Source organism: Myxocyprinus asiaticus, chromosome 48, assembly GCF_019703515.2.
Source record: "Myxocyprinus asiaticus isolate MX2 ecotype Aquarium Trade chromosome 48, UBuf_Myxa_2, whole genome shotgun sequence".
Classification (NCBI taxonomy): Eukaryota; Metazoa; Chordata; class Actinopteri; order Cypriniformes; family Catostomidae; genus Myxocyprinus; species Myxocyprinus asiaticus.
In genome coordinates, this window is record NC_059391.1 from 3,288,385 (window position 1) to 3,432,563 (window position 144,179).

Here is a 144,179-nt window from a genome sequence, read left to right on the forward strand (position 1 = left end):
TTTTCTGTAATATGTGTCTGAATTTATTGTAATATTACAGTTACAACAAAGCATGCACTTCTTTGCAAAATGTAAATTTAGTAGATTGATTACATTTTATTATTTTTTTTTTTAGTTTAAGAAAATAAAAATTTGACCAGGAGGATCAGTTTTTCCAGGGCAACATCCCTATATGTGGGACATTTGGGACAAAAAATAATAAGTGAAGTGAGCCTTAAATCCTTCTCCTAACTAAACCTGTCATTATACGCCTGCTTACTGTACATCTCAGTGCTGCCCATCTGTGTGAGTCAGATATGTATCTGGAGAGCTTTGTTCTCCCTGGAGCTTCATTCCAGCTCATTGCTCATTTTATAATGCTAATGGTGACTGGTGTCGGGTTCCCGTCAGCTGGTCACTGCTACTGGGAAGAGACTTCCCAAGTTTAATGGACTTTGACAGCAGATCTTATTCACCCAGGGACTTGGTATGTGGTATTTTTGGGGTGGCACTGAATAAACATATTACTCAGCGGACCAAATGTTTGTGGTTGTACTAAAGTTACTCCACAGGATGTATAACTATAGATGATGAGAATGCTGGGACAATACGTGCCACACAAGCCTGCAAATGATGGTCTACCCTACCTTGCACATGATTTATTTATATACTGTATTATTATTTGCACTTCTGATTAGTTGCTAATAGTACTTAACCGGTTCTGTACTTGTACTCTGTTGGCAGTAAAGTTGAAACTATCAAATCAAATCTAAATACAGTTCTGTTTATAGACAGTTCAGTTATGAGAGTGACAACTGCATTCTATTAGCAAAGTGAGCTTAAATTTACAGGGGTCACAACTGAATTTTGAGAGTGAGATTGGTTGATGTGTGCAGAACAGAACTGCTGTCAAAACTAGTTAGCTGTCATTTACATATATAACATAAGGGTTTTATTCTTGGGTTATTCTTTATTTGTTGTCAATTATGAGGCTTAATATGTAATAACACAATATGCTATTCCTATTATCTATTACAGAGATCAGTGCTTTTATACTCCTAAACCTAATGTAAACCCTGAAATGTTTAGGTTAGATGAGGAAGAAACTTTATGAGGAAGAAAGACTCAGCAGGGGTATAGCCCATAGCACATACTGAAAATACATACACTAATTATAAAACTAGCCATCTAATTGGACCATTAGCCATATGACAATTAATGAACACATGTAAAAACCACAATGTTCACAATTTGCTAATACAGCATCTTATCACCTGTCAAACAAACATAGGAGTCCAGATAACAAGCGTTAAACGGTTGCTGGCCATCTGTCCGTGTGGTTTGGAGACATGAGGTAGAGCTGACGAGTCGTACCTGCTCAGTGAATGGCCTCTATTATCCTGTTAGCTTGAAGTATCATCTTCCATTGGCAAAGATCATTGCGTATTAACACAATGTGTAATTATTGGTCCGTTTATTGAAATGTAAATGTGAGGGACTAGGTGACCTAGATTTTTATCACCAGAGAAAGGTCATGAATTCTGTTTGTGTGCAGGTGGGAAAGGAATAATTTCTTTGCGAATGGGAAATCCTTGGGAGAGGAGACCAATGCTTGCAGGTATAAACAATAATGTTGTTCAACTTAAGCCATAGTCAGTAGTTTCAGAAGCACATTTACATTTTAATCAAATGGAAAGTAAAATACACTGTGTAACATGTAGCCATGACATCACGTAATATATATGAGTACTCCCAAATTAATAATGCAAATGTACAAAGCATGTTAAAAAAGGGTAAAAAATAAAAATAAATAAATAGTATTTGCACTCATTACTGTTTACATTTACTGTACTGTTTTTCTTTAAGTATAAAAGAACAAAATTTATGAGGAAAAAATTATATTAATGTCAAACACTAAGTAATAAATAGTTTTGAATAGAAATATAGAGATTTATTAAATAATAAAAACTTGCCTCATCATTTTATCACAAAATCTATAAAAACCAAAAGTTTAGCAAATGCAGTAAATGAAACACCACCAAGTACTTAAAAAAATACTTCAATGGAAAACAGTAGATCATAGATGCATATTAACAATACTTACAATCTTCCTTAAAGCAAGAGAAAAAAGGCCTACTTCAGATTAATTCATATAATACAAAAAATACAACTAGATAGGTAACGTTTGTCATGACAAACTTTGCTGTTGGTTTGGCAAAGCCTTGACTGAAAGTTAAAACTAGTTTTAAAAGTTAGACGTTTGATGGCACCATGGCACTCAGTATGATGTCTCATGTATAAAGAGCCAATTACCATGTCTCTCTGATGTTCTGGAGCTGAAAAATGAGTGTTGCTATATGGTTGCTAGGACATTTCACCTGGTTTCAAGGATATTAGGGAATGACAGTAAAAAGAAAGTATTACTGATAGACAGACAGACACGAAAACCGGAACTCCAATCAGTTACAAAGATACAGCACATTAGGTCAGAACAGTCTACAGTTCTGTACCAAAAACCCTTAAAAATGTCTGTAGAATTACAGCATGTTGGCTTTGTCAAACCAACATAATTAATGCTAATTTGCATACTTGTCTCAACTAGGTAACACAGGTACAGAACTAGGTTCCTATAGGTTCACAACATTACATTTACATATCACTATAACCTAATATACAACCCCCAAACAAAAATCCTCTATGGATTTGCATCATATTTTAATGTATATGGCAGGGGTCAGCAACCTTTTTGGCATGGAGTGCCATTTTTTCATCCCTTGTCAATGGCTGTTCTGACGCCTGCAAAAAATGTATATGATTTCGAAAGTTTGAGCCCACTTGTGAAAATGTTTCTAGTTTGCATTTTTCTAATTGAATCATTTATTTTTCATTACAAATGATATTATTAACATAGCAGTTTGAGTGAAAAGTTTGAGCAAAACACAATGATTATGACATCCAGTATGTGGTATTTTTCTTGTGAAAGTGCTTCACTGGAAGAAGACCTGTCCTTTTGTACAAAATGTGTTATCACAGTTAATGTCACAAATGTTCTTATTTGATTAGTGATCAAGAAATTGTGTGGAATCTTAAATATTTCATATTTTATGCAGTGTTGGGGAAGCTACTTTGAAACTGTAGTTTGACAAGCTACAAGCTACACATAATTTTAAATAGTTAAGTTACAGTCTTTTGAAAAAGTATTTAGCTACACTACAAGTTACTATCAAAAAGCAGCTAGCTAAATTGAAGCTACTTAATGAGGCAATATTTTTTTTTAATGTTACTATCAAACCAATAATATTATTAACAAAATTTACACTAATGACATTAATTCATGTATTAATTAGATACATTTAAAGTGTTTAATTAAATATATTAAATGTATTTAATACATTTAATTAATAGTAACATTAATACAGTTAATAATGGCCATAAAATAAAATACAACAGTATAAAATAAAAACAAAAAAGATCAGACGCCATTAACAAATCATTTTTATACTATACTTCACACTTTTCAGTCCTGCTGTGGCCAGGTGTAGCCTACTTCCCTAAAGATCACATTTTTATGACAAACTCTCCTTGGGCTGGCATTTTTTGTTCTTGTCGCATATTTAGTGTGGATAATATGTGAATAAAGACTCAGGGCTTGTTTCTCCCCTCACCTGGGTTCATGCTCATTGTATTTTCTGACTTTTTTGCCATTGACATGCAAGTGCCAGCTTTACAGGTCACATACAGATGTTGCTCTACAAATATTTGTTCAGGTCCAAAAAAAGTGGACAGATGGTCATCCTAGATTGTTGCATAATAATACATGCCATAAATGATTTCTTTTACATGTTAACAATAGTTAATTAAATGCTAAGAAATGGAGAAATCAAATAGTTCTGCATGATAGTAATTATTATATTTAGAATTAGAAACATATTTAGAACAAACAAAATCCCTCAAAAGTTAATAATAACTTTTTGATTTATTTTATTTAAAATAGTAAAGGTAAATATGCTGTTGTGTGATCTATTAAGAACAAAGTGTCTGAAACATTCTTTGTTTCATAGAAGAATAAAATGGTTCTTTTATAATTTTCAGATTTACCTGCTCTTGTACGTCTTGTAAAGGTAAACAAACTGTGGTTGCTTGCCTTACATAACCATCAGACAATCTCTTCTTATCCAAGCGAGCTGTAATAAGCTCTCAGTAGATGGTGGTAATTCACTAGCTCTGTTTGTGATCTGCCATTACAAAAGAATAAGACAAAAATGACAGAAATATGCTGCCAGATCGTCGGATGTTTTGCCGGTAAAAGTTTGGCTTCTACTCAATAAGGAAGGCTATTAGTTATAATCTGACCAACATGATGTAGCGTTTGATCACGTTACACTGCTACTTGCTTGAAAAAGTACTCTGTTTTAAAAGCAGCTGAGCTACTGTCAAGCTACTGAAAAATTTAGTTAAGTTAGTAGTGTCGCTACATGTAGTTAGCTACTCCCCAACACTGATTTTATGTCATAAATGATTCAAAATCACACTGAGGGGTAATCACTAACATGCAAGAAATGCACCTGTATGTCAACCTACATCTTGATGTAATCATTCCTCATGACCATGCATTGTGTTTTCATGAGCTAAATGGAAAGTAAAACACTATTATAGCGTGACGAGATTGCAGTATAGTTAACAGACAAGCACAGCGCATGCAAGCCATTCTCACATCACGAGCCGGCAGCGCCGATCAATTCAGACAGTGCTTTAAATTTTATTTCCATGACTAATTTATATTTTGAATCAGACACATATTTTTGAACCGTACGATGTGTGTTTATGTTTACTCATTTAATTGTTTAATGTAGTTTTGAGAGTGACCATCATTGTGATTCAAGCTGGGTATGCTGGGTTGAAAATCTCAAGTATTGATAGCTGAACGGTGTCATCTTACATAACATCTTTTTTTGAAAGCAAAAATAAAACAAATAAAACCAAAAAATTTAGGCTGTCGTCCGCTCAACCTCGCAGAGCAACCAAAGCAAAGGAGACGTTTACTCATGCGATTCACAGAAAGTGAAGCACTGCCTGAATTGATCTGTGCTGCCGGCTCACGATGCGCAAATGGCTTGCACGCGCTGTGCGAGTCTGTTGGGTATACTGAAGTCTCATCGCACTTTAACTTTTTGTTTAGCCACCCGTTCAGCTCATGAAAACATGAGGAAAGATTACATCAAGATATAGATTGGCATGCAGGTGCAAGGGACTTCATATAAATAAAAGTGTCTACTCCCCTCTCGCTGCTGCTTGCATGCCAATGATTGCACCCCTCCCCCAACGTTGACACACGTGCCATAGGCTGCCAACCCCTGGTATATGGGATTGCATCCTGAAAAGAACAATGAAATTCAATCTGTCAATGCTGTTTTTTTGTCCTCAACCAATGGCCGGAAATGAAAAGTTTTGCTGAACTTCTCAAGCCAAGGTTAAGTTGCAATTTTTCTAAGCTCTCCAGGGGCAAAACATTTTGAATTTCTCACAGTTCGGTTTGTATCATGGTTATAGGGTCACAGTTTCGGTACGGTTCGGTATTTGCTTTATTCAGAAAAAAAAAATATTACCGCCAAATCCAAAGAATAATCTATTTGGTAGACACGTCAACAGGTTTCCCCTTAAATAACAATCATTGTTTTACAACAGTAACCATAGTTTAACCATGGGATTTGTAGTAAAATCACAGTAGCCACAATATAAACATGGTTACTGTCATGGTTACAATATACAGTAAAATCATGGTTACTATATAGAAACTACAGTATTACAGTTATAAAACCATGGTTAATTGCATCAAAACCATGATTTCTGCTCAGAAAACCATGGTGAAAGCAGTCATGGTTACTACAATTTTACTACTGTAAAACCATGGTGAATTTCGACAGAGTCCTTAAAAAAAAAAAAAAAGATTCTCTAATTACTAAATCAACATTTATTAATATAATACCTGCACTAATACGCTACAGGTATCAACATAAAGTGCACTTCAAACTCATCTCAACATATATTCAATATTCAGAAGCTGCACATCACTATAAAAGAATAACCTTGCTATTAAAATGCATACGAGAAGGGATGTTGTGATAATGCTGCTCAAGTATTTTTATATTACGTAGGAATCCCACATGAACACCCCAAGAGCTTTAGTTATTGTTTCATGTCTGTCCGAATTAGCACTGAGTGCCTGCTTCAAAATGGAAGGGAGTGTGTGCAGTTTCAACTCATCTGCGGCTCTTTCTCTGGGTGATGTCAGAGTAAATGATTAATCATGTATCAATGTATTACTGTAATGGCATTTTAATGCCATTAATCAAAGCACATTATTGATGCTTGCGATAGATTACAGCCACGTGAGGAAACAAGAAGAACTTGCGTGCACGTTTTAAACCCTCACGCGCATTATTGACATATATTGCCAGTATACGGCACTCGTGCTGAGCGATGTCTGCAAACAGTGCCTGTTTTGTAAACGTTTTTGACCATCACTGTTGTAATTGACTGCAAAAAGAAAATTTTCCCAGAATGGAGAAATGCAGGGTGCTTCTCTATCAGTGGCTCATTGTCTCCACTTGCCATTTTCAACTACACACAATGCATGCAGAACAGCGATGTCATCAATTTGACCTACGTGAAACACAGGCAGTGTATCCATCTACAGATTCAGGTGCATTAGCGGAGGCTGTAACTGTGCCTGTCTGTTTGACGCTTTGTTTTCTTCACCAAACCTTGTGCAACAGATGCGTCATTAAACTTGAGGTGAACCCACCGCGGTACCAATGCTTACTGAACCGTGGGTGGCGAACCGTACAGATTGTTTTTTTTTTACTGAGAACCGTTACACTCCTAGTGCCCAGCAGAAATCGACAGGTGAGGTATGCCACCATTTTTAATTAATGGTATGTCATTTGTTCTCATAGCCAAACCACTAGTGAGAGAGGCATACTGACTCCAGATGCCTATGGAGTCCCCATTACTTACTCTGCCCACAACATCTTTCAGGGTAGTGTCTTTAGGGCAGTGAGATCTCTCATGGTTGGATTCAACTAAAGAACCATCAACAGAAAGCCTGCGACCTCGCCTGGCCGGAGAACTGCTCCACATGTGGGTTCCCATATGAACCTAGTTGGAAATACAGGATGGAAGAATGCAGACAGATATAAGGCAATAATCCAAGACAATGTAACAGATTAAAAATAAAGCAATAAAATATCAAAGGACAATCCACCACACTGCTGAAAATACTAAATTATGCTGCTGCAGTGATTGTGATTTTTCCAAGTATGTTCTTCGATCAACATCCTTTTTGGTCCTGGAACAATTTTCTTATCAACCAATAAGAGAGCTGGGGTAAGTTGCTTTTGTTATCAACCTACTACTAGGGGTAGTTCATGGTTTGGGTTAGGGTTGAGGTTAGGGATAAATTTAGGACTATTTCTTCTATAGAAATGTTGTTCCATGAACATGTCTTACTTGACAAAATAATGACGATCCTATGCTGGTTTGATTCTACTTTAGCTGGTGGACCAGTATAGCTGTGTTGCTTATTAGTAAAACTTTGACCAAAATTGGCTTGCTGGTTAAGCTACTTAAGTAGCCTGGTGGAGACACCAGCACCCTATCATCCCATGTTGGTGACCAGCATCTAAAACACAACATTTTTAAGTGACCTGCTCTGCTGGTCTTTTCAGCAGGATAGTGTGGTGAATTAACACCTTTACCAGATAAAGCAAGAACACAAAGAGCATTTTCTAAAAACAAACATTAAAATAATTTTCTCACTTTTGACTGGTATACCTTCAAATTCCCTTTCGTGGTAAATGCACGTCCACATATGTTGCAGGCGAAGGGTTTCTCACCAGTGTGGGTTCTCTCATGAATTTGAAGTGCACTTGAAGAAGAGAAGGTCTTCCCACAGGTATGGCAGAAGTGCTGTTTAGCTGTTCGTCGAAGTGGTGCTACTGATAATGTTGGTGTAGAGAAAGTGAGTAATGTGGAAGCTGAAGAACTACCCATACTTGCTGCAGAGTCTTTAAGATCTTTTTTAATGATCCCATTGTGTCTGATTCGTTTTGAGGTAATAAATGGTTCCGTGGTGGCTAGAAACTGGTTTGGGGGAAAAATCAGGACCTGATTTGCTGGTTCAAACAACTGTGAAGGTAAGTCTCGCATCTGGTGGGTGAGCATGTGCTGTTTAAGGTTACCTTTAGTCGAGAACCCTCGGTTGCATGCAGTGCAAATGAATGGCCGTTCTTTGGTGTGACTTCGATAGTGAATATCCAAAGCACTTTGACAAGCAAATGTCTTGTTGCAGATATCACAAACATTGGTTTTCAGGGATCCTCGCTCATGGAAGGGTAAAATCATGGTCATGCTAACTTTTGGGACATCTTCAGATGTTCCATCTAGTAGCTTGGACCCTGTGATATTAGGCGGTGAAAGACTTGAGCAATTTGGTTCAGCAGATATCTTGTGTCTGTCAGTTGTATTGTTTTCATGTATTTCAAGAACAGAGCCATTGGAAGAGGAGGGTTCCCAAGAGGATGCAGTCTCAGTGTAGACTAAAATTCTTCTCCTTTGACTGTCAAGGTTCCCGTTTAGTGAAGATGATCTACAGGTTAAGTAGTCTCCATCCATTGATCCATTTTCCATATTTTTTAACCCACTGTCTGACAGGTAATCCACATGTGAAATGGTTATCTGACTTTCTGATTTAGTTGCTCTGGCAAATTCAGAAGAAGATGATAAACTGTCTGGTAATGAGTACGAGCACTTAGGATCCGATACACCTTCCATAAACTCCATGTTTTTATTGGAGAAGTTACCCAGATCCATGTTACTCCCTTCTACCTGTTCAGTGTCCTGGTCCATGGGCTCTGTGTAGCTGGTATCATGCAGTGGGACATTAGGAATGTGACCACCCATGTGCATGTGGATATGCTGCTGTAGAACCACTGCATTTGTGAACTTTTCTTGGCATATTGGGCATGAATGCTGTATTTTAAGGGGTGGCATGGAACGATGAATACTGAAGTGTGTCTTGAGATTGCCTTTGGTTGTGAAAGCCCGTCCACACACTCTACATTTGAATGGCCTTTCTCCGGTATGGGTACGGTAGTGCATTTTAAGTGCACTTTGGCAGCTAAGAACCCGGTGGCAGATGATACACTCATTGGGATCAAAGGGCTTCTTATCTATGTTCTCCACCAACTGCTCCAGCTTTGAAGTCTCTGAGGCTCCTGTAGGATTTGGAGGACCCCCCAAAAGAAATTTATTTTCAAGCTGCTCCAATTTTAGCTGACTTAAGCTTGAATTGACCGAGGTGTTAGAAATAACATGTTCTCTTGAACATTCCTTTGAGGAGCTGACAAAGGTAGCAACACTCAAGGCTTGTGTAACCTCTCGAAGTTTCTCAGATGAAATTAGAAGAGGGCTACTTCGAAATCCCTCTTTATGCCCATTATTTCTCCCACATACCTCACTGACAACAGGACCATGACATTTGGTTATTGATACCCCATCCTTCTCTTTTTTAATGATGGGGGCAAGACTTGGCAAAGATGTTGGAAGCATAAAGTCAAGAGATTTACCCACTAAAGGTTTGTTATCCAGCCAGTTAGGGCCATGCTTCTCAAGGGGCAGAGACATACCATATGGAATACCTGTGCTGGTTGGGACATTGTCTAAGTGCTCTGGAACTGGATAAGGATTCATTTGAATGTTAGGATACTTCTCCTTGTGACGCTGGAAGTGGACTTTGAGATTTCCACGTGTGGAAAATCGATTTCCACATATGTTGCATTTATAAGGTCTCTCTCCAGTGTGAGACCGCAAGTGTATCTGCAAAGCACTATCACTTCCAAATACTTTTGCACAGAACTTGCATTTGTGCTTGAATATACAATCTTCAGATGGCTTCTTGTGTTCAAATAAAGTCACATTGAGTGATTTGCCTTTCCTCTGCTGGGCTAATGTAGTCAAAGCATTCAAGTCCTCAACAATTGCCCCAATACTAGGCAAGGAGTTTGCACATACATTAATGCCATTCTGTTTATGAGGCAATTCAAGTTTGTTTAAAATCCCATCTGTAAACGAAGCAGGAGATGTTGAAGTTGCTTTTAAATTAGTTGTTCCAGAAACCTTCTCACTGGCTGTGTTACCATGCAAAGATTGGTTACTACATAGATCACTACCATCTTTTGATGACAATGGGTTATCTCCATTTTTATCAGTCATTTGTGAACTTCCTGTATCACTCCTTGAGCCATCTTGGTTGGTCTGTGAAATAACACGTTTAGACTCTTTAGCATAGCCAATATTAGCAGATTGGCTTCCTAGGTTTTCAGCTAGCCCAGCGGCTGCTGCAAGCTGTTCAGAGAGGTTTGAGCTGAGTTTTATCAGGGAACTGGTTTGAGACATTCCTGATAGACTTCCACAGGTGTTTGTGGCAAAAGGTGTATCAGAATTTTGAGCGGTTAATAGCATTATCTGATGTCTAATTTCTTCAATTAGTTTTAGCTGCTGCATCTGCTGTTGCTGCAGAGCTAACAGCTGCTCAATCAGACTACAAGCAGCCATTTTGTTGTCGTTAATGTTCTTGCAGCTTGTCTTTAGACTCAAACTAGCTTCCTGTGATAACTGAGCGACAGCAACCTTGGTGTTTTCTAGGTTCTCAATGAAGACATTGCTATTGGTCACTGATAATTTACACAACTCAAGTAAGTAAACCTCTTGAGGTAGGAGAGTTGAGTATGGTGAGCTAAAGTCATCAGCATCATCGTTGCCATTATCATGATGTAAATGCAAATTTTTGGCAATGTCATAATTGCTGTTTTCATATATGTGTGGAGCTGCATCAGTTCCTTCTGACGTTCCATCATTAGAAAAGTCACAAAGTTCCACTGTATTGTTAGCACCATTCACTTGCTCCTCAAAATTAAAAATTGAAGAACATAAAGTGTGCATGGAAGGTGAAGAGTCTGGGCTTCCATTATCAAATTTTTCTAGAACTAACTGATCTATTGAACAGTCTTTCTGGTGTTGGTGGAGGTCTGTTATATTGGAAAATTCAGCGCAACATTGTTCACAGATATGGGCATCATATATTGGGGTGGGGATGTTCTCCACTGGATGATCTGAATTTCAAGAAGAAAAAAATAAAAACAGATACATTTACAGAGGATGTTAGATAAATATGTCTAAGTAGATGTGAAGCTCAGCCAAAAAAAAAAAAAAAAAAAAAAAAAAAAAAAAAAAACTTATATATGGCAGTGTCATTATTTTATTTTTTATCAATAAAATTATATGAAAGCTCCTGAGTAGTGGGGGTTATCTGGGACTATCCCACCAAGTTTAGGATCACTATGATTTACGGTCTCTGATAATTGTGTATTTTTGGGCTCTCGAAAATTGATATTTTGACATTATTTTTTACATTTGAATAAATTATGAATTCTGTAGTTTAAACAGAATGTGTACTTTAGGCCTTTGTTTTGATGGACTACAAAAACTAGCTTCATCATACCTTGTGACCCACATTTGGTTTTTGACCACTGAAAAATTTGTAACATTTAACAATTTTAACATGAAGCCACAATGAGAGCCCCATCCAGTCTCTCTAGGATTTAACAATACAGCACCTTAAATATGAAGATGCCAAAAGGAAAGTTTGTTCCGAACTTTGTTGTGAACATTCTGATCTTTAATACCTTTGCAGTTATAGGCACTCCAATTTTAGAAAAACAACACACAAAAAAAAGTGTTTTTTTCTTCCCCCCAATTTTTGCACTGACATGTTTGGGGTATTGCAACAAGGTGCGCTGATTTAAATAATACACTTGCCTATCACTATGTTAAAATAAAATAATTGATGCTGTCACCTTTGAAATGATATTTTCTTAATCTGTAGTTTTATTCCAAATTATAGGCGATGACCCACCCCTCTACAAAATAATGGATTAAAATGGATTAACACATTTAATACTTTGGCTTTCATCATGCTTTATGTATTTCTTTCATCAGAATTATTTGTATTTATTTTTTTGAGTCTGGGATCTCACGGATCGACACTTAATTGGTCTAAAATTCAGTAACTAAAACAGCTTTGTTTCAACTGCTTCTTTAGGATACAAAAACTATTGCAAATTGATAGTAAATGTCTTCTTATTTCCACAAAATCTGGTCAAAACAGTCTGATATAATCAGTCAGATACTGTATCATCTATATTATGATCATTATAATCATTTATAAGCATAGTCTTGATTATTATTTTACATTGGGGAGACTGGGACACTTCATGTTTATCCATTAAAAAAACAAAAAAACAATGTTTGATGACAGAACTTGTAAAGTAGGCTATATGATGAAAATGTAGCTTTTCAAGTATATTTTGATGATGCAGTTAAATCATAATGATCTCACACAAACAATAATAAAAAAATAAAAATAAAAAAGAAATATTTCCCGGTTTCTTGACTTTTCAGCATGCCTAGACTTTAGAAATGAAAAAGGCTGCAATTGATGACAGAGGTCTGTCATTACCATAACAAGGTGTAGGTTATTATACCAAGCAGAACTTGTTGAAAGTTCTCACATACCATACAATATTTAAAATGTCAAAAACATTCCCCTAAGATAATAAATAAATACTAATATTTGCATTTGTAGAAAAAAAAAAAAAATGATTAGCTCACTTTTGGGGACAAATAGCTCAAATGTATACATCGTTTTAAAGCTGTGACAATGCAAACTATATTAAGTTTGTTTTTCTCATATTGTGACAACTTTTGGGGATAGACTGTAGCACTGGAATTGAACTGAATATTACTTCTTGAAGTCTGCTACATATTCACAAACCTCTCAAAATGACTGACTTGTAGAAACTACTTTGTGCTGAATTTTGAGAATCATAAAGCTTAAACTGTCAGAGTTACCGTTGGTTAAACACAGGAAAACTACACAGATCTACATGCGTTTATGCTCAAACTCCGTCATTCCAGCACAGAAAGTGATGCGAGAACTCACCGATGAGATGCGCGTCCACGTGGATGTGCTGTGGCTTTGCCTGTTTCCTCCGGGACATGCTGGAATAAAACAAGATATGTTTGTTTATCTCCCTGAAGAACCCTCAAAATTCACTAGAGTCAAAAGCAAACGCATCCTTGAGAAGTCCCCGTTCGGGTTGACACAAAGTTTAACTTTTTTTTTTTTTTCCATAACTGAGATATTAAAAGCTAAATGAAGTTATGATGAGTAATATAAAGTGATGTGTTCAAGGCGTCATGGAAACAAAAGTATTAAACACGTGATAGACGAAAGCTGTTCATACATCACTGCAGTGGCGACCAAAATATCCACATTTGATACATTCCCAAAACTCACGTCTCATTCATGACTTGTCCAAGACGCCGAATCATGAGTAAATTCACTGACAGCGTTGAGACCGTTCGGCTCCACCCATCGACATTCCTATTGGCCATCTGGTGTCACAGTTCGGCCCATCCCTGTTTCTATTGGTCAGTATGTTGCAGAGAGGTGGAGACTGAGCCTATAAAAACGTGTGTGAATCAGTTGCTGGAAATGTGATGGTGAAGGATTAATGTTTCATCAACGGACAAATGATGTACATTTCTAACAGTTTATAATAACTTTGACTTGACAAACTTTATATTATGCTTAAAAGTCAAAAGTTCATGAACATTAAAATATGATACTTGAAAATAATCTAACATGAATATACTGCAAATCAAAGTTTACTGGCAGTTCTAACTATTTAAGTACATTAACTAATGAGCTGTTGTAATGCTTGTTGATGACTTACTATTGAAAGTTATGCAGTTTATTTTATGATTTTATAGATAACTTTAAGTCAAAGTTTTTGACTGTTTATTGTTAAGGCATGCAGTATAAAGAGATGTAGTTATGTTGCTGAAAAAGTCAAGGTTTAACTCAAGTATTTGTTTCTGTATAGTTTTCCAGTAAAGTTTTACAATAAGGTTCCATTCATTAACATTAGTTAATGCATTAGACATCATGAACTAGCAATAACATTGATTAATCTTTGTTAATGTTAGTTAATAAAAATATAATTGTTCATTTTTAGTTCATGTTAGTTCATAGTGCATTAACTAATGTTAACAAAAACAACTTCTGATATTAAAAATGTATTGTATGTTAAAAATGTGAATGTAATTGTTTTTTTTATTGCTATAATTAATATCAACCAAGATTAATAAATGCTGTAAAATTATTGTTTATTGTTAGTTCATGTCAACTAATGTCGGAAACTAATGAAAACTTAACTATTTCTTTTTCTTTTTCCTATATCTTAAATATTATATACGGAGCTTAAAGCTCAATAATTCTCATCAATGCTTTATTTCCACTGGAATGAGCTAAATGGTGTTTTATAGTAAATAGCTTTTTTCCTAAAGAAAAAAAAAAGTCATTAAAAATAATAAAAATAAATAAACTGAAAAAGTAGAGTCATAAAAAATAAAAAATAAAAAGAGAAATAACATCATTTATAATTCAGTGCATCATGTTGATGTGGCTATCCTTATGAGGACTCTCCATAGACATAATGATTTTTATACTGTATGACGTATAGATTCTATCCCCTAACCCTAACCCTAACCCTACCCCTACACACACACACACACACACACACACACACACACACACACACACACACACACACACACACACACACACACACCATCCAATGCAAATAGTACATCTTATTATAATAAAATGCAATAATGACACACAAACAGTGAGCCTGTTTATATTTTGCATGGCTGTCTGTTTTAAAAGCATAATTTTATGAAGCCACACCATGATATAAACAAGTTAATTTTACCTGTGGCTTCACAGCATGTTGTGTTGCTGTGAACAATGCTGTGTTGACCTCAGCCACTTACCTTATACATGAGGAATCTGCTGTTCTCTTTGATGCTGGGGAACATGACTATTACTGTCCACCTGATCTTTTGATTCATGGTGCTTCCGTGCGGCACACAAAAACATAAATACATATGTCATTTTTGTTTTGTGTGATAGAGGTGTTTGTGTGTGTGTGTGTGTGTGTGAATGTGTGTGTGTGCAGGGAAACACCAGGTGCTGTGCACTATACTCATATGAGTCATGTTTTACAGTCATTAGATATGAAGGGCTGTATGATATAATATTATCTCTGGCCTAGGGTCCTTAGCAACAGACTTGATGTGGAAAAATGACACCTTCACTTCCTAAAAACACAACCACTGCATGCCAACACTGTCTGACTCTAATACTTACACACTATTTATAATTATATCCTCTCTGGAATGCTCTGAAATATTATTTTCTTTAAAAAAAAAAAAAAAAACGGGAAATGTTTTCTTAGAAAATATTTCCCCACTTTTATATATGTGTTTTGTCATCTCAAAAGACACTGGTTATAAATATTAATTTGTGGTGACAATTTTCCTTTGTATATTTATTTAATGTACCAAGGCAAGCAACCACCTAGCAATGCCATAACAACCACCCAGAACTCCTTATCAACAACGTAGAAACACCCTAAAAACACCCAGAAGACCCTAACAACACCCTAGCAACAACCCAGAGCACTTTAGCAACCTCATAGCAACACCCTAGAAACACCCAGACACCCCTACAACGCCCTTGTAACCACTCATAACACCATAGAAACCACCTAGCAATAACTAACAACCACTCAGAAAACCTTAGCAACCACATAGCAATACCGTAGCAACAGCCAGAACACCTTAGCAACACCCTAGCAACCACTCAGAACAACTTAGCAATCACATAGCAACACCCTGAAAACACCCAAAACACCTGAGCAACACCCAAGCAACGCCCTAGCAACCACCCAGAACACCCAACCAACCACCAGCAACGCCCAAACAATCAATTAGAACACCTTAGCAATCACCTAGCAACACCCTAAAAAGCACCCAGTTCACCCAAACAACAACCCACAAACACCCACTTAGAACAACTTAGCAACCAAATAGCAACATCCTAAAAAAACACCCAGAACAACCTAGCAATGCCTCAGCAACCACCCAGAACACCCAAGCAATTATCTAGAAGTGCACTCACTAACAACCATTCAGAATACCTTAAGCTGGTGTCACACTAGCTGACTCCAAACAACTCAATTTTGGCAGAGGGTGTCACATTTACCAACTGTTTTGTGGAGATCTTGCTCTCTTCAATAGGAGGTGTAACACTTGATGATTCAGAATGGTGGAGGGGTGACACATACCGACTCTTTCACTCTGATTCCCTGTCATGTGGAACTTACCGAAATAACAACAGGAGTACCACGTGAACATAAACAATTGTATGAGAGTGATTTAGGTGATTGAGATGTGATTAATATATTTTCAAGTAAATTTACCTTGCGAGTGTTCTGCCTTGACAGCTTTCATTTTATTAGTCATTTTAGTGTAAGAGAGCCCCTTGAAAAACACTTGGCGACAGAATCACTATGGATTACAATCAGCCTTAGTGATGAACACATTAAGAGCCATTAACTCAGCAGGGAGTCCCGACAGTAAAGGTATTAATGACCTCCTGCTGACAGACACTTATACGAGCTCCGTTTCTGACCAACTGGTTGACGATTATGTAAATGATGGTTATGCCTGAAAATCATAAAAAAAATCTGATTAGTGTGACGCCGGCTTTAGCAACCACATTGCAACACCCTAAAAACACCAAGAACACACTAACAGTGCCCTAGAAACCACCCAGAACATCCTAGCAACACCCTAGTAACCATCTTGCAATGCCCTTACAACCACTCAGAATACACAAGCAACCACATAGCAAGCAACACCACGAAAACACCCAGAACACCTCAGCAATGCCCTAGCAACCGCAGAAAAACAGTCTAGCAACCACCTAGAACACATTAGTAATTCCCTAGCAATCACCTAAAGCAACCTAGCAGTGCCCTATAGCAACCACTCAGAACACCTTGGCTACCATATAGCAACACCCTAAAAACATCCATTACACCCTAGCAATGTTCTAGCAACCACCCAAAACAACCTAGCTTTGCCCTTGCAACCACCCAAAACAACCAAGCAACCACCTAGCATTGCCCTAACAACCACTCAAAACACCTTAGCAACCACATAGCAACACCCTAAAAATACACAGAACACCCTAGCAACGCCATAGAAACCACCCACAACACCCTAGCAACCACTTAACAATGCCCTAACACCCACTTAGAACACCTTAACTATCATATAACAACGCCCTAAAAACATCCATAACACCCTAGCAATGCCCTAGCAACCACCCACAACACCTTAGCAACGCCCTAGCAACCACCCAAAACAATATAGCAACGCCTTAGCAACCACCTAGCAATGTCCTAAGAACCACCAAGAACACCTTATGAACCACATGCAACACCCTAAAAATACCCAGAACACCTTAGCAACACTCTAGCAACCACCCAGAACACTCAAGCTTTGTGCCATCTTTGATTTTTTTTTCACAGGAAAGCAGCACTCACATTTTATTCAAGAAATGTAAAAAATAATCTATGCTTATGTGCATTTTCCCATATACAGTTTTATGTTTGTGCAAACTGTTCTTTCTAAAGGAGTTTAAACTCCTTTCAATAAACTTTAATAAGATGTCTGTCAGTGTTGTTTTGTTCCTTCTGTGAAGCCTTTCATTTCTCATCCTCAACATCCGGTGTAGATCGAGCTACTCAGACAGTCATCTGCTTGATTTCTTCATGAAGCATCAGATGAAAGATGGAATAACAACATATAATTATTTTCACTATGTTACAATAACAAAAAACATTCATTCTTCTAGACTCTTTTCGTTAGAAAATGCTGAAGTGTGTAATTTCCACACCACTAGCATCACCAAACAAAATTGCAAAAATAACTAAATAAACCCTGGTCCACTTTGCAGTTTATTCTGGCCAAGAACTGCCTTCCTAGACGAGACCATCTGACTGGTATGTAAAGCAACCAGCCACAGGTCATCTGTCGATTTTCTTCTTGGCTTTTCACTAACAGACAACTTTCCAAGTTTGATTAAGGGCAAACATCTTATGGAAATGTTTTTATGGATGCCCTTGAAGGTGAATGAAACTCATCCTGCGAGTTTGCACTGTTCATTTTTGTTTTTATGAGAGCAAATTTAGATGTTTCTCCAGCATGCATGTATTACTGACGGGGTATTGTCTGACATCTGCATAAATGCAGCGCATATTTATGATGTGTCAGCTGTGTTTGGCAGACCGGATCTCACGGGGTGTTAAATCCAGCCCCTAAAGCTGCCAGCGGTGAGGTGCGAGTTTTCAGATTGACAGGTCTGTGAGTGACAGAATGAATATTTCTTCGGGAATATCAGCTTCATCAGTTTGTCAATGAATTATATCAAAACAAGCCCATATTTTACTGCCTCCTTTGCTGTGTCTCATCTCGCTGCCTTGTTCCCTGTAGTGAATCTGTAGATCTTGGTTACTACAATAACAGTAAGCCTACTACAGCCGTGGTTACTACAATATTATTATAATCATTATTAATTCTCTTAAGAGTTAAACAAAAAGTGTGGGTGACAACATCAAATTGAAAGAACTGACTCACTAAAATGAACTGGAGTTCCCATTGCTAAATGTAAGGGAACTGTTGACACCTCTGGAAGTAGGATGAACTCAACTGGTTTTTGATCTAAATCCCATTTTTTGCTCCAGTATCCAATCCTATTCTTACAGCATTTACTAGAAAAGCAGATTTTGATATGGAACGTCTGTTTTCTACAGCTAATAAAAAAGTAAACTATAATCTATCTGGATCACAAAAACAAGCTTTGGATTTACTGGCTAAAAATTACACTATCATTATAAAACCAGCGGACAAAGGTGGCACTGTTGAAGTAATGGACAAAGAAAAATATATTGAGGAAGCTTTTTGACAACTATATAATGATCATTACAACCAAAAACGACCTTCTAATCCATTGAACCATATGGAAGAGTCGTTGAAAGAGATTTTACTGAATGCCATAGAATCTGGATGGATTACTAAACAAGAGCATGATTTTCTGTTGTGCTCTCATCCTAGACTGCCCACTTTTTATGTGCTCTCCAAAATACATAAAAATCACCAGGACAACCCATTATTTAATCAAACAGGTCACTTACTGAGCCAGCTTCACAATTTGTGGATTTCTTTAAAAAAAAACCTCTGGCCCAACGACTACCGCCTTACATTCGAGACAGTAATCATGTTTTAAATGTACTACAAGAAATAAGAGTGCCAACTGTTATTTGGTAACTTTTGACGTGGAGTCTTTGTACACAAACATCAATCACCAACATGGACTGGAGGCTCTTGGACATTTTTTGAACAGTAGACCTTTAGATGTTCATCCTCCTTCTGAATTTATTTTACAGTTAACAGAATGGACATTAAAAAATAATGTTTTTCTCTTTCAAGATCAACTCTACATTCAAGTACACGGGACAACAATGGGAGCATGTTATTCTCCGAATTATGCTAATTTATTTCTTGGGTTATGGGAGAAGGACTATGTGCATCAATCTGAACACACTGGCAGTATTTTGTGGTGGGGCGATAAATAGATGTTGTGGACGGGCACTAAGGATGAATTGTTTCGGTTTTTGTTTTTATCATATTAACAATAATGACAGAAATGTCAAATTGAATATAGATCATTCAAAAAGTCAGATCAGTTTTTTAGACCTTCTGATTTCAAAAGGGGAGGGAGGCTGTCTGCACACTATGGTGTATAGGAAGCCAACAGATAGAAACACTTTATTAAGAGCTGACAGTTTCCATATGAGATGGCTGAAAGATAATATCCCTTTTGGACAATTTCAACGTCATTGATGTATTTGTGACATGGATAATGAGTTTCAAACACAGGCAAATTCATTAGTAGAGCTTTACATGTAGGGGATATCGGAAAAATGTGGTCCACAGTGCGATAGAGCCCTTCTAACCTCTAGAACTGAATTTTTTAAAACTGCACAGAGAAAAGAAAAAAGAACAGAAAATCAAGTATATTTTGTTACCGAATATGGTCATTTGTCCAATCATATAAAACAAGTTGTCATGTCCAATTGGAATTTGATCCAGAGTGATCCCACTCTTAAGGAAGTTTTTCTTGGCCCTCCCAAAATCAGTTTCAGAAGAACACCATCCCTAAAAGACAAATTAGTAAAAAGTCAATAATCTAGCAAAAAGAAATCTACTTGGCCTCATCAGTCTTGAGGGCTTATATAAATATAGCTCGCAGTGTTGGGGAGTAGCGACGCAACTAACTTAACTACATTTTTCAGTAGCTTGACAGCAGCTCAGCTGCTTTTAAAACAGAGTAGCTTTTCCAGTAACGAACTACTTTTTCCAGCAAGTAGCGGTGTAGCGTGAACAAACGCTACATCATGTTGGTCAGATTATAACTAATAGCCTTCCTTATTGCGTAGAAGCCAAACTTTTACCGGCAAAACGTCCAACGATCTGGCAGCATATTTCTGTCATTTCTGTCTTCTTCTTTTGTAATGGCAGATCACAAACAGAGCTAGTGAATTACCACCATCTACTGAGAGCTTATTACAGCTCGCTTGGATAAGAAGAGATTGTCTGATGGTTATGTAAAGTTATGCAACCACAGTTTGTTTACCTTTACAAGATGTACAGGGGCAGGTAAATCTGAAAATGATAAAAGAACACCATTTTATTCTTCTATGAAACAAAGAATTTTTCAGACACTTTGTTCTTAATAGATCACACAACAGCATATTTACCTTTACTATGTTTAAATAAAATAATTCAAAAAGTTATTATTAACTTTTGAGGAATTTTGTTTCTGTTCTAAATATGTTTATTTCACTTCTCATCATCTGTGCGTTATTGGGAGCAGCGAATGAATTATTATTATAATATTTATAAATATACAGTATGTATTATTATAATAATTACTATCTTGCAGAACTATTTGATTTCTCCATTTCTTAGCATTTAATTAACTTTCACTAATTATAAGTTATAAAAATGAATTATTTTCATGTAAAATAAATAAAATGTTTGGTAAAATAAATCATTTATGGCATGTATTATTATACAACAATCTAGGATGACCATCTGTCCACTTTTTTTGGACCTGAACAAATATTTGTAGAGCAACATCTGTATGTGACCTGTAAAGCTGGCACTTGCATGTCAATGGCAAAAAAGTCAGAAAAGACAATGAGCATGAACCCAGGTGAGGGAAGAAACAAGCCCTGAGTCTTTATTCACATATTATCCACACTAAATATTATGCGACAAGAACAAAAAATGCCAGCCCAAGGAGAGTTTGTCATAAAAATGTGATCTTTAGGGAAGTAGGCTACACCTGGCCACAGCAGGACTGAAAAGTGTGAAGTATAGTATAAAAATGATTTTTTAATGGTGTCTGATCTTTTTTGTTTTTATTTTATACTGTTGTATTTTATTTTATGGCCATTATTAACTGTATTAATGTTACTATTAATTAAATGTATTAAATACATTTAATATATTTAATTATACACTTTAAATGTATCTAATTAATACATGAATTAATGTCATTAGCGTAAATTTTGTTATTAATATTATTGGTTTGATAGTAAAAAAATAAAAATGAAAAATTGCCTCATTAAGTAGCTTCAATGTAGCTAGCTTGTAGCTTGTCAAATTACAGTTTCAAAGTAACTTCCCCAACACTGGTGGCTTGTGTAATCATTGCTGTAATTTAAAGGAGGGTAAACAGTACACTGACTTTAAGACTAAAAAAGCCTACGAGGTTAAGTCTGTCATGTGTATTTTGTTAGTTAATTTTTTTCATGTCTTTTATTTTGAAATTTCTAGTTCCTTTTTCATGTCATGTGGTTCCCTTGTCATGTGATTTCATGTTTCCCTCCATGTTCATGTGTCTTGTTTTCATTGGTTGATTGTCTTGTTATCTTGTTTGGAGTTCTTTGTGTTTATTGGTTATCTATGTCATGTGTCCTCCCATGTTCATGTATTTAACCCTCATGTTTTCCCATTGTCCATGTTTGGTTGTTAGGTCAAGTTTATGTCAAGCCAAGTTCAGGTTTATGATTTATTTACATTTGTAGTTATGGTTTATAGATTACACTGTTGGGATAAATGTGCACTTGGGTTCTTTACTTCATGGTCATCGTCTTTGTCATTGCTAGTGCCAGCAACAACGTTACAGAATACCTGACCGACAGAAATGAACCCAGCAATCCAACTCCTATGCCAACGTCAGGGGAATCATCCCCTGGAGGATTGACTTTTGCGCTCTGGAATGCCAGGTGGACTTTAATGAGATTGCCCTCAAAGACATTTTTTGTTTTGGACTGAGTCTATATCTTTGCAGAGTACCCACAGCCTGGCTCAATATATATACCTCGCCCTGCAGATTATTGGTTCCACATTCACTGTGGGGGAGGTGGATGCCGAGCCGGAGTTCCACGTCACGGCCGCCGAGCCGGAGTTCCACGTCACGGCCGCCGAGCCGGAGTTCCACGTCACGGCCGCCGAGCCGGAGTTCCACGTCACGGCCGCCGAGCCGGAGTTCCACGTCACGGCCGCCGAGCCGGAGTTCCACGTCACGGCCGCCGAGCCGGAGTTCCACGTCACGGCCGCCGAGCTAGCGCCATCTTTTGCCCTGGATCCTCAGCCTGCTCCATCTCCGGGCACCAAGTTCCCTGGTGTTGCCCCTCAAGTCTCTCACGGCCCCGCCTTCCACGGCTCAGCCCCTCGAACCTCTCAGGGCCCCACTTTCCATTGACTATGCCAGGCCACTCCCCACGCAATGTCTTGCCTAGCCACGCTTCAAGACCCCCCCCCGCCCCCAGCTCCCTACAGAACTTTGGGTTTCTGACATGTTAAATGTGTTTTGTTCATGTGTTGGGGTGTCAGGAGCTGCCCCTTAGTGGGGGGGATATGTCTTTGTGCTACATGTGTATTTTGTTGGTTCATGTTTTTCATGTCTTATTTTGAAATTTCTAGTTCCTGTTTCATGTCATGTGATTTCATGTTTGCCTCCATGTTCATGTGTCTTGTTTTCATTGTCTTATCTTGTTTAGAGTTCTTTGTGTTTTATTGGTTATCTTTGTCATGGGTCCTCCCATGTTCTTGTATTTAACCCTCATGTTTTCCATTGTCCATGGTCGGGTATTGTTGAATGTAACTTTGGTTGTTAGTTCAAGTTTGTCAAGCCAAGTTCATGTTTGTTTTATTTATGTTTGTAGTAGGGTTTATGGATTACACTGTTGGAATAAATGTGCACTTGGGTTCTTTACTTCATGGTCATTGCCAGTGCCAGCAACAACATTACAAAGTCCTTCATTAACTGCAACACACAGTATGTAGTGTATCATCTATCATGCAGTTGTGGTTGCTTCTACATAGGGAGAACAAAGCATAGTTTAAAGAATAGGTTCTCTGAACATAAGTATGCCATTACATATAATATGGACTATCCTATGGTGAGGCATTTTCAGGCAGCCCATAGTAGCAACCCTGATATTCTTATAGTGGAAGCTTTAGAATCAGTTGGAAAAAAAACAAAAACAAAAAAAAAAACAGGTGGGGATCGTTTAAAAATATTATTACAAAGAGAAACATTTTATATTTATCAGATGAAGGCAATGGATTTTCCAGGTTTAAATGAAGAAATTGACTTCAGTCCTTTTCTTTAAATAGTTGATGTATTTTTCCTATTGTGGTTATAATTTTTATATGTATAAATAAAATTCTCTTTCTCTTTATTGTAACATTTACTATGAAATAAGTACCTAATTTTCTTCCCAATTTGGAAAGCCCAGTTCCCAATGCGCTCTAGGTCCTTATGGTAGTGTAGTGACTCGCTTCAATTCGGGTGGCGGAGGATGAATCTCTGTTGCCTCCGCGTCTGAGACCGTAAATCCACGCATTTTATCACATGGCTTGTTGAGCACGTTACCATGGAGACGTAGTGCATGTGGAGGCTTCATGCTTTTCTCTGCGGCATCCATGCACAACTCACCACGCGCCCCACCAAGAGCGAACCACATTATAGCGACCATGAGGAGGTTACCCCATGTGACTCTACCCTCCCTAGCAACCGGGCCAATTTGGTTGCTTAGGAGACCTGGCTGGAGTCACTCAGCACACCCTGGATTCGAACTTGTGACTCCAGGTGTGGTAGTCAGTGTCTTTACTTGCTAAGCTACCCAGGCCCCCCTTTTCCACCGTTTTTAACTGTTATTGTTATAACCATTGACAATAAAGGCTTTTTAACTATATTTTTTATCTGGAAGTGTGCCTTGATTTTCCTTTTTCTTATAAGGGAACTGTTTTTTTCCTTTATGGTTCATTTAGATTAACTTAACAAACTGATTCATTTAAACAATTAGTTTTCCCCAGCACTACATGAGAGAGGGAAGACAGTTTAGGTGAGTGTTTAATTACTCCCCCGGCTTCATTGCTGCGTTCACAATACAATACTTGTTACTAGAAAAGCTTAATAATTGTGAAAATAGCTGAACTGCTGTCACACTACTTAAAAATGTAGTGCTACTTTTAGTTAGTGACTCCCCAACACAGGCTGTGATGAAAGAGAACATAAAATAATAAAAAAAAAATATATATTCTAACTTATGTAATACTTCAACATTTGGAGGAATGTTTCCTTCATGTACATTAGGAATGAAAGATAATTACAAACAAAATCTCTTTTAAAGACACAAATACATAAATGGCTTTGTCTCATAAATTTACACTTGCAGCCGTCCTCTGACAGCTTACTACTATTTTTATACTTGAGCTCCCATAATTAGTAAATGTACTGTATAATAACAATTTATGTTTCAAGTACTGTGATATATTACAGGCATAATTTGTTTTCCAAAGCTAACTCTGCTTATGTTGCATGTACACTTTAACGTATGTATGGTGTATTTTGTTTTTGTGCACGTGTATAAATAAACCATTTAATCTGATTAAATAGGCAGCTAAAAGCAGTTTAGTTTAAATAAGTGAGAGTCACAGTTGAGACATAATCACATCTATATCTCAGGATATGAATTATGCTCTCATTAAGAACTAGTAGGTATTATTTATACTCTGAGCTCAATGTCCTTTTGCATTGTAGTCAAAACCACTTATAAAGCAAATATTTCCTGCTCTAAATTCTGATTGGATGAGCCTTGTTTGAAGCCTTTGAAAATGTAGATTAGGGCACTTTCAGCATTGTGGATTTATAGAAAGTAAAGTCTCGTTGAAATTTTTTTTCGGACACTCAGTAGTTTATTTAATTTGTCAGGATATGTACATGCATCACAGGAGATTTATGTCATGAAAATTCCTACCACAGTGTCATTTTCAGCACATCTCAATTCTGTGCTGGAAATGATGCTGATTGAAATTACAATTTTAACATTTTATGTTTTCGAAATACACAAAATTGCAAAACATTTTTACACATTTTGTGTAATTTGTCAAAATTACAGCTTGATTGGAAATGATGCCCAATAACAATACTCTGATCGCAAGTGATATTTCCCTTGAATTTTCTTTGTTTTCTTCAAACATCACGTCTCATATTTCATCTGAAGCATGATCTTCACTGACACTTTTGTCCACTTGGTTATCAACTACACTACTTTAGAATTTTTTTTAATTAGGGGTAAAATTGTTTGGTGTGGTGGAAATGATGCCACAATGGGACACTCATAATTGTTAAAAAATGAGCAAAAATCATTTTCACACAATAAATATTAAAATGGTTTATGTTACTCTTTGTTTACATTTTTAATCTTGTAATATTTTGTATTGTATTTTATTGTATTAAAATTAATTTTCATAGTTTAATACTGAAAATCTGGGTCTGGGACAAGGCTAAAACAGTCAAATCTACATATAAAAGACATTAGAAAAGTACTAAAAAATAAATGATGAAGGCCTGGTAAAAGTTTCCAAATCAGTGTTAATGAGATTCTCTTTTTTGGTGAAAATCAACCCCTGGGACATGAAATGGCTCGAAGTTGAAGAAACACTCATAACCACATACCTGTGAATGCCCATTTTATATAATTGCACGAAGTTGCAACATTGCTTGTCAACCATAAAAAGCCAAAAATTAGGATTATTAACTATATTACTTGGCATTAAATTTCAATAGTAAAGAACCTTTTTACAAATATAATGTGTCTAACTATGTGGATTTTTAATCTAAGGTACTGTAGTAATCTGTTGCTGTTTATTGAAAATGTGGTGTTATTACTGTTAATTCATCCCATAATATATTGTTTAAACTTTATACAGAATGTAACACACATTACAAAAGTACACTGTTGTAGTTTATCACATAAGCTATTAGTAATGGACAACCTGTAACGTTATGGAATCTTTTAGATTACACTTTTAGGTAATCTAATCTGAATACTTTTGGATTACCCATTTCATATTTTGAAGATAATCTAATCATTAAATTGAAATGTATTAACACTCCTTTCATTAAACATTAGTAAACAAAATCAAAAAAGTAACTTGCTATTTGTCAGTTTCAGAGTAAAAACATTTTTTTTTGTGGATTGTATTAAGCACTTTCAATGCAGTGTATCAATTTCAGTAGCTACATGCACACAAGGCTAGATGATACATTAATATTTAAAATACAGATTCCTATTAATAAACTTTAGGAGCATAATCAGTAAATTACGCACTAGTAATTGCCTTTGGCTGATTGGTGATGTAATTAAGAATGTAATCATATAATCCATAAATATTGAACTATAATCTGATTACGCACATTATTAAATGTAATGTAAAACAAGTTACAAGCACTAATTTTGTAAACTGATAATGTAATCCATATTACATGCAATCTGTTACTACTCAGCAATGATAGTTTTTGATTCATTTTGATTAGGATATATCATTTTCTTTCTCTGAAATGTTTTCATTTAAAAGTGTGTTTATGCACTTTCAAATAAATCACACTTGCTAATTTTACCTAATGCAATGATGACATTCATACATTTTCAATTGTGTGCTACGTGTCCAAATACTTTTGGGGCTTATATCAACCTTGATTTTCAAAGACTCAAAAATAATGCTGACATCAAAATACCTGATATTGATATACTGTATAATCATATATGATGTGAGGCATGATTAAATGCAACATACTAAACATCACATGTTCTTACTAAAGCAATGTTTGGGAGAAATCCATACACATTTGTGAATGAGTCCTGTGAAAGCAGTGTGTGGTCATATTTCAGACAGTGATATCACACACTGACTCACAGCCTCAGCTATGGACATCTTTCATTGAGTCATTGAGTCTACACTCAAACAGAAGCATGCTCAAAAACACATACACACACACACACTTCCCAGCAGCACTGATTCATTCTCAGACTGATGACAGAGGTCAAATCAACACAGGTGTCCCTCAGCCAGTGTGTTCATCCCTTTGATAGTGTCTTGATGTTTAATCACTTATAATATGTATGACACACAAATTTCTCCAGGATGACTAAGATCTCCTTTTTACAGCATAACTCCATGTACAGTAAGAACAACAATGAAGTTCCATGTAAGAACAACAATAACATACAGTATGTTGGTTCAAGAGTTTGGTTTGGATACCACCTATGTGCCTACTGAAATAGTTCTTTTATTTTCAAATGTTTACTATTATGCTTCCGTGTGAGCCTGGCCCATGCAGACAAAGCAGCGCTCATGTCCGTCAGAACAGTGGAAAACATTTGTGAAACAACATCTTTAAAAGACTTTCGTAAAGCAAACCCCTTTTTTATTTAATGAAACATATGCAAAAACACAATACAAAGGGTTTCAAACACGAAGATTGTTAAAAAGATACGCTGTTCGTCGGTGCAACGACAGGAAGAAGAAAATAATCCATTCGCTGTTCAGGCGTGCACATTCAGGCATTCGAGCATCCAGAACACAAGAGATGTTATCGCGACCCTGAAGAGAAAAATGCTGATGGAATGGCGCTGTGCTCCGGTTCATATGCCCGAGATGAGGCGCGCATCTGGAGTGGAGTATTAAAACCATGTCACTAGATTGACGTGATTTCATCTGCTTCAGAGATCGTCACTCCTGGGAGGAGTTTCCCATAGCGTCAGCTACTGACACAGCATCAAAGTGATTGAATTGAGAGGGAACTTGTAACCTCAATACCCAGGATTAACCAAAACACAATGTAAAGGATGAAGTATAAAAAATGGAACAAGATAACTCATAACTACATAACCCAATGTTAAACATGGCCCTGGGTTAATAATGTCAAGCGTAAAAAGCCTTTTTTTGCTGTTGTTAATGTTTAAACATTATTTAAAGAGGACGTATTTATTAGCGTGTTGGGAAGTTAAAATGTTTAATTCATACAGTATGTTTATGAGTAATATTGAATCACGTAAGATGACTCAGGTTAATGTCTGGCCACAGCTATCTGCTGGTTATTGTAAGATTATATTATTGTAGTTTTATAACTTGTGATATTTGAGGCCAGAGGCAGACTCTTTGTGTCTGCTTCAGATGACTGCTTTGAAGTTTGTTGATGACACATAGGCTGTGAGCTGGCAATCAATGGATACTTCTGCCCTGTTTGGGAAGAAATACAAGTAAGCATATCCTTCCCAGGTCTAATAAATAAATGTTGGGTTATTATATTTGAATGCAATGCTTTAAAATGCCTCTGTGGAATGTGTACAGTAATTGTGTAAAGGTGTAAAAGTAGAAATACATAACTCTAGTGCTCTATCTGCTGGTAAATATAAGAATGGGAATTAAATGACCTCATGGGAAAAAGCCACAAATCTGGAAGCAAGGTGTAGGCCTAACTGCAGAATTATCCATTTATCAGTTAAGCTTAAAAAAGAAATGCATATTGTATTTATTTGTATATTTGAAGTTGTGCATACTGTCACAGAGGTTATATTTCAGACTTTCTTGGTCTGGAGAATCTTACAAACTGGATTTCAAAGTCAGTTTAAACTAGAATAACAGTTTAATCAGTTCACAGGGTTTAATTAATGCTGAATGATCATTTAATGCTGGGTTGCTGTGTAAAGAGTAAAGCATAGAGTTGATCAGGAAAGGCAAACAGTCAGGAGAAAAGGCACTTACAACAAACACGCGTCATACTCCAGAAATAAAAGGGAAGAAAACATGTTGTTTTGTTAATAAATAGAGATTACTGAATGAATTCCTTTCAGAACTGAAGAGGGAACAACAATTAATTTGAACACATCTAATACATGCAAAGAACAACATGACAAAATAAATATGACATTTCTAAGCACTCTCTTTCTACTTTAAACATGATTGTTAGATGCCCGATGTTGCTCGTCACTACCTTTCCTAAGATTAGAAAAATAGCATAAATATATAAACCAGGCATACACATACAAAGACAGCAAATACACAAACACATAGAAAGAGTTGACAGACATCTCTTGATTTCTCTGATACTATACATTATAAAACTCTTTATGAAAAATAGCTCTTTATAAAACACAAATGGTAAACTCAGCGCAAGATTTGCAACCAAATCCTTTAAGTGCTTCAAATCTCCTTCAAATATTGTCATGACACATCCGAGCAATTTTAAGCACACAAACTCTACTTCTACAAACAAAAATTATATTGAGAATATGTGTCAATATCATTGGTTGATTATGACAGAATGTTTGTTTTGACTTCATTAGCTGGTGCTTTTTAAATGAAAACAGCTCGGACTTTTATGAGCAATGGCTATAAAGGGATAGTTGACGCAAAAACGAAAATTCTGTCATTATTTACTCACCCGCATGTCGTTTCAAACCCATATATTGCTTTATTTATATATTTTTATATAAAACCATAAATGTAGTCCATATGATTTAAGCGCTACAGTATATTCCAAGTCTTCTAAAGACATACGATAACTTTAAATGAGTTACAAAATTAAATCTAACTGATTATTTCCTGAAATTCTTCTCGAAAAGCTTTTCTGAATATTTGCGATCAGATTAACAAATGGTAGGTCAATGTGTCATGCCAGGTTGAACGGATCAATAAAAAGACCTCACTGTTTTTTTTGTGTGTGCCATAACCAAACGCGATGGGCCAGTTTGAAAATGCAGAATGCGATTTGTGAGCTGCGGTGAGAATAATAACTTAAATTGGTTTGTAAGCCAAAAAGACTACTTTCATGGTACTTTTATGGTGTTTTTTGTCCTTTATGCAGCTGGACAGCTGGGATCACTTTGAACTGTTGTTGTATGGACAAAAGAGATGCATAAACATTCTTGAAAAAATAGAAATAATCATTCTATTCATGAATAATTACAGAATTTTTAGTTTTTAGGTGAAGTACTCCTTTAACTATGTGGCCATTATGTGTAGGATAAACTGCTTGTATTTGTCAGTCGTTTTGGGTAAAAGCTTATCCTAAATGTGTTTTGGGTGAGTTGTATGTTTAGATGTATCTGTAATTCTTATTCCAAGCATGGACACATCAGTGTGAAGAACTGCGATCATTGGCCACGTCCTGCAGGCGTCTGAGCAGCGCTGTCTGGTTCTCTTGACAGAGTCTCTTGGCGGGAGACTGCTGCTCCTCCTCCAGGGCGATGCTGCGCTTCTTAGTGGGTGTCTCACCTGTCCGGATCATGATGTTAATCTCTCGCAGCCGCTGAGAAGGAATGAGAAATTCAGTGAAACTTCTAATTAGATTAAATTAATTGAAAGACGCACTCAGTAGTTATTCTGAACTGGTTCCAAAAAAGAAATAAAAATAATAATAATAATAATAATAATACAGGAACCAAATTAATTTCATGACTTTTGGCTCCGTTAACGATTCTAAAACATGGATCCTTCACTACCATTCAGTGACACTCAACACTGATACTAAAAGCCGATTAGCCTGATTCGCAAATAAATGACTCTTATAAGCAGTTTCTTTTGAATCTACAGCACAAAACAAACAGCGTAACCAGTGTTGTCCGATTCCCTAATAAATGACTCTTATAAGCCAGTTCTTTTGAATCTACAGTAGAGGTCTGCAACCCGACCCTGGCCCGACGGCACCCGAGAACCCGACGGGTTTCGGGCCGGGTTCGGGTCAGTTTGTCAAGTAGGACTTCGGGTTCGGGTTTGTAATTAACGAAAAAATAAACAGGCCTAACAAACTTGTTTCTCACACGGGCTCTCACTCATAGACGCGTGAATGGATGAGTTAGGGGCCGTTCACACCGAATGTGTATTTTGCGCACGTCTGTTCTGTTTTCCCATTGTTTGAACACATGCTGGACGAATGTCTTTGACATTTGCACCACATCTCACTTTTTCTTCAGCTTCTCACGCAAGACCAGCATATTTTAAACACCCTGTCAAGTTAAAAAGAACTTCAAATTGTCAAAGATGCATGTCGAGACACCTGCACACTGTATCATTCTTTGCGCTGCATCTAGATTGTTTTTAGCGCAGGTGTCACAAAGATTCAACATTCTAAACAAGTTCAGGTTGCATAGAGGGGACTGTTGCATTGTTTCATATAATTCCAGACTGTTCTGCACCAAGCAAAGTTTCAGCACGTAAATGTTAAGTCAAAGCTTTTTTCCGTTCTGCTCTAGTGTACTAAGGGGCTGCCGTGACTTGTTAAAACTGTGTATGTTTACTGTTTCAGTACTGTTATGAATGTTGCCTATATGCTGACATAAAATATAGCCTATTGCAACAGTACTTACTAGGAGAAGAAATTAGATCTAAATTAGATTAAAATCTGACGGTATCGTTCGGGCCGGGTAGGGGCAGGCCACAAGGTCTCAGGTACGGGTTGGGTTCAGGTTTCATTTTAAGGCCCATGCAGACCTCTAATTTGCAGCGCAAAACAAACAGTGCAACTAGTGTTGTCCGATTCCTGAATGAATGACTCTTATGAATCAGTTCTTATGAATCTACACCACAAAACATACAGTGCAATCTCCCAAACTAGTGATTCTTTTCAGCTGGTTCTTTTAATGAATGAAAAACGTAGCGAATTAATTATTCTTATGAGTCGGTTCTTTTGAATTTACATTGTGAAACAAAGTGCAACCAGTGTAGTTATATTCCCAAACGAATGAGTCTAATGAGCTGGCTCTTTTGAATGAACAGTGCGGAACATACAGCGTGACCAGTCTAGATTTTTGACTTATGCTGTGTTCACGTCGTGTTAAATTATTTTACTTACAAGAAACTCAGAGATTCTGTTCAGAGCTGTTCAGACCTTCAGACTTTAAAAATGAAAAGAAATTCTTTGTTTGTATGGCAAAACTCATAATACCACAACAGACCTAAGTGCGGTTTTGTTGTGGTTGTAAAATATTTAATCACCTCATTAATTCCTTAATTCACTTCTCTATGCTCTTTTAAAATGTTAAAGAACAAAGAAAGTGCTCCAGGTAACACTGGCTGTTATAAAATGAAAATATAAAACAGTTATCTTTAAATGTTGAGGCTACTGCAACTTTCCAACTTGTAATTGTGAGTTCGATGAAGGTGACATTATCATGGTTATTCCGTAATGATGTGAATGCACCATTATACTGACACATAGGGTCACCATGCAAAGGCACAAGTTTTCAGTTACCAATGCCACTGTAGATATGTTTTACAAATTATCTGACCTTCAGTTTACATACATTTGAACTTGAATTAAAAGATCTGCTTTTTACATTGACGTTATGTTGTCTTACGTTTGACGGGCTGGAGCTGATGTAATAGAAGATCTTGTCTCGAGGTGTGAGGGGGCTGGCGCTCTTGTGTGGAGAGATGTAGAGGGAGTGATTGTGGGAGAGGAGCACCCGGCGAGGAGAGCCAATCTGGGGTGATGGATACGGACACAGAGGAGGAGCTTCAGCCTAACAACACAAATATAAATTACAGTTAAAAGAATATTTCCATTTCTTCTTAAAACCTCATTTAAATGTCTAGATTATTCTGATTTTCAGAAAAACTGTAAGGTACAGAATGGTGTGTGAACATTTTATAGGCAATTTAAAAAGTGACCGAAAGTCAATATGAAACGGCATTTGGAACCCATTTAAATTTCACAATGCAACAGATTTCAGAGTGAAACATATGGAATTTTTTTAATTTGCGTTCCCTCGTAATAGTTTGTGTTTGCTTGCATAACGTTTTGCGTTCCCTCGCAATAATTTTGGGTTCCCTCACAAAACGTTTTGCGTTCCGTTGAAATAGTTTGCGTTGCCTCACAAAAAGTTTTGCGCTCCGCTGAAATAGTTTGTGTTGCTTCATAAAAAGTTCTGCGTTCCATTGAAATAGTTTGCGTTCCCTCACAAAATGTTTTGCTTACCCTCGCAATTATTTTGGGTTCCTTCACAAAAAGTTTTGCGTTCCGTTTGAAATAGTTTGCGTTCCATCACAAAAAGATTTGCATTCCGTTGAAATAGTTTGCATTCCCTCACAAAAAATTTTGCGTACCCTCGCAATTATTTTGCGTTCCCTCACAAAATGTTTTGCTTACCCTCACAATTATTTTGTGTTCCCTCACAAAAAGTTTTGCGTTCCTTTGAAATAGTTTGCATTCCCTCACAAAAAGTCTTGCATACCCTCGCAATTATTTTGGGTTCCCTCGCAAAAAGTTTTGCTTACCCTCACAATTATTTTGGGTTCCCTCGCAAAAAGTTTTGCGTTCTCTCGCTATAGTTTGCGTTCCCCCCACAAGTTTTGTGTTTTAAGAAAATAAATAGGCTCAATTTTGATTTCATGTTGAATGAAAGAGAAGACTGATCACTACAAACTTACAATAGTAAGCATAAAAAAGTAAACAGTAAAAGTTGTGCATAAATAAGAGAACACTGTTTTCATCAAATTGACATTAAATTGTGTAAACAGCAAATAGTCACCCCGTTTTTCGTCGAGTTGTTGGAGTAACGCAGTGCGAACTGTTTGATCTGTTTGATGTAGACGTGATTATAGAAATGGATGAGGTCTCCTCGCTCCTCCTCCTGATCTTGAGGGCCCCCGGGGACCCGGGTCGGGGTGGAGGGGGTGCTGCTGGGCTGAGGAATTGGCAGAGTGCTGCTGGAGCGCATGGATACGGGACTGCTCTCACCACTCACTGCAGAGAAATAGTAAATCACTCTTTACTGGACATAAACAGAGTGAACCGTCAATTTCATCTGAACTCAGTGAACTGCAAAAACGTCTGCAACAAATTTCTTTAATGTGTGTTACCTTGTTCTTGTGCTGTGTCAGTGGGTGAGCTCTGTATGTGTGTGTGATCACTGTTTCCTGAGCGACATCTCCTCCTCCCAGAGATCAACACACTCCTGTACACCTGAAATCATCATTATATTCATTAATATCATATCATCATATATCATCAAGATCATGGGTTTGATACAGTTTACTAATAATGCTGTTTATATATGAAAATGCTTATATTTTTCCTTTTTTTCTACTTTAATACAGCTTTTTCTTTGACTTTTCTGTAAGCTAATCGGCTCGCTCACATGTGACATGTTAAGCCAATTGGCTCGCATAGTTTAAGCTGATTGGTTCTTTGATTTGTAACCGGGTAGCCAATCAACTTGCGTCTCTCTCTCTTTGTCTGTCATTTAAATGGCTCAGTCTTGCAGACAAGCTGGTTTCACTGCAGCACGCTGCAAGAGTTTTTCTCTAAAACCCACCTCCACCCCAGCATCATTGGTCTAGATCTGCTGCATGGGGATTGTTTGTAATGTCTATATTTGCAGAAGCATGTCTTACATGCTCGATGTAGCATGTCTTGTATTTCACTAATTGTGCAGAAGCATATCCACATGCTAACTCCATGTGTATGTGTATTTTCTAGAAGTAGCAAGTCTCCGTACTTGCTCTGCAGCAGCAGAAGCAGCATTAGCAGATCTATTCCCCCAAGACCAATAACCTATCAATATGTCATAACAACATTAACATGCTAAACCTTTCCGAGAGTTGTCATGACTGAAATTATATTAGCAGAACAACTTGAGTGAAACGTTGAAATTAAAAATTTCCAAAAGAGAGAAATTAGCTTATTTGACAAGTGACCTAGAAAGTGCAGAATATTAAATATTTCTTAACTTTATGTCATAATGTTTTTTTTACTTTACATTTTTCAAAATCCTAAAACTTTGTTTATTTCCAGGTTTAAATTTAGATTTTCAATTTCAGATGTTCCATGTGGACTTTTAAACCCCACTGTATATACCTTGAATACACTGTAAGTTGCTTTTAAGGTGAATAAATGAATGTAAAAAAAATCATAAATTCACACTCACAGTGCTGCTGGCCTGAGGTTGAGATCTATAGCACTTCATGATGTTCTGGAAAGACTTGTCCTCCTTCGTTACCTACAAAATGGACAATTGTTTAGTTTTTTCACCCCAATATAAATGTAAGAGTTTAGATTTAATTTTAAATCATTTTATTTAGATCGCACTCACGAAGAGCAATTGTTAAATATTTAAGAGCACAGCATAACTAGAAAACCTTATATTCACTATTAGAAATTTTTATAACTATTTCATGACTTTTACATTGAAAAATTATCTGATATTTACAGGTTTTCCATGACTGTGGAAACCCTGCAAAAATTATAACTTATTTCCCTTGATATTGCAATTGCGATTTTTTTATTATATAAAATAATATGAAATGTACAATCAAATACTAATACAGGGCAAATTACTTTGTTGCTGTTTCATCTGTAAGTCAAGACAGCGATTTGCCCTCTTAGCAGCACAAAAAACAAAACTGATTGTCAAATTTTGAATAAATAATATACAGTAACTGCAATCTTGATTATTTTTCAATTAATTGTGTAGCTATATTTAGATGTAAATACCTTGGTCATGACGTAGACGGCACACATGAGCAGCTGGTCTAGATGTCGGTCCATCATGAGTTCAGGGCAGTGCACTAGTGAATACTCAAAACACGTCCAGATCTTCCTGCGCAGATCTGCGCTGATGTCCAGTTTAGCACACAGATCTCTGAGCCGCAAACTGGCGAGGTGATACACCTAATGGAATTGACATGAACGGTGTTATTTTGGGTTGAATGACGATGTCCAATGTTGAAATGATACAACATTCTATAGAATGATATAGAAATAAACACCTTGCGGAAGAACAGGCTGAGTGACCCAGTCTTCTGTGCTCGGGTGGGTGTTCCCTGCTGAGGGCTCTTCTTGTCTTGTTTAGCAGGGGTGGGGTTGTTCTGGACTGTGCCCGCGGGCGTTGCGGTCAGCTGCTGGGTGATCAGGGTGCCTGTCAGACTCTGGGCACTCAGGGTTGGTAGAGCCGCCCCACTTTGACCTGTTACACTCACTTGTACTGGGATAAATGTTATGCCTCCACTCTCATTTGCTATTCCTGCAAATAAAGTATAAACAAAGATGTAAATAATCATGCTTTTTTATATATACGTAATTATGATCGAGCAATTGAAATCCTAATCAGAATTTATTATTGAAAATGGATTACTGTTGGGGTCCTGTTATGAATGTAAATTTCTGCTGATTTTTTATTTTATTTTGATGAACAAATGTGATCATTTATAAAAATTTGCATTATACATATGCTGTTTATGTGTTCACTAGAAATAATTTATAACTGACAAAGAAATACATTTCTGAAAAATAGTCATAATGACTGTAATGAGGGAAACGTTTAAAATGTTTTTAAAATTGTTTTCATTTTCAGTTTATTTTTGTAATTTATCCACCCCAATGTCCAATGAGAAAAATGTTGCTTTTTTTGTTCTTTTTTTTTCTTCTTCATTAAAAACAAAAAACAGTTGTTGTTGTTTTGTTTTTTTAAAGTAATCTGTAATGAAAATTATACTGGTGCATTGGTGCATGATTTCACACCTTGAACAGGTATGGTAACTGTCTGCCCGTTGTTTGAGGTGACGGTTGCTGTTGCCATAGTGACCACGGTTTGTCCAGCTGGGATGGTGCTGACCAGAGATGGTTGGGCCACCTTCACAGATTGGGCAGAGTCAGAGGTGGTCTCTCCATCAAAAAAGAGGCGGCGCCGAGCCGTGCCAGTAGGGGACGAGCTGTAGTGATCATGGAGAGAGGTGGGTGCCGGAGAAACACCTGCAGGAGGAAACAACAGATAACAATTACAACATTTCAGTTTATTTGGTATATGCTTGTTAATCTACAACCACTGTGTAAGTTTCAGAGTGTGCTCCTTACCTTTCCCTGATCCTGTGATGTTTCCGCTCAACTCATTTCTTTTGGGAGTGTGTGTGCTGTTTCCAGAACTGTCCTCCAGGTGTTGAGGTGGCATTACCTGCCATACATATATTTAAACAATCCCACGTAAGCCATTCTTTACTGCAAATGACTACTTACTGGAATCATAGTTCACTGGAATAACTGGTATCATGCATGACATGCTAGAGTGCTTTCTGTTCACTATTTTCTTAAAGTTGCTGTAAGTGATTTTTTCATAGAAAAGTATGCAAAAAATGTTCCTACTCCCTTAAAGATATTAATAAATGTCCTGAGATATCTCATCAGTCTCTGTGACAGCTGTAGACTTTGTAAACAGCAAACAAAAGTGTGTCCACGGACCGTGTACATTGACGCTTTTTGACAGTCAGTCATTTTGCTCATTCTCATTTGAAGAGGATCATTGAGGCTATGATTCATAATGTTTGCCACTTGAGGGTGCTATTGTGCCACTGTTGAATATGACAGCCACAGGAACAAACAATGCTGCTCTTTTGCTCAGTTTTGGTCTCAAAATTATCTTTGGAGGGCGGGGTTTTGGAATGAGGGGCGTGGCTAATTCAACGGCTCAGTCACGTGAAAGCTTATTTTATTACTGACTGTTTCCTTGTCTTGAATAATTACTTGACGACTTGAAACTGTTTAACCAATTAACAAATTAGTCAGTTGTAGTTTTGACATCGAGAATCATCAAATTTCACTAGTATTGGTTCTGACTGCTGAAATGTTGGTATCTGGACAACACTGCCTAGAATGTATATTTTAATTGTGCATGGTAGATCTTATTGTAATAACATTATGAAAAAGTTGATCTCATGTCATAAAAGTGTGAGCACCCCTGATTTAAGTTATCGTTCATGTCCGTTGCGCAAATGGTGTGGGACAAGTTACATGCTGAAGTTTAATACTTAGGGTTACGGGTTTGTTCTTATCACTGACCGTATGTATGAGCAAGGGTACTAGTGATGCATCTAATCATGTCTATGATGCCATAAGCAGTTGCATTGTTCTAACCTCCTGACAGGGGGGAACGCAGTTCTTGGCATCTCGGATGCTGTCCCACAGCGGTGAGCTCTCTTTCCAAGCCAAACGCTCCAGTACCTGCTCCTCAATATGATTCAGATGCTTCACCACCTCCCGGAAAAGACCCTCCTCGGCCCGCACCAGCACTTCAATTACCTGAGACAGAGAGAGACTGTTTGAGGCTTATGAATGAATGAAAGCATTTAATGGTTGTGTTCTATCACTATATTAGTTACCTTGTAAAAGTGAAAAGCGGGCAGATCAAAGATCTGTAAGACTCGTGAGAACTCTCCTGGTGGTCGGTACAAGAAAATCACGATCTCCAGACAGCAGGCGATCAACGAGCGCTGAAACACATCCTGCTCGAGAATACCCTGACACACACAATATGGCACTCAGCAGATATAATTTACTAAAAACAACGGCACACTCAAAAATGAAAATCATGTCACTGAGTATGTTTACATGCATGATCTTATAGCAATTATACTTAATAATCTGACAACTTGTAAAGTCATGTACAGAAAATCATTTTTCAGTGAAAAAAAAAAATACAGGTTTGGAATGACATGAGCATGAGTACATGACGACAGAGTTTAATTTTTGGGTGAAATACTCCTCATAGTGTGCAGCTGATGCACAACAGTTTTGCAGAAGTCAAAAAAGTTAGAAAATGAGTGGATGGTTGAATCATTTGACACACACCAATCACTACACATTTTAAATTGTATAATGTCTGAGGTTATACAGTAGATTACATTCATGGCTCATTTAAGGTGTATAGTGTGATTTATCTTTTGAATGAAGGTGAAACATACTGTCAAGTCCACGTCTCCAAGACGTTTCTTCTCCTGGTTGATGATGGCTTCCAATGATTTGTAATACAGAGCCTCAGCTAGGCAGAAATACTTCACTGCAACATCTGTGAGACAGGAAGCCCAAAATTGTGTAATATCAGTACTTGTGAGAACAGTTATGAGCTATAAGTTAAAGCACAAAGGAATAATGTGATGAACAAAACATGACATGAAGGATGCAAACCTCTGGCCAGACTCTTGTTCTCCTCACCTTTTCCTTCATAATTCTGAAGGAAGATCTCTGACATCTCCTTCAGTCTGGCTGCTATAGACTCACTTGGGTCTCTAACACAAGATCTGTGTTTAAATTACAACAGAAAACAAAACTGATTACAGTGATCATAAAATACAGTAAAGAGTAAATGCAATTTACTAGTGTTACTATAATCAGTTTTTTTGGAATTACTATATAATCACAGTTTATTGAAATCATTAGATTTGCATGTAACTGTAATCACAGTCCGCTGGATTTAGTATAATCACAGTTCTTTGGAATCACATTTAAAAGGAAGCACATATAACTGGAACCACAGTTCAGCAGAATCACTATAATACCATTAACTAGAATCACATTTAACTGGAATCACTATAATCACAGCTAACTGGGATCACATTTTAGAGGAATCACTGTAATTACATTTTACTGGAATAATTGGATTTACATTTTACAGTTCACTGGAATCACAGTGTACTTGAATCATTATAATCAGTTTACTGGAATCATTAGATTCACAATTTACTGTAATCACAGTTCACTGGATTCACTATAATCATTGAAATCATATTTTTGTGGAATCACTGTTTACTGGAATCACAGTTCTCTGGAATCCCTTTAATAACATTTAACTATAATCATATTCTGTTGGAATCACACTTCAGTGCATTCACTATAATTACAGTTCATTTGAATCACATTTTAAAAGAATCACAGTTTACTGGTTTCACAGTTCACTGGAATCACTATAATCACAGTTTTTTGGAATCATATTTGACTGGAATTACCATATAAACACAGTTTATTGGAATAATTAGATTCACATTTAACTGTCATAATCACAGTTCACTGGATTTAATATAATCACAGTTCTTGACATCACATTTAAGAGGAAGCACAGATAACTGGAATCACATTTTACTCAAATCAGTATAATCACAGTTTACTGGAATCATTAGATTCACAATTTACTGTAATCACAGCTCACTTGATTCACTATATTCATTGAAATCAAAGTTTACTGGAATCAGTTCTCTAGAATCACTGTGGTAACACTGAACTACAATCACATTTTATTGGAATCAAACTTCAGTGCATTCACTATAATTAGAGTTAATTGGAATCACATTTTAGAAGAATAAAAGTTCACTGGAATCACTATATAATTACATTTTACTGGAATCACTGGTTTCACATTTTACTGTTATCACAGTTCATTGGAATCACATTTTACTGGAATCACTATAATCACAGTTCACTGGATCACTATAAATGGAGTTATTAAACGAAAGTTCGGGAGGAGCTGGCTCATCTAATCTGCCAATCAACCTGCAGGCTGCTGAGTATATAAACTGCCGCTTACCTCACTCTAGCGACAGTCTTTCTGGCATTTGTCCCTGCCCACCCGCAACAGATCCATGCGTTGTCCTATTACTCCACTTGAAGCATCCGTCCTCCTTTTCAGATAAGCTATTTTATCACAATCATTACATTATTTAACGGAAGCTGCCGCAGCAGCTCACTATTTGCATACATCGTGATAATGGTGGCTGCCACTTTAACTGTGGTTTTCTATCCTACCTTTCTTCCTTTTTAATCATTACTCGCCGAAGCAGATCCTATTGCGTTGAGGCTGCCTCCACTGCTTCGCCGTATACCAGTGCTACCGCTTCATATGGCCGCGCACAGGTCCTTTCATCTTAACTGTCTACATTTTATTCCCACGCACTTGATTGTTTTAATCCCGTTCTAACACACAGGTGGTTCCTTTTAGCTTAATTGCGGCGCTTCAGCTGTCTCCTCTCTCACTCTCTTGTAACTCCTTAGAAAACTCCTCATACACTGGAGCTTGAGAAGCCCAGTGTGAAAGCTGGAGGAGCTGAACATGCAGCGCCAGCAGAAGCCTGGGCTCTGATTTCTTGGGGGTAGGGTGGAGTATCTCCTCCTCACAAAACTACTGCAATGCAGATGCATCACCCATGCAAGACGTATATTGTACAGTAGGTGGCGGTCATACTCCTAAGGAGTAATGGCCACAAGTGAATCCTTCAATAATGATCGCAAGTCCATTTCTCCTGCATTTCCATATGCAGTGTAGAACTAAAGCTCTTTTATGTCTCAGATCATTTTATACTGTTGTTCACATTGTTTCATTTCCTCCTGCATTTCCTTATGCAGTGCAGAGCTGCAGCTCTCCTTATTCCTAGATAGTTTTATGCTGTTGGTCATATTATTGTTTCTAAACATCAAATATTTATTTTTTCTTCTCTCTAGACTTATGTCGCCGAAACATCAGCCGCATGCTTTCCCCTCAAATAAGCATCAGCAGTCGGAGGTTTTCCCTCTACTGGCGCAAGTGCAACCCACTCTACAGTGGCCATGGATCTAACTTTTCACAGATTATTTCTTATTTCACAGGGTTGTGAAATGTCTTCCTAGTATAAGTTTCACCTAAATATGACTATTTTGTCTTTTCTACAGCAATGCCTGAAATTTCACCAATATTACTTCCAGCAGGTCTCTGCGATAGCCCATTTACATTTCTTCCACTGGATTGTACGCAGGTTTTCCTCTCGCTTTCTCTATCTAGGTGTCTTTCCAAGACTTCACCGTTACCTCCCGAGGAGCCAAATGATGGCAAACATTTTAGTTGTTAGAAAGCACAAATGCGGTGCTCCTGCTATTGGCACAAAACATCCCTAAGCAGCACAAATGTGCGACTAAACCTCCCACTACACCACAAAAAAGAGCAAATGCGCTGACCAAACGCTGCAACAGTGGCATATATCGGGCCATGTGTCAAACTCCCACGACACCGCAAAGCAGCGCAAATGTGCTGTCCAGGTGCCACAACTCCAGAACCTTTCAGGCCGTGCCACTAAGCCTCCCACAACACCGCAACCATTGCCGTGTTTTCCTCTTATTAAAAGTCTAGGGGCGTAGCTCATAAATATATACCCACTGCAAACCGCAATTCGGCAAGGTTCTTTACTCAGCGGCACCCGCCTCAGTGGGGTACAACACCAAATATTTTTGTGTGAAAATATTAGTTAAAATGTGAATAACTTTTTAACATGCTGGGAAAAATCACTATATGCATATTTTAGCAGCCTCTGAACTTAAACCTTAAAAAATTATTTTCTACAACTTTTTGCATTAAAAAAAATGTTAAAACATAAAAAAATTTAAAAAAAGTTTTAACATTGATAAAACCAATAACATGAAATCAAGGGACAAACATTCTTTTTAAATTATTACAATTATTAATAATAATTTTGTTTTGCTTTCCTTTGTGGACAGCAAGCCACATACGTTTACCCTTTATCACTCAAAGATTATATGGGCAGGCGAACTCGTGAAATGGAGTTATTAAACGAAAGTTCGGGAGGAGCCGGCTCATCTAATCTGCCAATCAACCTGCAGGCTGCTGAGTATATAAACTGCCGCTTACCTCACTCTAGCAGTCTTTCTGGCATCCCTCCACTTCCCCATCTCCTTCCTCAATCTTCTAAGAGTTCCTGCCCATAGCTTCCTCTATATATACAGTAGTCCTGTGGTGGTGGTAGTGGAGGGGGGGGCCTACATTTAGAGCTCTTCCTCGAGCCCCTCCTTTGCGGACAGCAAGCCACATGCGTTTACCTTTTATCACTCAAAGATTATATGGGCAGGCGAACTCGTGAATAACATTTAACTGGAATCCTGTTTTACTGGAATCTTTGGAATTAAATTGTACTATAATCACAATTCAGTGGAATCACCATAATCACAGTTCATAGGGATCACTAGAATCACATTTGAGTGGAACCACAGTTTACTGGAATCACTATAATAACATGGAACTGAAATAACATTTTACTGGAATCACTATAATCACAGTTTACTGGAATAATTGGATTCATATTTTATTTTAATGACAGTTCATTGGAATTACTGGAATCAGATTGTCCTGGAACCACTCAAAAGAAATATTCAATGGAATCATATTTTACTGGTATAACTACAGTATAACGTCCTGGTTACTTTCGTAACCTCCGTTCCCTGATGGAGGGAACGAGACGTTGTGTCAATGTAATGACACTAAGGGTCACTCTTGGGAGCCCCAAACACCTCTGCTTTTTTTAAAAAAGGCCAATGAGAATTGGCGAGTGGAATTTGCATGCCACTCCCCCGGACATATGGGTATAAAAGGAGCTGGTATGCAACCACTCATTCAGGTTTTGTGCTGAGGAGCCGAGACCAGGTCCCGGCCGTTTCAGTGGGTAGTTCAGCATTGTGGCAAGAGAGACAACGTTTCATTCTCTCCATCAGGTAACGGAGGTTACGAAAGTAACCAGGACATTCCCTATCTGTCACTCACTTGACGTTGTATCGATGTAGTGACACTAGGGGTCCCTATATAAAACGCCACAACTATCTGAACTGTGTTACGTGAACTGGTGGTGTGTGACGGGCAGACCGCTGTGTGCCTCGTAGCCAGCACACCAGGCCGTCACGTAACATCCCCCAACGCTCTTATGAGAGTCGAACGTTCCATCAGGAACAAGTCGACTGCCCAACAATAGGGACAGGCTAGCCCAGCCAAGGCCTCTTTTCCTCTCTTTTCTCCCCAAAAAGAGTGGAATTTGTTAACCGACTGGGAGCCATAAGTGTCTGTGTCCCTCCCAAGGGGAAGACACCGCGGAGACCACACCCTGCCCAAAAATGGGGGTATTTTGAGTGGAATACGTCACATGGTCTACCGAGTCTTGTCGGAAGTATGTCATGTGGAGAGGTCCCATGGTAGGTCCTACCCGAAGGGGGAGGAGTTTCTACAGAGCATGACGACTGGGGGCAGAGGGGCCACTGCCCAAGGAAGACGCAGTTTGCCGACAGGGAAACGATTTTGCGGAAGATATCACATGGGGTCGCCTTCGGGGAACCAGCACATGTGGAGCACCTACCTCAATACAGGGGCTCATTAGTGTCCGGGTCAGCCATCGCAATGGGTTGGAAAGCGCGAGCCACACGCCCAAACTCCGGGTGAGGGGGACCAAGGGAATGATCACATCGGACGTACTGGCGGGTGTGGCCTAGCGGCGGGGCGGAGCTCGAGGTGCCACGTCGAGGGGATTCGAGCCCCGTGGCCGTGCTGAGTCCAGGGACATCGAAGCACTTACCTGGCTCCTGCCGCCCACCATAAGATTGGCCGAGGAGGGGGGAGGAGGAGTCTCGTCCCCATAGTCCACCGGAACCAATCCCATGTGGGCGTGTTTGTGCCACAGCTAGGCGCACAGGGGAGGGGGGTCCGCCGCTGGAGCGCCTTACATGCAAAAATGGGACGGTGGTCATGACGACGGCCGTGCGCACCGGACATGTGACCCAGGGAACAAGAAAACCGCTTTTTTGTTGAATTTTTGGGTACCGCAGCCTCTTGGACATGCGGCGAAATTAAATGAAAAGGAAACAAAAGATTCTCCTCCTGGGGGTGGAGTGGTCTGCTCACCAGCTCCAGAGAAGCGGGTCTCCTCGCCCCTGGGTTGCCCGTCTCAGGGGCGCTTCAAAGCCTTCCTCGGCTTCTTAGCGGCCAGCCATGAGACGGGTGGCGTCTTCTTCCTGCGTTGGGCTCCATGCCAGGGCTGGGCCACGGGGGCGGGCTGCAGCGGGGCCGGTGTTGTTGCTGCAGGAGGACGCCCTTGGCGACGAGCAGACGGGGTGCGGGGTCTTGAGCCGCACTGGGGCAGGATGTGTTGTATGGCCTCCGTCTGCTGCTTCACCGCCAAGAACTGCTGGGAAAAGTCCTAGATGATGTCGCCGAACAGGCCAACCTGGGAGATGGGGGCGTCAAGGAACCGTACCTTGTCAGCCTCTCACATCTCAACCAAGTTGAGCCAAAGGTGGTGCTCCTGGACCACCAGGGTGGACATCGCCTGCCCGAGAGACCGCGGCGTGACCTTCATCGCCCGGAGAGCGAGGTCAGTCGCTGAGCGCAGTTCCTGCATCAATCCCAGGTCAGAACTACTCTCATGCAGTTCTTTTAGTGCCTTGGCTTGGTGTACTTGCAGGAGAGCCATGGCGTGCAGGGTGGAGGCGGCATGTCCAGCGGCACTGTAGGCCTTAGCTGTCAGGCACAACGTAAACCTACAGGCCCTGGATGGGAGCTTCGGGCGCCCACACCAGGTGGTGGCGCTCTGCGGACACAAGTGCACCGCAAGCGCCTTATACACCTGGGGGATCACCGAATACCCCCTGGCCACTCCACCATCGAGGGTAGTGAGAGCGGGGGAGCTGAAAGACCGGGATTGGGCAGTAAAAGGTGCCTCCCAGCATCTTGTCAGCTCCTCATGCACTTCCGGGAAGAAAGGAACGGAACCAATTGTCGAGCCGCGAGGGTTCAGGGGAGAGTGGAGGGTTCCCCTCTAGCCTGACGCTCGTGGCCGCCCGGGAAAGCATGTCCGTCATTTCCACGTCAGCCTGTTACTGGGCGACCATTCCCGAAGGAGGAAGCCCAGTCAAAGCCTTTGCGTCCGACTGGACGAGCCCACTCTCCAATGATGCGCTCGATAACTCGTCTTCTTCCCGGGCTCCGAACAAGTGGTCGAACTCGCTCTAAGACGAACCGGCGATCTCATCTGAGTGCCCGACCGGGGCAAGCGAGCGTGCTGGGGAATGGGAGGTCCGTGGGGGTATACCCGGCAGAGGTGGTCCCATTGATGTCCCCAAATCGCCCCCAGTGCTAACCGGCATGGTCTCATACCTGTAGGTAGCATGACCGAGGCGGGGTGCCGCTGGGGTGGCTTGCTTTCTTACGAATGCAAGCCGCGACCGCAACGTTGCCATGGTCATGTTCTCGCAATGAGTACAAGACCCATCCACGAACGATGTCTCTGCGTGGGCAGCGCCCAGACACGTAAGACAGCGATCGTGGCCATCAGAAGCTGAGAGATAACGACCGCAATCAGGAATAACACACAAACGGATAGGCATCTTTAAAAAGACATTCCGTGTGTGCCGCTCTTTTAGAAAGAAAATATACTCTTTTAGAATATACTCTTTTTGTTGTTCTGCCGAAGTGCCCAGGGGCGTTCTCTGCACTCCACGGGTGCAGAGGGGGAGAAGCCGCTGAAATGTGCTGTAGAATCCAGCAGATGAGGTGAATGAACTTCGCGGATGAATTCAGCTTCAATGAATAGAACCGCTCGGCTCCGAAGAGAAAATCTGAATGAGTGGTTGCATACCAGCTCTTTTTATACCCGTATGTCCGGGGGAGTGGCATGCAAATTCCACTTGCCAATTCTCATTGGCCTTTTTTCAAAAAAGCAGAGGTGTTTGGGGCTCCCAAGAGTGACCCCTATTGTCACTACATCGACACAACGTCGAGTGAGTGACAGATAGGGAATCACAGTTCACTTGAATCATTATCACACATCACTTGAATCACTATAATCAATATTCACTGGAATCACATTTGACCAGTGATTACAGTAGAATGTCTGTGAATATAAGTGCTTTACAGCTTGTATTTAGGTGTATGTAGCAGATTGTGACTAACAGATGTGAATCTAATTTGAAATGTATTACCTAAATGTGTCTCTGAGTGTCATGCTGGGTCTGTGTTTGAATCCTGTCAGCAGAGTGTGCAGACGGCCCACATTCTGCATCGCAATGGAAACAGGGGTACCGATGCTGCTGTCCGGCACGTACCTCCTTCCTGTCAGAGGAGTCGATACTTTAAGAGCAGACGTCTGTGAAACACACACACACACACACACACACATTTATTGATAAAGATGACATCATTAATGTTCATAAAGTCATTACACAAGTTTAATTATGAATATATTTACAAATGTCCTTAATTTATATATTTAATAATTATACTAAAATGAGTGACTGTTAATGAACTCAAATGAGACATCTTTTTTTCAGCACGCGTACTGTGAAAGAGTTCTGAAGTGTGTTGGGAGGTCGTTCCTGGTTCTCTATCCCCTCAGAGAAACAGGGTCCTGGAGTACCAATGTCTTCTCTTGCTGCTTCTCCCAGAAATATTCTTTCATCCAAAGAACCGGACGATAACACGTGTTCCTCATACACACGGTTCAGAGATGTGCTGCAGAAACAGAGAGTGAGGAGATCACAAACTACTGTAAGAAAATCTGAGGCATTTAATGTGAAATAAATGTTCAACTGTAAAGAGACTCACAGACTGTCACCAAAATTCACTGGCTCCAAGAATCCAGTCAGTGTGTCTTCTTTACCTTTCAATACCTGTCACGGCAAAAAAAAAAAAAAAAAAAGAGAGAGAGAAATGAGGAACTGATAAATGAATCTGAACATTTACTTAGCAAAACAATTTGACTGGATTACAAAAAGTAAGCTATGATATTATTGTGTTAATATCATGTTTCCCTGCCCATGTGGTTTTGGTTACATCAGTAGAAAATGTTACTACATTTTGAGGAAAGATTAAGAAAAAAATAAAAAGAGTTTTCTACTGTAGAATAATGTACACTGGTGAATCATGCACAATAAGACCAGCAACATTAATTCCGAGATTAAAGAAGGTAAATTTTGATTTTATGTTGAAACAGACCAAAATAAAAGCCGTATAGAGATGTATGGCGTAGATCTTTTGTGTTATTTCCAGTACCTTGCGTTCAAAGAGTTTTTTCATGAAAGGTTTCCAGAAATGTTCCTTCACTCCTTTGGCCTCCAGCACCAGCCCATCATGCAGTTCACATAGCTGCTCAATGAAACATAAAGAGCCTGGACCTGGTTTATAATCTTTACTGCTGAAGTCCTCAGGCAGTCCTGCACACAAACACACACATAAATACCAATGTTATGTGGATCTTCAGTGATCTCCTAATGTCTGGACAACTGATTTCTAAAGTTTTGGGGGGGTTAAAAGAGTGTGCGCGTGTGCATGTGTGCGTGTGTTTACATCACCTTTAAATGAAGGGTTGAGTAGATCTTTACGGCTGGAACACAGCAGTGAGTTGCAGTAAACCAAATCCAGAGCACACAAGAGCAGATGATACGAGTTCACCAGATCATCACTGATCATCGGGAAATTTCCTGCATAACAGAGCAAGAGAAAGTGAGAGAAATTATATTTGTGTTGACTAGTTGAAAAGGAAATGTGTCAGAAACACAAAAGGTTATTAAGAGGTTGTATGAAGCATTTTAAAGGTTCAGCAAAGATCCCTGTTCTTATCGAAAACATATTTTTGCTGTCTGGAAGTTCACGATCTTTCAATATAGGTTGTTAAGATCAGTGTATTGGTTTCTGGGTTCTTTAACAGCACCACTCCATAGATGATTTTCTATAGAACTAGAGAATAAGAAGTTATTTGTGGAACTCACAGGTTTTCCAGTGACATCAGGCTGTAAAACCCTTTTCTAATTGAAAACCTTATTTTTAGTTTTGTTAGAACATACATGATGTTTCCTTAGATGAAGTTATATGGTCTGCCAAACATATCAGAGAAAGTTTAAGCACATTAGCAGAACACCACTATTAACTGGACTACAGACATATGGAGACAGGCAAGACGATCCACATCAACAACAGGAAAAGTCTTGTGCTGTTAAGCCACAGTGTTTGGATTTAAAAGTTCCTGTTTAATTCACAGGGAAAAGAAGGCAAAGAAAGCATTGAGTCTGAATGTAAAAACAGTGATATCACAAATAAGGCTCCATCCATGAAATCATAAATAGAGTTTTTACCCCATGTCTGTTAGCTTTGAGGTCATCTATATGATAGTGTACTCCTAAAAATGGACAAATTGCACTTTTAGCAGATATGTACATTTAAAATGTACAGCCTATGTTCTATATAAAATGGACAAAAAAAAAAAAAAAAAAAAAGAAGGGGTTTGACATCCTTTATCAGTGACCCATCTCATTCTATACTGTCTCATTCAGTATAACGTGAAGTATGCAGTAAGTATGCTAGTATTCCATTCCCAGCCTTGTCCATGTGTAAAACCCTTAAAGAGCCAGACAGACAGTAGATAAGCAGACACGTTGATAACATGAATATAAATACATGCTCTTATACTGACTCAGAAATCATAAGCCCACCCTCTCGTATATTTACAGCAGATATGATTACTACATGCAGGCCTGACAACATACACTACAACCCCTCACTTCTTTACATTTCATATACATAAAAGGAGTTACTATTGTTCCAATTTCATTATAAAACACTACATTTGTAATAGAAAATATTTTTTTCTTACTCACATGCAATTTCTCTTTATACTCCTCAGGTAATGTGACAATCATAGACCTTTTTAATGTTTAGACAGTAGTAAGCAGGTTTCCCTACTTGCAGAGCTGTAGAATGAGTGTTACCCTGCAGGACAGGAGGAGAGGGACACAGATCTGCCCCAGCCGCGCCTGCTGCGCTCATTCACACACAGACAAGCCCTGACATGTCATCTGTGTTGTTGCTATGATAAGTGATGCATAAGGCACAATAATGCAATCAGCTGGAACCCTTTATATCTGCTTCTCTCAGCTTTTAAAAGCCTGACGTTCACTCTAGGTGGTGTTTGATAAAGCTAGCATCTCTATTACTATTGGGTTAGGATTTGAACAAACTTTTAACAAAAAGTAACTTTGGTGTAACTAAAGCATTTGTGTTACAGACATGAATGTTACCTCAAATCATGCAGCTTGTTAAGGAGACGTGTGCTATTACTTTTCTAAGGGATCAGACTTACGATTTTCACGTGGTGGACAATAAAACAGGCAGAAAAATCTCAAACCCTTACATTGAAGGAGGGACCCAAGTCATACAGTATATAGAGACCAGAATATCTAGAGACTTGAACTGGGGTGGGCTAATGTTAGGAATTTTCAGTATTGGCCCCTAAGTATCAAGTCAGGTCTGCAGTCGCTGCCTCGATCCGGATCCTTGCGAGGGGAGAAACGAGTGACACAGACACAGAGCATGCATCAAAGATTTCTCGTACTTTATTGTTCAGCACAGCATTATATATCTTTGTAAGAACAGGAAAAGCAGTACACTAACTACATTATCCAATGGGTTTTAACATTAACCTATTTGGAAAGACAAACATAAAGATTCTGCATTAATTATGTAAATGAAACAAAATGTTCTAGAACTGAGGAGTGATGTTCAAGTTTTGACCAGAGACACCAAAAACTGGGAACCCTTTCCACATGATTTCCATTATTGAAACACACATACTATGAAAATAGGAACTGAGTACTAGCTGTGAAATGTCAGCTTAAATATATATCAACAGAGGTCAACTTTTCTCACACCTAACATCCTACTAGCACCAACCAGAACAACCTAATAATTGCATTGCATTGCACTAAAAACACTCAAAACACCTAAGCAACCGTATAGCAACATATTGCAAAAACACATGACAACATAGCAATAACATAGTAAAGGACAAAGTATGCTTTGGCGTGATGCACGTTTTTTCATCAGCACATTAATAATCAGAACGCATTAGCACCCGTACAGCAACAACCTGGCAACCACACACAACATCCTAGCAACCAGTGCTGTGTAGTAACTAATTAAGGGTGTGTTCACACTTGTAGTTCGGTTCTCTTGGTCCTCTTGGTTCGGACAAAAAAAAGAAAATGATACATTTAGTCCTGGTTCGCTTAGCGTTCACACTGGCATTTTTAACACTGAACCTAAAGATATGAAACAAAAGGCATCAGGAAAAAGTCACAACCTGATTGGACAGCTTTTATTACGTATATTTTGCGACGGAACTTGCCGAACATCCAAAACAATGCTGGCTGCTGGGCGAAATGCACCCATTAGATTTATATATGTATATATGGTGGTATTTTTACCAGCTGAGAACAAACGAAGAGCTAATAAAATGTGTAAAGGAGTCAAAACTGCACCAGGAATTCCTCCGATGCACACACAAACGAAGATATGCTGCAAGGACGGCTGACGGCGGTTACGACACCTGTACCAAACTGTAATGGGCAACATAGCTCCTATGATGAGAAGAACCAGGTATGCTTGAGGTCAGTATTAGGCAAATTACTTCCTGTTATTGGTCCATTTAGATGTCTTTTGGCCTATGCTGCGTTCATATATCAATCGAACCGCACCAGAGTTCGTTTGGAAGCGGACCGAGACCCACTATTCAGGCGGTCTCGGTCTGCTTGTTTGGTGCGCACCAAGGTTCGGATGGCAGTGTTCGCACTTCAGATGAACCGCACTGACAGAGCAATCACACCAGAGTTCGTTTTAATCTAACCAAACCTGTCAAGTGTGAACACACCCTAAAAGTAGTGACATTACTTACTTAAAGGAATAGTTCACCCAAAAATGATCACTGTATTATCATTTACTCACCCTCATGCGGTCTCAAACTCATATGACTTTCTTTCTTCCACGGAACACAAACAAAAATATTTTAATGGAGATATGATGCGAATATATACATACAATGCGATTCAATGAGGTCCAAAACTTCCAAGCTCCAAAAAGGACAAAAAGGCAGAATAAATGTGATCCATAAAAATTGAGTGGTTTAATCCATGTCTTCTGAAGCTATATGATCAGAGACAGACCAAATGTAAAAAAATTAATAAAAAAAATCTATATAAATTTTGACATCAGCGATGTCAAATCATGGTGCGATCATGATATAAAGCTCGATTACACTTTCTAGTTACTGTGCACACTTTGCGTCATCTCTTGTAAAATGTAACAATTACTTTCCTAATCTGTCACGTAGTATCAACTATAGCAAAGTAGAAATTCTCCCGGAGTAGACGTTTAAATCTTTGGTTACGGTTAATGCTGGAAACTACGGTGTAGTGCTGGGAAATCAAAATCATTTGAGTGAATAGGTTCTTTCAGATAGTCATGTTAGTGAACCAGTTAAAATAAAAGATTCACTTATATTTAGGGTTGGGAACTCATTTATTTCATTTATTTATTTCAGTGAGTCTGTTCTTTTGGACAGTTCATGTAAATGAACTAGTTCGCATAAATGATTCACTGATTCACCTGAGCCCCACGCAGTCTTAAAGGGACTTTGCCTTCTTTTTTTGAAGCAAAATAATTACTGCTGTTTATCACACTATTTTGACTCAAAAAATAAAATAGGGTGTTTTCTTGTTGTATTAGTTTTTATTTTGTATACATTTATATGTTCAATTTAATGTTTAAACCCTAATTGTTTAATGTCTCCAATTAAATAATATGATCTAATTGTTACATATTTAAAAATATTTCCTTCTTAAATAACTTCAATGAAGTTAACTACTTTTTGTTAGTAGCATGCAGTGTAATAATAATAATAATAATAATAATAATAATAATAATACGTTTTATTTATATAGCGCCTTTCCACAAGCTCAAGGACACTTTACACTCCATATACATTTAAAAGGACAAAGTACATTAATATACATTTCAACAGAGGTTACAATCTCAATTACAAAGGGGGAAATAAAACATCAATCAGTATCAGAAAGATAATGCACTGAGAAAAGATGTGTTTTAAGCTGAGATTTAAAGATAGAAATAGAGGAGATGTCACGGAGGCTCTGAGGTAGAGAGTTCCACAGTTTAGGTGCAACTACACAGAAGGATCTCCCACCAAAAGTGGATAGACGAAATCTAGGGAGACAACAATTTGGAATCAGAAGAACGAAGAGTGCGTGCTGGTGTGTATGGATGCAGCAGATCACATATATAATGAGGTGCCAGATCATTGAGAACTTTGTATGTCAGGAGAAGAATTTTAAACTTAATACGGCATGAGACAGGCAGCCAGTGAAGACTATACAAGATGGGAGTAATGTGTGCAGAACGCTTGGTGTTAGTGAGAACTCTAGCTGCAGAGTTTTGTATGTATTGTAATCGGGCAATAGTTTTAGCTGGTAGGCCAGTAAAGATGCAGTTACAGTAATCGAGACGTGATGATATGAAAGCATGAACTAGTGATTCTGCATCCTTCAAACTGAGAATGGGGTGAAGTCGTGCAATGTGACATAGATGGAAGCAGTAAGAGATGAATCGAAAGTGACTCCCAGATTCTTAATGGTTTTAGAGGGTTTGGTGAGATTCCCATCAATATTGACACAAATGTCAATATTTCTTATAAGTGTTTGTGGCCCAAAAATCATGATCTCAGTTTTGTCAGCATTGAATTTGAGGAAATTACTGTTTAACCAAATTTTTACATCATTGATACAGGCAGTTAATGAGCTGATGGCATGTGTTTCATCAAAATGTGCGGATGTATAAATCTGGGTGTCATCAGCATAGTAGTGATAACTGAGACCATGACGATGGATGATCTGACTTAGTGGGAGAACATAAATTATGAACAGTAGTGGACCTAGTACAGAACCCTGGGGGATACCCTTAGTGAGAGGAGCAGTAGGGGATTTTTTTTTCTTAATAGAGATTAAATATTAAATTGTCTGTTAGTGAGGTAGGAAGAAAACCAGGATAGAGCAGTGCCAGTAATACCAATAACTGAAAGTCGGGAACGGAGTGTTTTGTGGCATACAGTGTCAAAAGCAGAGCTCAGGTCAAGCAAGATCAGAATACTTAGAAATCCAGAGTAAGCAGAGAGGAGGAGATCATTAATAACCTTCAAGAGAGCAGTTTCAATGCTGTGGAACAGGTGAAAACCAGATTGGAAAGGGTCATAGAGATTATTAGCTGCAAAATGTCATTGTAACTGGGAGGCTACAACTTTTTCCAGAAGTTTAGATATAAAAGGCAGGTTAGAAATAGGACGATAGTTGCAGAGGGAAGATGGATCTAAGTTGGGACCTTTAAGGACAGGTGTAACAGCAGCAATTTTAAGATCAGTTGGAACAATGGCAGATACAAGAGATGACTGACATGCAGTGTTTAAGAAGGGAGGTTGCGGCAGGGTCCAACTGACAGGATGAGTTGGAATGAAAAATTTAATCACTGACTGATGATGGGCTAGTGGGAGTGAAGGAGGAGAAAGGATGGACAGGATGTTCAGACAGACATTCGTGCAGAGGAACTTCAGAAATGGTTGACGTGAATGTTTGTTAAATGGAAACAATTTTATCTTGAAAGAAGTGCAGAAATGAGTCACAAAGTTCATCAGAGCTGTGTGAGTCCTGAGCCGGTGGGTGAATTAGCTTGTTCACCGTGGCAAAGAGGGCTCTAGGTCTACAACTCTCTTTTTGGATGATAGAGGAAAAGAACATTGAACGTGCAGTGTTGAGTGCTGCTCTGTAATTCAGCTGATGTTCTGTAAGAGATAATGAATGAACAGTGAGGACTATTTTTCTACAGAGTCATTCAAGATGATGACCCACTCTCTTCACTGCCCGCAGTTCAGGAGTAAACCAAGGCGATGAGCACGAAGAGGGCACCAGCTTTGTCTTGATGGGGGCATGCCCCTCAAGAGCAGCTGAGATAGATGAATTATAATTTGAGAGGATGTTTGAAGGACAGGACAGTTTCAGAGAGTAAGAAAGTAAGATTGCACATAGAGAGGTGGAGAATGATGAGGGATCGACTGTTTTTAGGTTGCGATAAGATACCACAGTTTTCTTGTACGACTTACAGCGAAGAAAATTAAATGAAAATTCTATAAGTTTGTGATCCAAGATGCCAATTTGTGTACCAGTTGTAGAAACATTATTAAGACCTGATGTACAAACTAAGTCAAGTATATGACCATGGGTATGGGTAGAAAAATCCACATGCTGTGTTAAATTGTTGCATTCAAGAACATTCATGAGTTCAGTTATACTTGAACAGTCAGTATCAACATGGATATTGAAATCACCAAGCAGTATAACATGGGGAGACATAGCACAGGCAAGAGTGAGTATTTCACTAAGTTCAGAGAAAAAGTGAAGCTGATACTTTGGAGTTCGATAAATCAATAACACAATGAAAGGGGTTTCACCAACAATCCTGAGAGCCAGATATTCAAAAGACATGACATTATGAAATTCAGTCAAAACTGCTCTCATGCCATCTCGACAAACAACAGCTAATCCGCCCCCTTTTCCGTGAGGTCGAGGTTTAGACAAATATTTGTATCTGTGTGGAGTAAGCAAATTTAGTTGTAAAAAGTCATTAGGTATTTGCCAGGTTTCAGTTAGCAGTAGCATGTCCAGTTGTTTTTAGCAGTGATGAGTTCATTGAGAATTGATGCTTTGTCTGTTAGAGAGCAACAGTTCAATAGTGTCAAATCCTGATGACAAAGCCGAAGTGTTTTGATGTGGAGTGGTGATCATCTTTAGTTAAATGCCTCAGTGAAAGTGAGTTTGAGCATCTTGCCGATGCAACATCAGTTTTACAGCTTTGTCCAGACAGATGGAATTGCTGTGGGAGATGAACGATAGACAGACTGGAGTTTCCGTGATGAGCGATGGATATACCGCGGCCGCCGGAGGATTCCGAGTTCACGACAGAGTTCATATGTCTCAGAGTCTAAACGCGGATGGCAGTTTAAGACTCTAAGTCATGATGTCAGTAGTTGGATTTCCATGGCATGAATGCCAAGGACAAGAGTGAGGAAGATAAAAAACGCTTTAATAGATGAAATCCAAGACATGTTCATATGTGAGATATAGAGCAAAATCAGTCATGTGATGCCAGCTACAGCAGCCACAATCAACGATATTGCATTAGCCAGAACCCTGCCTAGTCTACACCTAACAGTTGATCGAGAGGAAGGCTACCCAACCGGTCAAAGAACTGTCGACACAGGTGATAAAGAGAGTGGAGACTCACTCAATACCCATGCCAAGAGAGGTGAATGACAGACAAAGAGAGGGCTTGCGACATACCCGTGAAATGGAGTGTGAGCTATCCAGTCTCCAACGGAAGGTGAATGCTGTTTTTCTCTGGTGAGCAGAAAGAAAGGCATAGAATCCAATTCCAAATGTGTAATAGATCCAGAAGCCAACAGGATTTAACTTTATGCACAGACTATTAAATGAAAAGAAAAACAAACGGAAACAAACACGCAAAAAAATAAAATAAATACAAATATGTGAAATATGTCAGAATGTGAAGCAGCAGCCAAACACACACAGCATTCTCACACCGGAAGCTGTCTCTGTAGTTTAGTGTAGCTACTGTAACTTCTCTTTTAAAAGAGTAGCTTGACTGCAGTTTAACTAATTTAAGTTATGAGGAGCTAACAATCAGAACACCTTAGCAATCACATAGCAACACCCTGACAACTGCATTGGAACATGTTGAAAACTACTAAGAACACCCTAGCAATCGCATAGCAATGACACTGCAACCATCCACAACAAGCTCCACTCATATGACCTTTATAAAGCTTAAAAATCGAATTTACAGTATTTATAAAACAATTTTGATTCGACAAAGTTTCAACATCTAGAAACTGATATTGAAAGAATTCATATTTTTTATAATGAAGTAAAAAGCATTACAAAAATAATCTCTAATAGTCTTCAAGTGTCCAACAGCCTCTCCAAACAAATAAATATTATAATTGTACACAATATCTAGTTACACAACAATTACTAAAGGTTTGCATAGCATGCGGACATGATTTTGGTAATGAGATTTCACAGAATGAGTTTCATTCTATACCATTTGGGTCATTATTGAGTCTGCGTCATGTGCTTGGTGCCATCCCCTGGTGGCCATTTGTAATTACAGGGAATGGGCACATGACTCTCTGCCCAAATATGGAGGACTATCACCATTGGTTGGAGCAATCTGAACCCAATCCGACTGGTTTAACTTTCCATGACATAACAGCATTTCCGATGATGTCATCTGATCCAGGAAAGCTAACATGTTTTTAGCCAGATGCTGTGTGCAATGTGCACATTGTACTTCATTTGGGTTATCTAATGATCTATGATTCCGATTACCTTATGTGTGAGCTCATTTGAAAGACATTCGCCTCCTGTAAGTAATGGTATGTGACATTTTATGTTCTGTTTATTTTTCATGAAGTTTATAAGCGAAAACATTTAGCAACACCTGTTTACATGTAACTTGTATGTCAACGACATAAACTTAGCTATTATTATGCGCTATATTTTTGTCTTTGAGTAAAATAAAAAGGCTGGTTGTATTCTACTCTTTGAGAGCTTTCCAACAACATATGACACATGGCTATATGATGAGTTTGATGTTTTCACCGATAACAATAATATGTACAGTGCAAAATTATTATAAGTTAAGCTCAATCAGCAGCATTTGTGGCATAATGTTGATAACCACAAAATTTAGACTCGTCCCTCCTTATATATACGGAATACATGTAACGGGATTACGTATTTAAAATACAAAATATAAGTAACTGTATTCCACTACAGTTACAATTTAAATCATTGGTAATTCGAATAGTTACATTCAAAAAGTATTTTGATTACTGAAGAGATTACTTTGCATTTTATTTTCATTTGTTTAATTTAATATTTAGTCCTTTCAGATGGAAAACATTTATTCATATAAATGATGCAATCCAAAGTGCATTTCAACAGCGGTGAAACTTTCTTATGATGTGTTACATTCATACGAGCAGACAGAGAAGTAAGTTTGGAGTAAGTTTGGAGCAGAAGAAATAGAAATAAACCTTGTGTAAATTGTCAGCTTTGCGCTAAGCTAAAATGCTATTTCTAGCCATTTTACATGCACGTTACCAGACACGATCATATTTTTTTATCAAGAAAATTCACGCTGGATCATAATTTCTTTTTTTCTAGTAAGACCTTTGATATTAGGGCAAAAATCATATTCTTGATAATATTGTATTGTTTTCCTGTAAAAATATCTAAAAATCCTTAAAACAAGATCAATTTGATTTATCTTGTTTTAGAAACAACACTGCATAAGATATTTAGGTTTTTCAGAGAATGTATTTTTAACATGTGTATTTTGTCTTACTGTACTAATGGAGTTTTTATAGTCAAAACAAGTGAAAAAATCTACCAGTGCTGAAGAAGTAATCCAAAGTATTTAGAATACGTTACTTACCTTGAGTAATCTAAAGGAATACGTTACAAATTACATTTTACAGCATGTATTCTGTAATCTGTAGTGGAATACATTTCAAAAGTAACCCTCCCAACCCTGTATATATATATATATATACACCATATTGCCAAAAGTATTCGCTCATCTGCCTTTAGACGCATATGAACTTAAGTGACATCCCATTCTTAATCCATAGGGTTTAATATGATGTCGGCCACCCTTTGCAGCTATAACAGCTTCAACTCTTCTGGGAAGGCTTTCCACAAGGTTTAGGAGTGTGTTTATGGGAATTTTTGACCATTCTTCCAGAAGCGCATTTGTGAGGTCAGACACTGATGTTGGACGAGAAGGCCTGGCTCGCAGTCTTCGCTCTAATTTATCTCAAAGGTGCTCTATCGGGTTGAGGGCAGGACTCTGTGCAGGCCAGTCAAGTTCTTCCACACCAAACTCGCTCATCCATGTCTTTATGGACCTTGCTTTGTGCACTGGTGCGCAGTCATGTTGGAACAGGAAGGGGCCATCCCCAAACTGTTCCCACAAAGTTGGGAGCATGGAATTGTCCAAAATCTCTTTGTATACTGAAGCATTCAGAGTTCCTTTCACTGGAACTAAGGGGCCAAGCCCAGCTCCTGAAAAACAACCCCACACCATAATCCCCCCTCCACCAAACTTCACAGTTGGCACAATGCAGTCAGACAAGTACCGTTCTCCTGGCAACCATCAAACCCAGACTCGTCCATCAGATTGCCAGATGGAGAAGCGTGATTCGTCACTCCAGAGAACGCGTCTCCACTGCTCTAGAGTCCAGTGGCGGCGTGCTTTACACCACTGCATCCAACGCTTTGCATTGCACTTGGTGATGTATGGCTTGGATGCAGCTGCTCGGCCATGGAAACCCATTCCATGAAGCTCTCTACGCACTGTTCTTGAACTAATCTGAAGGCCACATGAACTTTGGAGGTCTGTAGCGACTGACTCTGCAGAAAGTTGGCGACCTCTGCGCACTATGCACCTCAGCATCCGGTGACACCGCTCTGTCATTTTACGCGGCCTACCACTTCGTGGCTGAGTTGCTGTCATTCCCAATCGCTTCCACTTTGTTATAATACCACTGACAGTTGACTGTGGAATATTTAGTAGCGAGGAAATTTCACGACTGGACTTGTTGCACAGGTGGCATCCTATCACAGTACCACGCTGGAATTCACTGAGCTCCTGAGAGCGGCCCATTCTTTCACAAATGTTTGTAGAAGCAGTCTGCATGCCTAGGTGCTTCATTTTATACACCTGTGGTCATGGAAGTGATTGGAACACCTGAATTAAATTATTTGGATGGGTGAGCGAATACTTTTGGCAATATAGTGTATATATATATATACAGTTGTGCTCAAAAGTTTGCATACCCTTGGAGAATTGGTAATATATGTACCATTTTTAAAGAAAACATGAGTGAGCAGGCAAAACACATTTCTTTTATTTCTTATTGGATTCATATTCAACTGTAGGTTATAACAGAATGGCACAATCATAAAACAAAACATGGCAACAAAGAAAAAAATTAAATGACCCCTGTTTAAAAGTATGCATACCCTTAGATCTTAATATTGTGTACTGCCCCCTTTAGCATCAATGACAGTGTGCAGTCTTATGTAATAGTTGTCTATAAGGCCCCAAATTCTTGCAGGTGGTATAGCTGCCCATTCGTCTTGGCAAAATGCCTCCAGGTCATGCAAAGTCTTTGGTTGTCTTGCATGAACCGCACGTTTGAGATCTCCCCAGAGTGGCTCGATGATATTAAGGTAAGAAGACTGTGATGGCCACTCCAGAACCTTCACCTTTTTCTGCTGTAACCACTGGAGGGTCAACTTGGCCTTGTGCTTAGGGTCATTGTTGTGCTGGAAAGTCCAAGAGCATCCAATATGCAGCTTTCGTGCAGAAGAATGCAAATTGTCTGCCAGTATTTTCTGTATTTTCTGTATTCTCAGTATTTTCAGTAACATGCTGCATTCATCTTGCCATCAATTTTCACAAGATTCCCCGTGCCTTTAGAGCTCACACCCCCCCAAAACATCAGTGAGCCACCACCATGCTTCACAGTGGGGATGGTATTCTTTTTAGGCCTTGTTGACCCCTCTCCAAACATAGTGCTTATGGTTGTGACCATAAAGCTCTATTTTGGTCTCGTCACTCCAAATTACAGTGTGCCAGAAGCTGTGAGGCGTGTCAGGGTGTTGTCGGGCATATTGTAACCGGGCTTTTTTGTGGCATTGGTGCAGTAAAGGCTTCTTTCTGGCAACTCGACCATGCAGCTCATTTTTGTTCAAGTATCATCATATTGTGCTCCTTGAAACAAACACACCGTCTTTTTCCAGGGCAGCCTGTATTTCTCCTGAGGTTACCTGTGGGTTTTTCTTTGTATCTCGAACAATTCTTCTGGCAGTTGTGGCTGAAATCTTTCTTGGTCTACCTGACCTTGGCTTGGTATCAAGAGATCCCTGAATTTTCCACTTCTTAATAAGTGATTGAACAGTACTGACTGGCATTTTCAAGGCTTTGGATACCTTTTTTTATCCTTTTCCATCTTTATAAATTCCATTACCTTTTTACACAGGTCTTTTGACAGTTCTTTTCTGCTCCCCATGGCTCAGTATCTAGCCTGCTCAGTGCATCCACGTGAGAGCTAACAAACTCATTGACTATTTATACACAGGCACTAACTGCAATTTAAAAAGCCACAGGTGTGGGAAATTAACCTTTAATTGCCATTTAAACCTGTGTGTGTCACCTTGTGTGTCTGTAACAAGGCCAAATATTCAACGGTATGTAAACTTTTGATCAGGGCCATTTGGGTGATTTCTGTTATCATTATGATTTAAAAAGGAGCCAAACAACTACGTGATGATAAATGGCTTCATATGATCATTATCCTTAAATAAAAGTTTTTTTGCATGATCAGTCATATTTTCAAAATCAATGCCAAAATTTCACAATTTCTGCCAGGGTTTGCAAACTTTTGAGCACAGCTATACACACACACACATATATATATATATATATATATATATATATATATATATATATATATATATATATATATATATATATATATAGATAGATAGATAGATAGATACAGAACCAACTTTAACCCCCATTATTTCCCCCTCCCCAAACCCACTCTGTTCCTCATCAAACATCCCTGTGGTCAAAGCCTAAATTACACAATGCACACATATAAACACACAAACTAAAATATTTGAGATAATAAAAAATATAAAAATCAACAAACAAAGAGAAAACAAAGAAATCCACAATTACTACCACAATTTTGTCTCTCTCCACATGGTCCTCACTGAGAGCCTTCCAGAAAGGACAAACACCTGTCCCATTTCTTACCATATGTGTCCAATCTGCCAAGCCACTTAAATGACATCTTTTCAAATGACGCCACCATGCCCAATTCGGTGAACCATTTTTGAAATGAGGGTGCGCCTATTGACTTCTGTCCTCTAAGAATTATTTGTCTGCCAATCATTACACTAGTTTGGACTCAACTTTTTGTATATTTGTCACCTATTTTAATAACCACCCCATCACCCAATATACATAGTCTGGGGCAGAATGAAATGCGAGTATCTAAGACCTCACAGATAAAATTCTGGACTCTTACCCAAAATTCTTGAATCTTAGCGCAGAACCATAGATCATGGGCTATGTCTCCATCCTCCAACTGACATCGCCAGCAGGTAGGTGTGTATTTTAAACCAAGCCTAAACAATCTAGAGGGGGTCAGGTAGAAACGATGCAAAATCTTAAACTGAATAAGGCATACCCTTGCATCCCTAGACATGGTTTTAAATGTTTTTTTAATTCTTTCCCACTCCCAATCCTCCAATACCAAGTTCAAATCTCTTTCCCATAACCTCTTAAGAGCTGTTAAGGCCCTGTCACCAAGACCCTGAATCTACAAGGAATAATATACTGATGTTTCATGCCCCTTTCCAAAGGCTGTGAGCACCATTCAGAAGGTGTCTGCAGCTTCAGGGGGCTGTGTACTACCACCAAATATAGTACAAAGTAAATGGCACAGCTGTAAATACCTGAAAAATTGAGACTAGAAATCCCAAATTGCTGTGTTATATTTTCAAATGATCTCAAAGCTCAGTTTTCATAAAGGTCACCAAGTGTAGCAACACCACTCCCCATCCATCCTTTCCAGCAAAAGGGGACTTGTTAATACATAATTTGGGGTTCAGCCATATGCTTGAGGAAACATTTAGGTAAGTATAAAGGTTGAACATATGGGAAACCTTTGTCCAAACTGAATTTAAGTGTGAAATAATGGGATGCATTTTTACTTCTCTAGACAGTTTGATAGAAAGACTTTGCAACGGTGAGACTGGGGAAAGGACCACTAGTTCAATGTAGTACCAGATTGGGGCTCTCTCAAGTGGAAGAGACCAATGGGCCAGGTGTCTGAGATTAAAAGCATAGTAATAAAACAAACTTTTGGGGAGGCCTAAACCTCCTTTGTCAATTGGTCTATGTAACTTACTGAAATGCAAACAAGGTTGTTTACCATTCCAAATAAAAGACTTAGATATTCTATCAAATTGTTTAAAATAAGAAAGAGGAACTTCTAGAGGGAGAGACTGTAGTAGATAATTGAACTGGGAGACACATTTCATTTTTATAACATTAACCTTCCCTGCCATAGACAAATGTAGCGAAACTCACCTATCCACATCACACGAGAATTTTTTCATTAATGGGACAAAATTAACTCTCTCAAATTTGCTAGAAATAAAATATCGAAATACCTAATGCCTTGCTTGGGCCATTGAAAGGCGCCAGGTTGGAAAGCCGTGGCAGGGCAATATGCTGTCAGAGCAAGAGCTTCCGATTTAGAACAATTCACCCTGTATCCTGAAATTTGGAGAAAGAATTAATCATTTTATGGAGGCTAGGCATAGATCTACAAGGGTCAGAGACAAATAATAATATATCATCTGCATAGAGTAGAAGTTTATGCACCACAACTCCTGCTACAATACCAGGAAAATCATTCTCTTTTCTTATTGCGGCTGCTAATGGTTCCAGGGCAAGACAGAACAATAAGGGGAGAGAGGACAGCCTTGCAGGGTTCCCCTACCAAGAGAAAAAAAAAATCTAAAATGAATCCATTAGTTTGCACTGCCGCTACCAGTTGTTTATAAAGTAATGTAATCCACCCAATAAAAGTGATCCCAAACCCGTAAATTTCAAAAATCATAATAATCCCATTCCATCCTATCAAACGCCTTCTCGGCATCAAGTGAGATGGCAGCGATCGGGGTCTGATAATTTGCTACTGACCACATAATATTTATAAAACGTCTAATATTATCAGAAGAACTATGACCACTATATGTATAATAGATGTAATTACTCTGCTTAATCAATTAGCCAGAATTTTAGACAAAATGTTTACCTAACTAGATCAGGGAAATTGGACAATAACTTTTACACTCATTTGGGTCTTTATCCTTTTTAAGAATGAGACTGATCAGGGCTTGCGTCATGGCGGTAGTTCACCTTTCTTTAATGACTCTGTGTAAACTTCTAACTATAAGTGGAGCCATTTCTGTGACAAATGATCTAAAAAATTCTGCGGCAAAACCATCTGGCCCAGGTGCCTCATCTGGTGGCAAGTGTTTAATAACCTCAACAAGCTCCTCCAAAGTAATAACTGAGTCAAGCAAGTCTTTTTGATCACTCGTCAATTTAGGGAGTTCTAATGGCTCTACGAAGTTTGATTTGAAACTTTCTGTAGTGTCAATGTTGCTCTAAAGGGTCTACACACCTTTTCATCACTATGGATCCATTAAAATATTGAAGTCTCCACCCAAAACCATATCATGAAGGATCCCAGCTGCTTGTAACTTTCCCTCAAGATCTAAAAAAAAGTTCTGATCATCAGCATTAGGTGCATAAATATTAGCCAAAATAAGATTCTGCCCCCTGTATTTCAGCCAAAATAATAATGACTCTTCCCAAATTATCTCTGATCTGTTTGAGACATTTAAATTGTAAATGCTTATCAATGTGATGACTCCCCTGCTCTTACTCGAACCAGCACTATAAAACACATGCCCACCCCATACCCTGCCAAGTTTTTCAGCTTCCTGTGGAGAAAGGTGAGTTTGATGAAGGAACACTATATAAAAAAATGTACGCTTATGAAAAGATATAACATAGGGGCCTGGGTAGCTCAGCAAGTAAAGACGCTGACTACCACACCTGGAGTCGCAAGTTTGAATCCAGGGCGAGCTGAGTGTCTCCAGTCAGGCTTCCTAAGCAACCAATTGGCCCAATTGCTAGGGTGGGTAGAGTCATGTTGGGTTAACCTCATCGTGGTTGCTATAATGTGGTTCTCACTCTAGGTGGGGCGCGTGGTGAGTTGTGCGTGGATGCCGCGGAGAATAGCGTGAAGCCTCCACACGCGCTAGGTCTCAGCGGTAACGCACTCAACAAGCCACGTGATAAGATGCACGGATTGACGGTCTCAGACGCGGAGGCAAGGAGATTCCTCCTCCGCCACCCAGATTAAGGCTAGTCACTACGCCACCATGAGGACTTAGAGTGCATTGGGAATTGGGCATTCCAAATTGGGGATAAAAAATAAAAAATAAATAAAAACAACAAAAAAAGAAAAGATATAATCTTCGTTCTTTTTATAGGGTGCCCCAGCCCATTAAAATTCCACGTGGAGAGAAACATTTTACCTATATTAAAGTGTGACATATTGACACGCAAAGTAAAATTATGTACTCAAGGCTAAATTAAATGGAACACTATTTAACACTGATGTAACCATAAAATCCTTAATAACCCACAGATCAGAAAAAAAATGTGCTTCAACCTCGTGCATAAAAGTCCAAACTGTTGTCCATTCCCCGGAAATCCGACAGTTCATGCACGCACACGAGACCCTCCGCGACAACATTTCTACAAGATTACTTCAGTAAAGTAAAACAAAATCTCTGTCTGCTGACCGCAGGAATTTTGTCAGTATGGATCGGGGTCTGTCACCCGCTCTGGGAAGCCGACCGAGAGCTTTGTGTGGGTGCTCTATTTCCAGATGACGGCCCGCTGTGTTGAACAAATTCGTAATAAGCCCATCTAGAAACTTGACCATATCTTGACCTTCCTTGCCCTTTGGGTATTCAAACAAAACGAACATGATTACATTTGCTTCGATTTTCCATATCCTCTAATTTTTCCAACATCTGATCCATATCAGATTTGGTGGACGGTGGGTTAGTATGCAGCTCTTTTTGGGCTGCTTCCAGAGACTCTATTTGCTTTTCGGCCAAGTCCATTCTTGTGATCAGGGCGAAAACTTTGGCCTCCATAGATGTGATCGCTCAACATATTTCCGCTTTTCTTTAGCACTGCATAAATGTTCGCAATATCTTGAACTACATCCTGAGGCGTGCTTTCGATTGAGCTTAACTTGTATTGAACCTGGAATATTCCTTTAATAAATTATCAAAATGGAACACTTCTGATTTGTCTGTAAATTTCAAAGCACTTGTTCAGTTTTGATCATAATGTCTATATGCATTGTAAAGTAAAGTTTTAAAACGATACCTATTTTGTGTTGGTCAAGAATGCAGTAATTTATATTTTGATTAAAAAAAAATTCTCGCAGGCCCGCTTAAAGGGTTAAACAAGTGAAACCTTTCAACAAGTCAGAAATGTGTTTCAAGCCAAATTCACCTGGAGCTTAAACAAACATTAACCAAATGCCTTTGCAAATGTGATGTGTATATGTGTGATTATATGTGAGGAAATCCTCTGTGTCCCCATTAACCTGTGACTGATTCAAACATGCCTGTACAGGCCCAAACAATGAGCACAGGTCACATGATCTTGCTCTCTGTTCTCTCAGCCAATAGCTGCCTGTCTTTATGTTAGACACACACTGCATGGCTTAAGACTCTCTTTAGGGACACTACAGGAGGAAAATACCCATTTAACACTGCACCTCCTCCTGCTCCTTTAGTCCCTCATTACAACATTGTTGTGTCAATTTCCACTGTGGTTACCATATGAATTAAAAAAAGGGTGACAATTTCGGTTTTGTGTATTTTGATCATGATAAATGTAGTACTTCAGTGAACTATGGCTTATCATACTCTGTTAAAATACACCGCCATATTTAAAATAAGTGACCTCTATAAAGAAATACTATTGTGAGTGATCTGTTACCTTTCGCATGTATGAAGAGGATCCAGCAGAAGTTGAAGACCTCAGTGACAGTGCAGGGATATCGTCTGAGGACACAGGGAATATCAGCTCAGTATAAAGGTCAGAGGTGTCTGTTATACTGTATGTGAATGTTCATTTCTTCCATGCTTCAAGCCATTTTTATGTAAATTCATATTCAATTTTTTGGAGTGTTTATAAATAGAAACACTTAAACTGTGAAATCTCAAATCCATATGCATAAAATGTAATAGTTTGCTCATTTACTTCAGACAACTGACGTATCGTGCGATTCTTTATCTTATACAAACATACACATAATGCAGTTCATAAAGTGTTCAAGTACTTGCCATAAACTCACCTCTGTTTCCGGCCTCTGTGTGTTCTTGGTAATTCTTCAGTGGGTGTTTTAAAGATATCTTTGAATATGGGCACATATTTTTTAAAGATGACAGACGTGACAGTGAAGTTTCTCTCTAGTTTCTCAGTGCTCTGCTGGAACTCTCTAGGCAGGTTGGTCATGTCCTGCCATTTCTTCAATTTATTAAAAAACTCTATCAAGCTGAGAAATAAAATGAAGACAAACTCTTATTCAAGGGGTGAGGGTAGACATTTCGCATGGCATCTACGCTAATATTATTCTATTTGCTTATAATAATAATAATAATAATAACTTTATTTTTATAGCACCTCATAAAATAAAATCAAAACACACTTAGTAAAATAATTTGGTTTCCCTGTCTCAACCTCATGAGTCAGGGATATATCAGATATTGCTCAGATAGAGCCTGCCAGATATTGCTCCTGTCCTGCCCGATGTCCTACTCCCACCGTTATGTGTCGCTGATTGATGACTACTAACTGCAGCCTGTGCCAACCAGACATCACTTCAGTCTACAGCAATAGATTTCACAGAAGACAAACTGCTGCCAACTCCAGAGTAAGACATGGGGTACTTCAATGGCCACTGCCTGAACCTTTAAGTACTTTTTTTTTTACTATCAATCTCCACTTTCACTCTCACTTTCATATTCTTCTTCTTTTGTTTTTGGCGATTCACATTCTCCATGCATATCGCCACCTACTAGGCAGGGAGGAGAATTTATGGTAAGAAATGACTTAAATATTGATCTGTTTCTTACCCACATCTATCATATTGCTTCTGAATACAGTATATACTGTAGATTTAACCACTGGAGTTATATGGATTACTTTTATCCTGCCTTTATGTGCTTTTGGAGCTTTAAAATTTTGGGACCAATTCACTTACAATGTATGGACCTACAGAGCTGAGATATTCTTCAAAAAATCTTCATTTATGTTTAGCAGAAGAAAGAAAGTCATACACATCTGGGATGGCATGAGAGTGAGAAAATTATGAGAATTTTCATTTTTTGGGTGAACTATCCCTTTAAGCAAAATATAATTGTGAATCCTCATTTCTTTCTTGTTACCCTTGTAAATGCCTGATAAAGATTGTATGACAAAAATGTTACTGTGTTAAAAAAAAGAAATAAAGTAATCTTTGCAGAGACAGCAGTGTGTGGGACCTTCTCCTATTTCATCATATCAGTGAACCCCCCCCCCCCCCACACACACACACACACTCCTACTGACAACTAATCAGGTGTGCAAGGGTTCTTTTTTTGTTGTTGTTGTTTATTTTGATTTGGGGTGAAAATGACCCAAACATATACTTTACAAGTTTCCAAGTTTCAGAGGATTTCACCATAAATATCAATTTATGATAAGGTGTAGCCAGATGGCTACAACTTCTTTTCTTTCACTTTCTCATCTTTCGAAAAAAAAAAAAAAAAAAAAAGAAAACTACAACATAATGCATTTTTTGTAAATTAAACGGCAATCTTTAAAGTAACCAATAAATGCTGTTTTTAAGCCACATAAAATTGTATTTAGTCTCCAAGAGATTTTCCTGGGGTCACACTTACAGGAGAGACACCTGCTGAAGTGTTGCCCAAATTTTGCTCTATTCAACACTTTTCAGTGTTTCTTCTACATCATGATTGATTTTTTTTCTTTTTTGCTGCATCTTTGATGAGTTAATCAGATGGTGTTGTGTACTGAATACTGCTGAACTTTATCTACAAGTAACATAATGTAGTTTTACAGATTATTGAAAAAACTTGAATGTTGCCATATGTCAACACTGTATAACAATGGAAAAAATGGCTATGTTGCCTCATTGGGAATTTGTATAGATAGTGCATGCCATCTATTATATTATTGCATTTATTTATTTATTTGGAAATGTTTACCATAACATAACTGCATTTATGCATAAATAACACAATTATAATTTGTATTTCTACTTTTCAGACACAAATTAACATAGCAATGTTTTATGGAAAGGGCAAGAAGAGTGTGCAGTGCTCTGTTCCTTTTGAGAACAGTGACAATGAGCTCGGCTTTACTGACAGTGAAAATATTGAAGAAGACATGATAATCATTCACTCAGTTTTTGCTTGTAGGAGTTCCAAGTCTACAAAATACATGAATAAAATGAACATTTCTTTAATTAACTGAAGGAGAAATTGATTCTTTTTTAAAAAAACTAGTTTTTGAACCAGTTTCCATTGTGGTACCATTGCCATAAAAATTTAGCAACATTTCCCTTTTTTATTTCTTTTTTTATTATTATTAATTTCTTTAAATTATTATTAGAGCTATTATATGCCAGAAAATCAAGTGTGGAAAAAAATATTCAACCATTAGGACATAATGCATACTATACAGTGTTACATTTGTACATGTTTATAAAATCACAAACAACTGCTACTATTTTGTTATGCAATCTTTATCTATTTAGTCTATTTTTCTGTTGCTGATCTGTAAGACTGTACACTACAAACTCATTGCTGAAGATAGAAGCAGCTCTCTAGATGCCCAGCTGACCTGTGTGTCGTCTTGGCAACAACAAAACATGTTGCTGAGTGACAATAAGTAAACGTTGTGCTGTCTCTTTAACAGACCTCTGACAAATGCAGAATTGATAATAACACATCTATACATGTATATAAACTATATCTATCTATAGACACATTTACCATCTATCTATCTATCTATCTATCTATCTATCAATCTATCTATCTATCTATCATCAAGTATCAGAATAAGGTGAGGCTGATTTCCTGACCTCTGTTGTGAAGAGCGCAGGATCCTGGTCAGTGACACATAGTTGCCCTCCGCTGTGCCTTTACTTACAGTGGGCACCGAAGATCTACACGCCACATACAGAGCACACGCCAACCAGTGCAGTTCACTACCCTGAGAAACAGAGAGACAAATAAGTACCATGGTATTTGGCATTATGATATATTATACAATATGTTAATCATTTGATATCATGATTTATGTGTCAAAGTGCTATGTTATTACCATCCAATATCATGACTGTGCCATGGTTCTGCCATAATACTTTTTTGTGTAAGGGCATTCTACTAACCATAGGGGGCATTAATCCCTATATAGGGAGCATTTCTGGGGTATTAAGATGCTATTAAGATGAGCTATATCAGGATTTAAAACAACTATTACTGAAATCATTTTGCTGTACAGGTGTTCATTTAGATTAAGCCTCTGATGATGTCATATGCCCTCACCCCTCACGCGCATTCTGCACTCATGCCAAATATACAGTACATGATCCACATACACACGCACGCCTTTAAACATTTACGTGCACACCTGTAAATATTCCTGGATATATTCAAGCACGACACTCAATATTTCAAACAGAAAAAAAAAAAGAAGAAAAAAAAGAAAAAAAAAACAACAACAACAACAACACGATGCATGTAAATGCACATGCACGCTTTACAATGCATGCATGCACGTATATCGAGTGCGTACATTAGGCTTTATACGAATACAGTTTACCTCGAGAGTGTAATTTTTGCTGATATTTTCATAACTCCTCCAAGCTCCGTTACTCGACTCCTCGTCCATATTTAGAGCTCGACACAGATCTTCAAATGCAAGTCTAGTTTTCTGCAATGTGTCTTCCTCCTCGCTCATTTTGGGCTTTTCGTGCGTAGCTATACTTAGATACGAGTGATTTTATTCTCGATTTGCTATACAAGACATGCAGAAAATAAATCAGCGACAAATGATTTAGAGTGAAACAGGTATGTAGTTATTTCATGACAGCGCGAGCGAGTGTACAGTTCTGCACAGTGTAGCCATTTAAATGTCCCTTGACTGACAGCTCATTCCTGCTATATTTAAGTTACGCTGAGAGCGTGCCGAGGCATACGCCATGAAGAGATACGCCGAGTACTTGACGTAAGAATGTCAGCGAATATTATTCTGTGCGCAGAGCCTGTCACACGGAAGTGGAGGCCCCTCCCACTTTCTTTACCCTTGACATAACACATCCTAAATTATTATTTTACGAGTCTGAACCTGAATTCCAGCTTTCACATAACCTATATTTACATATTTAATGTAGTTTAAGGATGTACATGTAAAAAAAATAACCCTTGTTTTGTTGGTTTGGTTTATTGGTCCTGTTTAATTTTCTGTAAAAACACATGGCATTGGAATCCCATTCTATATTTGCTCTAACATTCAGAAATTAACATTAATTTAATTGAATATATGGTATGTTGTCATGCAGTGGATTTTATTTTTTTATTTATTTATTTATTTATTTATTTATTTTTTTTTTTTTTTATTTATTTATTTTTTTTTTTACTTTTTCGCTGACTGTAGTGGGATTTCAGATAGAATTTAGCTGCTGTTTTCGAGCGCAGTACATTGCGATCTAGTTTTAAATGCGTAGCGTGCGGTAAAAACTACATTTCCCATAAACCCATTTGTCGGAAGTCAACAGTCTTAAAGCAGAAGTGGCTGAAGTTGTTTGTTAGCAACAGTCACTGTGGGCTGTGTGTGACGCTTTTGAGTCGGTGAAATCATGTTTGGATGTAAATATTTTAGTTTTAAAAAGGTTTGAGATGATCTGTCGCGATTTATGTGTTTACTTGGCTGTTTACACAAGTGCTTTTAAGACTATTTATATTTAATTAATTATTAAAAGTTTGTTTTTGTTATTGTTGTTGTTTTCATGAAAAAAATGCCACATTTCTGACCTTGCTGTCTTACCTTACTGAGACAGCTGCTGATATACCTGTAAAAGACATCACTGTCAACACAAATGGAGCAGGGGGCACATGATCAGGTCTGGAAAACTCACATCATAAGAGTTTTTTTTCCCTTTCTCTCCAAAGTGTCATGATAAGTTTGAGCTTTTCTTTTAATGATCACAATATGACCATGTTTGACTGTGTTTGTAAAGGCTCTACTGTCTCAGAATGTCATAGAAAGGCAAAATGTGTGCAAGTTCAGCAGGGAGGAGCTGAAGGACAAATATTTACATCTGCAGGAGGAAAATTTAATGCTTAAACAACACACATGCAAACAAGAAGACACGATTCGAGGGTACATGCATGTTTATTTGTTCATCTATCCAAGCAATCTGCACAGTTTCATTACATATATACTGTATATATGCTTCGTTGTGTGAATTTCTAGAAAGTATAATCACACTTTCACTAGTTTATCTAATTTGCTGACTAACAATGTCCCACAGTGTCTGTACATGCTTGGGAGAAGATTTATGTAATTTTTGTTCTTTTTTCTGAAAGTCATGAAACATTCCCACCACAATGTCATTTCCAGCTCAAATTCTGTATAGTGTTTAATAGAATTCTGTACTGGAAATGACATGACAGACTCTTTTGTCTTGCAAAGGCTAATTTCATAACTAACATTTTATGTATCTTAAATACAATTAAATAATATGTTCACACTTTTTGCATAATTTGGCAAAATTACCAGCATGATCTCATGAACATTACATGACCGTGGCAACTTTTTTGCAAATGAAATTATGTGCCTTATTACACGTTTGGCTGCAGTTTCCCAGTGAAATGTCCAGCAGGGGGCACCAAAAGCGAGTGAACTGGTGTCATAATCAGACGAGGTTTTAATGAATAAAATGTACCTCTCTATCCTAAAACTTTAACCTAAACCTAACCAATAGTGATCTAAAATCAAATGAGACGTGAACAAAACAGACATCCGTACCCTAATACAACACCTAAACCTCAACGATAGTGTCCAAAAAGCAAATATGACGTGAAAAGCACATTATCGGAAGCAGCCACATCATTTCGTGTAGCTTCTGTGACACTCTCATCCCACCTGTCAGCTTGTGTGTTTGGCTTAGCTCGAATCGCGGTCTTCCAAGTCCAAAGTCCATCACTCTATCAGGTGAGCTACTGCGCAAACTAATCACATTGGAATAAGTGTGTAAATGTAGTTGGGTCTACTGCGCAAACTAATCACATTGGAATAAGTGTGTAAATGTAGTTGGGTCTGTAATACAAGTGTTAAAATGTATAATTTTTCAAAAGATGCGTTCTAGTGAAAGTGTTTTGATATCATAACATATCAGTGAAAAATAAGTGTTTATAAAGTCCTAATCAGCCACTGCACTCGTGATTTGTGTCTATGTTCATTTCACCTGGAAACTGCTGCGAAATGTAGAACGCGGCATGTAAAGTCAGTTGTAGTTATAGTAGCGTTGTTTCTGTGAGACTGGGTTGAAAATTACAGCTTGATTGGAAAAGACGCCCAATAAAAATATTCTGCTCACAAGTGATATTTACCCATATATATATATATATATATATATATATATATATATATATATATATATATATATATATTATTTTGTTTCCTTCAAACATCACTTGTCTCATATTTCATCTCAAACATGCTTTTCACTGACACTTTTGTCCACTTGGTTAACAAGAACACATTTGAACAAACTTTACTAGGGGAAAAATTGTTTGGTGTGGTGTAAATGACGCCACAACTGTAGGACAGTCGTAATTTTTGAAGTGGTTTATGTTCATTTAACTTTTTTTAGATTTTCATGGTTTTCTTCTAAACACTGTCTACTCTACTCCAGCTCTTATTCTGCACAGGAACTGCTCTGAAAGAGGAGATTTAATTACAAAATCTCTTGTACTGATGTGATATTTGTTTTTTAGGTTGACTATACAGGATAATGTGGAGATAATAAAGCTACAGAAGCAGCTGGCAGAGAAAGCAAACACACTCACAGTGCTGGAGGGCAGATTTCTGCAGCAACAGGAGGTGAAAGCATTAAAGCCGAAATATAAAAATACTAGACTCTTTTCAGCCTATTTTAGTTTCCCAAGTATTATTTTAGCTTGATGTCTTGATGCCATTATATCACGAGCACATGTTATACTGTATAATAAGTAATCCTATTTTCATCATTGGTTTAGTCTAAACAGCTTGGTTCTTTAAAATAAGTCAATATGAATATGTTTCAGTAAATATTTTTTTTTGTCGCCACAACAGCTGATTAGTGTGATTTATGGTGCAGTATTGTAAAGGTTTTCTCAGCCCTCTGCTGGTGCTAATGTCAATAGCAGGTACTGTGTGTGTGGTGATTTGTGTGGAGTGTGAAGACTCTGAAGGCCGTCATGATGCAGCGCTGGTGAAGGTGGATGAAGTGAGCAGACAGCTGAAGGAGGAGAGACTGAAGACTTTACAACTGGAGACAGATGCAATCCAGAACTCTAGAGCAGAGACTCTCTCGAGGTACAACTGATGTCATACTTTATTCACAGAATGATAAACATTTCATAGTGCAACAACATTACAACAATGCAAGGAAACATAGGCATTACTTGAATGCAGGTACAGTATGTAATAATTAGGGCTGTCAATCGATTACAGTTTTTTATCTAATAATTACATGGTATGGCGATTAATCAAATTAATTGCAATTAATCGCATATGTAAATATTTGCTGAGAAAACCCTCAAATGACAATAATTCAATATATAATGATTAAAAAATTATAAATTGTTAGATTTAAAATATTATAAATAAAATATATGATAAAAAGTGATAATTCAGATAATTAAAATGCATTGCATTGTGGGAGACGAGTAAAGCATTGATAAGACAAAAAGTTGCTTTAGAATCTATTATATTGTCAATATTATATACAATATTTCAATATTATTGAACATAAGTCTATCATTGGCCTACAGTTCACGGCAATCCATTTACAATTGAATTCGTCAATCAGTTTGAGATAGATTTATTGTAAGGGCTTGTCTAAGGACACGTCACTGTACACATGCTTCAGACAAACACTTTAAGAGCGTCTCACTTTGGTTGTGTCGCATCATAAACATACCTTCTTTAGGTCACTGTGTGAAGTTAAACGTAGTTTGAAACTTAGAGAAACACGTCTTGAGATCCCTGCATCAGGATTTGTGCTTCATCAAGCTGTGTTTGAACACAAGAACGTGTTCTCATCTTGTTCTGTCTGCTGTCGGTAAGTGTGGTTTGTTGTTCTCTGTACAGCTGGAGTTTCACATACTGCCCCCTGCTGAAAACAGATGGTACTTCAAACTTGAATTGCTGCAATGAAATATTCCTTATTACAGTCTGGGGACATGATTAATTGCACAATTTTTGTAATTTATTATTTTTGTTATTTTTTATAGAATTAATCACATTGAATTAACACATTAAATCGACAGCCCTAGTAATAATATAATATAATATGACACAACATAATATAATAGAATATATTGTAATAGAATATAATTGTGGCAATAAGAAGTTTTTATAGTCTTAAGCCATGAAATATCAGCCAATTTGTATTAAAAATGTTTTTAAGGTAATTAATTCATTTAAAGGTAAGTAAATAATAGTTTTAAAAGCTTAAAACATTTTCTGTTCACAGTTACAAGATCGAATTGAAGACTTGGAAAAGCAGAGAGGCTTTCTCAAAAAAAAAACTGTGATAAATTAGTTAAAAGGTAAGATGGTAAAAGCTTTGCCTTCTCTACATTTAACAATTAAAAAATTAAAATTCATACGAAAGTCCAAACAAATATTTTTTCCTCAACTTATGACATATTGTCTAAATGTAAAACTCTTGTTAAAGACTCAATGACAGTACATACCAAAGGCCACATCCTTTTGTTTAAATTGCTAATAGCTTACATAGCTTAATCGTTTACTTCTCAGCTATATACCTCTATTTACAAGATTAGTCATAAATATTTTGGGCTCATTTTCCTGGAAGAGAAAGACTGTAAATTTTACATTTTTAATCTGCTAAAATGTTATTTTGACAACTTTTAAGAGAACGTTTGCATATAGATGACCTCAAATTACCACAGACATGAACTAACTCCAGTTTTGATTTCAAAGGAACATGCTTTCACTGAATATGTGTTTATTAATTATTCTGTTGTATCAGTACTTTTGATGTGAGTCTGGAGCAGAAATGGTAGACGAGAGAACAGCAGCTCAAACTGCAGATCGCTCAACTGGAGATGGCGTTAAAATCTGACCTCATTGATAAAAAACAGATACTGGATAAGATCAAGGCAGAGAGAGGTAACTGAACACATTACATTAGGTGTGTTAAAACTACTGATGTGTGAGACTTATCATTATTTTATTCTCTCTGAAAATTTGAATGAAAATCTGATGCAAGAAAACAAACAGCTTCAGTTGCGTTTTCTCTAGCAGAAACAACAACTGGATGAAATTAAAGACCGGATGAAGTTCTTTACCAAGGTAAAATGCATTAGTTGTTGCAGAAGAGGAAAATGGAGAGTCATTTAAAGGAATATTTTGACCAAAAATGAAAATTTGTCATCATTTATGAACGATTCATGCTGTTTCAAACTTGTATGACTTTCTTTACTTTATGGAGCACAGGAGAAATTTTTAAGATTCTTTATGCAGCTCTTTTCCATACAGTGAAAGCAGATAGTGACCAGGGGCTATTAAAGGACAAAAAGCACCACAAAAATATCATTAAAGTATCCAAACAACCCATGTGTTATATTCCAAGACTTCTAAAGTCTAATGATAGCTTTGTGTGAGGAACAGACCAAAATTCAAGTCGTTATTCACTGAAAATCTTCCTGCAGTAGCTAGCCAAGCGCCACTGGATTTCACATGTCACGTAACTCAACATAATGTCCCATATTTTAATATACACAAATTTGGACTTAATTTTCATTTTGGGTTAACTTTTCCTTTATGAAAATGTCCAAAGAATTACTTTTTAAATAACTAATAATTTTGAGAGAAATATTGGCTATTTTATTTGTTACACTTTGATGCTTGAGTCTGATTGTGCTCTCTACAGGACAGTGAAATAGATGCTGCAGAACTCAGTGAAGCTCTGATGCTCATAAAGGTAAGTACTTTAGATTAGAAACTATCAAGAAACTACAACAAGTTGCCAAGATATGGCATCTATTTTTGACATTTTTAAAGAAACTGTCATTGTTTTTTTATTTGTATTATTTTAAATCTCTGTGTAGGCGTGCAGGAGTCAGAAGAGTGGAGATCTGGGTTTCCTAGAGAAGGTTGAGAAGAAAGTGAAGGAGGATTTGTAACATTCTCTGAGGGAACTGCAGGCCACTCATGCTGAGTGTTACACCTGTGGCGCCTGCTACCTCTCCTGTATGCCGCCAGAGGTCGCCATCCCCAGAGTACTAACTTCTCACGAACTATATTTCCCATAATCCTTTGTTCAGACTGATTACTCTCACACCTGTTTCACATTTAATCCTGTTATTTAAGTTCCCGGTTTTCTCGCATTCATTGCGAAGTCTTGTTTGCCTTGTCAACATTTCTGAGCGGTATTTACCTTGTGTTTTGACTCCTGCCTGTTCCTCGTATTTCCCAGCCTGCTTGTGAGTTTAGTGGATGTATTGTCTGTTTATTGGATTACCCCTCAGCCTCTCGGATTTACTTGGTTTGCCTTTCTGGACTGTCTGCCTGTGTACCGAACCTTTGCCTGCCTTTTTGTTTTCCCTTTATTTTGCTACTTTGTTTTACTATTTATACTGTTATTAAAACTGCACATGGATCTTAACACACCTGCCTCGGCGTCCTTGCTACAGAGAGACCGTTTAAGAGGTGGAGAAGACTAGAAACATGCTCATCATCCAATACAAGATCAATAAAGACTATCAGGTGATGAACATTACCTGCTCTGATAGTCCACTGACTTTTATAATCTTCATGACTATCACTGTCTGGGTGAATCTGACAAAAACTGTCAAGAACATATCCAGGTCATATTTCACCCCAAAATCAGGACCATGAAGATTCTTTGCATTGTGACATTACTGTATATTCATGACAATTAAGCACCTAATTCTCATTAGCGAGGTACACAAAAACTCTCATTCTCATTACCATGATGCAAAAAAGAATCCCATTCTTATTACGGTTATGTAAAAAAAAAAAAAAAAAAAATTTATTCATTACCATAATGCAAAAATAAATCTAATTCTTGTTACTGTAAGGCAAAAGAAAATTCTGAATTTTTTTTTATTATTGTATTTTGGATTAATACATCATGTTGTATTTTTTATATTGAATTTTATGTATGCTGTTCAAATCATTTTATGTACACAGAATGATTTTCATTACCATATTGCAGTTATAATAAGATTTTTTGCATTATTGTAATGTGTATTTTAGTGTCTCAATTCAAAAAAATCTTAATGGCTCAACCCAGGCTAAGATTGTTTATGGAAAATATGATTTCTTTTTTTTTAATTATTTGATATTGAGGTAATATATAACCTGGACATTTCTTTGTGAGATTAATTAAAGCCCTTCAATAAAGAATATCTTTTGCCAGATATTTCTCATATGGGCTTTTTACCCTTGAAATTGTTAACCCAGGATCATTCTAAACCCTAAATCCTTTTTTCTTGCCTAAACTCTTGTCCATGTTTCACACTGTTCATACTTTACCCTAGGTTAGAAATTATAGGATTTAACACTGGGATAACATTCTTATTTGCATATTTCTGTTCACTTTCTAAATGTCTTTTGCTAAAAGAAACTGGCTGTTACATTCTAATATGGCACCATTTCACACTGTATACATTTGGCACCACAATCCAGGTTTACCACCACAAAAGCAGTGCTAACCCTACTCTGTAAGGGTTAAAAGTGGTGCTATCCCCCTTTAAAGGTCTGTGTTTTTGTAGGCGGAGGTTGAAGCGGTCACTCGTAAGATGGATGATCTAAAACTTGAACAAGAATTGAAATCGGAAAAACTGGCTCAACTTCTGGACATGAGAGCTGCCAAGATAAAGAAACTAGAAGGTTTTATGACTTTGAACTGCAGTCCACAGCTGTGGTTCATGGTGCTCATCCAGCATACAGCTTCACGTCTCAGTATCTCATGAGGGTTGACGAGCTCTTCTTAAACTATCTCCATGCCAGCTCTGTCACTGTAGAGATTCAGCTGGCTGAGGGCATGAGCTTCTGTACGGTTGCTGCTGGTCAGCTCAGGTTAAATCAGCTGCTGGAATGAGATGGGAAGGTGTTTGGTACCATAAAGTTAGTTGGAGAGTCCATTGGCCATCTGCTGTTATTGGTGTAAAGAACATATTTCAAGTGACGTCAACCAATATGGGTTTTTCAGTGGATGAAACCGATATTACTAAGCCAAAAATAATAATTCTGTCATTAATTAGTTATGTCATGTTATTCTAATCCATTTTAAGCCACTAAGACAGCAGTGTGGCTGATAGCTGACATAAAGCCAGTGTATATGATGAAATACATTAATAATGGCAAATGAGAATATTTGTACCTTTGTGTAAATTTACCTGTTTTATACATAATATTTCTCAAAATTTACTCAACAATGTTTGAAAAAAGAAAATGTGCATTGTGACACAGCTATTGGTAGATTTTGGAGTGGACACAGTGTGGGTTTACTTAATTTTTATACAGATAATAGGCCAAACGGGCATGTTATCAGTATGACCGATATATAGTCCAAACCAATTAAAGTACTGGTAGATTTTGGAGCAGACACAGTGGGTTTACTTCTGGAAACTTATGTTTACATTAATTTTTTATACTGATAATCAGCCAAACGGACATTTTATCGGTATAACCGATATTAACCGATATTAAGACCAAACCAACTAAACTATTGGTAGATTTTAGTAGATATAGTGGGTTAACTTCTGTGTAAACTTCTGTTCACACTCAATTTTATACCGATAATCAGCCAAACGGGCATGTTATTGAATGACCGATATATAGACCAAGTCAACTAAACCATTGGTAGATTTCAGAGCAGACACCGTGGGTTTATTTCTGTGTAAACTTCTGTTCACACTCATTTCTATACCGATAATCAGCCAAACGTGCATGTTATCTGTATAACCGATATAAAGGCCAAACCAACTAAACTATTGGTAGAAAAACGTGACTGTAGATTTTGTACCTCCAGTGAGCAAGCCAAAGGCGAATGTGGCAAGGAACACAAAACTCCATTAAGGCTGCAAGCAGCGATGAACGGGCCCTCGCACCCTGGTGCACGTTGGAGAAAAATCACAGTGGCTGACTTCCTGTTGGGTTTAGGATATGGTTCTAAGAGACGTTTTTTGTACGTGTTGACATGTTACATATCCCTACCAATTTTCTTACGTGTAGGTGAAACGTGGTGTGAGGGCTGCTTTGTTGAAATTTTGTAGGTGGCGCTATTGAGCCATTTTTCCACAATTAATTCTAAAACCAGTATCAGATGTAATTTTTCCCCACTTTAGAGATGTGTGCAAAGTTTCATGAGTTTTCGAGCATGTTTAGGCCTCAAAAATGTGACTCGTTTCATACCAAACTTTGTCAGGCTGCCACGGACACGCCCTTCAACGAAAACTCAAAAGCTTCGCAATTTAACATCACCAAGGCCTTTAGATTAAGAATGACTAAATATAATGTTGATCTGATTAAATCTCTGGCAGGAGTTTGTTAAAGTACAAGACCTGGAATTGGCTGTTGCCAGTAGCTGGCGCTATGACTATAACTGAATATTTGCATGTAGATGTATTCAGGCTGGGACTATTATCAAATGTGAAGTTTGGGGCAGATTGGACATTGTATGTAGGAGTTATAGCAACTTCCTTTTTCATGGCAAAACATCAAAATTTTTCAGACTGTCACGGCCATGCCGTGCAGTGAAAACTCAAAAGCTTCGTTCGTTAGAGTTCGTTAAAGTACGAGGCCTAGAAATGGCAAAAACTGAGCAAAAATTTAAGAGAAAAACTAAAATGGCTGACTTCCTGTTGAGTTTATGGCATGGGTCCAAGAGACATTTCTTTAGGTATTGGCATGTTACACATATGTACCGATTTTTGTATATGTAGGTGAAAAGTAGCGTAAAGCACACATCGTTGAAAGTTTGTAGGTGGCACTATCGAGCCATTTTGCCACACCTAATTCTGAAACCCATATCAGATGTACATTTTCACCACTTCTGATGTGTGTGCAAAGTTTCATGAGTTTTCGAGTATGTTTAGGCCCTCAAAAATGCGATTCATTTGGGAAAAAAATAATAAACGCCTAGAAGAACAATAGGGTCCTCGCACCGTCGGTGCTCAGGCCCTAATAAGATGTTAGTTAATAGAGAAAAATAACTGTGGGGGAAACCAGGCTCATGTGATTCAGTGGGTTTATTCCTGTGTAAGCTTCTTTTGATACTAATTTTTATACTGATAATCAGCAAAAACAGGCATGTTATTGGAATAACCAATATATAGGCCAAACCAACTAAATGGCTAAATATAAGTTTATTGCTGTTTTTAAGAGAGCTTGTTTCTTGGTTCTTTGTGAAACTAGCACTAAACTTGCTATCACACAATTCCTATCCTAACAATATCCTTATCATTAGTTCAGTAGTTATATTCTTGTGAAGCTGTGTAATGTTAGATTTCGTTGTTTGACTTTCATTTTCATGTGTTTGTAGGTATTTCAGAGGAAATCCAGGTGTTTGATACTCTCGAGTACTGGCTCAAACTCAGGGTTCCCATGGAACAGGCCATTCGCCTTTATAAAGAGAGAGTCAAAGCACTCGGATACATCAACACAAGCATGAGAGATAGCCATGTACTGTTTACAATCACATTTATGGCTTAGTAAAGATGTTTAATCTGTAGTTTTGTACGGACCTTGTAGTAACAATATCTAAACCTCCTTAAAACCAGATAAATTTACATTGCATACATGTAGTAGGTTTCACAATATTAAAGTTTTCAAAGAATACTTCTTGAATTAAGTTTAATCTTTTTTTTATCCCATTGGCAATTATTTGAAATTTTTTTTGTTTTACACATAAACCTAACAAAAACAAAACAAAAAGACAAAAAAAAAAAAAATAAATAAAAAAAATAAATAAAAAAAAAAAATCAGTCTATGCTTTAAACAAGAAGAAACAATTTGCCAATGGGGGAAGAAAAATAAACGTAATTCAAGGTTTTTTAGTTTTTTCCAACTACAGGCACCATTTAGGGGGTTGATTTTTTTATTGAAAACAGATTTCAGCTTTTCAATATTAAATTATGTAAATCCATCATAAAAATGTTATTTAATTTTTAAATCTAGAATAATCTAAATAAAGAGTGAAATAAACAATTTTAATAATTATTATGTGAAAATGATTTCAGTTTTTAATTGTCAATTTTACATAAATTATGGCCCTCAGCTGCACTGCAATGACTAACAACTTGGCCACTAATAAAGCTTTTGTACCTGTAAGTGTAAAGAACATGCTTAAGATAAAATATTAAACATATGGTTTTCATATTTTTATTGTGTCATTTCCAGTCAAGATGTTGTTTTGTAAATTTATGCAAAACGTGTGAAAATTTTATTTAATGGTGTCTATTTAGGGTACATAAAATGTTAGCTATGAAATGAGCTTTAGCAAGACAAAGGGCTTACCCAGCCCTTACGTCATCTACAAACTCTACGACTTCCCTGATCACGACACACCAATCATATAGTGCAGTTTGAAGATCACATGGTCTTCTCTTTGGCCATGAACTCTGAGCTTGATGCGTTCCTGAGGTCAGAGGTTCTGGTGCTGTATGTGTTTGATGATCTAGATGTTGAAGATGAGATGTATCTGGGGAAAGCCAGAGTCCCGCTCATCTCACTCGCCCATGATAAGGTGCTGCTGATACAGTTCTACTCCGCAGTCATTGAGTCTGTCCTCTGCACTTCAGTAACTGTCTGGTTTGGTTCAGCTACGAAATCAGACATCAGAAGACTACAAAGAACAGTTCGAACTGCTGAGAGGATTATTGGTTGCCCCCTGCCACCCCTTCAAGAACTATACACTTCCAGAGTGAGGAAAAAGGCTGGAAAAAATCACTCTTGACCCCACTCACCTTGCCCATTACCTTTTTGAACTGTTGCCTTGTGGCCGACGCTTCAGAGCTCTGAGCTCCAGAACCGTCAGGCACAGGAACAGTTTTTTCCCTCAGGCTATCCATCTCGTGAACCGTTAAATTGCCCCATTGAGCAATAACTATGTGCAATACACAGTTTAGTCTTTTTTATATTTATCCAACACATCCAACCTCTTCTGCCATTTCATTCCTCTGGAAAAAAAACAAAAAACATTTGCAATGTACATAACAGATTGTATTTGCACTGTACTTAACAGATAACAGATTCGTATTAGATTTGCACTACGTATGTGTATGTGTGCATGTATGTATGTGTGTGTCTGTGTGTGTGTGTGTGTGTGTGTGTGTGTGTATGTACGTATGTGTATAATAATTTTTTATTTTTTATTATTATCTATGTCTTGCTGCTGTTTTTGTATTGTTTTTGTATGGTTGTACACTGGAAGCTCCTGTCACCAAGACAAATTCCTTGTATGTGTAAGCATACTTGGCAATAAAGCTGATTCTGTTATGTATATATACTGTGTGTGTGTGTATATATATATATATATATATATATATATATATATATATATATATATATATATATATATATATACAGTTGCAATCGAAATTATTCAACCCCCCAAAACAGTAAGGATTTACAAAGGTAAGCTTTTCTGATGACCCAGAATTTTTAAACTTTACATCTATATCAGTTGAGTGACACATTCAAAGTCATAGTGTGAATATATAACCTAATATTTGTAAATAGCAGGATTTTTTTTTTAAATACAGCCATGTCATAATTATTCAACATGTTGCATTGCATGTAGCTGTTTCTTAAATATGTAAGGCTACACAAGTAATTGTTTTAAAACAAAATTAAGTCATCAATCTGCAATGGCACTTATTTAAGTTTTTTAAATTTAAGTTTAGCGTTGTAAGCAAAAATGTATTTCTATGCAAAAAATGCAATTAAAAATAAGCTGTCTCAAAAGCTAATAGAGGAGGTTATTTCATTACACAAGAAAGGTCATGGCTAAAAGTACATTTCCAAGGCACTTCAATTTCCAATAGACAAAGCTGGCAGCACCATTCATACATTTTTTAAATATGGAACAACAGCAACCTTCCTGGGGTGTGGAAGAAAGCAAAACTTCACCAAGGGAAATTTTGACTTGAATATTCAAGAAGTAATAGGAAAGAAGTAGGAAAGACCTGTGGAGTCCTGGAAGAAGGTTTTATAGATGTATGACACTAAACTGAAAATGAGTTTTAGACCCATGGGTCAGCAGTATGTCTGGAGTAAGATGACAAGGTGATGACAAGAACGACACCATCCCCACAGTCAAGCATGGAGGTGGGTCAGTCCTGTTATAGAGGTGTTTTGCGGCTGCAGGAAACGGCTATCCTGAATATGTGACTGACTCCATGGATTCTTTCAGGTATCAGTCCATTTTGGCATGAAAAATGTGATGCCTTAAGTGTGTAAATTGAAGCTCTGTGATCACTGGACTTTCCAGCAAGACAATAACACCAAGGATATATCCAAGTTGTCCAAAATCTGGTTCAGGGATAGGTTGTGGAATGTCCTTAAATGGCCCTTTCAGTCCATCATTAAAATCCCATTGCAAACCTTTGTTGGGATTTCAAGGAAGCAGTGGCAGCACAGAAACCAAAGAATGTCAATGAGCTGGAAGCTTTTGCTCATGAGAAATGTGTAAAAATTCTAATAGAGAGGTGTCCGAAGCCTGAGAGCACTTACCTGAAACATTTATTTGCAGTTATTAAGGATAAAGGATGCTCCACAAATGATTGACTTTGGGGGTTGAATATTTTTGACATGGCATTTGTGGAGAGAATTAGTTATTTTTTATTTTAAAATTTGGGTAAACTGAACTCTTTGTTCTCAAAATCACTCAAATGTGTATTAAAAACTTACTTTGACTGTTTACTGAGGTTTTAATTGATGTGTTTTAATTCACATCACCAGAATGTATTGCTGGTCAGGGGGGTTGAATAATTTTGATTGCAACTGTATGTATATATCTATATATATATATATATATATATATATATATATATATATATATATATATATATATAGTTGTGCTCAAAAGTTTGCATACCCTTGGAGAATTGGTAATATATGTACCATGTACCAAAACATGAGTGAGCAGGCAAAACACATTTCTTTGATTTCTTATGGGATTCATATTCATATTCTATAGGTTATAACAGAACGGCACAATCATAAAACAAAACAAGGCAACAAAGAAAAAAATGAAATGACCCCTGTTCAAAAGTCTGCATACCCTTAGTTCTTAATACTGTGTATTGTCCCCTTTAGCATCAATGTCAGCGTGCAGTCTTTTGTAATAGTTGTCTATGAGGCCCCAAATTCTTGCAGGTGGTATAACTGCCCATTCGTCTTGGCAAAATGCCTCCAGGTCATGCAAAGTCTTTGGTCGTCTTGCATGAACCGCACATTTGAGATCTTCCCAGAGTGGCTTGATGATATTAAGGTCAGGAGACCGTGATGGCCACTCCAGAACCTTCACCTTTTTCTGTTGTAACCACTGGAGGGTCAGCTTGGCCTTGTGCTTAGGGTCATTGTCGTGCTGGAAAGTCCAAGAGCGTCCCATGCGTAGCTTTTGTGCAGAAGAATGCAAATTGTCTGCCAGTATATATGATCACTACCCTTAAATAAAAGACAGCTTTTTGCATGATCAGTCATATTTTCAAAATCATTGCCAAAATTTCACAATTTCCACCAGGGTATGCAAATTTTGAGCACAACTGTATATATATATATATATATATATATATATATATATATATATATATATATATATATATATAGTGTCTTATTGTGTATTCTATGTATACTTTATTTTCTGTTCTATTTTTTATTATTTTTTATTATTATCTCTGTTTTGTTGCTGTATTGTATTGTTGTGCACTGGAAGCTTCTGTCACCAAGACAAATTCCTTGTATGTGTAAGCATACCTGGCAATAAAGCTGATTCTGATTCTGATAAGAACATCACTGGTGAGGAGAAACACTCTGGCTCTAGTTTTGTTAGCTTTGAGATCATCTATAAGCCAATGTACTCCGGAAAGTTGACAAAATCACTTTTAGCACATAGATGCATTTAAAATTTATCTTCCAAGAAAATTGATAAAAATTATGAAATTCTGTGTTGAATGCGTTTCCCATTAATACAACCTGCCTCTGACTAGCAATAGCAAGTAGAAAATAGGTGTCTTTGGTTATACTAGTGCTCATAATGTAATTTAATTTATTTTTTATTTAATTTTTTATGTAGTTACTTTATTTTCTATCCCAAACCTTAAATTCGATGGGGGTTTATATAGTTTTGCAGAGTTGCGACAAACGTTTTGCTATATATTCCACTCCAAATTCCTGTTTCAATAGAAAATTCCAGTTTATTTAATTTTATTCAATTCCAGGTTAAGATGGAAACTGTTCATCAAACCATTTCATGGGCTGTCTAATTACACTGAATTTTATATAAAAAATTTCTAATGATTCAAATTTAGAATTATCCAATTATTCCTCACCACACAAATAAATTAAATGAATCTGAGCTTGTCGATTATACAGTTAATAATTATTATCTGTTATTTAGAAAACTGTTTGTATTAAAATTTATGTCATTCTGTTTTGTATGGGAGCACTGCAAAACTGCTGGAAAATAAAAATGAAAGAATACATTTATTGAGGTTTATTCTTACAACAAGTGGAAAAACTCTGACAGAATACTCTTTTAATATCTTAATATTAGTTAAAATATCTTATGGAACTTTGGTTCAAATAAAAAAATAAAAATTAAAAAAAATTACAAAATGAAGTTAATTCATTTTGTTTTAAGGATTTGTTTTTGATATATATATATATATTTGGGAACAAGACAGAGATACAACAGTTTTTGCAGTGAAGAGGTCCCTTAATAATAGTGGTCTTTTTTCCTGTGATATTATTATTTTAGGTATGTTTGAGTTGAGCCCAGCGGCCAAACCAATGTGATGCTGAAATGGAAGCTGATGTACCTCCCTCCTGTGTCCTCTGCTATCACAACACAACAGAGCAAGATCACCAGCAGAGAGATACCAGAGAGACAGACATCACAAGAGGAGACAACAGAGAGACAGATAAAACGATGACTTGAGGTAATGTGGTGATGCCTCTTTCTGAGGTGATGGCATTTAAAACTAGTCAGTAATTACTTTCTCAAGCTTTGTTTTACTTTTGTAAGTAATAACTTTGGCTATTATATATGTTAGCTTGCCACCATACTGCTATTATACAAACTTAGGGTTAGGGTTACAATTTAGGCTTTAACAACCAATCAGAACACCTTCGGAAGAACAAAGACATATGTGGGTCAATGATGTATATTAAAATACATTAAAATGCAATTCACACAAAACAATTACTTGAATACACTTCTAATATGATGAAAAGCTTTTCAGTTTCTGAGCTCAAATTCATTTTGATATTTTTGGGGGGCTTAAAGTAAAAAATTTCTTAAGTGGTGCAACCATCCTGAGGCAGTAAAAAAAGGACTAGTTAGAAACTCATCTACCTTTTCTTCCTCACAAATAGAAATCAGAGAAACAATAAAAAAATTTAAATAATAAAAAAAGACAAAAAATGCAAATAATAGAATTATGAAATTTATAGTTGTCCCTTAACAGGTACAGGGCTGTTAAGCAACAAATAGTTAGCCTCATTTGAAAATGTTATCAATAAGTTATACAGTAGTTACACATACCTGAAGAAGCCACATCTTGCTGTTGAAGTGCTGATGCCAGCTGAGGCTGTTTTACTTCTTTTTTTGTCTATTTTCAATATTCTAATAAATCTCCACACCAAGACAAGTGCACACCTATGAACCATTTGTCTAAAACAGTTGCGGTAATTGCATCCAAATGTTCCATTCTCACTGGCTGTATCTAACTTCTTATAGATGATTGGCCAGTTTACATGTCAGTCAGTACTTCTTGTCTGAGTGGTCGGTTCTTGACAGGAGTGAATGAACGTAAAACGAGACACTGTTTGATGCGCAGCATGCAGAATAGCGGCTGTAAAGGATTTTATTTTACTGCACTCATGAAAACTCTGTGATAAGTGCAAGTTTATAATAACATTAGGGGCTTTTCCTGAAACATTCGGGGCTCAAGTCCAGTAAGCCCACCCTTAGCGCCATGCCTGCCTGTGAAGCTCCAAAAACAAGATGAAGTCAGAATAAACATAATCCATCAAACTCCAAAAGTTAAACTAATGTCTTTTGAAGTGATCAAGTTGGTTTTGGGTGAGAACAGACCAAAATGTAACTTCTTTTTCACTGTACATCTTGACAGCTGTCTCCTTGGCGATCATGATTTCAAGATCGTCATCTAGTGCTCTATGCATGCGTCAAGCACTAGGAAGTGTAATCGAGCTTGAAATCACGATCATGTCTAGAGACTGCAATGGCATGATTCCAATGATATATAACATATGTGACATACAGTTCAGGAGTTACAGCCCAAGACACATTTGCCATTGTTATATATCCCCGATAGGCCATTTGGGGTCCGTGTGCCTGAGTAGCGAGCAAAAGTACTACCGTGCCACCAGGATGTCTCCAGGCCTTACATTTTGGTCTCCACAATCAGTTTTAGCATAGAATGATAATAAAATGAATACCCTACAATTACAAAAAGTTACATTTTGTTCAGGTCAAATGGAGGAACCATTAGAAAACTTGTTGATATTTGTGAATCAAAAAGGCATGATATTTGTAAGAAAATATTTTTTTTTCCACTTTGAAAATTGTCTAGACTTTAATAAAAAAAAATCATAAATGTTTTTCAAAAATGAATGAAACCAATATGGATTCAAAGATTACATTTGTACAAATTTGACACGTGTTAACTAGATTTTTATCATTTCGGACAACCTTATTTGTCAGTGTCCAACTTTAAATCTCTATTCAAACTGCCCATGTATTCAACCTACATAAGGCCTAAATAACATTCAAATGTCTAGACTTTTTTTTAAAGCTGTTTTAAACATTCAGGCAAGGCTTGGTCAAGCCAACATTCACAGTTTGTCTTGACAAACTTTCCTTTCATATTTGTTTCCTGCTCTTCGTGCGTATAGAGGCTGATGCCCAATCCCAGACAGTGGACACTGATAAAATCAACAGCTAAAAGAGTTTCTTTTGTGGACATCTCAGAACTTGAAAAACAGGTAAATTAAGTTGTGAAGCATGCTCAGGTTTTATTACTAGGGCAGTTGAAGCTGTTGCAGCTGTCTTTGACCTCTATATAATCTGTTGTCTGTTGATTATGTATTTTATGTGTTTGCATTCATAATCATTAGATGGAGCCGACTGAAGCCTCTGATGATCATGAAGATGAAGAAACGTCTTGGTTACCATTGTAACCTCCGTTCCCTGATGGAGGGATCGAGACATTGTGTTGATGTAGTGACACTAGGGGTCGCACTTGGGAGCCCCAAACACCTCTGATCTTTGGGAAAAGGCCAGTGGGAATTTGTGAGTGGAATTTGCATGCCAAGACGACGTACCTACAATGGGAACAGGCTGCACCAGCCACAGACTTTTCTCTCTTTTTTTCTCCCCATAGAGTGAAAAACTTTTTTCGGCTGGGGCCATATGTATTCGCGTCGGGGAAGGGGAGGTTAACATGTGGCAAATCCTGCCCGAAGGGAAGGTTAACATGTGGTAAATATGACACATGGGCTTGCCAGCCGCACGTGGAAGAGGCGCTGTGGTAGGTCCTACCCAGAAGGGAGGAGCTCTACAAACACGGCTACCTGTGGCAGAGGAAGCTCTGCCCAAGGGAGACGCGGATTTACCAACAGGGAAACCGTACTGTGGAAATTACATCACAAGGGGTTACAGCAGTAACCAGCACCTGTGGAGCACCTACCCCAGTACAAGGCATCCTAACACACTTACTGGGCCCGGCAACGAATTCCTCCGCTGAATTCGCTGGCCACAGGGATAGGGTGGAAGGACATCCAGGGTCTCGTGAACTCGCATGGGGGAAAAAGCGCACGTCTTCCCCTCCCGGAGGGGAAAGCGATGGCATCCACGATACAGAGGGCAAGCCTCTGTTTGGAGACAGCGTTCCCTTTCCGCTGTCCACCAAAGCAGACAAAGAGCTGCTCAAGAGCGTCTAAAGCTCTGTGTGTGATCCAAGTAGATGCGCAAAGCACGCACCAGACACAGCAATGAAAAGGCTGGGTCTGCCTCCTCCCGAGGCAGCGCTTGCAGGCTCACCACCTGATCCCTAGAAGGAGTCGTTGGAACCTCGTGAGAGTATTCCGGACCGAACTCCAGGCAGGTGTCGCTGACAGAGAGCGCCAGCAGGTCCCCAACCCTCTTGATGGATGTGAGTGCAGTTAGGAGGGCAGCCTTTAATGAGACCACCTTTAGCTCAATTCACTCCAGGGGCTCAAACTGGGCTCAAACGGGGCTCTCTGCAGGCCCAGCAGGACCACGGAGAGATCCCACGAGGGAATGAGGCATGGCCTAGGAGGGTTCAACCTCCTGGCACCTCTCAGGAACCTGATAATCAGGTCATGCTTCCCCAGGGACTTATCGTCCACTGCATCATGGTGCGCCGCTATAGCAGCCACATACACCTTCAAGGTGGAGGGGGACAGCCGCCCCCCCCAGCCTCTACTGCAGGAAGGAAATAACCGACCCGACTGTGCATCTCTGGGGGTCTTTGCCTTGGGAAGAGCACCAATTTGCAAACAAACGCCACTTCAAGGCATACAGCTGCCTCGTAGAGGGAGCCCTGGCCTGAGTGATTGTGTCTACCAGTGCCGGTGGTAGGCCACTTAGATCTTCCACGTCCCATCCAGGGGCCAGATGTAGAGATTCCAGAGGTCTGGACAAGGGTGCCACATGGTGCCCCATCCCTGAGAGAGGAGGTCCTCCCTCAGGGGAACTTGCCAGGGAGGGGCTGTCGCGAGGAGCATGAGTTCTGAGAACCAAATCTGGGTGGGCCAGTATGGCACCACGAGAATGACCTGTTCCTCATCCTCCCTGAACTTTCACAAGGTCTGTGCAAGAAGGCTCACTGGGGGGAACGCATACTTGCTGTGCGCCAGCGCATCTGTGCCGAGGGGAGCCTCGGTCAGAGAATACCAGAGCGGGCAGTAGGAGGATTCCTGGGAAGCAAACAGGTCTACCTTCACTTCGCCGAACCGAATCCAGATCAGCTGGACCACCTGGGGGGTGGAGTCTCCACTCTCCCCTGAGTGTCACCTGTCATGACAGCGCATCCGCTGTACGGTTGAGGTCGCCCAGGATGTGAGTGGCCCGCAGCGACTTCAGTCTGACTCCAGAGGAGGAGGCGGCAGGTGAGTTGCGACATGCGACACGAGCGTAAGCCGCCTTAGTGGTTTAAATACGCTACTGTTGCCGTGTTGTCTGTCTGGACCAACACGTGCTTGCCCTGGATCAACGGCCGAAGCCTCTGCAGGACCAGCAATACCGCCAGCAACTCGAGGCAGTTGATATGCCAATGCAGTCACGATCCTGTCCAGGAGCCAGCGGCTGCTTGCCCGTTGCACAGCCTAACTTGGAGGTGTCTGTCGTAACCATGACATGCCTGGACACTTGCTGTAAGGGGACCCCTGCCTGCAAAAATGCAAGGTCTGTCCAAGGGCTGAACGTGTGGCAGCAGATCGGCGTGATGGCCACGCGATGCGCGCCACGGCGCCATGCCATCTCGGGACTTGAGTCTGAAGCCAGTGCTGGAGCAGTCTCATATGCATCAACCTGATCAGCGTGACCGCCGCCGAGGACGCCATATGCCCCAGGAGCCTCTGAAAATATTTCAGTGGGACCGCTGCCCTCTGCCTGAACAACTTCAGGCAGCTCAGTACCGACTGCGAATGTTCGTCTGAGAGGCGCGCCATCATGGAGACTGAGTCTAACTCCGTCCCGAGAAAAGAGATGCTCTGAACCGGGGAGAGCTTGCTCTTTTCCCAGTTGACCCAAAGCCCCAACTGGCTGAGGTGCCTGAGCACCAGGTCCCTGTGCGCACACAACAGGTCTTGAGAGCAGGCTAGAATCAGCCAGTCATCGAGATAATTGAGGATGCGGATGCCCACTTCCCTTAGTGGGGCAAAGGCTGCCTCTGCGACCTTCGTAAAGACGCGAGGCGATGGGGACAGGCTGAAGGGGAAGACCTTGTACTGACATGTCCGGCCCTCAAAAGTGAACCACAGGAAGGGTCTGTGATGAGGTAAAACCGAGACATGGAAGTATGCGTCCTTCAGGTCTACCGCCACGAACAAATCTTGATGCCGAATGCATGACAGAATGCGTTTCTGGGTCAGCATCTTGAATGGGAGTTTGTGTGGGGCCCGGTTCAGTACTCGCAGGTCCAAGATTGGCCGCAACCCACCACCTTTCTTTGGCACAATGAAGTAGAGGCTGAAGAACTCCTTCTTCATCTCGGCTGGAGGGACCGGCTCTATTGCATCCTTCCACAGAAGGGCTGAATGCGGGCGGGCGCCAGGCGAACTGAATCGCATAGCAGAGTCGGATCGTCCTGGCCAGCCAGCGCGACGGGATGGAGAGCGCAAGCCAAGCCTCCAAACTCCACGCGAGGGGCACCAAGGGGACGACTGTGTTTGACGTATCTGTGGGTGGGGCCTCGCAGCGGGGAGGAACCGCCACATCAAGGGGCCTTGCATGCCAAGGTCGTGGCTGTGCTGAGGGAAACATCAAAGCACTTACCTTGCTCTGTATACCTAGCAGTCTAGAATTTACACCGAATGGTGCCAAAAAAAAAATGATCCAGTGAGCGGCAGTTCTGTGGACGAAAACGCCTTGTTTATGAGAGATGTCAACATAGAATGGCCAGACTGGTTCGAACTGACAAAGTCTATGGTAACTCAGATAACAGCTCTGTACAATTGTGGTGAGAAGAATATCATCTCAGAATGCTGTTCTGAGATGTGGGTTGGTGCTGTTTTGGGGCACGAAGGGGGACCTACACAATATTAGGCAGGTGGTTTTAATGTTGTGGCTGATCGGTGTATATATGTATATATATATAGTTGTGGTGATGTGGGCATGAGCGTGGCTGAGCAACGTCTGTGGAGACCGAGGCCAGGAGAGGAAGAACGCTAAGGATTGACACCTGTGGGAAATTATCTCTAACAGCTGTTCTGTGTTGCAGTGAGAGCTGGAGAGTGATAAAAGGGCAGTCCAGACCGGCAGAGGAGAGAGAGAGAGGGACACATGCGGCAGTGATAGTGTGTGCATTTATTGATATTGTGCTGAAAAGCAAACTCTTATGTGACGCTGAAAAGTGTGTGAAATAATGTCTCACGTTGGATTGTTTATCCAGCTCCCACTTCCTTCTTCAAAGGGAGTTCGTGACTAGTCACAACAGTATATTAGAGGTCGACCTATAGTGGATTTTGCAGATACTGATAACCGATATGATAATGTTGATAACCGATTAATCAGCCGATAGTTTTTTAAAATCGATCTATATGATAATAAAAATGATATTTTTCTTTCCTTACTATGTGGGACACAGACATTGAGGCTTTTTTTTAAATTACAGAGATTTGGCTCCGTTACAATGCTCTATATATGAATATTTACCAAATGAAGCTTTCTATAGCCAATAGATTCACCAAATTTTTGTTCGTATTTTTGTTTGACTATATTTTGTTTGGAAGAGTTATGTTTGTATATATTTCCCCAAATGAGGTTTATTGATAAGTAATAAAAATGTAATTAGGGAACAAAATTCAAATAAAATATCAGCAACTATCGGCATATATTTTTTCCAATAACCAACTATCCAAAAAGCAACTATTGGTACCAATTAATCTATAAAACTAATATATCGGTCTACCGCTAATATATATACTGTATATATACATCATTATTGACCAAAAAGTTAAAGAATATTGTGATTGAAAATTTTGCTTATTTCGCCCACACATACCTGCAATGCATTTAACTTGCATAATGCATTCGTAAAACAGAATATTTAAAAATAACATGTGACTTGACTTTATCCATCAGGATTTGATTGGATCATGAAAAGTGAGCTATGATATTATTGGTTCATTTCATTTTCCCCGCCTACGTGTCCTTCATTACATCAGCAGAGAAGAAAAGTAATTTCAAATGTTGCACTGATGGATCATGCACAATTAGACCAGAAACTATATTATTTAGTAATTAAATAGAATCAATTCATGATTTAATGTTGACGTGTTTTTATAGATGCTTTAAATTCACCCTCGTTACTAACAAAAAGTGGATGGAAAAGTGTGTGTGTTTTGTTATAGGTGTTATTGCAGGCAGGAAGGCCCCTGTGCTGCTTTACCCCAGCACAACTTGTATTCAGCAGAGCCACATATGAATGTTTTGGTAAAGCATTAGTTAGTATTCAGTTTCATATGAGACAGCAGCTGTGTTATTGTTTATTAGATGGAGAAGCATTAATATTGCATTCACTGCTGCCAATAATCTGATGTGTTTTCTGTTGACAGCCAACAACATAAATGTTAATGTGTGTTGACCTTGGCCAAGAGGCTGTTTAATGTGTTTATGTCTACCATGTCTCTCTTACCTGCTGTTGGCCGCTTGAGACCACAGCGAGAATATAAACAAACCAGACTATCAACAGCTTCCATATGAAACACCACTAACAATGATCCATCAAATAATGTTTTCTGTGCTCAACATTCTGTATTACCAACTGATGCCAAAGGAAATGTTTGTGCTGTTGTCTTAGCAGATATTCAATATGAGGACAGTGATGTCTGCATTGTACCTGCTCACCGCACACAACAGAAAAAACAGGTAGGTGTAAAATTTTGTCAAGATGCGTAATTTTCATCTGCAGTCCCTGGGCAGGTTGATGATAAAGGAGGAAAAAAAAAAATACACTAACCAAAGTAATCCATACAAACTACAAAACCTTAAAAGAAAGATGAAAAAACAAAAAACAAACATAAGAATCAGAGCAAATCACACACAAAAAAAAAAAAAAAAAACACTGAATTCGACCATTTTCAGTTTCTCTGAACAGAGTTGAAAATTTGAATTTGACAACAACCAGATTTTACATTTTCCAGAGAAAACACTATGACTTGTTTGGTCTTTTAAGTCTGCTGGAAGTCTGCTCAAGTCATGGGTTGCTCTGAAAGCAAAGCCTAAAAAGTATTTTTTCTTAATGGTACATTACAATCACCTCAGTTACGTTCACATCGCAGCTGAATGTGTCCCAAATCTGATTTTTTGCTCAAATCAGATTTATTTATTTTTTTGTAAGGTTGTTCATGCAACATTTTAAATGTAGCCCATATCAGACACTGGTCTGAACAGCTGATGCTCCTAAACTGACCCACATGCGAATAATACTCCCTAAGCATGTGCAACAAACTCTGGCATGTACATCGTTATAATATGAATTATGAATTATATTGCATTTAAAAATGTAATAAGTTACTGTTTTTGTTTAAGCATATAGGACACTTAATGCCTATATATCTAATAATATGTCTGCAAGTGATTGAGAAATACAGTCACCTGTGAGCATGGCCCCTTCGTACCAGCCCATGTGAACCTTCCAGGTAATTCATTAATGTACTCCTTGAATATACATTTACTACAGTAACCATATTTAAACCATGTAATTTGTAGTAAAACCATAGTAATAATACAGCAAAACCAAAAAACTATGGTAATAAAAATCAATCGTTCTGCCCCCAGTTTTACTATAGTAACATCATGTTAAAAAAGAAAACCAAAAAAAAAAAAAAAAAAAAAAACATGCCCTTTCGAAAATAAGTACATTTTGTGGTTTTACTACAAATGCCGTAGTTGAACTTTGGTAACTGCAGTAAAACCATTTTCAAAAATTTCAAATTTCGTAAGATAAGAGAATGCAAAAGTTTCTGTGAGAGAATGCAAACTATTGTGAGGGATTCAGATGCCATATTACATTTTTCGCAAACTGAACAACCCATTGAACAGACTATTTCTCACAACCACATTTTAATTCACTTTAAATTGAATATGGCATCTACCATGACTGAGGTTTATTGAGAGATTTTATTGATCCCTGAATAAAGATTTTAGAATAGAATTAAAGCATAGAAATAGCAACAAGTATAACTGGACAGTTTGTGTTCATAGTGTGATATCTAGTCATCTTAATGTTAGCTCACACGTGTCCTAAGGGGAACTGTATCAGCACAAACTTATGACCGAAACACTCCAGAAATCTATATCACATCTACTGAGATGAAGTTGTATTTTAGTTATAAGATCATGTTATGGTTTGCTCTACCAGCCGTCTGAAAGCATTCATGTGGAGATTGTTTCTCTGAGTCTGAAGCCTGGATCCAGAGCAGCAGAAGACAGTGGAATCGTCTGTCTGTTTGTGGAGTACTGCTCCCTCAACCTGCCGTCAGTTGAGACACCGCTGTCACTGAAGAAACCTCTGCCTGGACACAGCGCCTCCTACAACTTCAGCAATGGTGAAGAACAACAGTCATACTAGTACACATGATTTAACACTTGCCAAGAATAAATCGAACATACAGAAAGATGTTTTGCTACACTGCCAGCCAAATTTTTGGACACACCTTCTCATTCTATAGAGCGCAACAGTGTATGCCCACTTTTTCGTCTTGGGAAGTATTTTTCTCATTTTCCATAGGGATTTCATAAAATCCTTCATAAAAGAGTTGTAAACCATGAACCAAACCAATTAGCTCTGAGGTGGATCACAACATTACAAACGTTGATTTGAAGCAAAAAAGTATTTGAAAATGGGATAAAAAGACAAAAGGTACAAGACTGTGCACTTACTGTCTTTTATAAGGGTACTACAATTACACGAAGCCTTGCGAATGACGGAGTCAAAATAAAAAATAAAAATTAACTATTCAACTCAGTCAACTATTGATTTAATGTTTTTTTTTTTTTTTTTTTTTTTGTGATAACCACCACTTGCCCCTCCTTTTCTTTGAAAAAAGGAAAAATCTGTGTTACAGTGAGGCACTTACAATGGAAGTGAATGGGACCAATCCGTAGATATTAAAGTTTTCACTCTTTTAAAAGTATAGCCACAAAACTTAATCGATATGGGCTCTATTTTCATGAGTGCGCAAAGCGCAGCACTACACGCAATGGCTGTGCGTCACGTCTTATCCAATTTTTGTGAAAGCGCTAATTCTAAATACAATTTTCGTGCCAGCGCACAGCACAAGTGGGCATTGGTAGGAGTGTATGCATGCAAACTTTGGGTGTATTGTATGTTAATGAAGTGGCGCAAAGCACAATTTGCTGTTTTCCTGAGAAATAGGTCATTGCGCTAAGATGTTTGAAAACCACATCTTAACTCAGCTTTAAACTCAGTTCCTGCATTTGCAGTTTGGAGATTCCAACAGCAGGTGGTAATATAGTAAAATATAGTGGAAAATCTAATTAAATCACTGTCCTAGCCATTTTATGAGACAAACATTTATGAGATTTGTGTTAAACTATCTATAGGTCATGGTTTATTTTTCAATTATTATTATTATGTTTATATTTCCAATTGTATTTATGATCTAATTTATATTGGTATTTTTCCACCTGTTGTCGTAGAGTGATTTTTAAGTCACTGCAAAAGGGGCCGGTGGAAGAAGTTTGAGAGGATAAAATGTTTGGATTTGGTATGATTTTTTTTACCACTTCATTATTTTGATTGTATTTTTGTTTCGTTTGAAGTGTAATTTGAATTTAGAAATATGTTTGGTTTAATTTGTTCCTATTTCTACAAATGAATTACATTTTTCAAAACCAGAATCGACTGGTAGAAGTGAAGTGCATGCCGATACAATCAGTGTTAATACTAGCCATGATTTGTGTGTCAATAGATGAAAATTATTAATAATACTTACAGAGCCTACATCCAAATTCTGACGAGAATAATATTTTCCATTCTTAGAAAAGGAGCGTGTCACTGTCATAGAAATATGCCCGACAATCATCAAGGACACAGTTAATGCACAAAAGACTGTAATTTTCATTTCTTCTAATTCATTGCATACAGTCCATTTACACTTCCAACTTCTTATAAATGTGCTGTCTTTGTTTATATCACTGCTGCTTGAGGGAATGAACCATCACCATATAATAAGATGCAGACGGTGGAATAACCAGAGAAGAACCTCCAAATTAAATTGCACTTGACCTAGCCTATTTGTCTGTTGTGCGTGTGATTTTGCCAAACCCAATTGCACCTAGACTAAAACTTCATGGCTATGCCCATTGACTTTGCACTTACGGCATAGCGCTGCGCTTAACGCTAGTGCTCTAAAAATAGGGCCCTAAGTGTGTTAACATGATTTTAGTGTGATAGAATCACTTACTAACCTTTTCCATGTAAAGTTATAGCCAATTTTCCAACTTCGTTCCCATGACGACGTAACGCAATAACCCCTAAAATGACTGTAAAAATTATGATTTAAACAACTTTGCAGCTCAAATAATACATGAGTTTTAACACAAGAATCAATGTAAGTGCTTTTATAAAATTATAATCTTCACAAGCAATATTGAAATATCGAAATAAATTTTTGTGGTAATAAACATTATGCCACGAAAGCTATTGAAGAAAATTAGGTTCTTAGTCAGGAGACAACAAAGCAGTGCAGGCAAGTCTTTTATTTTCTGCCTTCAGCATCTTGTATTTTTCAGCACCCAATTCAAGTAGATTCTTCACAACACTCAATAAGATAACAACCTTTTAGTGCACTCAGTACATGTCGACACCGTGCTCTCGGGTCGCTCTCTCTCTATCTCCCTGAACTGGTGCGTTGCTGTGGCTTTTCAAGTCTCTCGCCGCCATCAATATAACAAGAGACAGGAGTTAGAGATAATTACAACCCAGGTGAAGAGCTTTACCGCTCTCTTTCTCCCTCAGACAGACACATGACCACGCCCCCGATCACTACAGCTATCGATTAAAAAAGACAGATGCATTGTTTGTTCTGACTGTGATTCATGTGGATATGGAGAATAATCAAGCCAGACGTCAAACTTTAAGAGCCATGCTTGAGGGCAGAAACAGACAGCTGGAGCAGTGAGATACTTTCTCTCTATAGTCTATATTTATCTTGTTCATTTAACATGTAGTATATTGTTAAAGTGTTGTATACTATATAGCTGAAGTGACTGTCTCTCTGATGAAGTGATTGTCTCTCTGAAGTTTACAGTGGTGAGTGACCCTCCAGAGGAGGAGGAGCAAGAGGAGGAGTATGAGGGTGTGGGTGTGGCCTATCTGTGCATTCCCGACATCCTGGAGAAATGCAGAGACATGAAGAACGTCAATTTATATTTAAGACTTAATTTATAATAAAAGATTGATTTACTTTTTCCAATTGCACTGTTTCGACAGCGACATTATTGTTTCTTAAAGGAATAGTTCACCTGCAAATGAAATTAACCCTCATGATGTTCCACATCCGTTTGACTTTTTTTCTAGCATTGAACACAAAACGAAGATGCTTAGCAGAACATCCAGGCCCATAATATGAAAAAGAGTGACCAGGATATTCTTGAGAAATTCACCTTTTGTGTTCCAGAGAAGGAAAGTCATACAGGTTTGGAACAATATGTGGGTGAGCAAATGATGACAAAATGTTCATTTATTCCTCTAAGTAATTTTGGAGACCATTTCATTTTGTCTAGATTTAACAAAACAAAATTAAATGTAGTGCAAGGGGTGATCTGTTTGGCTTTAAATGCTACAGACACTGACGACATATGGGAAAAAAACAGTTCTTTATGTAAACGCCATCACATGACTTTGATACCTTACAGTGTGAAATCACATCCTAATGTTTGTCCTTATGGCCTGCAGTGTTGCATTTGATGGAGCGCTGACGTTTAGACCCTTAAGAACTTTGCTTAATGAAAAGCCTGTAATGACTTATTAGCCAGTGCTTTGGCAGGTGGCGATATTATATTGAAGGTGCAAAATGAAATTTAACTGGATTTAATGGGATTAAATTAAGCTCTTTAAAATGCTAATGCACATTTCCACACGTGTCGAGCTGTGGCGCGCATGCAGATGCCCCTCTGTTTCTGTGTGTGCGATTTAATGCGAAAAGAACGCTTACTGTTATCTGCACTGCTGATAATTTGATATTTAATATTTCTTTACAGGGCTGCATGTGTTCTGAATTTTTTAACCTCAGTTTTCTAAATATATATTACAGTACGTATAATCAACTAAAAATGGCAATGTGGCATATTTTCAAGTGCAACTAGGGTTGCCAACTGTCTTGTCTTCTCCCGGACGTTGTATATTTTAGCGGAAATGAAGATGTCCCGTACAGGATGCCAATTGTCCTGTACTGAAGTGGCAAAATGCTCAAGGGGACTGTACGGTTATCAAAACAGACTATAATTGTCTGTGTTTTTCCAGTCTCTACAACCATTTGCTAAACAGTTTTATTATAATGTAATGTAGGAACTTTGATTCAATGGGTTAATTTGCTTAAAAGTGAATGTTTATTATTACATTTGTACACCTCTCTCTGTACCGACATGTTTGTGTGACATTGTTCACCTGCATCTCTGCAAAAATCGAGTGTCCAAGTTTGAAGTCCGACTTCAAGTGGCAGAAAATTGGAAATTTGGACTTTCTGAATTAAATGTAATGCAGCATCAGTTCTGGGTAAAAACGTTTTGAGCCGTAAATGCCATGTGACTAATTAATCTGTCCATTTCATGCTTTTAAGAGCCCTCCAAAATAATTGCAAACTGGTAAACATCTACATTATAATGTAAACTGCCTGGCCAAAAAAAAAAAAAAAAAGTTGCATACTTTAATATTTCGTTGGACCACCTTTAGCTTTGATTACGGCACGCATTCGTCGTGGCATTTTTCCACAAACATATGCAACGTCACAACATTTATTTCCATTCAGAATTGCATTAATTTTTGGCCGAGATCTTGTATTAATGATGGGAGAGTCGAACCGGTTGCATCGATTCATGCGCTTCCCTTCTTACCCTGGCACTCCCATCGCTTTGGAGTAGGGTAAATCTGGACTCATCAGACCACATGACCTTCTTCCATTGCACCACAGTCCAATCTTCATGCTCCTGAGCCAACTGAAGTTTTTTTCTTCGATTAGCCTCACTAACAAGTGGCTTCCTTGTGGCCACACAGCTGTTTAGTCCTAATCCTGTAAATTCTCATTGGATTGTGCATGTGGAAATGCTCTTACTTTCACTATTTTTTATTTATTTTTTTCTGATTTTCTCCCCTTTTTTTCCCAATTTGGAATGCCCAATATTATATGATCTATATGATCGCAAACCAGCTGGGAGAGAGAATGCCCGGGTTCTTTATTTCTCAAATGTCCAGACAATGTTGGAAACATGTCAAATGTGCCCCTTGGCACTCGCCGTCCCCACAGTTCCAACTTGGCTTTGAATGCAGACACTTTGTCTGCCAACTTAAAGACAGTTGTCATTCTCCCCTTAAGTGACAAATTGAGTTCATTCAGCAGGTTGAAGATGTCACACAGGTACGTGAGTTTAGCCATCCAGTCCTCGTAACTTAAGTGTGTTGCCAGGGGTGACCTTTTTTCTGAAAGAAATCTCTGTATTGGCTCTCAACTCTTAAACTCTCGCTAAGGATCTCCCCCTTGAAAGCCACCTTACTTCGGTGTGTAACAAAAGGTGTTTGTGTTCTGCTTCCATTTCTTTGCAAAGCTGTTCAAAAAGACGGGAGTTGAGGGCATTTGCTTTGATGTGGTTGATTATTTTAATAACGTCATTCAGCACGGAGTGAAGTTCTGGTGACAATTTATGGGTATCCAGCATTTTCAGGTGCAACTTCTTTGACTCAGGTAGAAAGACCGGACAGCCATCCGGTCATAGATGCAGCCCCGTCTGTGTCACGGGGGCCGAGGGATTGGATGGCCTTGGCAGAGGAGGAGGGAGTGGGAGGATGGGCGGGAACAGCAGAGACGAGGAGACTAGGAGACTGGAGGGGATCAGTGGCGACTGGAGACTCATTGGACACATTATTTCAAAAACATCAAGCATTTTAGTAGGGACTGGCTCAGCTCACCCTCAGTGGTGGGAGTATGGGCAGGGCTCCACTCAATGCCCTCTAACTCCACTAAAATGCCCTCTGGAACGGACGTTGTTGCCGGCTCTCGCACCTGGTCAGACTCCGTGATGGGCTCGGGCTCTGAGTTTGTGGTGGGCTCTGGCTGTTGTTCCGTTGCGGGCAAGGCTGATGGCTGGCTGGGCTCTGGAGTGGGGTTGGCGTTGTTCTCAGCAGGGCAGACGGTGAACGGCGAGTCACTGCTTACCAGTACCCACTCCACATATTTGGCGAAGTTCCCTCGAGGTCCCTCCCCAGACAAATTGGCCTTAGTCGCGATGTTGAGTCCGACATAGTAAAAAGTGCATAGGCAGTCATCTGGGTAGTGGGTTAGGTGAGCCAGATCTGAAAACTCACAAGTATGGTCCTCGAGGGAATGATCCTCCTGTGTGAGGAGGAGGAGGCGAACTACTGGCAGATCCATCTAGTTGAGTCAGTTCTTCTGTCATGCGTTGTGGTAGAGAAGATGAAGAAGGAGGCAAAAGGTGATGGATCTATTTGCAGACTTTAATGAAGATGATGAAGGAGATACATAATAACATGGAGTGCCATAAACTAAATAAACAAACCATCACAACTATTACATAGATGAGAACTGACAAAGAATGAACAACACAGGAGGGTATTTATACACAAAAGAAGTAAATGAGGGAATTGAAGACAGGTGAGGGTAATCAGGAACAGATGGGGGTGATAAGGGCAGTGCACTATGGGAAATGGAGTCCAGGGGGAAACTTCAAAATAAGAGTCCATAGAAACAGGAAGGAGACAGAACATGACAGTCTGTCCATATTCTAACGCAAAATTACCAGTCAAGTTTGCCTGACATGTAGTTATTCAAAGACTTAAAAATTTCTGCCCCAGTTGTGTTAGTTGGCATTGAGCGCACACAATACATCTTCATGCATATCGTCTTGAAATAAATATCGCACATAAGCCAATAGTATTGCCTTGGTGTCAACATCGGTCGACTCGTCAACCTGCAATGCATACCACAGTGACTCGTTAAGCCTTTCTAACAACTGTTCTTCAATGTCCTCTGTGATGTCATCAATTCTCCGTGTGACAGTGGTAACTAAAAGAGGAATCTGGCCTATCTTGTTAGCTGCAGCTTCGCCTAACGCAGTAGTGGTTCTAGCTTGTATGGCAGCCTGGGCGAAACCCGCTTCAACATGCCCGCAAAGTTGTGGGGAGGGGGGAGGGGGGGTCTGTGTGGGTGCCTCGTGCTCTCAATGCTGGATGTTTAGTTTCAAGATGCCGAAGCAATTCTGAGGGCTTCATTAACTCATTAGATAATTTCTCTCCATATATTATACACATGGGTTTTGGAGCATGTGAACTACCCGTAGCGATGAAACCGTATTTGAAAAATGAGTCATCATATTTTTGGTTAAAGGCGGCTTTCTTTATTCCCTTATTCTCATCAGTAGCTGTCTCTGCATTATCGCCATTGCTTGGTCCTTTCCTACCTCCTCCACTAAAGAAACATTTGAGCGATGTTTGTTTCACACTCATGTTAACATTGGTTGTTAGAAGAGTGGGACCGATGTTTTCTGAAATTGCGCCTTCTATGTAAATCCGGATAGTGGCTCTTAAAGGGGCAAGTGCACAACAAATAATACAGTGGCGTCTATAGTACTGGGTCGAGACCCAGGGGTTAGGGACCTCTGCTTTAAATCATCGAGGGGTTACAACAGCTTCTTTTACTGATCTCATGTGGATTCTATTCATGGAATGAGTCATGTAGTCATTGATAACACAGTTTGATATCAAATTGGTTAATGTTTTACATGTAGTCAGCGTGTGCCTCATAAAAACACTGTTGCTCGACTGTTTCAACCTTCTTTGTAGCTCTGAGGGAAAAATAAATAAGAATTAGTCTATATGACTGTCAGTCACTCCTCCTGTCAGAACTTTTCTTAAACAGTGATAAATATGTTTGTTTTGAGTCACTTATTTATTCAATGTTACATTATTAATAGATTAATTATCCAATTATCAATCAGTGTTTTTACAATGTTTCAATGTTGCATTTTGGTTACTGTTAGGTAATGTTGCAGAACAACATTTTAAAAACATCTGAGAAATGACACTGGAATAACATTACCAAAATAAAATGTTTAAAAAGTTGTGATAGTACCAACCTACAAATATAAATATATAATGCTTTTTTTTCATACGAAAATAAAACCAGACAAAACTGCAACTTTTGTGGGTTGTTTTATTTAGTTGTTATAATAACGTAATTTGTATGTTTGAATAAGATGTTGAAAATACGTCATGAAAATACCATAATACAACCATGCCAAATTACAATGTTTGTGGCATGTCATTTGTCTCTGTTTCATTTTACTTAAGTAAATGGTGATTATTCATATTATTTTACCTTGTGACTGAAAGAGAATGTTTCAATGGCCGCATGAGACATACATTTGGCCAGAGGAGTGCACAAAAGACATTTAAATTAGCAGGAAGATGGTTTTGACAGAGATCTTCTTTACTGATCTCCTTTTACTTAAGGAGAGAGTGCCCTCATCATTGTACCACCATAGAATATGGGACCACTGTGTTATACATTTTGTTGCTATCATTGTAGGCTCACCTTGGCAGAAGTGCTTTCGTTATGATGCCCCACAAAGAGAGAGATATCAACAGACTTTATTCACAGCAGCAACATCTTTGATTTTGACAGGAAAGACAAAAGCCTGTTTCACTTACACTACACCAGACATCTCTGCCTGTAAATGGAAGACTGTCTACTTGTATATTGTTTTCTCCTCAGATATACAGTAGATGTACAGTTAAGTGCATATGTTTGCATACCCCTTTTGTCTCTTAAGTTGACACACCCCTTTTCAGAATCTATACAAATATAAGAAAAATATTTGTATAGAACAATATTTGTATGTAACAAAATAACAATTTACACAAATCATCTAGTTCAAACTTTTACACCCCCTTTGTTCGTAATATGGTGTGTTATCTTCTTGAGTATCAATTAATTTAGCACCTTTTGAAATAGTTGTGTACAAGTCCCTCAATTGTCCTAAGTGTCAAAGCTGGATCTCAGCATCATATAGATACTGTTGGGAAGAACCCAAATGTGCAGAAGATGCTGGGAAACCAAAGCCTGTATAGTACCTGGAGGATTTTTCTTAAGAATAGTGGACAGCTTCATTGCTCAGGGTAAAGAAGACTCATGCACAACTCATAACACAACACACAAACAGTCATTGATCAAGGAAGCAACACACCATATTAAGAACCAAGACGATGTCAACTTTTGAACAGGATCATTTGTGTAAATTCTGTTATTTTTTTTCTTGTGGAATATTAGTAAATATCTGGTATGTCAAATAGCTTTATCAGGCAGTCCCTAAAAAAAACAAAATGCATTAAGATACTTTAAGGGGATGCAAATTTATGCACTGAACTGTATTAAAATATTACTCAGGGACATGAACAACTGAATCCTGCAAGAGTAAGGAATGAATCTTAATTAAAAAATGAATGTTAATTTATGCACAATTTCTACATTTAAGGTGTAATGTTTCTTTTAAAGTGCTTAATATGATAAAAATGCTACTTTGAGATTATTTTGTCTATAGTTTGTTTGTTATAATAGGGGAGACCGGGGCTAGTTGTCACACTTTTTACTCTAGTGAATATTTCCAAGTCAATTTCTGTATAGCCACATACCATAAAGTCTTGGCTACAACCAAACTTTTAAACATTTCCACCATTAATGCCCACAGAAAAAAATATACTGTTCACTGATTACCAATAGCCGGGCATGTTGTCAGACGATATGGAGAAAGCTGTCACAGTGCAATCAGTAGTGTAGGTTTCATGTAAACATGGGGACGTCCTACCATCACCTCCCCGTCACAACCACCAAAACAAAATATATGCCTCTCTTTAAAACTACGTCTGCATTAAACAGCCTATATGCTTTTCAGTAAAACGACTGAGGCACAAAACGATTCATAAAGCAATCAAAATGAAAAAGGTAATGCACAAAAATATCAAAACATTGTTTTGGCTAAAAACACAACATTGATAAATTGTAAGTATTTTTGCCATTTAAAACACATGTAACAACATGGTCTGATAAATAAAAGACAACATGTCCCAAACTGACTTCATGAAAAAAAAAAAAAAAAAAAACTAAACTAAACCTGTCTTTATAAAATAGTTGACCCTTTCTTTAATGTATGCCAGTGTGGTTTGCATGTTTGCATGTTTATTCAAGAGGTATAACAAAATGTAATAAACTTTGGAAGGTAGAATAAAAAATAAAATAAAATAAAAAATAATAATTTATGAGGGTTTAGAAAAAGATGTTTGAAACCAACATTCAAAACCTCTGCTGGAGAAAACACACATTTGTGCAATTGGACTTTTGACTGTTTCAACATTTTCCCCAGGGTACACCGAGCCCTGGTCTCCCCTACAAATAGTTATAAGTGTTAAGGCAAAGTTTCCTTTCTAAATGTTGTAAATAAAAACAATGTATAAGTAAATATGTTTTGTGATTAATGTAGTCACATGCACTGATGTAGACTATGACAATTTGAATTCTGCAAATTATTATGAAGAAGTATAAAAAGACACCACTTGAGCTACATATTTGGTCTTGTTCTGTCACTAGTACTGTTTATGTTGTTAAACAGTTTATGTTGTTGTTATGCTGACATGATAAAAATGACACTGTTTCTGCAACATTGTGAAAATACGTATTTATAACGTGACCCCCCCTCCATCTGTCATTATCTGTACAATATAGTTTGCTGGAATATTGTTGGTTCTTTGCTTTAGAAAATAACATAGAGGAAGAAAAACATGAACATCACATGGAGATTTGAAATATTGTGAAAAACATATTTAAAAAGTGACCATCCATTTTTTTAATTTTTTTTTATCTTAATACATTTTGTGACCAGAAAAAAGCCATGTTTTTCTTAAGGTGTGCATTTAAACGTTTCTTGAAGCCTGCTAACAGTCTTTCTATTTTTCCTTGAGGATTTTTTCCCACTCTTCCTCACAGAATGCTTCTAGTTCAGAAATATTCTTGGGATTTCTCGCATGCACTGCATGTTTAAAATCTAATTAGAGATTTTTAATAATATTCAAGTCTGGGGACTGTGAAGGCCATTCCAAAAACGTAATTTCTTAAGGTAGTTCATGGTCGTTGTCTTTTTAAAATATCCAACCTGTTTTCAGCATCAGTTTCTTCACTTTTCAGTTTCTTCACTGACTGTGGAACATCAGCTTCCAGGATTTGTTGGTATTTATTAGAATCCATTCTTCCATTTACACGATTTCCCGTGTCTCTGACAGCCACACAACCCCAAAACATAATAGATCCACCCCTTGTGTTTAACAGTTGGCAATGTGTTCTTTGGTGATTGTAGCCAAAGAGTTCAATTTTAACTTCATCAGACCAAAGCACTTTGTTCCAAAAAGCGTCTTGTTTCTTCTGTATACTTCAGATGTTGAGTTTGGTGATAAGGTCGCAGGTAATGTTTCCTTCTGATGCCCCTTCCATGCAGATCATGTTTGTGCAAGCAACACTGCACAGTGGACCGATGAACCACTACTCCAGTGCCAGCTAAATCTTCCTTCAGGTCATTAGCAGTGATTTGGGGGTTTTGATTTGCAATACTGACCAGTCTACAAACAGTTCTATTGGAGACTTTTCTTCTCTCGACCTCAACAGTTCCTCTCAACTTCCATTTCTTGATTACTTTTCGGACAGTGGAAACTGCTAGCAGGAAATGTTTAGATTTTAGTTTTATATTCGTTTTATAGCCTTCCCCTGCTTTGTAAGAGTCAGTTATGTTCATTTTCAGATTTTCATTTTGTTGCATGGAAAAGCCCATAGTTTTAAGTGTAAGCACAATATTCAGAGAGTTTCAAAGAGTCTGACCATTTATTAAACTCTGAAACTGTCATCACCTGACTTAGATCAAGGCCTTATGGGTTAATTATGATTTGAGACATAAAACAACAACAACAACAACAATAACAACAACAACACTAGACATATAACACTAGTGGATGAATAGAAAGGGTGTCCAAATATTTACACTTGCCACATTTACGGTTTTATTTATTTATTGATTTATTTTCATCTGTTAAATTAAGCAAATAATTAATAAATGTGCGCAACAATTTGTGTATATGTGTACAAATATGTGTACTTTAAGTGTGTTCACTGAAAACAAGGAAAATTACTTGGAATTTTACTTGGAAAATTAATGTTATTTGGCCAGGGTTGGCCAAATTTTTGCATATAACTGTAAGCTGAGATGCAGAAATCTTATATTTATGTTAGAAGCTCTGATCTCACTTTTACACTGGATGAGTTTTATACTCAGTGTAAGTAAATACAGTGAACCGTGGTGTGTTGTACATCACTGAAACTACAATATTTATTATGAAGATCATTGAATAGAGACTTTAATGAGAATACAGGGAAAAATCTCCATCTCTGAATGTTTGTGTTTCCTCCATGAATCATTGAGTCCCAATGAAGCTGTACAGATGGATCTGATGAGTCTGATCTCCTCCACTAACTGTCAATATAAACCACAAAAATAAATAAATACTTCTTTATGTTTCATCTGAATGGATCCTGTGTGGCAGATACATTTATTACATTAGCTGCATTAACTCCAGCTGTACACTATGTTTAGTCATTAACAGCCAAGAAAACACGATGAGATTCTTCAAACTCAAGACAAAAGTGTCCTTTATTACATCTACTGTTTATTATTTATATAAAATGTATTTTTATTGCGTGTCCACTTTAAAATATTATTAAAACACTTTGTGCTTCTAATAAGGAAATAACTACACCTAAACACTCACCTTGATCAAAGTTTTACTATACACATAATCTTCAACATTCTACATTAAGAACATGTAAGTTCCTGTATAGACAATAGGCATTTATATTACACAATCTGAAATGTAGTTCTTACGATTTAATTAATTTTAGCTCTAGCTTTAAAATGGAGAAAGAATGAGACAGAAAATGTACTTTTACTTTCACTTTATTGACAGAGTGACAGATGAGGGCGCTATCAATGCACTTCAGTTTCTGTTGAGAGATTACAGTGTGTCGTGATATGATTCAAGAACATAACAGAGCTCTTGAGGGGACTCTTCCTTATTAACAGAGACACACAATAAAGTACCTGATTTAGAGACACTATAGGCTCTTACATGTATGTGCAACAGCCCTTCAAACACCCCACTAACAGTCAATATAAACCAAAAAAATAAACAAACACTTCTTTGTTTCATCTGAATAGATCATGTGTGGCCGATAAATGATAATGAAGTGGCTGCTCAGGGGACATTCAAGAAGTTTCATTATCTCGAGCTGTACACTATGATTAGTTATAAAGAGCCATGTTTATCATTAATATAAATAAAATTTATATTTATTGTATGTCCACTTTAAAATATAATTTAATATGTTTCTAATAAGGAAATAACTTAAACTCACCTGACAACATCTGAACAATTACCTTGATTTTACCAGATACAGCTACTCATAATCTTCAACGTTCTCCATTAAGAACAGTAAGTTATTGTATAAACAATAGTAAACGTTTGTATTAAACACTGTGAAACTCAATTCTTCCCATATAATGGCGAAAGACAGTGTACTTGGTAAAATATAGCCTGCTTCCCCTTTCACTTCATTGATAGAATGACAGACGGAGGCACTATAAATCCACTTCATTTTCCTTTTCTTGGCTCTGTTGAGAGATTACTGCAAAGTGCCGTGTCATGATCCGATTAAAAAAAAAAAAAAAAAAAAAAGGAGACTCTTACTACTTACCAGAGACACACAATAAAGTGCTTGTTTCATTAAAATGTAGCACTGCTAACACTACTGGCTCTTACATTTATGTGCAACAGCTCTTCAAACCAGTTGTGTAGTGGTGACTGAGGAGGTGGGCACACAAACACACACACACACACACATACACACACACACACACATGTTGGTGCAGCTATCATAATGAGGACTCTCCATAGACATAATGATTTTTATACTGTATAATCTATAGATTCTATCCCCTAACCCTAACCCTACCCCTAAACCTAACCCTCACAAAAAACTTTCTGCATTTTTACATTTTCAATAAAACATCATTTAGTATGTTTTTTAAGCTATTTAAATTATGGGGACACTAGAAATGTCCTCATAAACCACATTTATAGCATAATACCCTTGTAATTACCAGTTTATAACCTAAAAAAAGTCCTCGTAAACCACTTAAACCTGCCCACACACACACACACACACACACACAGTTGAAGTCCGAAGTTTACATACACTTAGGTTGAAGTCATTATAACTCATTTTTTAATCACTCAACAGATTTAATTTTAGCAAACTATAGTTTTGTCAAGTAGTTCAGGACATCTACTTTGTGCATGACATGAGTAATTTTTCCAACAATTGTTTACAGACAGATTGTTTAACTTTTAATTGACTATATCACAATTCCAGTGGGTCAGAAGTTTACATACACTAAGTTAACTGTGCCTTTAAGCAGCTTGGAAAATTCCATGTCAAGCCTTTAGACAATTAGCCAATTAGCCAATTAGCTTCTGATAGGAGGTGTACTGAACTGGAGTTGTACCTGTGGATGTACTTTAAGGCCTACCTTCAGACTTAGTGTCTCTTTGCTCGACATCATGGGAAAATCAAAATTAATCAGCCAAGATCTCAGAAAAAAAAATGGTGGACCTCCACAAATCTGGTTCATCCTTGGGAGCAATTTCCAAATGCCTGAAGGTACCACCTTCATCTGTACAAACAATACTATGCAAGTATAAACACCATGAGACCATGCAGCCATCATACTGCTCAGAAAGGAGATGCATTCTGTCTCCTAGAGATGAACGTAATTTGGTGCAAAAAGTGCAACTCAATCACAGAACAACAGCAAAGGACCTTGTGAAGATGCTGGAGGAAACAGGTAGACAAGTATCTATATCCACAGTAAAACGAGTCCTATATTGAGATAACCTGAAAGGCTGTTCAGCAAGGAAGAAACCATTGCTCCAAAACTGCCATAAAAAAGCCAGACTACAGTTTGCAAGTGCACATGGGGACAAAGATCTTACTTTTTAGAGAAATATCCTCTGGTCTAATGAAACAAAAATTGAACTGTTTGGCCACAATGACCATCGTTATGTTTGGAGGAAAGAACACCATCCCAACCATGAAACATGAGGGTGGCAGCGTCATGTTGTGGGGGAAAATTATGTGGATATATTGAAGCAGCATCTCAAGACATCAGCCAGGATGTTAAAGCTCGGTCGAAAATGGGTCTTCCAAATGGACAATGACCCCAAGCATACCTCCAAAGTTGTGGCAAAATGGCTTAAGGACAACAAAGTCAAGGTATTGGAGTGGCCATCACAAAGCCCTGACATCAATCCAAAAGAAACTTTGTGGGCAGAACTGAAAAAGTGTGTGTGAGCAATGAAGTCTACAAACCTGATGCAGTTACACCAGTTCTGTCTGGAGGAAGGGGCCAAAATTCCAGCAACATATTGTGAGAAGCTTGTGAAATGCAACCCAAAATGTTTGACCCAAGTTAAACCATTTAAAGGCAATGCTACCAAATACTAACAAAGTGTATGGATACTTCTGACCCACTGTGAATGTGATGAAAGAAATAAAAGCTGAAATAAATAATTCTCTCTACTATTGTTCTGACATTTCACATTCTTAAAATAAAGTAGGTATCCTAACTGACCTTTAGATGTCAGGAATTAAGTTTAAATGTATTTGGCTAAGGTGTATGTAAATTTCTGACTTCAACTGTATATATATATATATATATATATATATATATATATATATATATATATATATATATATATATATATATAGTTTCTTGCTGGAATTTTGTGAAGTTTCTTGCTGGAATGGTGTGAAGTACACAACTAAAAACAATATCTTGATATACAGAATATCAATTTAAACTAAGAGGCTTAATTAATTTTTACTAGTTAGATTGGTAAAATGTTATATTAATTCAAATTAATAAAATAATACATACATTATACAAAATAAAATGTAAAGCACTGTAGCTAATATGAGTGTACTAATACATTGAATGAATGTTTATTTTTTTTTTTATGAGTACTATTATGTGCTTATCTGTGTTTAGTATATTGAAATTGTTTTATTACTAAGAAATATAAATTGAAATGATTTAATCTCATGATAAAGCTTGATATTCCTGGAAACTCAGATCACTAAGTTGTATTTAAATGCAGATATGTGGAACTGCCATTTTGTGTGTCCAAACAACTTGGCATTGCCATGTTACATGTTCAATAAACATGGTAGTGCCATTTTATGTGTCCAAACAACATGGTATTGCCATTGTACATGTTCAAAAACATGGTTTTGTCATTTTATTTATCCAGACAACATGATATTGCTGTAGTAAATGCTCAAAAATCATGTCATTGCCATGGTACATGTCCAAAAACATGGTATTGCCAAGGTATATGTCCAAAAAAACATGGTATTGCCAAGGTACATGCCCAAAAACATGTTATTGCCAAGGTACGTGCCCAAAAAACATGGTATTGCTATTTTAGACATCACTGATTCTTGAGATAAGGGACTAAACATGTTTTAAATCTTAGTTTTTATTTTTTAATACTAAATTAATTTGAAATGGATATATTTGTAGACAAAGGTCTGCTAACGAACTAGGGAACAGGTTATTATAAAAATGTTTTTTTTTTCTCTCTGAAAATTGACATTTATTCACTTCATAAATTTCATCTTAATGTAATTTGTGTCAACTCCATCAGACACACTAAAAAGCATGCTGTTTTAATTTGATCATTCCAACAATGTAAAGTCTTTTAAATGGTGTTCAGTAAAGAAGTAAAGTGGTAAAATACATTCTATAAATTCTTTCATCTGTTTTCACTCTATTCTGAAAATTCTGATGGAGTTGACAAAATTTTCTATTTTTCCATCTTATCTATGTGTTGTACACTGGAGCCATTTTGATTTTTTTTCTTCCTCCGTTGAAGTTGCCTCTTTAACCTAAACTAAAATGCCAAAATTTATTCCACAATTCTAACAGAAATGATCACAGTGGGATGACGGATTTGATATGCTGAAGCTGTGACCACAGAGACTTAACCCTTGTGCTGTCTTTTAATTTTTTTTACCTAATTTGGTGTTACAAAAATGAATGGCCTATTAAAAATGTTTTGGCAATATTAAATAAAATATGAAAATATGCTGTACTATTTATCACACTTGTATGCTTTAATGTTTATAAATGAAGTTTGTTTTGGAACACTTTTATTTAGTACATAATTGCACAGTCACACTTGTGGTGTTCCCGGTTCCAGGTCAAAAATGACCGCCTTAATAAAAGTTGCTATAAATATCTCATTATGCTTTATTATCACCAGATATTGGATTAGATCTTTGTCAACTTGTTTACTTTCAATTAGAACAGGTTTTGTATTTCTGTTTGGAACTTCTTGTTCCAAAAGCATTCTTCGTAGGTTAATTTGACTAATTTAAATACCATAAGAAATCATATGTGCTATAAAAATTACACGCTACTTTGTTTCAATGTTTCACAGGGAATTTTGTTTTGAAGCACTTTTATTGTAAATATCAGAAAGTCAAACTTGTCACGTATTCCCTGTGTTTTTGCTCAGAGATTTTGAAATTCTTGTTTAGTTCCCCGTTCCTGTTTCCTGTTAATTTTGTAGTCCTTTGTAGTTTCTTTTCATGATTGGTTTTCCCCTGATTGTTTTGCCCAGGTGTTCCTCATTTCCTTGTTTGCCCATTTGTATTTAAGCCCTTGTTTCCCCTGGTTTCTTTGTCAGTCTTCACATGTGTTGTCACGTTCTGTGCCTGGTTTCCTGTGTTTTGTTTCATTTTATTCTGAGTACTTTGGTTTCCATTAAAAGCTGCATTTAGATCCTCATTCCTCACCTGTCTCCTCACACTTGTGGTGCTCCCGGTCAAAAATGACTGGCCATTGAAAATGAATAGAGAAAGATCACAAAAAACAAGACTTTGAAATGAACCAGGGCAAGTGGTCTAGTGTCATGATCAAGTATGTGATCAAGAGCCTCATGCACAGAACACCGCTTGGCCATTGTGCTGCCACAAAGTGAATGATGATCAAGGCCCTCTGAGGCTTTATATACCGTAGCTGTGGGAAAGCTTCTGTATATTAGTAAACATTAGCCGCGTGCTAGTGCGTGCCAGAGCCAGTTGCATTCCCACTGTCTCTTCTGGGGCTTCAACATGCCTCTTAGGGGCTTTCTCGGGGCCAATGGCCTGCCGATTACTCTTGGGCCAAACAAGGTCAACCAGGGATTGAGGCGTGTACAATGTCAAAGGTGGAGTTTCGCCGAACTTGTCAGGATATGTAGCCAGTGCACAACGGTACAGGTTCGGGAAATAAAAAATAAAAAAAATGCGGGCACAGTACAAATCTGTTACAATGCACAATGGACAAAGCAGTGCCCGAATAAATTACTTTCCATGGTTCGGTGAACTTTCATAGACGGTGCTGGGACATTGTCCCGCTTTTAGTGGAGAGTCCACTCAGAACATCATGGCAGTTACAGTCAATGAATTGTTATCACTAATTTATTTAGCTAGCTATCTAATGTTTACATTCGATATAAACTCGATATTCTACATAACTAGATAACATGATACCTCAGCTTGAGCGTCACTTTTGTTTGAGAAATGGGCGAGGTGTGTGATGTTGTCACCAGCTATTAGCCCCAGCTGGCCAGTTGATAGCCCTGGCTCGTTATTGATCTGCTTCTTTGTGAGAGCATGAAAATTCCAAAACATATTGTCATAATATTTTGTCTGAAAGGTGTGATGAAAGAAAGATCATGAAAGAAACATTCTGTTGGAGAGGGGTCACTGTGGGGCAAAGAAAGTTCAGGTGTGTGTGTGATAATGTTGGATGGATGAATGGATGTTGGATAAAGTTCAGGGTAAGATAAAGTTCCTCTGTGAAAAAGAAAGCATGTAATACTCAGAGTTTGTGCATGTATGTGTGCACATGAGTGTGCGTGTGCGTGTGCATGTGTGTGTGTATGTGTGTGCACAGGTCCGAGGTCTTTATGTTTGCAAGCACACATGCACATATGTGCTCATTTAATGGATGAACATGCTCCTGAACACTCAATTTTTCTCTTATTTTTGATCTCCCCCATTCAATTTCAATGGCCGGTCATTTTTGACCGGGAACACCACAAGTGTGACTTTGTGCCATTTTGTACAAAATAAAAGCATTTCAAAACAAACTTCACAGATAAACATTAAAGCACACTAGTGTGATAAATAGTACAGAATGTTTTCATATTTTATTTAATATTGCACAAATTATCCACAAATATTTATTTTTATTATTATTATTTTTTTCACTTAAAAATGAGGTACATAAGCTCAGGTTGATGCAAAGTGAGGACACAACTTTTACAGGCAGTGTTTTTATGGAAAATATAATTTAAAGTTTATTTGCTAAGCAGTGTTTTTATGCAAAATATAAATTAAAGTTTACATTATGTATTGTGTGATATCTTACAGATCCCTACCTTTCATTTTAAATGTATATTTATGAATTTGTTGCATTTTTAAAAACTTTGGCAGTTTAATATTTTGACCTCTTGCTGATGACAGGATAGGTTACATGTGCTTCCAAGTACAGAGCATGCATTTTTTTTAAATGTTAATGAATTTAAAAAAAAAAATCATGAATGCCCTGAGTATATACATGTCCTTTAGATTTTAATTTTTGAGTATTTTTATTATTATGAATTTCTTGAGTTTTAACATAAAGATGACTTTTGTATGTAGGACATGCTTTGTCCCTTAATTCAAGAATCAGTGAAGTACAAACAACATAGCATTGCCATCAGACAAGCTCAAACAGCAATGGTACATGTCAAAAAACATGGTATTTCCATGGTGCATGCCACAAAACAGTGTATTGTCATGGTACATGCCGCAGAACATGGTATTGCAATTTTATGGATCCAAACAACACGATATTGCCATGGTACATGCTTAAAAACATGGCATTGCCATGGTACATATCCAAATAAACAGTGTATATGCCCAAAATATAGTATTGCCATTTAATGTGTCCAAACAACAATGTATTGCTATTGTACGTGTTCAGACATCATGGACCATTTTATGTGTCCAAGCAACATGGCATTGTAATGGTACATGCCTAAAAATATGGCATTGTCAAGTCAAGTCAAGTCAACCTTTATTGCAAACAAATTGACAGAGTGATATAAAAACAGATTGATTTAAAATTAAATATAAAACATAATAAAATAAATAAAAACATTTAAATACAACATCATGTATTTATCCATTTCAAACTATTCAATGATCTATTTAAAAGCCACAGAATAAAAATATGTTTTTAAAGAAGATTTAAAAATGGCTAATGATGAAGCTGACCTCACATGGAAAGAGAGAATATTCCATAGATTAGGACCTATCACAGAAAAGGCACGGTCACCCTTAGATCTATAGCGGCAATGAGGAACCCTCAATAGAAGTTGATCAGAAGACCTGAGCACTCTGGTGGGGGAATAAGGGTGTAGAAGGTCACTGATATACTGGGGTGCGAGACCAGATAGTGCCTTGTAGACAAAAATCCAAATTTTTAAATCGACCCTGAATTTCACAGGAAGCAAGTGTAGAGATGCATAAACCAGGGAAATGTGATCCCACTTTCTTGACCCTGTTAAAAGCCTAGCTGCCGCATTTTGAACTAGCTGTAGACGGGGTAACGCAGTTTGGGGGAGACCAATGTACAATGAGTTACAATAGTCTAACCTTGATGTAATAAGTGAGTGGATCACAATTTCCAATTCTTTGTATGAAAGAAAATGTTTTATTTTAGCGATAGATCTCAGGTGGAAAAAGCTACCCTTGACAACAGCACTGATCTGCTTATTGAAATGTAACGAGGAGTCTAAAATCACTCCAAGACTCCTCACAAGATCTTGTACATTGGACGACAGAGGACCTAACTGGGCAACCAGGCCAGGTAAGGAGGACATGGAGGAACCTAAAATCAGAACTTTGGTTTTGCTTTCATTTAATTGTAAGAAATTGTTTGCCAGCCCATGTTTAATATCTTTGAAATAATTTAGGGCATTCTCAAATGAACAATTCTTGTCTACACTGACTGGGAAATAAAATTGGGAACCGTCAGCATAACAGTGATAAGATATGCTGTACTTCTGAAAAATAGAGCTCAGAGAAAGCATATACAGGGAAAATAACAAGGGTCCTAAAATCGACCCTTGAGGGACACCACACTGAAATTGAGCCGACATAGAAGAAAAATTACCTACATTTACAGAGAACATCCTTTCTTTTAGATAGGAGGAAAACCACTGGAGGGTCGTTCCCTGGATGCCTACCATACATTCTAGATGATTGAGAAGAATATTATGGTCAATAGTGTTAAATGAGGCACTGAGATCTAATAAAACTAAGACGACAGGTGAACCTGAATTCATGGAGAGTAAAATATCATTAGTGACCTTCAGCAATGTAGATTCAGTGCTGTGCAAGGGTCTGAAAACAGAGGATGTAGAATTGCATGTTTAAAACTACTTGGAACAACTCCACTTGCTAATAAGCTGTTAATTATAGCTGTTACACTGGAACCGATAGTCATGAAAACTTCTTTAAGAAGGCGTGGAGAAAGAATATCTAGCTTGTAACTGGAACACTTCATCTTGGAGACTACATCTGCTAACTGTGCTGACGAAACTGGTTCAAAGTGAGTCAGGGAGCTGGACGGGGAAGGAAGTAGTGGTTGATCAAATTGTGAAGGAACAATTTTGTGAGTAAAGAAATGTAAAAATGTTTCACAGGTCTCTTGGGTGGCGTCCAGAAAAGCATTTTTAGTTGGGTTTAAAACAGAATCAATTGTTTTGAACAATAGTTTTGGTCGATTTGTGTTATCAGAGATTAATGTAGAGAAAAACTTACCATTCGCTTCTTTTACAGCTCTCTGACAGTTAGATAAACACTCCTTTAAAATGTCATAAGAGACCTGAAGCTTGTCTCTTTTCCACTTTCCACTTTTAAGATTTATTAAAAGCTTCAACCAATAAATCAGTAACAAGTCCAGCTAAGACATCATCTCAGTTGATTCATCTATGAAATGCGTTAGATAAAATTCTGTAAAAAGATTGGCAGTAGATGAGTGAATGGACCGGGTATGACGTAAAGGCTGAGAAAAAGTAGGCAGAGGACAAGTAGATACAGACTCAAACTTTATTGAATAATGGTCAGAAATGCCAATATCTAAGACTTCTAAGTTGGATCCAGAAAGACCATAAGATAATGTATGACCCATATTGTGAGTAGGACCAGTGACATGTCATTCAAAATTTAAAGACTCAGTGAGGGAGATAAATTCATTTACCAGAGGTTTTGATGGACAGCATACATGAAAATTAAAATCCCCAAGAATCAGGAGTCTGTCACCACGAGACACCAGTCCAGAGAGAAATTCCGAAAATTGTTGGATGAATTACATCTGGGAGGTCTGTACACAAGTGCACAGAAAGCAGGACCCAAGAAGTCAATCTTTAATATTTGGTCCTCGTAACTGGAATATATGTCCATAGGCAGTGTCCTGCATTTAAAAGTGTTTCTACAAACAGTGGCAACGCCAACTCCTCGCCCTGAAGTCCGTGGGGAATTTAAAAAGTCACAGCCTGGCTGTGTTAGATCCCCCAGGGCCATTTGTTCACCAGGATTCAGCCAGGTCTCAGTGATGAATAAAAAGTCCAATGATTGTGATATAAAAAAGTAATTCAGAATTAAAGACTTGTTCGATGTTGAACGTGCATTTATGAGGGCCATCTTAATAGTGGCGACATCTGTGTTTTACGGTGAAATAAAAGATTATCAAAATTGACACCCCGCTTCACATCACTTTCACCAGTCAGAGGGAGACAGCGTGAAGACCAGATGGCTGATATGTGGTTGTTGTCAGGAGAATCAGCCGGTAAACTGCAGGGATGTCGGCGTGACTCTCGATGAACATACCGGGTGTGACGCGCAATTCCCAGAGCCGCACAATAGTTATAAATTCCATCTGACAGGTGGGCCGAGGAATTAAAATGGAGTCAATCCAGAGATGAAGAGAATAAAACTATATCGGAAGAAAGATGATTGCATGAACTTGCAAACAAGCAGGGAGCTCTCCGCTGAAACTGGCAAAGGCCAACAGCAAAACTTCAACAGGCCAAGATGGGCAACAGAAGGCAGAACATCCTCAGTGCATCCACCAACACGACTCGAATTCAAAGTCCACGTGCTCCAGCCCCACTGGACATCGATGATGGACAGGGAATCAAGCAGCCTATTTAAGACTGCACGTAGCAGTCCCGGTGAAGACCATCGGTGAGTGCAGCGGTGTTAATTTCCTTTGAGGTAATCCAGTCAGACGTGAGGTGTAGCGTAGATTTCAAACAAACTAATAAGTCAATAGTCCTTGAGATTGTCCAAGATTAAAACTCGATTTCCTGAGGTCGCTCATACAAAAGGCCACTAAAACAAAAGCATCTAAAAACATTGAAAAGAACTCGGAGAGCAGCGGCAGACAAACACGCCAGCGTTCACTCTACCGGAAGTGCCATGGTACATACCCAAATAAACAGGGCATTGCAATGGTACATGCCCAAAAACATGGTATTGCCATTGTATGAGTCCAAACAACATGATATTGTCATCATACATGTTCAGACAACATGGTATTCCCATGGTACATGTTCAGAATTTTTTTTTATTGCCATGGTAACTGCCCAAAAACATGGTAGTGCCATGGTTCTTGCCCCCAAACCTGGTATTGCCATGGTACATGCCCAAAAGCATGGTAATGGCATGGTACATGTCCACAAAACATGGAAGTGCCAATTGACATGTTCAAACAACATGGTATATCCATGGTACATGCCCAAACACATGGTATTGCCATTTAATGTCTCCAAAAAACATGGTATTGCCATTTTGTGTGTGAAAACAACATGACATTGCCATGGAACATGTTCAAAAAACATGGTATTGCCATGGGACATGTTCATACAATATAGTATGCCCATTGTATATGCTAAATAAACATGGTATTGCCATGGTACATGCCCATAAACATAGTATTGCCATTTAATGTCTCCAAAAAACATGGTATTGCCATTTTATGTGTGCAAACAACATGGCATTGCCGTTGTACATGGTACAGTGCATCCGGAAAGTATTCACAGAGCTTCACTTTTTCCACATTTTGATATGTTACAGCCTTATTCCAAAATGGATTTAATTCATTATTTTCCTCAAAATTCTACAAACAATACCCCATAATGACAACATGAAAGAAGTTTGTTTGAAATCTTTGCAAATTTATAAATAAAATAAAAATATCACATGTACATAAGTATTCACAGCCTTTGCTCAATACTTTGTTGAAGCACCTTTGGCACCAATTACAGCCTCAAGTCTTTCTGAGTATGATGCTACAAGCTTGGCACACCTATTTTCGGGCAGTTTCTCCCATTCTTCTTTGCAGGACCTCTCAAGCTCCATCAGGTTGGATGGGGAGCGTTGGTGCACAGCCATTTTCAGATCTCTCCAGAGATGTTCAATCGGGTTCAAGTCTGGGCTCTGGCTGGACCACTCAAGGACATTCACAGAGTTGTCCCGTAGCCACTCCTTTGTTATCGTGTGCTTTGGGTCATTGTCCTGTTGGAAGATGAACCTTCACCCCAGTCTGAGGTCCAGAGACCTCTGGAGCAGGTTTTCATCAAGGATGTCTCTGTACATTGCTGCATTCATCTTTCCCTCGATCCTGACTAATCTCCCAGTTCCTGCCGCTGAAAAACATCCCCACAGCATGATGCTGCCACCACCATGCTTCACTGTAGTGATGGTATTGGCCAGGTGATGAGTGGTGCCTGGTTTCCTCCAGACATGACGCTTGCCATTCAGGCCAAAGAGTTCAATCTTTGTTTCTCATGGTCTGAGAGTCCTTCAGGTGCCGTTTGGCAAACTCCAGGCGGGCTGTCATGTGCCTTTTACTGAGGAGTGGCTTTCGTCTGGCCACTCTACCATACAGGCCTGATTGGTGGAGTGCTGCAGATATGGTTGTTCTTCTGGAAGGTTGTCCTCTCTCCACAGAGAAATGCTGGAGCTCTGTCAGAGTGACCATCGGGTTCTTGGTCACCTCCCTGACTAAGGCCCTTCTCCCCCGATCGCTCAGTTTGGCCAGGCGACCAGCTCGGTGGTTCCAAACTTCTTCCATTTACGGATGACCCACTGTGCTCATTGGGACCTTCAATGCTGCATAATTTTTTCTGTACCCTTCCCCAGATCTGTGCCTCGATACAATCCTGTCTCGGAGGTCTACAGACAATTCCTTGGACTTCATGGCTTGGTCTGTGCTCTGACATGCACTGTTAACTGTGGGACCTCATTTCCAAATCACGTCCAATCAACTAAATTTACCACAGGTGGACTCCAATCAAGTTGTAGAAACATCTCAAGGATGATCATTGGAAACAGGATGCACCTGAGCTCAATTTTGAGTGTCATGGCAAAGGCTGTGAATACTTATGTACATGTGATTTTTTTTTTTTTAGTTTTTTTTTTTTTTTAATACATTTGCAAAGATTTCAAACAAACTTATTTCACGTTGTCATTATGGGGTATTGTTTGTAGAATTTTGTAATGAATTTAATCCATTTTGGAATAAGGCTGTTACATAACAAAATGTGGAAAAAGTGAAGTGCTGTGAATACTTTCCAGATGCACTGTATTGTTTTCCACCCCCACCCCCCACACTCACCTGGGATGGCATGAGTGAGTGATGAGAGAATTTTTGGGTGAACTATTCCTTTAGATAAGAGTCACAGTAGATGAAATAAACCACCACTGGGTGGCATGATGACATCATTCTTTCCACAGAGGTCCTGTCAAGATCTCTGTCTCTCTAGATTGAATACTCTTTAATGGGATTTTTCTGTCACAAGACACATTGTAATGTCCTCACCTCTTGCCCAGTGAGCTCTTCCAAAAAATCTGTTACCTGCCCCGTTTTATCATATTTATCATATTAGCTGCATAAAGAGTGTTTGTTTGGTCAGTTTGGTTATGAGAGGATTTTGACATTCCTCACTATTGGGTCATGTGCTCCTGACCTTGTTTTCATTGGCTCTCTAACAACACTTTAATGTATGCGTGGCATGTCACCTCCGAAATTACATTTTCAGATCAGCTTTGTCATGCTCAACTACACTGTTAATGATTCACAGTTTTGAAGCTACTGTACACTAACTCACTTACTCGCTGCTTTTGTAATATTCATGAATGCCACAGAGGAATCCAGCAACACTTGCAGTGAAAACCTTTATTAAACTTAAAATTAATAACATTCATTTTACACACACAAACCAAAACAAAAGCCTTCACTGGCCTGTATTTAAAGGTATTGATTTAAACACTGACATACACAGACTAAAGTGCACTTTAAAAGCATTTGCATGTTATTCACTGCACTCACACTGTCACTTGACTGTGCACCTAATCTGTTTTTCAAACAAATGCTTTTCTCACATTTAAGTTATATTTCAAACGGTATAGACTGTGACAAATTATTCGCTGAACACCAAAAAAAAGAGAAATACTCCTTAGAAGGCATCACTTGCAAAGAAAAAGGGAATCGATGCAATTACATTGGAATACACATAAAAAAATCCACTGTTCAAGTTTTATCTATTGCCTTTTTTTCTAAAACAGTATGGAACAACAAAATGTATTGATACATTACATGTTTTATCAGATATTATTACAGGTTGTACATTATCTACCTACCTACCTGCCTGTCTGTCTGTTTGTCTGTCTGTCTATCTATCTACCTACCTACTTGTCTGTCTGTCTGTCTATCTACCATCCCACCCACCCACCCACCCATCCATCTATCTATCTATCTATCTATCATCATTTTTAAATAAATACCATGCTATCTATGTCTATATTTTAAAATGCTTTATGAATTTTCTCAATTATAGAATTTGTTTTTCTAATTTTCTGATAAACCATGATATGCTGTGACATTTCCTCATTTTTCTCATTATGATTTGATCTTTCTGGCATAACATTTAATCAAGTGAAAACAAATAAATGGACCATGTGATAACAGAGGTAAGCTTCACTTACAGTCTTTAGTGAATTGTTTAGAAAAGCACAGCAATACTCTCTGAAAATAATGTGGTGTAATACAATGTTACTTGCTATGTGCAACATGTTTGCACTGATTTTGCACCCAAAACATTTTAAAGTTAACAGTGTTGGTACAATGTGTCATATATTACAAGGCTCACTGAAACACACTGAGAGATATGACCAGAATACACTTATTATTTATTCAAATGATAAGTATATGAATACCAAACTTTCTGTAATTGGTTTGAAATAATGTAGTGCTTTAGGTATGGGTATAACTTGTCACTATGTTTATTTCGGTTTATGTGTAATAGTTTAAGTGTCAGCTGTTGGGAATTTTATTTTTTGAAAATTAATCTGAATATTAAGGACATTTCCCCCTATAGTGGTCACCCAGTGTCTATGATGGTTACGGCCTTGGAACACTGGGCCTAAAGTGGGAAAATATGATGTAAAAATGGTACCATTTCCTGAGAATGACTCTTGGATAATTGTGTCTGTATACATGTATGTGTTCATTTGGCATCTCTGTTGGTGAAGCATGTTTCAACGAAACAATAATCAGTGCTCACACACAGCTTTTATTCAGCACAGGGTTACAGTGGTGTTAAAGCTCCTGTCATCCTCACAGGTCCAGTACACACACACAGTCAGACAGATCAATCTTTGTCTCTACACACACAGATGAACTCTACCCCCATCCCCATTTAAATTACCTGCCCATTGTAGCTCACCGTCCCCGCTAGCAATCATTTCTCAAAATGCCACCTGGGCTGGTTTCCTCAAGTGGCTGGACTGTGTGTGTGTGTGTGTGTGTGTGTGTGTTTGTGTGCACATTCGTGCGTGTGTGTATAGATGTCTGTGATGTGAATATCGACTAAAAGATTTTGCTGAAAGATGGGCAATTGTGAATGAATGTATTTATATAGGTGAAAAGCCTTTATAATGGTTATATAATGGTTTATCTATGGATGTTTCTTCAACTAAGGCAGTGGTTTCCAAACTTTTTACAGTGGCGTACCTCCCCAGGCATTTAACATCCTTCTTCGTACCCTCTCTCTCACACTTAGTCTACAGTCACACAATGTATTTTGAAAACGTGCACATTTAACACAGTTAGCTTTGTAAAATAACTCCCTTTTATCAAACATGTCATTTGTATACAACCAATCATATAGATTTTGAATAAATGACACAGATTAATGAGATGGGTGTGCTTGATATGACTTGCATAAGTCTGCAATGTTTGGTTGTATCGGAGAGAGTTTGAGTCTTAAATCGTTCTCTACGCACAGTCTGTGTCTATATTTGTTCTTCATGCTAGTAAGTGCTGAGAACCCAATTTAAAAAATGTATGTCTTTAATGTCTTTACAGCATGATTTGCCAAGGCAGGATACCCTGCACGCAAGGCTATCCAGAAATCTGGCAGTGACTTTTGTGTGAAGTCAATTTTCAAAGAGCTACTTGTACAAATTTCAGTGAGACTCTCTCCCTCAGAAATGGGCAAGTCTGTTGTGGGGATGGCATAGAATGGATGGCGAATCCAGTTGTTTGCATTGTCCGTCTCAGGGAAGTACTGTATCTGCACAATTGCGCGGCCAGCTCAGAAAGGTCTTTTATTATGTCACACTTGACTCTGTCATTAAGGCTGAGCTCATTTGCAAATAAAAAATCATGCAATGATAAAAAGGCCTCTATGTTTTTCTCGTTAATACAGTTAGACCAGAGAGTCAACTTCCAAATCATGGCCTTAATTTTGTCCTGCACGTTGAATATGGTTGTGGAAATTCCTTGTAATCTGAGGTTCAGCTCATTCAGACGGGAAAAAACATCACCCAGATAGGCCAGTATTGTGAGCCACTCTTCATCGTGCAAGTGGTGACACAATTGAAAAGGATGGTCGATTAAAAAAAACTTTAAGTTGTCCCTCAATTCAAAGAGTCGTGTTAGTACCCTTCCCCTGGACAGCCATCACACGTCAGTATGGACTAACAGCGTGACGTGGTCACTGCCCATTTCACTTCACAATGTAGAAAACAAACAAGAATTCAAGGGCCTTGCTTTAACAAAGTTAACAATTCTCACAGCATTGTCCAAAACTTTCTTCAGATGGTCAGGCATTCCCTTGGTGGCCAGCGCCTCTGTAGATGCTGCAGTGTACCCAAGCCACACAGGGTGCAACTGCTTGCACACGTGTTACCACTCCACTATGCTTCCCTGTCATGGCTTTTGCTCCACCAGTCCAGATGCCCACACATTTTGTCCAGAAAAGTCCATGTGATGTTACAAAGCTATCTAAGACATTAAATATGTCCTCCCCAGTTGCCCTGCCTTCCAACAGTCAGCAGAAAAGTACATCTTCCATAATTGAACCTTCGTGACTGTACCGGACATATACCAGCAGTTGAGCTAAGCCAGCTACATCAGTTGATTCAACAGTCTGTAAAGCAGAGAATTTGCTGGCTTCTATGCGAAGCAATAGTTGTTTTAAAACATCTTCTGCCATATCAGCGTGAAACAGTGTTGTCTGACGATGGCATCATCTGTATTGTTTTTTTGGCCTTTTCCCCAAGCATTACACCAGCTATAGTATATCAGCCGCAGCATCACTGTCGGTATCGATGTGAACTGGGCTAGAAGCAGTGGGTGCACTCACGCTTGCTACTGATGCGCTGTTAGAGGGACCTGGGGTACTGCTGTCAGAGGACTGGAGATCAGCAGCGCTGCTGGGAGTAGAGGTTCTTTCTGTGGTTGCGGGCCGAGTTCTTTATAGCCACTTATCCATTTTAATCGTACTAGCTATTACTTTGCTTCGTCACCTAGCCATGTGCTGGTGATAAATGTCATGCGGTAAGATGCACACTTACACATGATGCTTGAGTGGATGCAGTTTTGACCACAAAAGATGGGGTAATTTGATTGGATGTCATGTATTTGACCTTTATGACACTACCATTTTGCTGTTTGTACACTAGAGGGGGCACAATTTTATTTTTTGCCTGTGAGAAATGTTATTTTAGACTGTGAGGTGGAATTAAATGAATGGTAAATCTCAGTATTTTGTTTGTGTACTCCCTCTGTCACCTCATATATTGATCTGAATTGAAACAGGTTTTAATTTATATATATATATGGGTCACAATCTGTCTTGGAAACCTTTACTATGCCTTCATTATTTATGAATGCCACCTTTATATTGATTGTACTTTTATGTATAGATTTATATATATATATATATATATATATATATATATACACACACACACATACATTATATTTACAGTATAATTATTATTATTTTTTTTATTTTTTTTACAAAATTTTTGACCATCTGATAGTTGTGGCGTCATTTCCACCAAACAATTTTCTTCCAAATATAAGTTTTCAAAAGTTAGTGTATTTGTTAACCAAGTCGACAAACGTATCAGTGAAGAACATCCTTGAGATTAAATATGAGACTAGTGATGTTTGAAGAAAACAAAGAACATTCAAGGTAAATATCACTTGTGTGCAGAAAATTTTATTGGCCGTCATTTCCAATCAAGCTGTAATTTTGCCAAATTATGCAAAAAGTTTGATTGTGTGTCATTGTACATTTAATTGTGTATACAATATTTAAGATTCACAAAATGCAAAACATTAAACATTAAAAATGTTGGAATAATGTTGGACAAAATGTCATTTCTACAGCCAAATGAATGGTGATTTGAGATGTGGACATTTTCAATACTTTTGTGGTTTTGTAAATTATTTGTTTTAAGTGTGTTTATCTTTATAGATGAAACTTTATTTATGCTAATTGTTATTCATTTAATAAACATAATTTGTACCACAGTTACAATTACAAATACAAAATGTAACCCACAGCTTGAGGTTTAGGATTGATGATAAATCTTCAGTCTAGTGGTTAATTGTACATGTAAACAACAGGAAGTGACACTCATGTTATTCTCATTTTACAACCCAAACAAATAATCATTGTTTACAATGAATAATTTGATTATAACATTGGTAAGGTGTTTTTGCAAAGTGCCACAATACTTCTCAAGTATGTCACTGCATCGGTGCCTCTGTGAATAAATGACCCATAGTTAGCGCTATTATAGCACACATGATGGTTACGTGTGTGAATAAGTATGCCTTTTCACACCTTAAGAGAATCAGCAGAATAAATTAAGGAGCCTATTGCCTCTTGGGTTAGACTTTAGACGTCTTTGTATGGGACAAGAGGGTGTGAAATGTTAGTGATTAATTTAAACTTGAGTATATGTGTGTGTGCTGCCTGTTGTGTTTAATGGTCTATCCATTTAACCTAACCTTCACCAAAGACATTGAGAAACTATGCTTGAATACAGATGAGCAATGTTGTACTTAGAAACATGGTTTCAACATAAGACCTTTAAGAGAACATATGTGATTTAAGATTTCATTCTACTGGTCATTTTCAGGAATCAGTGTCATTTGTGCTAGACATTTTCAGAAAATTATTTTTAAATGGTTACCTCTGAACTTTCAATAAGTCCTATTTTCCAATTTCATGACCAAAGTACCAGGACTGTAACTACCATAGATATCGGGTACATGTCCCCACCCTCATATTCATATTTGTGGTCAACAAATATGGGTCTGTCAATGGCCAGTTCTTAAACTTTTACCCCCTAAATATGTGCTAACAGTCTTTCAGAGTACCATTATTATTTATTGTTACTAACCCTAAAGCACTGATTCATCATTCAACATTGTCAAAGTAAGTATAGAAATAATAATACAAAATAATAATAATTTGAATAGATAACTGAGTAAATTCTGGTTGTATCACTGGTAGTTTCAGTGTGCCCTGTAACAAATCACACATTATATCATAAATGTGCCAACACATTTGCAACACTGTCACATTCATGTTTTGTGATTTAATATTACTGGGTTGAAGATGCAAAAACGTCTATGAACAACCTTAGTTAGTAAATATCATTGCACCACATCACATTATTTACAGTTTTGTATTTTGTGCAGAAAGAAAAATCAATAAAAATAAACCCTGATCACTGATTTGTCCTCATAACAGAGTTGAATTATTGATAAAGTCTGTAAGACAAACCTGCCTCTATTTTTACCACATCTGAACCAACACATTTTTTATTTCACTTCATTAAATATGATGTCATGGTTACATATTGTTGCAAATTCTAAAGCGCTGCTACATTATTTCAGCCCCGTCACAGTATGTTTTGAGTTCATATACTAAAACGTGATAGATAATAGTAACTTCTGGTGGTATTACTCAGTTTCAGTGTGCCTTGCAATAAAGCACACTCTATAATTGATGTGCCAAAACATTTTCCAACACTGTTAGAATACATCCATGTTTTGTGTTTTAATGTTACGAGGTTGAAGATATGAAAATGTCTATGAGCAGCCTCGAGTAGCAAATATCTTTGCACCAAATCATATTTCTTGACAGTCGCTACTTTTGTACTTTGTGCTGAGACAGAAAAAATTCTGAAAAAAAAAAAAAAAAAAAAATCTAAAAACAAAGAAAGATCACTATGATTTTCCCCATTAAAAGAGCTGAATTATTAATAAAGGCTGTATGAGAAAACAAAAAGGAATAGCCTTAGTTAGCAAATATATTTGCACCACATCACAATTTTTACAGTCAATATTTTTGTACTTTTATGCCAAGGGAAAAAACAACATGTAAAAAATACAACCTGATCGCTGAATTTTCCCCTGAAACCAAATAGAATTATTGATAAAGGCTGTTGAAGAAACCTACTTCTAGTTCAACAATGTTGGAAATAAATAAATAAATAAATATATGAGAAATATATGATATTTGTGCAGAGAAAAAAAAAAAAAAACATCCCTATGATTTTTCCCTATAACAGAGTTAAAATATTGATAAAGGCTGTATGAGAAACTTAGCTAGCAAACAAAAAAAGAATAGCCTCAGGCTATGTCCACACTAATGCACTTTCGTTTGAAAATGCATCTTTTTTTCTCTACGTTGACAGCAAAAAATGACCTTTTCGAAAACTCTCTCAAAAGTGGATACATTTGAAAATGCCGTCTTTGTGTTGTAGTGTGGATAGGGAAAATGGAGAGTTGGAGATACTGGAAAACGATGATGTATTTGTTGTCATGTGACACTGTCATGTGATCCATTCGACCCAAAACAATCAAGATGGCGGCCCATTTTGTAGCGGTGTTGTTGTGCCTGATATCCACTATGATGGTGTTGTTAAAGATAAATGTTACTTTGTAAAACCTTCACATTGCATTCCTTCAAAGGAGACTGGATGTATACTCAAAACTGGTGTCCGGCGGTGGAACACCAGGATAATTGTGTTTTAGACCATACATGGAATGGCGATTTTCCGCATGCGCAATAAGAGGACTAAAGCATTTTCATATGTTTCAGTGTGGACAAGCAACTTTTTGAAAACGTTTGAAAACTTCTCTGATTACACATGAAACCTTGGCTCCCTGAGATGAATGGGGAATTGGGGAATTCCTTCTCCAACGACCTAGCTGAAACCCTTGTACAATAACGGCAATCCTCTGATTGGCAATTGTGTTTGAGCCCTGCCCCTTTAGGCACTTCTGACTGAGGCACAAGAGTGCATCGCTCGTACCTTGAAACTCTGAAGTAGTAGTGCAGCTAGCTTTCACAATATCTCGTTCCCTTCATCTCAAGGGAACCGAGGTTACTTAACCGGAGACTTTCCCTTTCGATTCAGTTCACTCAAAATTTGCAAGAATCGCTTTGGGAAACAGAGTCCCATCATGCCACACTACGTGACGTCACACCCCCAGAGGTATAAACACTTGAAATATAATATGTATAGGAAGTCACAGGCCTACAAGACAATGACTTATTAAGACATGTCTTCAAGTGTATAATTAATGAATAACTAACTAATGTTAGTTTATCACTCAGAGATGCGGTGAACGGCTCGTAAACCGTCCCGTGGTCTTTGGTTCTTTAATGGATAAACTTAGTGTGCCGGTCTCACTCACGATGGCAGAAATACACAACAGTCCAATGTGGTTGGACTACAACACAGCAAATCTCATTCGTGATAACAGTACGTTACAGTAATACCTTGAGTGTTATTAGCAGCAATGAGTGGACTCGGCAGCCCATAAACTGTGCAAGCAATAACCTTGATACATAAGAATAACACACTATAATAATCTATCTCTGCCCAGATGTAAACCTCTTGAATCGCATGAGGACGTGGGTAGAATGTGTGTTCATCCGTCATTTGACTCCGACGCTGTTCCTCTAGGTTCAGGTGATGACGGGAGGCCGTTTACTCACTCTGTCGGCGAGCGGTATGGCTGCTAATTCTCGGCGGGCTGGCGGAGAAATCAGCGACTCAGTTGAAGAGGGAAGAGAAATCTTCTTTCTTCACTTCTGCAGGCAAATGGATGAAGATGCGGATTGCTCGGCGGTCTCCTTCGGACCCGTTAGAGTTTTCGTTGGAACACGGAGTAATCTCAACTCGTCCAGCGGGATGGAGATTGTATGGCCACATTTTCAAGTCGTATGTTACTTCCTTGTGCAACGAGGCTACACCTGAGAGCAGCGATGAGCTGCATCTACACACGGCACACAATGTTGCTGGAAGCGACACCCAGAAGGATCTCAGAGGTATTTCTACTCCCGATGACGTCATGGTTGATGGGCGTTCTGTTGTGCGCCTCATCCAATAGGAGTTGAGAGTTCGATCCTTTGGAATTTCACACATAGGTGTAAAGTGAGCAAGACTTCATGGGATTTGTAGTCTGTTTTGGACTCCCTTTGTTTGATTTTGGTTGTTATCAGTAAGGTTTTATGACTGTGTGCAGGCCTGCCTTTGTCTTTTATCTGAATACATGAGGCCCAACAATTTCTTATTAGAAGTGCTTGTGACTTTCAAGGGGGATAATTTCAACAACAGCCTACATACAGGTGGCTGTATCAAATATATCAGGTAGCCCATCCGTAGGCTAGTAAAGGGCTTGGGCTCAACCGCTGAGTGTTGGAACAATAAGCACTCTAGACAGAGAGGACTTGTGAAAAGATGGATGCCACGTCTAGGTTGTAAAACCTTGTGAACCTGTTTTGTGAAGACCAACCTGCTGCAAAACATATGTCCTTCAAGGACACACCATTTGTCTGCACCCAAGAAGGGGCCATGCCTCTAGTTGAATGTGCTTTCACACCAATAGTTCAACTCATGCCCTGTGATTCATAAGCGAGGGCGATTGCATCAACAATCCAGTGAGTGAGCCTTTGCTTGGAGACAGACATGCCTTTTGTGCATCCTCCATAACAAACAAAGAGCTGATCTGACAGCCTAAACTGGCAGGTGCACTCAACATACGTGTGTAATGCCTGCACAGGGCGTAACAAATGCATAGACTGCTCTTCATCTGAATAAAATGGTGGGGGGGAAAAAGGCTTGTAGGCAGACCACCCAAACCCTGAAGGGCATAGATAAAACCTTTTCTAGGTTTAATGGTGGCCTTTGAACTACCTAGTCTGAACACTAGACATGAGCTGTCATCAACAGCGCCTGCATATCACCCACCCATTTAAATGAGGCCAGACCCAACAGGAGTGTGGCACATGCAACTCAACAGGTTCAATGGTTTGAATGGGCATCTTGGGAGTGCTTTCAGCACCAGGTGCAAGTCCCAAGTCGGGACTGTAACAAGGCTAGGGGATTCAAGTGCCTTGCTCCCCTAAGGAACTTTATAACTAGATTGTGTCTGCCTATAAAGGAGCCAGCCACTGGGGCATGATATGCCTAGATAGTCACTACATAAACCTTAAGTTGATGGGGTAAGACCTGCGTCCAGCAAATCTTGAAGGAATGTAAGGATCTCATCTATGGAGCAATTCACTGGGTCCTTGCCACATGAAGGGCACTAATTCGCAAACACATGCCATTTCAGTGCATAGAGGCTTCTCATGGATGGTGCTCTACCCTGTAATATGGTGTTCATCTAAGACTGAGCCAATTCTGGTTAGTTTGATGCGCTCTGTTCAGGGGCAACACATGTAGGTTCCACAGCTCCAGCTGGGGATGCCAAATTGTGCCTTGTGCTTAAGAGAGGAGGTCACTCCTCAGCAGTATTTCCCATGGAGGGCCGTCCAGTATCATGGTGAGGGTTCACCACGCGTCCGCACAGCGGGCTTATTGAAAGAGTGCCGCTCACCATAGGGAAGCGGTTGCATAATGTGTGAGGTGTAAGAGACGTGAAGAGGAAATAACCCTTTTATTGAGAATTTATGAGTGTCCTGTGTTTTTCCAATGAGAGCTTTTCTCTTTTTTGTGAAAACATTTGTTATTCATACAGAATGCACAGAAACAACATTTTGAAAACATCCCGTTCCCAACGAACTGCAGTGGAGAAGAGGGGTGGAACACTGTGTGTCTTAAATCGAGCCTTCTTCGTCTATGGGCCAAGAAGTACGGTGGGCTCTGGGTCCCACTTCATGGGCTGGGACCGATTTAGTGTCTAAACTGTTTTTCAGTACACCAATTTAGCTCAGTTTCCCCTATAATTTGCGCTAGCGAACGAGCGCTAAATATTTTCAGCTTGAGTTTTACCTCTGCCTCCATGACCAAGGGTCACGGGGCACGCGTAATATAACTCAATGTACAAACAAAAATAGGTCTACACATGAGCCTCCGGGCTTGCTGTGTAACAAAGGGTGAGCCCCCATTCAGTGAATGAAATTGGATGTATCAGTTTTCCCCGTTTGCCCTTCGGTCAGTATTGGGATGAGTTCGCCATTGTTCACACCTCGAAAGCCCGACAACCAGAATATAGCTCAGTTTCCCCCTGCAGCTTGCGCTGGGGAGCGAACACTGAGAGATCGCATTCCGAATTCAGCCTCTGTCTCCATGACCAAGGGTCTTGAGGCATGCGTAACAGAATTCGATGTTCAACAAGCACAAGTGCACAAAACACACAGTCACAAGCACCACACACTGTCCCCCCATAGGAATGCTGGGGCTGTTGTAGCTAACCAGCTTGTTCCCAATATCCCCCATGTTCACAGACTCTTCCCTGCTCAAAATGCCAGGTAAGAGGTTTTATCAATGAACGTCCCTGATATATGCACACTTTTTTTTTGCAACCCCAATTCCAAAAAAGTTGGGACAGTATGAAAAATGCTAATAAAAACATAAAGGAGTGATTTGTAAATTATATTCACCATTTTCTACATTGAAAGCACTACAACTAAACATTATATGATGTTTTACCTTGTGAATTTCATTGTTTTTTTATGAACAGTAATTTCAAATCACTTCCCAAAAAAGTTGGGACAGTGGAGTGTTTACCACTGTTAAACATCACCATTTCTTCTAATAACACTTATTAAGCATATAGGCACTGAAGACACAAGTTTGTTATGTTTAAAAAGTGGAATTTTCCCCCATTCATTCATTATGCAGGTCTTCATCTGCACAATTGTACAGGGTCTTTGTTGCTGTATTGTGCGCTTCATAATGCACCACAAATTCTCAATTGGAGATGATCAGGACTGCAGGCAGGCCAATCTGGACGTGGGTTTGACTTCTGCTTCCTCTCTGTTGTAACAGGTGTTAACCAATCATTTATTTTATTCTGATGCTTTAGCTCTCTTGTGCACCACTGTATGCTTGCCACATGGGCATAGACAGTTGGCAGCTACTGTTCGGATGGCGTAAATGTATATCGTTCCCATAGCGTTCATACGCAGCTCGAGTTCCACGAAAGGGAACGAGACGCTGCGTAGCTGGCCATACTCTCTAGCAGCTGCATAGGCTCGTGCCTTTTGCAGAAAAGGCGTCACTTAAGCGCCATCAGTCAATAAATTGGCGTGATTGTATAAGGGCTTCAGACCACATGACTTGGACAGTGTCCCATACTGTTCATACCGTCAGGGAACCACGGTTACATATGTAACTGAGATGTTTATTTTAAACCAGCGCTTAACCAATATTATGAAGAGTTTATGCCTTTTATTGATTTTATTTCAGATGGTAGCATGTTCCAGAGTTGGGAACCCTTCACAGAAAAAGCCTTTTGCCCCTGAGTTTTTCTGTGATAGTCAACCCTACAGTTACCATTCGCTGTACTACCATCCAGTCTATTTAGCAATTTACATGACACCTGTGGGGCTTTAATGTGTAGACATTTAAACACCAATTTTATGTAGGACAAATGTAAAAAATATTTAAAACTAAGAAGATTATGTTTTTTTTTTTATGTTGATATGATGCACAAGATTTGGTTAAATGTCCATGATTTGTAAGCCTGATTGTAAAGTAACATTATATGATTTACTGTGGATTCACTTGTTTGAGTCCAAACTGTGATACAATAGGAAATATGAAACAAAATCATTGCATGCATAAAAAGTGGAGCCACTTCCTAGACAGGAAATGTACTGTCTAATATATTTGAAACAATGTAAGTTAATCTTTATTTTTCATGAAAGTTTCTTTATGTGTTTATCAAATGTGAGTTGTGAATCTAAAGTAATACCTAAGAACTTGAACCTCTTCCATTTCTTTATTTTGTATCTTAATTTTCAATGTTTCTTTTTGTTTTCTATTAGAGAAACACATAGAAACTGTTTTTCTGACGTTCAAAGTTAGGTGGTTATTTTGGAGCCACTGAGATATTCCCTCCAAGTTGGCATTTAAAATCTCAGCAGCCTGGTGACTTAGCTGATGTATAAAAGATGGTGTCGTCAGCATAAAGCTGACCCTTAATAGCTGGTCAGCAACTTGGCAGATCATTTATAAATAAACTAAAAAGCAATGGACCTAAAATTGAACTTTGTGGTATTACTATTTTATTGTTAATAAAATATTATTTTTCTTGCTCTATCATGTATTGCTGTCTTTTTTGTAGGTATGAGGCAGTCAACTCAGATGTTTGTTAACTAAAATTAAAAGCAGTTAAAAAAGAAGAGCATGGATAACAGTGTCAAATGCCTTTTTTGACACTTTGACACAGCAGCACTTCAAGTCGCTGCGAGCCACTCACATCCTGGGCAACCTCAACACTACAGCGAACGTGCTGTCATGGCAGGTTACCCTCAGGGGAGAGTGGAGACTCCACCCTCAGGTGGTCCAGCTGATTTAGAGTCGATTCGGACGGGCACAGGTAGACCTGTTCGCCTCCGGCTCCCCTCGGCATAGACGCGCTGGCACACAGCTGGCCCCCTGGCCTGCGCAAATATGCATTTCCCCCAGTGAGCCTACTTGCACAGACCCTGTGCAAGGTCAGGGAGGACGAGGAGTGGGTCATCCTGGTAGCACCCTACTGGTCCACCCAGACATGGTTCTCGGACCTCACGCTCCTCGCGAAAGCCCCCCCCCCACCCCCCCGGCGAATTCCCCTGAGGAAGGACCTTCTTTCTCAGGGACGGGGCACCCTCTGGCACCCGTGACCAGACCTCTGGAATCTCCATGTCTGGCCCCTGGACGGGACGTGGAAGACCTAAGCAGTGGTAGACACGATCACTCAGGCTAGGGCCCCCTCTACGAGGCGCCTGTATGCCTTTAAGTGGCGTCTGTTCGCTAAGTGGTGTTCTTCCCGACAGGAAGACCCCCAGAGATGCGCAGTCGGATCAGTGTTTTCCTTCCTGCAGGAGAGGTTGGAAGGTAGGCTGTCCCCTTCCACCTCGAAGGTGTACGTTGCCGCCATAGCAACACATCACAACGCAGTCGACGGTAAGTCCTTAGGGAAGCACGACCTGATCATCAGGTTCCTAAGAGGTGCCAGAAGGCTGAATCCCTCCAGACCGCACCTCGTTCCCTCATGGGACCTCTCTGTAGTTCTTCAGGATCTACAGAGAGCCCCCTTTGAGCCTTTGCAGTCAGCCGAGCTTAAGGCACTCTCCTTGAGGACTGCCCTCCTGACTGCGCTCACTTCCATCAAGAGGGTAGGAGACCTGCAAGCGTTCTCTGTCAGCGAAACGTGCTTGAGACCCCGACCAGGCTATTTGCCCAAGGTTCCCACCACCCCTTTCAGGGACCAGGTGGTGAACCTGCAAGTGCTGCCCCAGGAGGAGGCAGACCCAGCCCTGTCGTTGCTGTGTCCGGTGCGCACTTTACGCATCTACTTGGATCGCACGCAGAGCTTTAGGATCTCTGAGCAGCTCTTTGTCTGCTTTGGTGCACAGCAGAAAGGAAGCGCTATCCCCAAGCAGAGGATCACCCACTGGCTCGTTGACGCCATAACTATGGCATATCACGCCCAGGACATGTCGACCTCGATAGGGCTATGAGCCCATTCTACCAGGGGTGTAGCGGCTTCCTGGGCCCTGGCGAGGGGTGCCTCTCTAACAGACATTTGCAGAGCAGCAGGCTGGGCAACACCCAACACCTTTGCAAGGTTCTACAACCTCTGGGTGGAACCGGTTTCATCCCAGAGAGTGGCACGCAATACAAGCGGATAAGCCCGGGATAGCCGGCTGGGTGTATCGCTTGCACATAGCGCCTTCCATCTCCTTTTGAGCTGAAGACGTGCGCCATTAATTCCCAGTAGTGTTCACAAACTTTGTTCCCTGGTTGACTTCCTCCGAGCCCTGTGGCTGTCGAGTTTTCGGAGAGACTCGCTGCCGACCCAGTACATGTGCTAACTAAGAGTCCTGTTCTGGGGTAGGTGCTCCGCATATGGCAGTTCCCTGTAAGGCTAACCCCATGCGATGAATATCTTCCGCTAATTCGTTTCCCTGTTGGCAAACTGCATCTTCCTTGGGCAGAGCCCCTCTGCCCCAGTCTCCATGTTTGTAGTAACTCTTCCCCCGTTGGGTAGGATCTACCTTGAAGACTCTCCACATGGTTGGAAAGACCATGTGATGTATTTTTCCACTTAAATATCCCCCCCTCTCTTTGGGCGAGGTGTGGTCTCTACGGTGTCTTCCCCTTGGGAGGGACACCCCCTGACTAGACCTGGTGGCCCAGTTGTATAATCCCCCTTCTTTTTAGGGAGTGGAAAAAGAGAAGGGGAAAAGAGGCCACAACTGGATTAGCCTGTCTCTATCTTTTGGGTAGTCGACTTGTCCCCAAGGGCCGTTCAACACTCATAACTATGTTGTGGGAGGTTACGTGTCGACCTGGTGTGCTGGCTATGAGGCACACAGTAGTCTGCCCACCACACACCGCCAGTTCACACAGTTCAGCCAATTGTGGCATTTCGTATAGGGACCCCTAGTGTCACTACATCGACACAACGTCGAGTGAGTGACAGATAGGGAACATCATGGTTACTTGTGTAACCTCCATTCCCTGATGGAGGGAACGAGACGTTGTGTCCCTCCTGCCACAACGCTGAACTACCCGCTGAAATGGCTGGACCTTATATCGGCTCCTCAGCATAAAACCTGAATGAGTGGTTGCATACCAGCTCCTTTTATACCCGTATGTCCGGGGGAGTGGCATGCAAATACCACTCGCCAATTTTCATTGGCCTTTTATCAAAGACCAGAGGTGTCTCGGGCTCCCAAGAGTGACCCCCAGTGTCACCATATCGACACAACGTCTCGTTCCCTCCATCAGGGAACGGAGGTTACACAAGTAACCATGACGATTTCTGATTCAATCTTTTCTATTGCTAAAATTAGGTCCATTAAAGTTGTACTACTTTTAGTAATGCTTGTTGGACTTTTATTAAGCTGGTGGTACTTAAATTGATTAATAATCATTTTAAAAAGATGCAGAGTATGATGGGGGATTCTATAAATCAATAATATAAAAATTCATACAAGGTGAGAGTGTAACGTTTAAAGCTAGACACACAAGTGTAATATTTAATTCAATTTCCTTACAATCAAATGCATCTCTTATGTAAATCAATACCCCACCACCCTTACCCAGTGTTTTATCTTTTCTAAAAAAAAAAAACATAACCAAGAATATCTACCATGTATTGCACTGAAGCCACGTTTCACTTAAACAAATACATATAATCTAAGTTTGATTCAGTTAACAATACAGTAATTTGATCTAACTTTGGGAGTAAACACTGAATATTTCAGTGTCCACCTAGAATCCATTTTGGTTTCGATTTAGTGTCCCACACTACATTTGCATGATTAACAGTTTGAAAGAACAAGTGTTGTTTCTGTTTTAGCATCGCTCGACATCTGTGTTTCAGTAGTCCTTTGAGACCCTGCATATGCACCCTTCTTCCTTCACCAACTTCGCCTGACCAAGCCCGCATGTTCTCCACCAACCACGGCACATGCACCTGGACCGGCGTGACCACAATGCCGCATGTGAGAGTCTCCACAACCCTTGTTGGAATGCGCACACAGATCTGACCACATCTCCAACACTCCTCCCACAAAGAAACACCGCAGATCCAGGACTTCACCAGCACCAAACACCACTGACGGTACTATACCCCCTGCAGTGTCACCTTGCCCACCCTTAAGAATAAAATCTCCCATTGGTCTGGCTGGTTTGATCAGTGTTGAAATTGAGAAGATATTACTAAATTGTTCTCCCATTGCAGGTCCATGATTTAGATGTATGTCACCTGCCAGCAGCAATAAAATCATTAAAGTTTGAAACTTGTGCCACTTTTGCTCATCTGATCTTTGTATGATAAGTTTGGATTTTTTATATTGCAACAGTTTATTTTGACCACAGCTGGAGTAATAAAACATAATGTCCATATCCACAGCAGTATAACTTTGTTTGTTCCGTTGTAGTCACAATCCACGGATCAGGTGATGATGTTTGATTAACTTTCGGTGAGTCATGGCAATTGTTGGAGGCTAGCACCAAACAACAGCAGATCAGCAATAAAAACACTTTTCCTTTGTTGATTTGTTTTCTAACTATCTTTGAGCACTCACTTGCCGTATTGATTAAATGCATGTAAATGTGTGTAACATAGTGGGCGTCACAAACTCTTAAAGGGGTCATGTCCAATTTATGACCAGAGTTAAATTACATGAAATTTTTACACTTGGCTACATTCTCCCCTGTACATTATACATATTTTTCACCTCTTTAACATCTTTTCTAAAGAACATACTACCCAGGTTTGTTAACACCTGAAAGAAGACTTCAGGACTGAGTGAAACAGCATTGCATGCTGATGTAGGGCTTTACTGGTTGTTTAGATCAGTGTTACTATCAGAAATAATTGATAATTATTTATTTAGTTATTAATTAATATTTAAATTAATTAATTGAATCTAACTCATTAAAACCTCATATGGGGCTCCAGTAAATGTAGTGTGCTATGTTTAGGAGTGGGTTTGGTTATTAGCAATAATTAAGAATTATCAAAGATAATTATCAATTATTAAAATCAATAGAACATTGATTTGAATCAATGTTAGCTTTTTTTTAATCCTTTAAATCAACAATTATCAAAGATAATCACTAATCATTAACATAGATGAAACATTAATTAAAATTAACACTAGCTTATTGATCATTCAAATTCAACAATCATCAAAGATAATTATCAATTATCAAAAATCAATAGAATATTAATAAGGATTAATATTGATGGGACACCACCCTGGAATCAGGGACTAATATCCAGATAGTATAACAGTCTCAATATTAGATTGTTTTCTTAGGAAAATCGACATCCGAAGAATATCGATTTTCGGGAAAAAAAACAATGAATGAAGGCTTGAATCCGAGCACTGACATCCCGTCAGCATGACACAGGTGTATGCAAAACAAACCAAAACACTTCTCTTTTTGAAGTATAACAAAGTTTATTTATGCAGTAATATCAATTAATAATTAATACAATGCAGTCAATAAACTTCCGACTTACAACCACAAACTAAACAGTGATATGATTAGATATGGAAATCAAAATAATCCTATAACACATGAGGGTGTTTGTGTGAGAGTGTGTGTGTGTGTGTGTGTGTAAGGAGGGAAAGTGCACAAAATGGCGGACGTGACTCTTGTGGAGAGTATGTCACGTGAGACTTCCGTCCAGGGAATATGGCCGCGAATGTGGGCGGAGAGAAACCAGTCAATGGTAGCTTAGGGACAAAGCTGAGCTTTATCACAAAGCTATCTACAAGCCAAAAATGTGTGCGAGAATGTTTGTGAGGGGTCGTGTGTGTGTGTGTGTGTGTGTGTGTGTGTGTGTGTTAGTACAGCTGTTAGTTTATCACTCAGAGATGCAGTGGACAGCTCGTAAACCGTCCTGCGGTCTTTGATTCTTTAATGGATAAACACAGTGTGCCGGTCTCACCCCCGATGGTGGAAATGCACAACAGTCCAATGTGGTTGGACTACAATACAGCAAATCAGATAATTAATACCCTGAGTATTAATAATGAGCGGACATGGCGGTCCGTAAAACTGTACAAGCAATAACGTTGATACACAAGAATAACTCACTATAATATTCTATCTCTGCCCAGACATAAACCTCTTACTTGAACTGTATGAGGACGTAGAATGTGTGTTCATCCGTCCTTTAACTCCTACTCGGTTTCTCGAGGCTCGGGTGATGACGGGAGGCCGTTTCCTCGCTCTGTCGGCGGGCGGTACGGCTGCTGATTCTCGGCGGGCTGGCGGAGAAATCAGCGACGTCGACTTGATTGAAGAGGGAAGAGAACTCTTTTTCTCTTCACTTCTGCAGGCAAACGGATGAAGATGCGGATTGCTCGGCAGTCTCCTTCGGATCCGTTAGAGTGTTTGGTGGAACACAGAGTAATCTCAACTCGTCCAGCGAGATGGAGATTGTATGGCCACAGTTTCAAGTCAGATGTTACTTCCTTGTGCCACGAGGCTGCACCTAAGAGCAGCGATGAGCTGCGTCTACACACGGTGAGCAAAGTTGCTGGAAGCAAATCCCGGAAGCATTTCAGAGGTATTTCTACTCCTGATGATGTCATGGTTGAGGTGCGTTCTGTCGTGTGCCTCATCCAATAGGAGTTGAGAGTTCGATCCTTTAGTGAGCAAGGCTTCATGGGATTTATAGTCTGTTTTGGACTCCCTTTGTTTGATTTTGGCATGGTTTTTATCAGTAAGATTTATGACTTGTTATGTGGGGGCCTGAGTTAGGTTTTACAACTGTGTTAGAACTGCCTTTGTCTTCTATCTGAATACATGTGGCCCAACACTAATTTTGGCTTATTAAATGGGTTTGAGTGTATGTCAGTGTATTTTAGTTCTTCTTGGTGCTGGTACAGGCTTTTTCATCTCTGGTTCAGACACTCTAGGAGACATGCCAGTTTCAGGCTCAACCCTCTCTGGACCAGACACTCTAGGAGCTGTGGCATTGCTAGACTCAATTCTCTCTGGTACAGAACCTTGTTGCTCTATGTTCCCTGAATTCAGTACAGTTTCAACTTTAAGGGTCAGTGGCTGACACAGGGTCTTCAGGGTTCACATTCTCTGTCTCTTGCTGACTAGGATACTGTATGTGACCTCTTCTAACACAACAAAATCAGGATCAGAATGACAACCTCAACCTGCTCAGAAACATATTATCCCCTCTATTGTGGTGTTGTGGAAAAACAGGTTTCAGTCTCCTCTGGCTCAGGAACAGAGTTAACACAAGAGCGCAAGTCAATTCTATGGACTGTCTTTATGGGACCACCCTCAAGTAGCTCAGTGGCATGTGTGTTACCCTGCACATCTATGACCCTGTATACAGTAGGACCCCATGAATCCTGTATTTTGTTCCAACCCAAAGGTCTGTGATGCTGAACCACATCAATCACAGGGCAATAGACCTTCTCATTCAAAGGGGCAAGTCTCTCAGCAGCCTTGTGTTCGGCATATTACCTGGCTTTTTCATGAGCTTCTCTCAATCTGTCTTGGTAAATCACTAACAAATCATGTTTTCTGTCCACAGTTTGCTCTTGACCAAGCAGTGCATCTACAGGAAGATGTGGTTGACTCCAAACAGCAAGTAGTGTGGTGAGTATCCAGTGGTTGCATGAGGTGTTACAATATAAACAGAAACCAACTCAGGAAGGTGTTCTGGCCAATGCTTTTTCTTTTCAGGGGGAAGTGTGTGTAATAGATTATGGAGCATTCTGTTAAAGCACTCGCACTGGGCATTACCCATAGGCCAGTAGGATGTGGTGTGGGTTTTCTTTACACTATACATTTTACACAGCTCAGCAATTACGTCGCTTTCAAAATTTATGCCCTGATCAGAAATTCAGGCACACCATATTTCATGAATCACTCTTTAAGAAAGATATTGGCAGTGGTATCAGCCCTCTGATCCTTGGTTGGAAATGCCTGTGTGAATTTTTACAATTATAAAATTCTCACAGCATCAGAGTCAGGTTCAAGCACAGTGAAATCTACTGCCACTACTTCAAGGGGCCTTGAAGGAATGGCTTCATAGGAGGATGTATCATTGGCAGTGGCATCTTGGTTAAGATGCACCTTTTACACTTTTGATCCACCGCTCCACATCATTATACATGCCAACCCAGAAGCATCGTTGCCTCAACAGATTTAGCGTGTGCTCAATGCCCTGATGTCCCATACTATCATGAACACTTTCAGGACCTGTTCTTTTAGATATGAGTGTAAAAGCAGCTGTTGACATTCACCATGTCTACTTCTGTGAGGGTAACTGGCTTTCTCTACTCCACACTCTAAAGCACAAATCTGTTTAACCCTACAGCACTTTTTACCAGCCATCACTAAGTCAGGCTCTAAGGCTGTTCCTTTGTTTATTATATTGCAGATGGCAATACAGTCATCATATTCTGCATCCTCAGGATTGGCAGGCTCCCCTGCTGATATCTGCCTAGAGAGGGCATCAGCAGCTGCATTATGCCATCCTGGGTGGTACAGTATTTCACCTCAAAATCAAAGATGGCTAATTTAGCGATCTATCTTTGCTCAATTGCACTGAGCTTGGCCATTTTTAGATGCCACAGAGGGTTGTTATCATGATGACCACAAATTTGGAGCCCAGCGGATAACCACAGAATTTTTCAGAGATAGCCCACTTGAGGGCCAGTAGCTGAAGCTTCATGCTACTGTAATTTCTGTCATTGCTTTCTGCTTTACGAAGTCTCCTACTGACCTAAGCTATGACTCTCCTACACTCACCCTGCTGCTGGTATAAGACAGCACCCAGGCCTTCACAGCTCGCATCAGTCTCCAATGTGAAAGGACAATTGAAATCTGCATATCCTAGGACAGGAGCAGAAGTAAGTTTCTCCTTCATCAGCTCAAATGCTGATTGGCACTCTTATGACTACACAGCACTAAACTCTCTCTTTTTGGTGCCAAACTGCTTGATACACAGGTTCATTAAGTCATGGAGAGGGCCGGCAATTCTAGAAAAACCCTCAATGAACTTTCTGCAGTAACTACAGAACCCTAAGAATGAGCGTAATTCCTTAAATGTACTGGTAATTTTCCATTGCTTGACCTCTTCAGATTTACCTGGATCAGTACCAGTACCTCAAGCGGAGATATGATGACCTAAGAAAGTTACTTCTTGCTGTGAGAAATGACACTTTTCAGGCTTAAATATGAGATCTGTTTCTTTTAGTCTGTTAAAGACTACTTCCAGTCTCTGCAAGTGATTAGATCACCCAGTGAAGCCTGCATAAGACATTGAAACGTCGAAGGTCCATTGCCAACCCAAAGGGCATCCGAGAATACTCAAAGATCCCAAATGGAGTCGTTAATGCAGTCTAATGGGAATTTTCA

General features: G+C 38.6%; 2 protein-coding genes and 1 pseudogene across 4 annotated transcripts; 1 reads left to right on the plus strand and 2 right to left on the minus strand.

Annotated features, from left to right (window-relative positions):
* Positions 1-5,372: 5,372 nt before the first annotated feature.
* On the minus strand, positions 5,373-13,097 carry sall1b (spalt-like transcription factor 1b). The gene is made up of 5 exons (XM_051692155.1): positions 13,040-13,097; positions 8,527-11,150; positions 7,813-8,484; positions 6,869-7,137; positions 5,373-5,448 (listed from the first exon to the last, which is right to left on the minus strand). The coding sequence occupies exons 1-5, from the start codon at positions 13,095-13,097 to the stop codon at positions 5,373-5,375; spliced, it is 3,699 nt and encodes a 1,232-aa protein (XP_051548115.1).
* Positions 13,098-28,944: 15,847 nt separating this feature from the next.
* LOC127437450 (retinoblastoma-like protein 2) lies at positions 28,945-70,866 on the minus strand. Of its 3 annotated transcripts, none has more exons than XM_051692379.1 (22): positions 70,554-70,866; positions 69,811-69,941; positions 67,018-67,218; positions 66,660-66,724; positions 48,353-48,481; positions 48,054-48,214; positions 47,607-47,671; positions 47,342-47,513; positions 46,985-47,148; positions 39,425-39,510; positions 39,175-39,278; positions 38,593-38,730; positions 38,346-38,512; positions 37,295-37,398; positions 36,962-37,192; positions 36,211-36,464; positions 35,936-36,112; positions 35,370-35,441; positions 34,303-34,405; positions 33,972-34,186; positions 32,799-32,963; positions 28,945-30,751 (listed from the first exon to the last, which is right to left on the minus strand). In XM_051692379.1, the coding sequence occupies exons 1-22, from the start codon at positions 70,689-70,691 to the stop codon at positions 30,578-30,580; spliced, it is 3,216 nt and encodes a 1,071-aa protein (XP_051548339.1). In that variant the 5' UTR covers positions 70,692-70,866; the 3' UTR covers positions 28,945-30,577. The 3 variants fall into 3 exon arrangements, with proteins under 3 accessions (XP_051548339.1, XP_051548338.1, XP_051548336.1); XM_051692378.1 differs by having other exon boundaries at positions 37,295-37,391; positions 38,348-38,512; positions 39,398-39,510; XM_051692376.1 differs by having other exon boundaries at positions 39,398-39,510.
* Positions 70,867-71,083: 217 nt separating this feature from the next.
* LOC127437306 (protein fantom-like) lies at positions 71,084-101,868 on the plus strand (annotated as a pseudogene).
* Positions 101,869-144,179: the final 42,311 nt, after the last annotated feature.

Coding starts and splice junctions, on each gene's coding strand:
- sall1b (XM_051692155.1), bottom strand. CDS start 13,097: ATGTCCCGGAGGAAACAGGCAAAGCCACAGCACATCCACGTGGACGCG. Junction 8,485..8,526: donor CCTCCTCTTCCAATGGCTCT/GTTCTTGAAATA, acceptor GACAGACACAAG/ATATCTGCTGAACCAAATTG. Junction 5,449..6,868: donor CACCTGTCGATTTCTGCTGG/GCACTAGGAGTG, acceptor TGCAACTTAACC/TTGGCTTGAGAAGTTCAGCA.
- LOC127437450 (XM_051692376.1), bottom strand. CDS start 70,691: ATGAGCGAGGAGGAAGACACATTGCAGAAAACTAGACTTGCATTTGAA. Junction 66,725..67,017: donor CACAGAGGCCGGAAACAGAG/GTGAGTTTATGG, acceptor CTGTGTCCTCAG/ACGATATCCCTGCACTGTCA. Junction 37,193..37,294: donor CATCACAGGATCAGGGAAAG/GTAAGGAGCACA, acceptor TTCCTCCTGCAG/GTGTTTCTCCGGCACCCACC.